The sequence below is a fragment of the Podarcis tiliguerta genome, assembly GCF_965153285.1.
Source record: "Podarcis tiliguerta genome assembly, chromosome: 1".
NCBI lineage: Eukaryota > Metazoa > Chordata > Lepidosauria > Squamata > Lacertidae > Podarcis > Podarcis tiliguerta.
In genome coordinates, this window is record NC_139534.1 from 86,239,404 (window position 1) to 86,357,414 (window position 118,011).

General features: G+C 41.3%; 2 protein-coding genes across 54 annotated transcripts; both read left to right on the top strand.

Moving 5' to 3' along the window:
• Positions 1–230: 230 nt before the first annotated feature.
• On the top strand, positions 231–32,574 carry NR1H3 (nuclear receptor subfamily 1 group H member 3). 4 transcript variants are annotated; one of them, XM_083457657.1, is made up of 10 exons: positions 231–631; positions 17,008–17,103; positions 19,897–20,125; positions 21,597–21,863; positions 22,642–22,850; positions 23,718–23,897; positions 24,763–24,862; positions 25,680–25,793; positions 28,083–28,177; positions 29,983–32,574. In XM_083457657.1, exons 3-10 carry the CDS (start codon positions 19,984–19,986, stop codon positions 30,127–30,129), a joined length of 1,254 nt encoding a protein of 417 aa, XP_083313783.1. In that variant the 5' UTR covers positions 231–631; positions 17,008–17,103; positions 19,897–19,983; the 3' UTR covers positions 30,130–32,574. The 4 variants fall into 4 exon arrangements, with proteins under 4 accessions (XP_083313783.1, XP_083313781.1, XP_083313782.1 ...); XM_083457655.1 differs by lacking the exon at positions 231–631 and adding an exon at positions 9,809–10,659; XM_083457656.1 differs by lacking the exon at positions 231–631 and adding an exon at positions 13,839–15,402.
• A 376-nt stretch (positions 32,575–32,950) lies between these two features.
• On the top strand, positions 32,951–112,131 carry MADD (MAP kinase activating death domain). 50 transcript variants are annotated; one of them, XM_083456323.1, is made up of 37 exons: positions 32,951–33,098; positions 51,164–51,336; positions 52,406–53,020; positions 54,558–54,861; positions 55,181–55,312; positions 56,353–56,466; positions 57,297–57,377; positions 60,047–60,103; positions 61,553–61,731; positions 63,220–63,455; positions 64,080–64,236; positions 64,868–64,971; positions 66,558–66,751; positions 67,957–68,237; positions 68,974–69,113; positions 73,727–73,828; positions 74,719–74,757; positions 76,605–76,707; positions 77,595–77,781; positions 79,382–79,532; positions 81,270–81,476; positions 83,632–83,685; positions 88,594–88,694; positions 89,027–89,110; positions 89,833–89,991; positions 90,471–90,579; positions 91,869–91,931; positions 92,349–92,469; positions 93,102–93,207; positions 93,605–93,715; positions 95,291–95,398; positions 95,485–95,649; positions 96,646–96,718; positions 98,050–98,156; positions 102,462–102,531; positions 108,364–108,410; positions 110,571–112,131. In XM_083456323.1, exons 2-37 carry the CDS (start codon positions 51,275–51,277, stop codon positions 110,676–110,678), a joined length of 5,031 nt encoding a protein of 1,676 aa, XP_083312449.1. In that variant the 5' UTR covers positions 32,951–33,098; positions 51,164–51,274; the 3' UTR covers positions 110,679–112,131. The 50 variants fall into 50 exon arrangements, with proteins under 50 accessions (XP_083312449.1, XP_083312403.1, XP_083312447.1 ...); XM_083456277.1 differs by lacking the exon at positions 74,719–74,757 and adding an exon at positions 76,102–76,161; XM_083456321.1 differs by lacking the exon at positions 74,719–74,757 and adding an exon at positions 76,102–76,161 and having other exon boundaries at positions 89,027–89,098.
• Positions 112,132–118,011: the final 5,880 nt, after the last annotated feature.

Here is a 118,011-nt window from a genome sequence, read left to right on the forward strand (position 1 = left end):
CTCCAAACGATTTCAGACTGTGATACTTTTTTTAACAGGCAGATCCTGTGGGGAATGTAGCAAGGCTTTGGGTTCCGCAGGATCCTTAAAAAAAAAAAAGCCCATAAATAATCATGCCTATGTTACACATTCTGTACGCCGCCTCGGTATGTTTCTGACGAAGGGCGGTATAAAAACGTGGAATAAACAAATGATCCTCGCAAGCAAAGCATTCGGCGTGCAGAAGGAAGGAGGGGCTTCTTCCCTTGTGTTTTGGGTTCTCATGCACACCACGCCGCCAGGATGTAGAAATCGGAGGGGGCGAAAGGAACACCAGGGGGTGGAGTTGGGGAAAGTTCAGGCATGTGACTGGGAGGCTGCTGCTGCTGCTGCTCTTGCTGACATTACATCACTGCAACTCGCGCGGAGCAGCTCTCGCCAGCCCGAAGTCAATAGCGCGCCGCTGGGCTTCGCGCGCTCGGCGCTGTCTGATCGCTCCCTCGCCCGGTTGCCGTGGGCCTTCCTGGGGGGCCGGAGCTCGCTGCCTGCTCCCGACCTGCCCCTCTTTCTCCCGAGAGGGGGGCTTCTGCTTGCCCTGTCGCCTCCCCTTCCGGGGCTGCCGGCGCGCCTGGAGCTGCTGTTGCTGACGCGGGTAACTTCTTTCTTTACGCGATCGCCCTGGGCAACCGGGGAGTTTGGTGGCGCCCGCTCGAGAAAGCGCATTTCCACCCACCGAGGGGCTTCGGCCGCCGCGTCCCGCCGCCGCTCTGCGCTCCCCTTCGTGGCGGCGCCAAACTCGAGCTACCGGCGTCAAACCACCTGTTGGCGCTCGGGCAGCGTACACACGTGCGCCTAGATGCGTGGCGATAAAGAGGGCGCTTGGTGCTGTTCTTTCCCCGGATTGCTGTTTGATTGCAGTGTTACGGAAGCACAAGTAAATAACTGCTTTACTTGTCCGATTTGCGGAAAGAAACATTTTCAAAAAATGGCTTAGAAGAGATAAATGAATGCGCACATTCGGATCCCCCATTTTTGGATATATATTTTAAAAAAGGGAGGGAGATTGGTTAAAAGGAGTGTAATTTCTCCACTTTCCAAGACACGTGTGGATGGAACGCTGGCACTAGTGATTGTACAAAGCACATGCCTCTGAGTTGCTGTACGATTTACACTGCAGTTGGAAATACATGCAATTAACACAGTGGGGCTTCTGAGTAAATTTTCACTCATTCAGGCCCAGGTGGGAGAGAATGAAGGGTGAACATTGGGTGTTGGAGAGAAAACACTTCTCCAGCAACATCTTATCACATGACATGTGCAGGAAGATGTCTGTTCCCTTGTGGCTTTCGTTCAATGAAAGGAGCTTGGCATACAGTGTGCAGGTGCATTTGTCTTCTTGTAGAAGGGCCACAGTGCACAGGCAGAACAGCTGCTTTGCATCCAGAAGGTCCTGGCATAGGGCTGGGAGAGATTCGCTGTCTGAAACCCTGGAGAGTTGCTACTAGTCAGCATATTGACAGTACTGAGCTAGATGGATCAGTAGTTCAGTCTCAGCATCAGGCAGATTTCTATTTTCCTATACAGTATATAGTAGTCTTCACTATTTGCAATTTAAAAACTTTGACACATCTTTGACTAGGGAGCTCACAAGACCTGGAGAGATACACCTTTGTGCGGTCAGCTTCTTGTCTATATGAGTTTTTAGGAGGTTTGTGTGAAAAGCCCCATCAGGAAAAGAGGATACAAATGATTGATGATGGTGTTTTGCCCTGGACCCACCAAAACCTGCGCCACCATTTGCAAGGCTGGAAATAGAAGTAGCACACGGCTTCTGCTTCAGCCTGGGAAACCAGCGGTGAACTCTTTGCTCAGTCGTGATCTCATTAGGTGCCCTTATCTGTCTATCTCCCTGGAGTTGGAATTGTGTTGCACTTTACTCACCAAGAAATGTCAGAGAAGAAATTAATATTTAAGCGGAGAGACAAGGTTAAATATGGAAGATTGTAAGATGCAGATATTAACCAGCTATCAATGTGTGGATGCTAGCTGGAATCCTGGTCTTTGTATTTGAGAGGCTTAAATAGGGACAATGGCTAGTAGCCATAATGGCTACAAGGAACTTTCATCTTCAGAGGCAGTATTTCTTAGAATATCAGTGGGGGGGGGGGGCAACAGTAGGGGAAGGCTACTGGACAGGCATAGCCTAACATTTGTTGTCTGTGGCCTGGTAACCTCTGGGTTAGATTACTGCAATGAGTTATACGTGGGGCTGCCTTTGAATACAGTTCAGAAATGGCAGCTGGTGCAGAATTCAGTGGTCAAGTTGCTCACCAGGGGAAGGCAATCTGAGCAAAATCTTGTCAAAACTGTATCGGCTACCACTCAGTTTCTGGGATCAAGTGAAAGTGCTGGTTTTGACCTATATAGCCCTAGGACCCCAATACCTCAAGGACTGCCTCTCCCCACATGAAGCAATTTGGATCCTGCATGCTCTTTTCTGTGGGAGGTAAAAAGGGTGGCAACATGAGGATGGGACTTCTCAGTGGTGGCTCCTCATTTATGGAATGCTTTCCTTAGGGAGGTATGCCTGGCCCCATCACTACCTGCTTTTACGGGCCTGGTAAAAACATTGTTATTCACCTCTCTCTCTCTCTGTCTGTCTGTCTCTCTCTCTCTCTCTCTCTCACACACACACACACACACTCTTTAGGTTGTTTTCAATCCATGTTTTATTACTCATTTTTGCAAGTCACTTTGAGTTTCACTTTTCTGGAAAAAAGCAAATAACAATAATTTGTTTCAGGGTTTCCCAGAGACATTTGGTAGATCACTGTGGGATGCAGGATTCTGGACCTTTGGTCTGATCCAGCAGGGTTCTCTTCTTACATTAAGTGGTGACCAACCTTTGTTTGGCCTGTACTGTGTACCGAAATCAATTCCATGTGCATTGTGGTAGCTGACTCTAGTTGACCAAGCTGTGGAACAATCAGGAGTGCTCTGAGTGAAGCCAGACACTTGGAGCTCCATGAAACCACCTGCTTATTCAGCATCCACAGTATCATAGAATTGTAGAGTTGGAAGGAGTCGCAAGGGTAATCTAGTCCAACCCCCTACAATGCAGGAATCTCAACTAGATCATACATGACAGATGGCCATCCAACCTCTGCTTTAAATCCTCCATTGAAGGAGAGAGTCCACCACCTCCTTCCTTGTCACTTGAAGCCACTGGTTTGGGTCCTATCATCTGCAGCAGGAGAAAACAAGCTTGCTCCATCCTCCATGTGACTGCACTTTAGATATTTGTAGGTGGCTCTCATATCTTCTCTCTGTCTCTGGTTTTCCAGGCCAAAAATACGCTGCTCCCTCAACTGTTCTTCATAAGGCTAGATTTCCAGACATCTGATCATCTTGGTCACCCTCTGCACACGTTTCAGCTTGTTGATAGCCTTCTTAAATTGTGGTGCCCACAATCCATCCTGATTTTCTTGCACCAGACTTAAACTGATGTTAGGCGATGTCTGGTCTTCATTGAGCATTCATTCTGATTTGTTTGTGAGAAGATTTTATGACAATGAATATTCATCCTGCATTCATTTTGAGTTGCTTGCAGAGCGATTAAATACCTTCCCATTAATCCTACACTTTTTTAGTGCATTTCCCCACCTTTGCATTTCCCCCTCATTTTACCGACTGCAATAATCTGTTGTTTTTGTTCTTAAAGTAGATTTGTTGCACCAGAGCACTTTAAATCAACTTTAGTTGCGCAAACCTAATTTTCCAGTATGCAATTAGTTTTCTCCCATAAACTAGGTTATCTGACGTGCATTTGATGGGAATTTGAGAAAAGCCTCCTCAGGGGCTGTTACCAGATTTTGGAACTCCTTACCAAGGAAGTGTCACTTATGTATTTATCTTGTTAGTGGCCTTCCACCAGCAGGCAACCCCCTTTTTATTTAAACAGACATTTTGTTTTATCTCCAGCTCTTTGTTTAACCTGTATTTTGATTGTGTTTCAGCTGACTATTGTTTTAAAAAAAATACACTCATTTGGTGACAAACAGTGGGAAAGGGATTTTGCTTTCATACCACGCTTGTCTGCTTCTCAAAAGCATTAGGCTGACCACTGCTAGAACCCTGGACCTGATGGACCTTTGGTCTGATCCAGCCCTTCCTAAGTTAGTTCTCCCTTCCATTTAGTAGATTCATATGTTGGGCAAATCTGTACTTTATGCAACAGGGGTAAGATCTGCTGGCCTGCAAGCCGGATATGGCCTACGGGAGCTTCCCCATCTGACCTGTGCAGTAATTAGACTTTAAAAAGGGTTTCCATTAGTGCCAATGGAAGCTATTTTTTAAGCCCAATTGCTGCTCAGCGGGAAATTTTTGGTTTGTGAGGGTTGCACCTGGAGGCAGGAGAGTTAACCCTTCCCCTGTGTACTTCCCCTATGCCCTCATTGAAAATTGTTGTCCTACCCCACAGCAGTTAGACTTGAAAGCCTGCTTCCAGGTTTTCCTAACCCTGTGGCTGACTTTGTATCAGAGATGTCTTTAGGAGATGGCCTGACTGTCCTGAACCTGGGTGTTTTGTACTGGGCCCCAGATCTCCTGCCCTTCTTCTCAAACTGTTTTAATACCTTTGCTTACATGCTCCTGAGCACGCTGCAAAGCACAGTGCCATTCAAGCCTCCCACCATCTTAATTTTCACCTGTACATACAATTCAGCATATATAAATATGTGTTTGGGGCTTGTGTTTGGAATCTTTTTAGTGCCTAGCAAAGCATGTTGCTATACAGCAGGGATGGGGAACCTGTGATCCTGCAATTACTGCTGAATTTCAACTCCCGTTAGCCCCAGCCAGCATTCCCAGGGATGGTGGGAATTGTAGTTCAACAACGTCTGGAGGCCACAGGTTCCCATCCCTACTGCACAGAGGCAGCCACAGGGTTAGGAATGCCTGGAAACAGGACTACTCTGTTTTTGTCTTTGGGTCCTTCTGTGATTTTGAGCTGTCTTCCTTCCTCTCCACCAACTTTCCTGTAGCTCCTGGGTGTTATTACTGCTCCTTTCCAGCTGGAAATGGGCAGATGTGTCTTGTAATTCTTAAACAACAGCAGGATGCCATTTCAAACCACTCTTCTTTCAATCTTAAGGTTGTTCAGGTATTTTCTTTTCTAATTGCCTAGCAGTTCTGTGACACTCATCCTCCACATGTACAGCCCAGACCCAGTTTGTTCACATCCTTCTCCCTCAACTCTACTTTTCTTGGCTCCCTTTTTGCCACCTCCAGGCTCTCATGGAGGAAGAAGGCCCTCTAGGACCTTCTGGGTAGTGGCACCCTCCCTGTGGAACAGGGGTATAAATAATAAAATGATGATGATGATGTTTAATCCTGTCTTTAGACTGGTGTGACTATTGCAGCCATTCTAGTTGGGCAGACCAATAATTTTGTGTGTGTGTGTGTGTGTGTTTCTATTCCTTGGTCTAGACGGCATGGAGCAGTCAGCTGAGGACCCCAGTGTCCATCCTCCATAGAAAAAGCTGCTAGTTGTAGAAAGATAACTAATATGGAAGGCCCATTCCCACATATATCCTCCTAGTCAGCAACTGAAGTACTGTAATGTCTTGTGGAAGAGAGGAGATACTCTTGCTAGGCCTTGAAACCTCCCCTGCTGGATCCTCCCAGCACTGGATCTCTCTTTCATGTTTGAATGAGCGGCCAACTCAAGTGTGCTGTTCCGCGCATGATAGATGCTTCTGATCACTTCAGAATGAAGAATAATTCTCCCCCCACACGCAGGCTTTCATATCTCTGGACACTGTCAAATTAGCAGGTTCCCCATATGTACATCCTGTCCATATTTTATTAAAGCATGTAGAACACCGTGAGCTTTGTTTCTGCAATTTTAAAAACATAGCATTTAAAAATAAATCATATGACTCAGGGCTTTGTCCAGAGGCAAGGGCTTGAGCCACCTCCAAAATGTGTGTGGGGGGGGGACAACATTTTAGGGGAGGGGAGAGTAACAGCGGGGGGTAGGATAGATTCTGCTAGAGCCCACATAGCAGACAGATCACACAAACAGGTCTAGATTTCAAAGGGGAGTCCCATCTTACTAAGATGCACTTGACACTTCTTAAGTCTTAATTATCCAGTTTAAGTGGAAAAAGATTATATATCCTTCCATTGTTTATTATTCTCATCTTTCCTTCATCCACTTGCGGCTTTCAGTGTTATGAGGTGTGCAGGACATAAAGGAAAAACTTGGCACATAATATTTCTAGCTTTTGTGAAAGCAATACAATGATGTGGTTATTTGATTTCACTTTCCATTTTATTATACTAGAGATGGGCAACCTGTGGCCTTCCAGATGTTTTGAGGCAACAGCTGCCATTATCCCTGACCATTGGACCTGCTGGTTGTGACTGATGAGAGTCCAACAACATATGGAGGGCTACTTGTTCCCCATCTCTATGGCTGCTGCAATGCAACAGACAGTGTTTTACACCAGCCAGGGCTGGTGATCACCTACGGAAGCTTTGGAAATAAAAGAAGTTGTTTTAAGCTGCCTTGGCAAGTTGCTGGATGAAGTAGGTAAAGCCTTATCAGACACGAGACATCAGGAAGGGCAGGGCATTGGGAGAAACAGAGCAACGCTCCAAGTAATTGAAGCCATCCTGGAGAAATTCAAGGCTCTTGTTTCTCGTCTGGTGGGTGTGCCTTGAGTACAGCCCTGTCACTGGCTGGCTTGGAGCCAAGGACACTTCAGCTTGACTTGCGGGACTGTTTTCTAGCCGGCAGTTTGTTGTGATGTCAGATGTTGTGAGAAGGGAACGCAACTTGGCCGGGCAAAGTCTGCAGAAAGTTCGTCTTCACATTTGGCCTTGTGCCACTGGCAGTTAGGACTATGCACATTCCCTGGCTCACAGATGGGCTTCTCCCATTTTCCAGCCATCATTCTCCTTATACCTAATATGGAACTTCTAAAGTTCTCATATTTTTGTTCCTTCGCGCCCGCCTCCTCCACTAACTTCTCTTATGGACTTCAGCAGCCTGGCTAGTTTTCTTCCCATGTCCCTCTCTTCAGTGTTCAGTCCGTAGACCAAATGGGCAGCCCCATGTAGAGTGTATTGTAGTAATCTACCTGGAAGCATCTAGGGCATGGTTGACCAAGGCTAGTTTGCGTGGTGCTTCCCAAACACCGAACAATCAGCTGGGTGGGACACGGTGTGCAATGTGCTTTGCAAGCTCTATGCTTGGCACTTCCCAAGCACCAAGATTAGGGCTTACTAAGCCCTTTGTGCAGTTCTTTCCAAGTGCCCGACAACCACCTGATTGGAGACACTCATAACTGGCAATGCCTGCAAAGCCCCTTTGGGCCAGACCCCACTGCTACCTGCCCCACACCTGTTGTCACATATGACTGGCTCAGAGCCATGGCTTGCCCGGAATGGCCTCACAGGCCAAAAAGGGAATGCTGGCAGTCCAAATCTGTGAGCTGGAGGTCCCCCACACCTGCACAACATCATTAATCATCCACTCTGCTCAATTCATTGCAAGTGGGCCCTGATCCAATAAATACAAGCAGAACCATACTGTAGCAAACACCCGGTCTCCCACACACCAGTCCTATATAGATGCATATTTGTGGGCAGCAACCCAGGCTGCCCTCTGCCCTGTTTAAGCTCTCGCATGTCCCCATGTATACAGAATGTAAGCTTCTCTTTCTCACACAGATACACTCACCCCACGCTCATCCCTATTACTGTGCTGGGCTTGAGGGAGGAGTTTAAACCTCTCTTGCCAGCCCAGGGCTGTGGTGAGTGAATTCTCCATCGCAGCACTTGCGGGATTTCCCCCGTGCTGGGATTGGTGGAGAGGTTTAAACTGGCCCCAGGACCACATTGAATATATACCTCTCGGGATCAGAGCTTTTGCACCCGCTTGTGGGCTTTCCCCCAACATCTGGGTAGCCATTGCAAGAACAGAATGCAGGACTATTGAGGCCTTTGCTCTGATCCAGCAGGTTTTTAACATTTACAGGTTGTCCCAGGGCAAATGGTACAAGAGTGCACTGGTGGCAGAACAGCTGAGTTCACATGGATCAGCATTGAGGCTTGCTTCTAGCTTTTTCCGCAGCCCGGCGTTTTCCCTGACTTATTATTTCCCTGACTATTGGCTGTCCTTGCCAACGTGCCTCAAGCTGCCTTGTGGAGGATGGGAGGAGGTAGGGACCATTCTTGGGTGTCCCACCCCACACCCCTGCTTTTCTCTCAAGGGAAGAGCACTAATGTGATTTTTCCTGTTCAAATCCCTTGACAAAGTTGTCAAAGTCATGATTGCATTTCCTGCTGTCCGTCCAAAGGTCAGCGCTGATAGTGGAGTCAGACCTGGCTCTGAGCTTAGCCAAGAACCTAAGGTTACTATAGTTCACTTTCAAAAGTGCGGACCCTCCTCTTCTCTCTCTGGGCCCCCTTAGCTACCTAAGCAGCGAATGAGCTTTGCCAACCAGATGAAGGGAAACATGCATCTGTGTGAGCTTTTGTGACTTTGTCTTTCATGGTTTTGGAGTGGGAGAGGCGTCCCTTGTATCCTAATTGTGGGAGCAAAGGGTGGAGCAGAGAAAGGGAAATGGAAACAGTCTGCAGAAGACACTTAAGTTACACAACTAATTTGACAATATGATATTCTTAAATTTCCAGAGTTGCAGTTGTGGTTATGTTTCATAAGGCTCTTAATTTTAAGATATTTCTGAAACCGAAACAAACACTAAACTGGTGAGCTTTTATAAAAATAGCAACATCCTCATTTGTTAATTTATTGAAGTACTTTTTCTGAAGCAGCTGATTACACCTGATTTAAGCTTATACTTCCCTGCTTTTAAACGGTGTCTTTATGGCAAGCCTTTTCTCCTTCTCCCTTTTGGTAGCTGTTAAAAGAGTCTTGCTGGGTTAAACCAGAGACCCATAAGATCCAGCATTTTCTTTCTGACAGAGACCAGTTAACTGCCTCTGGAAAACTCACAAGCAAGACATGAAGACAGCATTCCTATTTTGATCTTTTATCCCCATGTCTAATATTCAGAGGTATGCTGTCCTTGAATATGGAAGCTTGAGTTAGCTATGATTAATAGCTCCTCACAGGTATATCTTCCATAAACATTGTACTACTATCCTGCCCTGTGCTTCAAGCACTTAAAGTCCTTGTGCTTTGTATTATAGTTGATTGAAGTGGCTGGGCTACATTGCCTTCTCCTGCCAGCAGCCCCTGCCAGACTGTGCCAGGAGACGCAGGAAGAGGCCTCCAAGCCTGTGACTGGGGCTGATCTGTGCACCGCTGTGCCACAACCCTTTCCTGCAAGTTGTCGCTGGAGCTGTGACATGCATGCATGCAGAAACATTATTATTGTTGTTATTATTATAATTTATTATATCCATTGGTCACTTTATAAAAGCAAAGGTCTCGAAAATGGTTTAGCAAGATAAAATGTGTACAGATGAAAACAAACACCAGGGGGAAAAAATGTAAGATACAAAATGTCCGTCCTAAAATTCATTCTTCTGTCATGGGTGCATCCAAGTCTTGGAGACCAGCCAGCCAGAAGCAATCTGCCCAGGCTATGGCAGTTTTCTAGAGTGTGTTCTCCTAAACCCAGCAAGAAAATAACAGAAAAGGGCCCAAGAGTTAGGTGGAAGTGGTATTTAGCAAGGGTGGGGAACCTCAGGCCCAGAGGCCACATGTGACCCTCCAAGTCTCTCTGTCTGGCCCTTGCTCTCGTGCAACTCCCCTCTCCTAGAACATGCTCTGCTTTTAGCTTTCCTTAAATGTTTTTACCTGGTGGGAATGTGTCCTTGAAGCCTTATAATATCTCTTCCTTGCCTGGATGGAGGATAGAGAGGCGTGCGTCTTAGTGTTTGCAGAAACTAGCTTTCTGTACAGAGGTAAGATTTACCCCAGTTGCTCCACCCTCTTTTGCCTGTGGCCCCGCCCACTACTGCCGTGTGGCCCCAGGAAGGTTTCCCACAAGGGAGTGTGGTTCTGGGGTTGAAGAGGGTTCCCAGCCCCTGGTGTATAGGATTTTGCAGTATTAAGGGCAGTGGAAGCAGAAGGCTTGGAGGACACACAGAGATGGAGGGAAAGCAATGTGGAGAGGGGACATAGGGGTCCTGCAGTGTCAGGAAGAAGGTCTAAAGGGTCTAGCCAGCTAAATACTGTGGATGTCTGGCCTCCCAGGGATCTCTGGTAGTTGTGGAGCAGGAAGAGATTTGTTGACAGATGCAGCTGTTCCTGACCCTTGTGACACCTCAGGAAGACACTTCTGCTGCTGCATGTGACCCTGTCTTACAAACATTAAAAGCACTTAGAACCCCCTTTAGGTCAGGAATAACAATGTTGACTGAAGTTGGGTGATGAAGCCAGTGTCTTGCCCTCAGACGAGCTCACAGTTGGAGCCTGTGCAACAAAATAAGAGGCAGTCAAGCTCATGTGCCGGCAGTTGTGGTTGTGCCACATTTTGGCTCCTGAGGCGGATCACAAAATAGCTCCCACCTCCCTGGCAAGGAAGAAGCAGTGAATGAAGATCTATATCAGGAACAAGCAGCAAAGAAATATCTGCATCGGGATCTGTTGCTCCCATGGATCCTGCCGCCTGAGGCAGTTGCCTCACCTTGCCTCTGCAGGCAAGTAAGCCATCTACCACCAGCACTGGCTGTGATTCAGGGAATCCTGTTTGAGAAACAGCTAGAAAGATAACGTAAGAACAATCCCTTCTTTCCCCTCTCTTTCTGTCCATTGGAGGACTAAGTAAATCCTGCAGGCAGAGAAGGGAGGAAATACTGTCCGTCCTAGGATCTGCTTGTTACTGTGTACACAGAATACCTTTAAAGCACCTGCGAAACACATTTCCCTCCTCAGAAAATTCTGGGTACTGTAGTTTGTTAAGGGTTGCTGGGACATGGAGATCTGTGAGAGTTAAACTCCAGTTCCCATAATTCTTTGAGGGGGAAAATGTGATATGAATGTGCTTTGAAGGTATAGTAGTACATATGCAACATCTATCTACTATAAAATTACCAATTTTCACCTCTCTTTTAGTTCCTTTGAGTTTCTGCCCAGGACACCTATGCAGTGAGGGGCAGAAGAGGAGGTGACCCATTGATTCAAAGAGTCACAAGCAGCAGGTTTTTGTTTAAGGATGAGGTGAAAAGAACAAAATGATGGTTCTGGATTACTGCTGTAAAATGGGCTTATCTCCTTTTACTGGAAGGTGTGGGATGAGGATTGCTTTTACTCTGGGTGAAAAAGTGTTTTCAGACAAAAGGTGTCTTTCAGCTCCTGTGAATCTCCTGTGTTGTTCAGCCAGGGAAAAGTTGACTTTTGTGTTCTGTGAAACAACTGAAAGAATGGCACTGACATTTGCTTCAATCTTTTTTTCCTGATGGAAGTTAGCTAGGAACTTGGCTGCTGCTGTTATTTTTCTAGGCCTCAGATCTGCATAGCCGTTTGCAAAGTACAAGCTGAAAGATCCTTGCCTCACAGAACTTAAAATCTAAAATTCAACATGGGAAACAACATAGGAAGAGGAAGCAGGAGTAAATAGAGAACTTCCTTCCTTCATTCCTTCCTTCCTTCCTTCCTCCTCCTCAAGAATAAAAATTGCCCCATAAAAATCGCATAAAATACAACAATAAAACTCAGTGGGAAACCTTTAAAAACATCTCAACTAAACAATCCCATTTTATTAAAACTAGCAATTCCAAAATTAAAAAAATAATACATGCAAATATTTCAGTTGCATGTGCAATGTGTAAGTGAAAAATTAGCTGTGCAATAAGCCATAAATGGAACCTTCTGCAGCAGGATATAATGAATAGAGTGTGGTAGTTATCTGGCTGTTAGTTCTCATCTCTGTGTTAGGAAGTATGTTTTTCATTTATTCCTAGAGAAGAATTCCTAGCTTTTTAAAGAAAGATTACTGTTAAGGCTACGACCCTGTGCACCCTCAATTGTGGGTAAGCATAACTGAATTAAGTGGAATTTCCTTCTGAGTAAATATGTATAGTGTTTGACTGTGTATCTGTTAGGAAATGAACAAAAATGTTGTTAATCATGTACAGTTCTTCCTAACTTTACTCCCACTTCCCCCTTGAAATTATCTGTAACCTTGAAACTTCCTTTCTTTAAATAGGAGTCCTAATGTTTATCCAGTGACAGCTCTGCAGCAAATTATTTGGTTTCTATTAAAACCTTGGTGTGTTTCAAGTAGAAACCCTTTTATTATTATTTTATTTTATTATTTTATTTTATTATATTTTATTATTATTTTATTATATTTTATTATTATATTATTATTTTATTATATTTTATTATTATATTTTTATTTTATTTTATTTTATTATTATATTATTATTTTATTTTATTTTATTTTATTTAAGGTTAGCTACTAAAATGTTTCCAATTTGCTTTGCATCTCTTAGTCTAGGTCAGGGGTCAGCAACCTTTTTCAGCCGTGGGCCGGTCCACCATCCCTCAGACCATGTGGTGGGCCGGACTATATTTTGAAAAAATAATAATGAATTCCTATGCCCCACAAATAACCCAGAGATGCATTTTAATAAAAGCACACATTCTACTCATGTAAAAACATTCCCGGACCATCCTTGGGCTGGATTGAGAAGGCGATTGGGCCAGATGCGGTCTAGGTGGTCTAGGTGTAGGGAACCAGAGGCCCTCTAAATGTTGCTGGACTACAGTTCTCATCATCCTTGGAGGTGACATCCAGGTCACATTTTCGAGGAATACCATAAGAAGTAGCTGCTTTGTGGGATCAATGTTAAATGTCTTCTACGGGTGGTGGCTGCTTCCAAGTGGCAGGTATTTGCAGTGGCGAGGAGAAAATGGTCCCTTCCGTGCAGTGAGCTGCTGAACACGCATTCCTTGCTGCAAAGAGCGAGCAGCCGTGAAGAGCAGTAGAGCAGCATAGGTGCAATGTCTGTTCCATGTGCATAGGACATCACCTCTAACGGTAACATTTTATTAAAAATGTGAATAAGGCTAACGTGTGGCATGGGAGCAGCCTTAAAATTTTTGTAATAATACTTTTAAAAGTACTTTCCCCAAAAACGCAGAATCGTTTCTGTTGGGGATAATTCAGACTGAAATTCCCAGGTGTCAAAAAAAGGGTTATTTATATATGCCACTACCGCAGCCCGTGTTTTGTTATCCCCCATATGGAAAACGAGCGAGGTCTCAACTAAAGAAGAATGGCAACTTAAGCTGACGGAATATGTGCAGCTTGCAGATCTAACATACAGAATAAGAGAACAAGAAGAACATATGTTTAGAGAAGATTGAAAAATATTTATTGAATATATGGGGGGGGGGAATTGTGTACACTTGAAAACGTTGGCAGCATTTAGCACTAAGATAAATTCAACAGTGTAAATAAGTTTTGATGGATGTAATGGAATACTGAATGTTTTGGTTTATGTAAAATATGCAGGGATTTAAGATATGCAAAATGAACCATGGAAAAAGAAGAAGGGAAGTCACTGATATTTTAAGGATGTTTAAATGAGTATTTTAAATTGTAAAACAGAAAATTTATATATATATATATATATATATATATATAATGTTTGTGTGTATGATAATCATAATAATAATATGTTGCTGAATTTAGAATTAGAAATGAAGCAAAGCTGTAAGTTTTGAGAGGTGAACAACTGAAGCAATTAATAGTGCAACACGTGAAAAAGAGTTCCTGCATGGAATGCGCTATGATTTTAATGGAGCCAGAATCTTTCTACAGAATACTTGCTAAATACTTTTTATAATTTGTCCTGAGTCTGTTGGGATGGGGAACTCTTTCAAGCTAGGGGATTCAGAGACAGCCTCCGTTCCAGCTTTGCATGCTATATAGAGGATGTTTGGGAGATTCATAGAATCCTAGTGTCTCCAGAGTTAACTTCTCTCCCCAGTATTCTACCACCTCAAGTTTGGGTTACAAATATTTAAAAGTAGTACATTGCTACTTCTGAATAGTTCGAGGGTGGTGATTTAGAACAGTTCCAAAAAAGGCTTTGAGAAAAAAAGGGTACTGGGGGAACAGATCAAGAGGAACAAATTGAGAGAGAGCCCCGTGAGAACATTTAGTTTCCCTATGATGGATCCTCAAAAGGAAGTGAGGAAGTCTTTCAGGAAGCTTGTGAAAGATTTTGCTGGGTGGCATAAAAATAAGAGAAATTGTGCAGAGCAAAATGTCATGGTGGCACCAGCCTGTTACATACAAGAAAATGTGTGTGACTATGTCTTCTGTTATGCATCCTTAACCTCATATTTTCCTCCATTAGCATTCACCTCTGCTAGTAGCGCTTCAGTAATTACTATGTCTGGCCAATATATCGATATATCATCCAGAACCGGTTTGAAGGCCATATCATGCCCTCAGTTGCAGTGGAGGACCATTGTCTCATTGGCAGTGTTGAAATAAGCAGTTAATTCAGTTGGCTTCGGTACACAGAGTGGAGGGGGAAGCCATCTTGTTCTTTGCATTAGTCTGCAAAAGGGCTTTGGCCAGGCCTGTTAGGATTGCTTCCATCAGTGCAAGAGATTCTTAGACCAGCGGGAGCAGAGGAATGAAGTGCAGGTAGAGGAATGCTGGCTGAGACAAGACTAGCCTGTGGGGAGATTTTCTATGGGGAAAGGCAAAATCCAGGGCCAAATTGCACAAACTCCATTGCATTTTACTTTTCTCCCTGACAGTTTTATCTAAAGTTGAAAGCAGCTTTTAAAAACGAAGGACGTGTGGGAGACTGTCCTGCGCAGCAAAAAGAGACATGGGAGCTATTTACTTTTCTCCTTTGCGCTATTTTTTCCATTCGGGGTATAAGCTGTTTTTCTCCTTATGGGGGTGGGGAACAAACGGGGGCCTGTTCTTTTCCACCTGTGTGATGAAAAGCAGCTGGGAGGCAAATTTATGGCATGGGGAACAGCCCAAAGGGAATGAACAGCTTATCAATCAATCAATCAATCAATCATCAATCATTTTATTTGTATGCCACCTTTCCAAACTTAAAACCATGCTCAAGACGGCTTAACAACATATAAAAAATTACATAACTGCAAACAGTACTCATAAACAATAAACACAACACAACACAACAAAGCTGATGCTCTGCTCGAGACTGTAGTCTCCTATAGATCTCTTTCAGTTAACACAAAACATCAGAGGGGAGATTATATACAGCTGCTTGTTAACTTGTCATTTGGCCTTTAAGAGAATTGGCTGTGAGAACAAATCCCAAGCCCATACTGAAATGGAATAATGAAGGAATAGAGCCAATTCTGTTCACCCCCAGCTAGCAGGGACCATGGTCAAGCATGATGGGATCTGTAGTCCAGCAACATTTGAGGAGCCACAGGTTTGCTACTCGCGAACATAATCTTTACTCTGAAGGGAAGGAGAGTCATTTTGTGGCTAGGGGTGTGGATGGTGGCCACAGAATGAAACATCTTGGGTTGTTTGGTAGCACCATGTTCCTGAAGCAACAAAATTTGCTGTACTTAGGACTTTTGCTCTCTGAGTTGTTCCGCTGTTTCTAGGCGGGGTTGAGGCTGGTGCCAACATAACTTGGAAGTACTTGGCGCCTGATCTGAGACACAAATGTGACCACAGACTAAAGGATAAATGCTTCCCTCAGCCTTTCACCTACATTTACTTCCCCATGGGACTTTGCTGTTCATTCTAGTTGCACTTTGAAGGCTTTATAACATTCTGTACATTTTGCCTCTGGGGCTGGCACTGTCAACAACTTGGCAAGGCAGTGGTCACCAACTTTCCAGTTTACAGGTACTCTTAATGCAACATTACTGAACTGCAGTAAATGTAATTAAATTAAATCTGATTGCTGCAAATGTACATTGAGTTTTACATATTTTAACTGGATTCCAATAATATTTTTTAGCAAAAAGCTGGTGGAATTCTCAACAGCAGGGTGGGGAGCATTAGTGTTCTTATTCTATTGTTCTCAGTGTGACAGGTTGCATCTCTTGGTAGGACCTGGCAATTCTCCTGTAGGATGAGCCAACTGCTGCCATCTGAGATCTGCGCCCAAGTGAGAGACTTGAGAGATTGATTTGTCCTTGTTAGGCAGATAGCTATTGATGAGATGAAAATAGTTTGAATCTTCTGCAAGCTTTTTGACCCCTACAATAGGGTGTATGCTGTTGTTGTTGACAAAGTTATTGATAATTTAGAATAAAAGAATCATACTTAAGGGCTGTTCTATATCCAGATGTGCTGATTTAAAACCCATTAGTGGCCAGCCTAAAAAAGCAAAACAAATCCTTACTGTTCATTTGATTTGACTCTGAGAATTGCAGATTTCAGGCAAAGTAAACAGTAAAACATTTTAGTTAGCATTGGTCTCTGTTCTGAATGCTTTAAATTTTAAAATTAATTATATATTTTCATTTTCAGTGTATGTTAGACTAGTCTAACTCTGGTCATTGTTTTACAGATAAAAATATGAAAAGGGGTCTCTAATATGGATTCTATAACTCAAGAACAACCTTATACAACCTAGTACCCTCCAGACATTTTGGACTACAATTCCCATCAGCCCCAGCCTCCATGGCTGTGCTGTCTAGGACTGATGGGAGTTATAGTCCAAAACATCTGAAGGCCACCAGGCTAAACAAAGCTGCTCCAGCAATATAGCAATTTATTACTATTTTTGCATTGCCTTCTCATCTCTGTGAGCTGGATTTTCTGTGTACTCTGTTTATGAACCAGCAAGAACATTGTACAGGTTTTGCATCTGTCTATTGCCCATCACGGCCTCACTGTCAAGCTGCACATTAGATCTGCCAGCATCATGCCACACATCTCTGCGCTGAAGAAGTGTCATACTACAAGTGCATGGAACACAGGGGATGTGGGGTGCTAAATAAAACTTGATTTTTTTTTCTTATTTTACAACAGTGCCCTCCAATTGAAATAACAAATACAGTACCTCGTGTTTCAGATACGACAGCTGCAGAGCACTCCGAATTTTGGAAATTTGGGGCTGGCAACCCTAGATACGCACGAACAAACTGCAACTGCTTGTGGATCCACAAAGGTAAAATGAGAATGCAGCATTTTGCAAAATATTTCAATGCTGTGCCCAGTGCTTTTTTTCTAGGTGCCAGTACTCACCATGAAGTTGTTACAGTAAGTGTCACACTTTTTAACAATGAAAAAAAGAGGTGCCGGTACTGCATACACTTGAGTACCTCCTTTAAAAAAGCACTGTTCCTTGGAATTGTACACAGTTTTCTCTGCGGCAGCAAAAAGGCATTCTAGGTTAGTCCAATCGCAGACCCAGTGTATCCTTTAAGAAGGCTGCAGCTGCTTCTTAGTCACCTCTTCAGACATAAAGAATTGTGCAGATCCTCTCAGGTGTTTAGATAGCAGAAGGGACCCCAAAGGGAAGAATTTTAATTTACCTCTCACAGAGGAAGTCATTTGGCCATTGCTCTCCAAAGTACAGTATTGACAGGCATTTGAGGTTGATTGAGCAGCTATGAACTAGGCAGGAAAGTGAATTGGACTGGACTGGCTTAAAGTAAAGGTACCCCTGCCCGTACGGGCCAGTCGTGTCCGACTCTCGGGTTGTGCGCCCATCTCACTTAAGAGGCCGGGGGCCAGAGCTGTCCGGAGACACTTCCGGGTCACATGGCCAGCGTGACGAAGCTGCTCTGGCGAACTGGCACCAGCGCAGCACACGGAAACGCCGTTTATCTTCCCGCTATAAAGCGGTACCGATTTATCTACTTGCACTTAGGGGTGCTTTTGAACTGCTAGGTGGGCAGGAGCTGGGACCGAAGACAGGAGCTCACCCCGCCGCGGGGATTCGAACCGCCGACCATGCGATCGGCAAGCCCTAGGCGCTGAGGTTTTACCCACAGCGCCACCTGCGTCCCCTGGACTGGCTTACAGACAGGGAAATAAACCAAATGAGATTTATTAGCACTCAAAATGGAATTTGGACACTTTTAAAATGGAGGTCAGAAATGTCAGGTCTGCTGCCATAAGCCAGGCTAACCACATCATTTGGGCAAGAATCCCTCTTTCAACCTGTGTTCGGGGCTGTGAAAATGCAGTGGACTATCTACAGCCTCAGAGACTTTTTACATCTTTCCCAAGTCAGTCAAGGACTTGAAGCCCTCATGGTGCCAAAAACTGCCCTTGTGGGTTAAAATGACAATTTAGCAGTGAGTTTCTCTTTGACTGTTTGACTTGGCCTTCTTGGTTGATTGATGACATGTCAGTTTTGAAATCTCCCTAGGCAAGCGTCTTTGCCCTTCTCTTTGGCTCCAGTTGTCTGGCCCTCCTCCGTCTTTACTGGAACATATTAGTTTGCCCCAAAGTTGCTTAATTTCTGTGCTGATGCCAGCAGAAGACCAAATTATGTGGTTCAGATTTTTAGGTGCAGAAATTAAAATCTTTCCCTATTTTAATATATCTAGTATCTATATTTTATTCCAACAGGACTTTGGGAACTGACTGTTTTTAAAGGGAAGGGCTTTAATAGTGCCATCCTGGTTTTATTATCTGTATTTGAATAGATTTGTTTTATTAACATTGTTTTAATGTTTAATGACTGTTAAACCATTATCTTTTATATGTTTTTAGCTTTTTGGATTTCCCCCCTGTGTTTTAATTTGTGTAGGAATACAAATAAATATAATGAGGGCTTTTTTTCAGCTGGAATTCTAAGAGAACGAGGGGGAAATTCATGGTGGGTCCCGGCATCTCTTTTTCTAGAAAAATAGCACTGAATATAATACAGTCAAACCTCGGAACTCAAATGTAATCTGTTCTGGAAGACCATTCAAGTTCCAAAATGTTCAAGTTCCGAGGCGCGGCTTCCAATTGGTTGCAAGAGCTTTCAATCAAGTGGAAGGCGTGTCGGACGTTCGAGTTCTGAGGAACGTTCGAAAACTGGAACACCCACTTCCAGGTTTTCGGAGTTCGGGAACTGAAACATTCGGCAATGGAGCCGCTTGGGTTTCAAGGTTTGACTGTAATAATAATAATAATAATAATTTTTTTTTTACAATCTGGGAGGCTTTTCTTTAAAATAGGGATATTTTGGTTAAATGATCCACAAAAAACTTTTCACATTGGAGCTCTGCAGCAAGCACACAGGGGTCAGTGCCTCTTGAGACTCAGTTAATGACCAGAAAGCCAGTTTGCTTCACTGGACAGTACTGGACTCGAAGCAATGATTTTATTTAACATTCTGTGCCCATCAAGGCTTATTTTAATTACTTTTCAGGGACATAAGGTATCTCACAATCTTTGTCTAACAAACTCTGTTCTTCAGTTATTCACCTTACTTGCTGTTTCAGAAGCCTCCATGAAAATGAAACTGTCATACACTGCAAGCTTGCCTGACCCCTTTGCTTTTTCACTTTATACCATCTGGTTAAATTTGCCTTCCTTGGATGGTATTTTTATTAGCAGCATTGATTTACACTGTTTTAACCACCAGCTTTAGTGTCTCTTTTCGTTCTGACCAGTTTATTATTGTTCTAGTATTGTTGTTGTTTTTTAAAGAGAATTTATTGTTAGCTGCCTTGAGCGCTATATTTCCAGTGTCAAGTGGAATATAAATCATGCCACTCAATAATATGTAAAATAATCAAACTGAACAGAACAAAAAAGTAGTTTGAGAAATCAGATGTCAAAGGAGGCAAATCACCTTTTAAATCAGATGCCTCCTATTTGAAAGCGGGGAGATGGCAATTGTGAAGGAACAGCTATTAGAGTGGGTAGCAGTCTTGGCTGGTACTGTTGCACAGGAACAGTGTAAAAATGTCTGGCTGGTATCTCTGGTAATTGTGTTTTTCTTTTCTTCTGCTTCCAGGGCCTTCTCCATTTTGTGAGGATATTGTAACACTGGATTCAAATGTCTCAAGCTTCGCCTTAATCATGCTTTAGAAACAAGAAGGACATGAGGAGCCCCACAAAGGCAACCATCATGGGTCCTACGCAGCTCGTGGCACAGAATCATGGGAAGAAGGCATGTGCTTTTGGCATGGAGGAGAAAGGGTTTGCACTTTTCCATGGCTCAGAGATTCCTCCTGAGCACATAGGTGAGACCCAGAACCTTGTTTCAGCCACTCAGTGCAAATGCTTTGAGCAGAGTTTAGACTTGAAATTTATATATTACACCAAACAGGGTGACAGACAGAAGTAGTGGAATTAATCTGCACTGTACCACCTTAGACTGAAAGTATGTGTGTGTCGTTTCTTTAAATGCTTCCTTGCAATTTTTGTTTTTAAGTGCAAAACTCCCTGCAGGAAGAAAATGATGGAGAGAAAAGTTTAGCTGTGAATAGGGCCTACTCTTGAGTAAATACACTCTTTGTGTCTAGGTTTGAGAAAGTGATGGGGGAACTGTGGGAGGCAGAGAGAGAAGCTGGAGAGATGCTTGTTCCCCATTTCCTTCTTTTTTGTTGTTTCAAAAGCCTGCATTAACTGTTTGCCCAGAGGAACAACAACAACAAAAATGTGTGCAGCATAGGGTGGAATTCAACGCTACACTATTACGAGCGTTTCATCTGCACAAACATTTCAGCTTCCCAGATGGAACAAGCCCTTGTCTCCTTCCCTCACACACTCTTCTGGGGGTTCTCCCAACCCCATTCCCAGCCAATTTCGGGGCAGACAGGGCAGGAAGGTGGGGGGGGGGGGATATTTTGTGCAAGCAGAAGTCCTTGCTCAAGGCTTCTGCTGACAGGATTCCTTAGGTGAATCCCACCCAGTGTATTTCTCAGCCATTCAGAAAAGCTATAGCTGACTTCAGCTAAGGAGGAAGGAACAATGCTGCCCTCTGGTGACTGGCCCACAGAAAAAACTCTGAACCACATTAGGAGAGCAAACCTTTTAGTGTAAAGTGTAGTTACTGTGAAATTCCAACCTATTTTGCCCTTCCTCACACTCCACACTTAGCTCAGGGACCCTCAGAGCCTTAAGACTGTATGGTGTTAACTGTCAGGTTCTGGCAAGTCCTTTATTCCTGAAAGAGGAAGTTCAGGATGCTTCTTGTCACAGGGTTTGTTTTCATGCTTATACAGTCGTACCTTGTTTTGCGACCAGTATCTGTTCTGGAGCCCTGGCCACTAGCCGAAAAGGACACAGGGCAAAGCATGCATGAGCGGCAAACCCGGAAGTAACCTGTTCTGGTACTTCCGGGTTTGCTGTTCACCAGAATGGCCGCTAGACGAAGCGGACATTTGCAGAGGTATTACACATCTTTTTTAATTGTTATGTTTTATTGTTTGAATTGACTCTGAGAAATATTAGTGTAACCACATGGCTCTAGAACTGTGTGAGAAAGACTTTGCTAAACTAGAGGAGGAAGAATCTGCACCCGCTTTTGGCCTAGGCCCATACGTGCTTTTATTGGACTGAGATGTGGAGTTTGAGGTTTATCTGTGCTCAGCCTTTTGCATGGAAGCACTGCTATAGTTTACTTTACGAGGCATAGTCTTCCTTTGTTTTCTGGATGAAATCTTACAGCCTCTCTCTCCCCACCCCTTTCATCCTTATCTGTGTTTACAGAAACGCCCCCTCTGAAACGGAAGAAGGGGCCAGCCCCCAAAATGCTTGGCAACGAGGTGTGCAGAGTGTGTGGTGACAAGGCCTCAGGCTTCCACTACAATGTCCTCAGCTGCGAAGGCTGCAAGGGCTTTTTCCGACGCAGCGTCATCAAGGGTGCCCAGTATGTTTGCAAGAACGGTGGCAGGTGTGAGATGGACATGTACATGCGGCGAAAGTGTCAGGAGTGCCGGTTGCGCAAATGCCACGAGGCAGGCATGCGGGAGCAATGTAGGTGACAAGAGCAGGGATTTGAGGCTAGAGAATATGTAGGAGCAATAAGAGGCTCCTTATTGCAATATTCCATCTTACGCATAAAAAAATTCAGTGACTATATGTTAATAGAATCTGGTGTATGCTCAGAAAAAGTGTGAAATTGTATAATAATACTGTATTTGCTTAAGTTGAAAATGTAATATTCCAATTTTCACTGAGTTCAGAGGGTGGTATTCAGCCAAGTTTTATTCAGAGACCAATTAAAACAAACAGGACTAAGTTAGGTCCATTGGGCAAGTTAAAAGATGGGCAATCTCAAGCAGGGTGAGGGGATGAGCAGGTAATTGCAAGGATATATGAAGAGGGATTGATATATGAAGGGCACATTAAGTGCAGCCTTTAAATGCCTTTAGGCAGCTGTACATACACAATTGGGGGGGGGGGGGAGAATCTTTCACAGCCATGAGATCTAGAAAGTTGTATTGAAAGGGGTGGGGAGCAGAGGGCAGAAAGTCTCAAGAGACCTGATTTTGCCCTGCGTAATCTTTTTGTTGGTGCATGAAATGTGAATAGGCTGCTTGTATAGGAGCCATATGAATAAAAGGTGAGTTTGTCAGTACAGGGCAAGCTGATGAAGTGGATGCCAACCCCAAATGTGGAGTTGCCACCTAGGAAATAATAAATGTTGAGACACTGCTTCCATCCTGCAGCAAAGCTTTCACTAATTTAGTGATTGTGTACTTCGTGTAACCAGCTGTCCCCTCACTGCTCCCTTTCTGTGCTGCACTTTTAGGTGTTCTCTCTGAAGAACAAATCCAGCTGAAGAAGTTGAAGAAGCAGGAAGACGATCAGTCTCGGATGGTAGTTGTGCGCCAGAGCTCATTATCCCCCCCAAATACGCCTCCTAAAATGACACCGGAGCAGCTTGACATGATAGAAAAGCTTGTGGCAGCTCAGCAGCAGTGTAATCGGCGCTCCTTCACAGACAGGCTCAAAGTGACGGTAAAAGCACAGTTTAGGTGGGGCTCTGAACTGGAGGGAGAAAACAGACCTCGCCTACCTTCAGTAAAGCTCCCCTTTGACTAACTGAAGTTGGCACGTTCATCAAATTTTATGTCGGGGTGGGGTGGGGGGGATGATATCCCATACTCAACAGGGATGGTGTCATTTTCTGATACAGTCTTACCTCGGCTCCCAAACACCTTGGGAATTGAACGTTGTGGCTCCCAAATGATCAAAAACCAGAAGTGAGTGTTCCGGTTTTCGAATGTTCTTTTGGAAGCCGAACGTCCGACAGGGCTTCCATGGCTTCCAATTGGCTACAGGAGCTTCCTGCAGCCAATCAGAAGCCGTGCTTTGGAAGTCAACCATTTTGGAAGTCGAACAGACTTCCAGAATGGATTCTGTTTGACCTCCGAGGTACGACTGTACTTCTCATTGATTCCTGAATTGCAGAGGGTTGGACTAGACCCTTGGATCCCTTCCAACTCTACGATTCTATGATTCTCATGTATCTCAAAGGGTCCTGCATATCCCAGGCATTACGGCCCAAGCTGGTAGACCCTGGGAGGAGTTTGTTTTTACCTTGGAGCAGATGGGGTCAGAATGCTGATGCCCAATGGAATTGTGGACTTAAGGTGCTGACCATGGATCATGTGGCTTTTGGGGTTCTAGAATAACTAGCCACAGACTGCTGAACAGGAAAGAATAGTGGGGCTGTTTGGATTGGGTCTATATAAGAGATATGAGATGATGTAGAAGAAGTAGGATATTACTCATTCATTTCAGGAGACTTTCTGCTTTTCCCTTCCAACCTTTATCAGACTCTTTCTTCCTTTTCTCCCCATAGCTTTCCCATGAAAACTTCAGCCGTGGCCTCAGATTTCAGATCCTCTTCACCGCGAAGCACGACAACAGCGTTTTGCTCATTTTACGGAGCTGGCAATCATTTCTGTACAGGAGATTGTGGACTTTGCAAAGCAGTTGCCAGGTTTCCTGGAGCTCACCAGGGAAGATCAGATTGCTCTTCTGAAGACTTCTACAATAGAGGTAAGACCTACACCCTACTGCTCTCATCAGAAGGAATGGCAGCTGTCACTGCAGTCATAAACAACGGTGACACCTGGCTGGTGAAAGCTTGTCAGGACAGGGCAGAATATGCCCAGCCAACGTGCCGCCCAACAGACTCCCGTACCGCCCAACAAACCCTTGTTGTGCCCTACGGCCCCCACCCCACCCATGCCTAGCTACGCTACTGGTATCTGCCCCCAATTGAATGGCAGGCACCTCGGTTGCCACTGCAAGAAGAGGCAAGAACAGGGGACCACTTTGGCAGGTGTTCCTATTGAGGTGGATGGGTTTGGTGTCATACCCATTTCCTGTAACAATGGCATTAAACAGTGAGTAAATTTGATTAATCAAATGTAGGAATTGCCCACCAAATTGTAATTTAGATAGTAAAGATTTTAAAAATGCTCAGGAGCATTTTAAAGTCTTCATGTGACACCTGGTTCTTTGCTGAGACAATACTCTTCTACATCAGCTCATTTGGAGCTGTCCATGGTCCTGGTTACTGTTTACTGGAACCTACCATGACCAAATTAGTAGTAAATTGATTTGTCTTGAGCTGACTGACTTTGGCCTGACCTACTTAACCGGACCCAATTTACTGTAACCTGACCTGCCTTGTTGTAATTTAACCTACTTACCTGGACCTGACTTTTGCCTGCCTTTTCCCTTGCAGGCCACAAATCTTGACATAGTAAGAAAAGAAGCAGGTCTGAAAATTCCCTTCTGTGAGCACTTAATAGGATCCATGCCACTGTGTACTATCTTACTGAGGGCTATTGGTGCAGGGATGTGTCCTGCTAGTTTATTGCCAGGCGTTGAATGACTTCTGTTTTCTACATTTAAGGTGATGCTGTTGGAGACATCTCGGCGCTACAATCCAGAAACAGAATGCATCACTTTTTTGAAGGACTTGAGTTATAATCGGGATGACTTTGCCAAAGCTGGTGAGCTAAACACAGTTTAGAGTATCAAGGAGATCTTTTTTTCTTCTTCAATGTGGGCAGCTTTTTTTTTAATGCTGAAAAAAAGCAAAGTCCAGACACTGCTCCAACAGAAGTTAGGCTCTAAGTGATTGAACTTGGCATTTTTATTCTCAGCTGCACCTTTTAATATGGAAATTTCTACTATGGTTCATTCTATCCTGCTTTTGGAATTCCCAAGTGATTCCAGTGGGGTTTGATTTCTCTTGTACTTGAAAATATATATATTTTTAGGCTTAAAGGGCTCCGTTTCGCTATTCTATTTATTTAATTATTTAATTAATAACATTTATGTACTACTTGATTGTTAAAAACCTCAAAGCAATTTACAAGAAGATAAAACAAGAAATTCAATAAAAAATTACAACTGTACTTTAAAACATACAAAGATTAAAATACAAAAGTTAGGACTCCAAGTGGTACAGCAATAAAACCGTTAGCACATTTGCAAAGCGAAGCAGGGTCTGGTATGGTTTCAAATGGGATGGAGAACCACTTTGGGGTTAGACTACATGGCTCTTAGGTCCCTTCCAACTCTACGATTCCATGACTCTACTAAAACTCATTAAAATTAAGCAGGACTGGCTAGCTTTTACAGTTATTCTAATTGGAGCTAGTGTCACAGTGCCATGAATATAAGGTAGCAACTACTGAACAAAAACATGGGAAAGAATAGAGCACCATTAAGATTCAAATGCCTTCAATTTTTTAAAAAAATATTTTGCATTACATTAAAGCAATGTCGACTTTTAACTTCCTGCTTGCTGTCTTTTCCTCCCAGGCCTTCAGTTTGAGTTCATCAACCCCATCTTTGGATTTTCAAAGGGAATGAATGAACTGCAACTCAATGATGCTGAATATGCACTTTTAATTGCTATCAGCATTTTTTCTGCAGGTAATAAACTTGGGAGCTCATGTTGCTGAATCAAAAAAATAAGAGTTTGTATGTGGGAGCTTAATACCATTTTCTTACGAAGAAACACACATAGATATAGCATAGAATAAGATTCTAATGAAGGATAATTTGTGCTGTGAATTAATGTTCTGGATCATCGGTCTTTGAAACATACCGAGAACCAGGTGGAAGTCTTGACATATATAACTTGTCAACCTCCTGAGTCTCCGAGAGCAGGAGTAACTCAAGAAAGAGTCCACTGTGACAATATGATAGAAAAACAACCCACTTAATATAATTGTTCTCATGGGGACTATACATCTGTTCCTAAAAGAGGGTTGAGAAGTTAAAGATGCTCATAAAGCCTCTGATGAAAAATAGGGAACGTGGAAGACATAGTAATCATTTTATGGCTTGGGAGTATTCCTAGCCTCCAGATGTTTTTGAATTATAACTCCCATAGCTGCTGATCACTGGCTGGGGCTGATGGGAGTTGTAGTCCAACAGCATTTAGGGGGACCTATGCTGGGGCAGGGAATTAAGTCGTCTTGACATGGATGCGTGAAGTGGCTTAGCTTTGGTTCACTTTTTGGAGTTACAGAATTTGGCCCATTGATTCTGTGCCCACCCCCAAGACCCAAACACCTAAGCCCCAGTTGTGTGAAAGTGTATGGAAATATATGAGTTGGGTGAGGATGTCACAGTGAAATTGCTTCTCCTGTTTTGTTTTCTGGATGCTTTGATACAAAGAAAAGTATTGCTACAAGTAATTTAAAAAAAATCTAGCCAAAGCTCAGCAGTTTTCCTCATTGTTAAACATAATTTAAAGCAGGGTTAGGCAACCTTTGGCCCTGCAGATGGTGCCAAACTACATTTCCCTTCAACCCCATAGCCCCATGGCCAATAGTCAAAACTGATGAGATTTATGATCCAAAACCATCTGGAGGGTCAGAGCCCGCCTCTCTATGTTTCATTGAACTTCAGAATGTTCAAAGTCCTTCATATATATTATCTCAATCTTTTCAGCTCATGGGTTTTATTTTCCATTGATATTTTAGTTTTGTTACGATGAAATGAAACTTGCTGCTACAACAACACTAACCTTATAAGGTAGAGGCAGCCTAGCTCACAACATTTGCTTCTTCCATTGACACTGGTGGGAGTTAAATACTTGTTCTTAATGAACATGAATAAAACCCAACAGGTGTGAGAGAATGGTTCACGTGACAGGAACCTGTACATGTCTAAGCAGGAACCTGTACATGTCATCAATTTGCAGATGACACCAAACTGGGAGGGGTGGCTAACACCCCAGAGGACAGGATCACACTTCAAAACGACCTTGACAGATTAGAGAACTGGGCCAAAACAAACAAGATGAATTTTAACAGGGAGAAATGTAAAGTATTGCACTTGGGCAAAAAAAATGAGAGGCACAAATACAAGATGGGTGACACCTGGCTTGAGAGCAGTACATGTGAAAAGGATCTAGGAGTCTTGGTTGACCACAAACTTGACATGAGTCAACAGTGTGACGCGGCAGCTAAAAAAGCCAATGCAATTCTGGGCTGCATCAATAGGAGTATAGCGTCTAGATCAAGGGAAGTTATAGTGCCACTGTATTCTGCTCTGGTCAGACCTCACCTGGAGTACTGTGTCCAGTTCTGGGCACCACAGTTCAAGAAGGACATTGACAAACTGGAACGTGTCCAGAGGAGGGCAACCAAAATGGTCAAAGGCCTGGAAACGATGCCTTATGAGGAACGGCTAAGGGAGCTGGGCATGTTTAGCCTGGAGAAGAGGAGGTTAAGGGGTGATATGATGGCCATGTTCAAATATATAAAAGGATGTCACATAGAGGAGGGAGAAAGGTTGTTTTCTGCTGCTCCAGAGAAGCGGACACGGAGCAATGGATCCAAACTACAAGAAAGAAGATTCCACCTAAACATTAGGAAGAACTTCCTGACAGTAAGAGCTGTTCGACAGTGGAATTTGCTGCCAAGGAGTGTGGTGGAGTCTCCTTCTTTGGAGGTCTTTAAGCAGAGGCTTGACAACCATATGTCAGGAGTGCTCTGATGGTGTTTCCTGCTTGGCAGGGGGTTGGACTCGATGACCCTTGTGGTCTCTTCCAACTCTATGATTCTATGATTCTAAGCTGTAGGGCGCGTGGACAGTTGTGGAGCCAGACTTTGGGAAGGGGCTTCGTGGATTTGAGTATTTGGATTTTAGCCTCAGTCTGACTAGTCTGCATTCAGCTACCTATGAACCTTTTGTCTTGCTTATTGGCAGACCGGCCAAACGTTCAAGACCAGCCCCTGGTGGAAAGGTTGCAGCATACCTACGTAGAAGCCCTTCATTCTTACATTTGCATCCACAGACCAAATGTAAGTGTCTGGCTGAGCTCTGAGTCATTTTGTATTGCCAAAAATATGTGTGTAGAATAATATTGAGATTAAAGTACTCTGGTTTTTTTAAGTTGTATTGATTGGTCTTTTGGACTGCATGTCCAAATGATTCTGTTTGCATAGGAATCTATCTTATCCTATCTTATTGGTTTGTCTAATTCAGTAATAATGATAATAATAATAATAATAATAATAATAATAATAATGCCTACTCGGACTGGCAGCTACTCTGCAAGCTCACAAGCAAACATCTTTCCCAGCCCTGTTAGCTGAAATCCTTTTATCTGGAGATGCCAAGCACTGCACCTGTGACTTTCTGTATGTAGTGCTGCTACTGAACTTTGGTTTCTTTCCTGCTATCTAATATTTATTTTTAAAAAACAGAGAAGGGGCAAACATTACAGATCTAATAGGGGCTTACTCAAAGAGTGCTCCTTTCTTTAAGAGCTTGAGGAGAAAACAAATATTTAGTGGAGATGCTTTCAGCTCCATTGTCACAGTAATCGTCATCATCAATAATATTTATATCCTGCCCATCTGATTGGGTTTCCCCAGCCACTCTGGGCGACTCTCAACAGAACACTAAAAACACAATAAAACATCAAACATTAAAAACTTCCCTAAACAGGGCTGCCTTCAGATGTCTTCTAAAAGTCAGATAGTTATTTATTTCCTTGACATCTGATGGGAGGGCGCTCCACAGGGCAGGCTCCACTGCCAAGAAGGCCCTCTGCCTTTTCAGCCACCATATGCTTCTGCTTTCTATAACAAGTTAATCTTTACATGTGCAGAAAATGAAGGTGGCCTAAAGGAACTGTAGAGTAGGAGATGCAGCTAGTGTGTATTCTGTGACAGCTTAGACTCCCTTAGAGATGGGCAATCCTATATACATTATGAAGCCTTGTACAACCTCTATCTGCCTCCTGTTTATATGGAACTACCTATAGTCAGTTACGTTTGCTAACACTGTCAACAGCTCCTCAAGATCTTGGGGAACCTTCCCTATGTTGAGCTGTCTAACTGTCTTTTAGGCCAGGGGTGGAGTGGCCTTCCAGATGTTGCTGGACTACAATTCCCATCATTCCTGGCTATTGACCATGCTGACATGGGCTCATGGGCATCCAACATCATCTGGAAAGCCCACAAGTTAGACATTCTTGTTTTGGGAGATAATACAGTTCTGATTCTGAACTGTAGTTGCTGGGGGATGGGGAGAGAAAATTGATTGAAATGTGCTGCTTGAAGGTCTGGAAGCTCAGACAAGTCTTGAACAGGAGTTTTAGCGCACAGAACATAATACTGTTTCTTGTCCAAGCCTCCTAGTACACAATATAATTGCTCCTAGTTTTATATTCTCAGCTTTCTGCCCTGTAGTCCTTTGATTTTTGCTTTCTCATTTAACTCCCCAGTTCTTGATGGTACCATTTCCCCCTCCCCCCAAAAAAACCAAACCCAAATATTAAGATTTAAATTCATTATGCAAAGAGTGCAAAGCAGTTCAAGCTAATCTCCATGATTTGCATAATTTGTTCTGAGCAAGGAGCTTGGGGTTCTTTGGCGCAGTGCATTGCAATCTATGAGGTTGCCGAGTCATTTTACAATTGAACTGATTGGCATAGGCTTAGATTTAACATTATTAATTACGCCGATATCTAAAATGCCATGAAATATTATTACCATGGGAGCAAGTCATTAGTAGTCCTGCTTTGCTGATGAGAAGCTGAGACTGAAGCAGAATTTTGGCTCTGACTGATACCATTGTCCTTTTGCATATGACCTTGCAGGATCATCTAATGTTCCCACGGATGTTAATGAAACTGGTCAGTCTTCGGACTCTAAGTAGCGTCCATTCTGAACAGGTGTTTGCTCTTCGGCTACAGGACAAGAAGCTGCCACCCCTTCTTTCAGAGATCTGGGATGTCAATGAATGACCGCACTGTCCCCGTGCACCAGCTAGCTGAAGCAACCCCATCCTTGACTGTTGCTAACAAGAAGCTGTCCTCCCCTCTCCAAAACACTGGAGCTCAGTGCAGAGGGCTATAGTCTTGTGGTTTCTTTGTTCTGAAACAATGCAGAAGGCAATTGAGATGGACCAGTTAATGCTTGAGTCTTTGATTTTAATGCCTTCCAGAAATGGAACAACTGAAACACCTCAATGTAGTAGAGATGACGAACCCACCCTAATAATTTCTCCAGTGGCTCTCCTTCTTCAGGCACTTATCCTGTGTTTAATTTCAAGGACCTGTCATACACCCACCCACATCCCTCAGGGTTTCAGAGGAACGCCCCCATTATGTATCCAGTTTGTTTAGTTTACTGGGAGTTGTCTGGACTGAATATTCTAAATACATTTTCTCATTCATAGATGTTTCTGGCAATCTCGAGTAGTTTTTGGTTCTTGACGGATTCCTCCCCCCCCCCAAAAAAAAACCTGTAACCATAATGCAATTTTGTTGACTTTTTCAAAGGGGCTCTGAAGGTTGGAAGGGTAGCTGTATCATAAGAAAACTCAGTGATATTTCCTTTCCCAATTCCTATCCCCGCCCCTCAAATACCACCACTGGTATTTTAGGGCCATTCATGTGTATATAAAAAATGCACAGGGAGCCATGCCCAATAACCAATCCCTGCTATGCAGCTGCTTCTAATGTGAAGGTGTACATCACATGTACACACAACATGCATTTGTGCAGCCCCATCCTGTATATGGATACTAAAAAGTAAGTCCTGCTGAATTCATTGTGGCTTGCATTCAGTTGATTACACATAGGACTGCAGTCTCAATGAGCAATCTGTGAAGTGGCCCTTATAAAGCTTCAACATGGGACACATCTTACCTGTAGAATCTGCACTGAGCAGCATGCTTGCTTTATAACTATCAACCTTCTTGCCCACAGTCAGGCATGGTCTTGGCATAGTGGAGATCAGTGCTGTCCCTTGCTATACTGTTTCTGTGTAGATACCATTTGTTGCACCTGTATTCCTTTTGGGTTTCATAAACATGAAAACATGACAAATAATTTCATAGAAGGTTGTGTCTATGTGAACATGCCTAGTTCATTATTTTTTGGTTTGCGGGGAATGCATATTGTGCCAGGTGGATCAGAGGAACATTCCAAGGACACAAATCCAAGAGATTTGTGTGGTTAGCTCGGGATGCCAGCTGTATGTTCTGTCATGTCTTGTACTACTCCTTCAGTCATGTGGACAGGAAAGATCTGCATGGGAAGCTGTCTCTATGCCTGGACTCCAGGGATCAAGAATGTTCCCTGTCCTTGTATTTTGAGCTATCTGTATGATCTTACAGTGGGTGTGTATGTATGTTGTAATAGTATCAAACATTACTTGGGTATCTGTGTAATGTGGGTACTGATGTCTATTTTTTGTATGAGAAGAGACACTTTGAAACAGGCAATTTGGAACAGAATTGGTAGAGTGGTGCTTAACCCTTATCCTTCCCTCTGATTTTCAGCTGCAACTCCCCTCCCTACCAGCCACTTCCTCTATAAAGTTCCAGACATAATGTTTATAAGGGTAAATTATGTCTCTGGACCCCATGTGGAAAGAAAAGCAACTGGAGAACTGTTGCAGCAAAAATTGGCAGGTATTCAAAGAGTTAAGAACTTTCTCCCCTCCAACCTGGTTCTTCACTCCAAATTTGTCTTACAAAACAATCTTTTCCTCTGCTGCCATATCTTCAGGAAGAAAAATGAGTTTGCATGTGTGATCCAAGTTTACTCTGAGAAAAGAAAGGGGCCTGAATCTATTTTGAGGTGTATGTTTATAATCCTTCCTTCTTGTCTTTGAACATGTCAAGTTTTTATCTAAGGACTTTCCTTTAAGGTTGATACCCATTATTAATATGGTAGTTGAATGTTTTCAGCCTGGTCCTATGCAGAGTTAGGCACACCCAATCAATGTGCTTAAGCATACCTAAGTTTGCATAGAGGATTAACTTACTTGAAGAAAAACACGCATCCTTCTGTTTGCTAGAAGAAACAAATTGATGCCGGGAATTAAATCTGTGATTCCCTGGCACTGCAGTAGTATGTGCTTCCTTTGTTGGGATTTAAATCGCTTGCCTTGGAACCATCCTAAGAGCCTGGGCCCATGAACCAATGTGATTGTTGACTGTAGCAAGTGCCATACCTATGGTGTCGGCCTTGTGTCTGTTTTGCACTTGAGGTTGGTCTCTTTCCACTGGCCTTCACTCACTCTATAAAGCACTTGTAACAATTTGTAAAATCTGTTTTTTTATATATAACTTTGCTGTTGCAATATCCTTTACGTTTAATTCTGTATTTTTTGACTGTTTGCAAAATGCTAATGTTTATGCAAAAAATTAAAGCTAATACATAATGTTCACTGTTAGTAAACGACCGTTGTTAAATGTGTGCATCTTTGGGTAGCGGGTTTTTGCTTTTGGGGGGAGGAGAACATGTGGCATCTCCTTTTGATTGAAATGTTTCTTTGGTTGCCCTGCTCCTGCTCATTATAACGCCTCTTTAAACAGCCCTTGTCCCACACAGTGGCGTGGGGGGGGGGGGGAGTTTGTCGCTTAACGCGGCTTCGGCCCGCTTTTCGACCCCCTTCTGCAGGGCCCGGCCGGGGGCCCCGGCGCTGTCAAGGCCCTCAGCAGCGAGCGACTCCGCAGCGCCTCTTCCCGCCGCTTTCGGTTCTCGCGCCGCTTTCCCTGGTTGCGTTCCGCCCCGCCCTCCCCCTGCGAGCGGCTGAATGGTTTGGCTCTCCCACCTCCCGCTCCCCGCCCTCCTCCGGCTTGTTGGTTCGCTCCTCCCCGGGCTGTTGATGCGGAACTGGAGCCAGGCGGCTTTAAGGCTGGGGCTGAGCTGAGCTGCGCGGTGCGCGAGGAGGAGGAGGCGGCGGCGGCCTCGTCTGACAGGTAAAGGCGAGCAGGCCTCGCGCTAACGGCTGGGAAGCGGATAATGGGGCGCCGCCCGGCCTCCTGTCTGTGACATATGCGGGGCTGAGAGGCGGCGTGGGTTTGTGGGGAAGGCAGAGGAGGCGCGCTCGCTTGCGTCGGGGCGGCGGCGGAGAGAGAACCGGACCTGCCGGCTGAGGTGGCGGCGGCGGGATACGCAGCCAGTGGCGCCTGGGCTGAGGGGCTGCTCGGTGGAGAGCAGGTGGGCGCGCGGAGCTCGCGTGGGCTGGGAGGGGAGGACGGAGGAGTGCGCGGGCGTTGGAGGGCAGCAGGCACGAGTGGGGGGCTCGGAACGGAAAGGAGTTCGGGTGGGGGGTGCTGACGGCTGACGCAGAGAGGGTGGTGTGTGTGTCGGGGGAGAAGTATTGGCAGGCGCTGGATGAGGCGCAGCCGCATGGGGTGGGGGGAGGGGAGCTGCCGGGGGGGGGCAGGGAGGGATAAAGGGATAAAGCTTAGGGCATTAGCGGGATGCAGCAGGTACTGTGCCTGTGTGTGTTTATGTGCGTATAAATGGATTTAGGAGGGCAGGTACTGGAGCAGTGTATAGTGGTACCTCGGGTTACATACGCTTCAGGTTACAGACTCTTCAGGTTACAGACTCCGCTAACCCAGAAATAGTACCTCGGGTTAAGAACTTTGCTTCAGGATGAGAACAGAAATCGTGCTCCGGCGGTGCGGCAGCAGCGGGAGGCCCCATTAGCTAAAGTGGTGCTTCAGGTTAAGAACAGTTTCAGGTTAAGAACGGACCTCCAGAACGAATTAAGTACTTAACCCGAGGTACTGTCTGTGTGTGTGTGTATGTGTCTACACACGCACACACAAAACACACACACACAAAACACAGTATGTATGTGTTATGTGCATATAGATGGGTTTAGGAGGGCGACTGCCTGATGTTGGTGTGATTTGTGTGGCTTACGCCCCCCTCTCATCCCTCCACTGGGCTGAGCTTGCAACTCGAAGATGCCCCGTCCTTGCTCTGTGGATCCATCTCTCCTGTCCTTGGGGGATGCGATACGGTTGCAGCTGCTCTTCTGGACTCGCTCCGGGTGGATGCTTGTCCAAGGTCACGAGAGCGAGAGATGGAGGGAAGAGATAAAATGCAGTTTGCGGCTCTCGTTGCTGTGACCAACTCAGCAGAGATATTCTTCGGCCCAACAACACCCGCGGAGAGGTCCTATGTCGTCCCCAAGGCCGCGGGGGTCGGCTTACATTCCACATGGAAATGAAGAGTCTGTCTTTGCTGTCTGTGCCTTGCAAAATAAGGTGTTGGGAGATCGATCTTGCTTGCTTCTGACTTGCATTTTTGGGGGTCGAGTTTGGCCAGCTGGAAAATTACAGCATCTATTAAGGGACTGTGGTTTTTGAAGCAGCTGGCCTCCGAGTGTTGAAACAATCTGAAAGAGGAGAATGTGTGCTTTAAAGAATGAAGGGTTGTGTGGTGACACATTGTAAGTTCAACTAATAGAGTAGCATCTATTCTGTACACATGAGCTCCTCAGAAAGATTTCATTTTCCAGGTGATCATTTCTGCAATGCTTTTGGGCCCAAAGCACCCCAAAGTGGTGAACAACATTAACACATATTACGAAAGAAATACACAGTAAAAGTAACATACTGTAGATCAATCAAAACAATATAAAATAGGATCAAAATTAATTTAAGAATGCCATTTATCTGTTAGGATCTGAGCATTACTAGGTGTGATGCCTTGGAGGTGGCAGAAACTGTCCATTCTTCATGGTTTCTTTGCAGAAGCAAGGAACTCATCAGAACCATCTAGTTGGCATTTCCCCCCCCCCCTTACACAGCATGTTATTTATGTGTTTCTGATGTACAGTGAATAGTTATTGTCTTTAGTTATCCATATCTGATGGAGCCATTCACTTATAGCCTCTCAATAATTCTGACCAGAATAATGCACCCCCATCAAGTGTCTCCTTTTGTATGATAAAATGTTTGTGTGTTGTTGAAAACAAATACATTTAGGCTGTATATTAAACATGATGGGAATGTTGATAGGAAATTCTGCCAAGGATTTGCTTGCTAATGTTGCTGAGATCTTTAAAGCATATTTATTTAGATTTCTGTCCCATCTGTCTACTTGACATAAAGTGAATGACAGCATTTGTGAAAGACAGGCCAGAGCAGACAAAACTCTACCCCCTACTGGCTTAAGGACATTTTCACATGTGAGCCTTGGTAGTTTTTGTAATTGTAACACAAATGCAAAATACAACACTGGTTAAAATGTTCAATTTTTAAAATTTGTATTAAGTGTTTATTGTGTATGTAAAATAGTTCACCAAGAGGCCCTGTAGTATGTAAAAATATTCTGAGACTTCGGTCATGTGTCAAAAACATTCTAACAGCACAATCCTCAACATGTCTACTGGGAAGCAAGCTTTATTGAATTCAGGGGAGCTTACTGCTTTGCTTTGCTGCATGTTTTGTCATTTTCAATATCTGCTGGAGCTCTTCCACCAAGAGAGTATTTACCCCAATCTTGCATCTAGGCATCTGGGGAATTCTCATTTTATCCTTTTAAACCAATTACAAACAAACATTAAAAACCAACATGGATTACTGCCTAAAGTGATTTGTATTTGACTTTCATACAAGAAGCTTAAATGGTTGTTCTTTGTCTCCTGTGGAAGAAATAATACTTGAAAACCTCAAGTACACCTTTTAGTGTGCTATGTGAAAATAATCTAGGATCCTTAGGCTTTTGTGAGTCTCGAAGAGAAGTTCTATGGCTGTTGGACAGTTGCTGAGAAAGTTCCTATAGATGCCCTTGCTAGAGCACTGGACTGAGAGTAATTTAAGGTATAGAAGGACAAAATAAAAACCTGAATTCTGCCTGCAAGAATTAATGGCTAGCACTGGAGCCCAGCACTAACACCATTCTTATTAGTTCAGTTTGTATGCCAGTTTCCCACAGAAATGCATCCCAAAAATGTGGCTTGCAATGCAACCATAAAACTACCTATCAATACCTCATTACAATAAGCAGTGTAATACATATTATGATAATTCAAAATGAAGAAATTATTATGATAGAGCCAACATTATGCAACTTAAAATTCATTATAAAATAATACCAATCATTGAAAAACATCAAGTGATATTTATTTATGATAAAATATATAAACCAGAGTCAGATATGCTATGATGATTTTCCAGCGTAGTCAGGTGTTAATACTTATGTTCTTAATACTTTGTAGAGTGGTCGACATATTCTAAGTCACCTTTCTTACCTTTGTTAGTAGAGAAGTTGCACCAATGCTTCCCTTACTACCTGGAACTTGTAACAGGCATTTAATGTATAATTAATAATTTGTTAATGGTGTGTGTATGTGACTTCATTCTAATAAAGGAATTCATTGGTGGAATTTATTAAGATAAGGTAATAAGTAGCTTAGGAGTGGCTTTTCATGGATTGTCTATACTATTGTACAAATATGCACTGTGTTGTTGGATCAGAGCACTTGGCCCACTTTAGTATCTGGCCATCCACACGTTAGATTCTCTGCAGCCTAATAATAACAGATCTGCATTTATACAGCAACTACCATTCTGTATCAGGAAACCTATCTCCCCACCCACTCCAGCTAAAAAAGTTTTGTGGGCATTAGTTTATTTCCCTAGTCCAGCTGGCAGTTGTTTTCATCATATGTATGTTTTATAGGTTATATTCTATGTACATACGTTATATTAATGTCATGAGGAATTGCACAAAGTTTAGATAAAACGCATAGAGAAATGCACAAACCCACCTTGCAAATCAGGTAGAAAATGTCTGTCACAGTATCTAAAATGTCATTTCTGTAGAGCCATGGGGTAGAGAAACAGGCAAGCATAAACATTACACGGATAAACAAGCTTGGCGTACACATGGCTGCCATAAATCCCAAGTATGGGGTATGCTTGGACATTTCCAAACTGTTTTGTACTTTACTAATATTTATTTGGAACATTTGCATATATTCAAAATGGTATGGTTTTGACTCATGTAAACAGTTCCTGGTTGTGTCTTTGCGGGTCTCTAATTAAATAAACTTTCTCACATATGTTAAGTTCCTACTATAGGCATTTTTTTTCTTCTTCAGTGGGGAAATGTCAGAATAGCAAGGATGTAATTAAAAAGTGATGTTTTATCTGTTTTACAGAGTATTTTCCCTTTTCTCTTTGGTTACAAGTTTGAATAGGCAAATCTCTTGATTCCCAGTACTTTGAAGAAAATGCTATGTATATTTGTACATAAAGAAAACAGTTTTCCCCCTCCCCATCATACTTTTATTAAATATTTTTGGTATTCAGCTGTTTTTATAAAATTTCTTCTTGTTTGCTAAGTTTTTATTAAAATTTGGGTGGGGTATAAATAATATATTATTATTATTATTATTATTATTATTATTATTATTATTATTATAACTTATGACAAAAAATACTTGAACATAAAGCAAAATATTGAAAAAAGCAAAACACTAAATCATATGTAATATCAGACCCAGCAGGAGAAGGCAAAAAACAGTTACAGTGGTACCTCCGATTATGAACTTAATTCATTCCGGAGGTCTGTTCTTAACCCAAAGCCGTTCTTAACCTGAGGTGCGCTTTCGCTAATGGGGCCTCCTGCTTCTACTGCCGCACGACTTCCATTCGCAACTCGGGGCAAAGTTTGCTACCAGGAGCATCTACTTCCGGGTTAGCGGAGCTTATTACCCGAAGCGTTGGTAAGGAGGACAGTACGTAACCCGAGGTTCCATTGTACAGTATTTTCTGTGTAAGTAGGTATTTGCTTAAACTAAAGAATTCACATACATACTTGTGAAAAAAAAGTATGTATGAAAAAAATGAAGATTGCTTCTCAGCCTTTTGACTACGATCAGGTGTAGTTTATAAATTATTTCTATGCAGCTTCGGTGCTTACATAAATGCAGGCCGACAAACTGGCAGATAACTACAAAGTCTGCATTACAAAATCTGTACTGGTGAAGCCAATTTGGCACTCTTACAGGGGCATCTGCATAGCCCTGAAATCATTGCTGCCCAGCCCCTTCCAGGTAAACTACAGTGATTCTGGAGTCAGGGCAGCTCCATAGTGCCATCTCACAACACTGGCTGCTATGTTTCAAACACTGATGATATCTCTACACCCAGTTTTTGTTGTTTTGCCTTAAGCTGCATTCATACTTCTGGGATACAAATTACATAGCCAGGTGATCAGTTCCCTTGTCTCTAGTTCCAAATGTGTGTGGGGGGGGGGGGAGAATTTTCAGTGATGTGATAGTATATGTGGGAAAGGGTTAAATACTCCTTCCTTCTCTCCAGATCACTTCTACCCACCTCACTGCAATACAGTCGTACCTTGGTTTTCGAACAGCTTAGTTCACGAACAACTAGGAACTCGAACGCCGCAAACCCAGAAGTAGGTGTTCCAGTTTGCGAACTTTACCTTGGAAGCCGAACGTCCGGCACGGCTTCCGCGCCTTGGTTTCCGAACGTTCCAAACGTCAAAGGGACTTCCAGAACACATTCTGTTCAAAAACCAAGGTACGACTTTAAAGGTAATTCTATTTGGAAGAGAAGGGTTGACGAGATAGTGAGAATTCCTAGAGAGGAGACACAGACTATAAAGAAGAAAACGGCTAGAACACATTATATGCAGGCCATTATCAGCCAGTTATGCTGGAATGGCTGTGCCATGGGTCAGCTACACCTCAGAAAATTGTGCAACTTTTAAAACATAATACATTTCTGAGGGGTGGGTAGCAGCTGAACAGGGAAAGCATGGGAGGAGGATATTTTGTTTACTGTGTAATGTAGCTGTCGTACATAAAGTGAGTGAACAAAGTATAGCTGTTTCTTGGTAGCTGCTCAACATGGAAGCAGCCTAGGGCTCATGTGATTAATGCATTTGTAATTTATTTTTGCAGTGAATTGTGTCTAAAGCTGCTGTTGAAAAGTCTTCAGAGCTTCAGCTTGTGTAGAATGCAACAGCTCAGTTCCTTTCAAGGATAAGGGAAACAGTAGAGAGCATATAGTACCAGTATTAAACTAATTGTGCTGGTTACTGTTATTCTAATGGGCCATGTTGAAGACACTAGTCTTTTTTATTCTGCCACCAATGACAGGCCACATCCTACTTTAGTTTTCACCGAATCATTGGGTGGAATCTGTAAGGGAATAGAGCTGGTCCTTTTCAATCATGGTGTCTTATTTTTGAACTCTCCTTTCAGCTTAACATTTAGGGGAAAATATTAAGACCTTTCTATTTTTTCAGGGTTTTATGAAATAGCTTGCATCCTCATTACAAATGAGATTTTGAAACAATTTATAGTGTGATTTTGCTTTTGGATGGGCCTTCTCAGTGGCTGCTTCCAGACTTTGAAACACTCTTCCTAGAGAAATTAGACTGGTTCCTCTTTGTTGGCCTTTTGCTGACAGGTGAATAATTTCTTGTTCCAACAGGCTTTTGGGAACTGATTGTTTTTAAGGAAAGGTCTGGTACTGTAATACTTTTGTAATGATCTGTATGTTTTAATATATCTCTCTCTCACACTCACTTTCTCTCTCTCACACACACACTCTAAATGTTTTTATTTTTAGTGATTGCAATTTATTCTATTTTAGCTGTAAGTTACCGTATTTTTCGCTCTATAGGACGCACTTTTTCCCCTCCAAAAATTAAGGGGAAATGTGTGTGCGTCCTATAGAGCGAATGCAGGCTGCGCCGCTAAGCTGAAAGGCAGAACAGGGAGACGGAGCGCTGCGGAGGGCTCCGTCTTGCTGTTCTAGCTTGGGGACGGCTGGGCGCAAAGCCCCTCCAGGGCAGCGGGGTGCGTTCACCCCGCTCTCCTGCAGAGGCTAGCGAGGCTGTCCCCAAGCCAGAACAGTGAGACGGAGCCCTCCGTCTCGCTGTTCTGGCTTGGGGCGGCTGCGCGCAAAGCCTCTCCAGGAAAGCGGGGTGCGTTCACCCCGCTCTCCTGCAGAGGCTAGCGAGGCTGTCCCCAAGCCAGAACAGTGAGACGGAGCCCTCCGTCTCGCTGTTCTGGCTTGGGGCGGCTGCGCGCAAAGCCTCTCCAGGAAAGCGGGGTGCGTTCACCCCGCTCTCCTGCAGAGGCTAGCGAGGCTGTCCCCAAGCCAGAACAGTGAGACAGAGCCCTCCGTCTCGCTGTTCTGGCTTGGGGCGGCTGCGTGCAAAGCCTCTCCAGGAAAGCGGGGTGCGTTCACCCCGCTCTCCTGCAGAGGCTAGCGAGGCTGTCCCCAAGCCAGAACAGTGAGACAGAGCCCTCCGTCTTGCTGTTCTGGCTTGGGGCGGCTGCGTGCAAAGCCTCTCCAGGAAAGCGGGGTGCGTTCACCCCGCTCTCCTGCAGAGGCTAGCGAGGCTGTCCCCAAGCCAGAACAGTGAGACGGAGCCCTCCGTCTCGCTGTTCTGGCTTGGGGCGGCTGCGTGCAAAGCCTCTCCAGGAAAGCAGGGTGCGTTCACCCCGCTCTCCTGCAGAGGCTAGCGAGGCTGTCCCCAAGCCAGAACAGTGAGACGGAGCCCTCCGTCTCGCTGTTCTGGCTTGGGGCGGCTGCGTGCAAAGCCTCTCCAGGAAAGCGGGGTGCGTTCACCCCGCTCTCCTGCAGAGGCTAGCGAGGCTGTCCCCAAGCCAGAACAGCGAGACGGAGGGCTCCGTCTCGCTGTTCTGGCTTGGGGCGGCTGCGGGCAAAGCCTCTCCAGGAAAGCGGGGTGCGTTCACCCCGCTCTCCTGCAGAGGCTAGCAAGGCTGTCCCCAAGCCAGAACAGCGAGACAGAGGGCTCCGTCTCGCTGTTCTGGCTTGGGGCGGCTGCGCGCAAAGCCTCTCCAGGAAAGCGGGGTGCGTTCACCCCGCTCTCCTGCAGAGGCTAGCAAGGCTGTCCCCAAGCCAGAACAGCGAGACAGAGGGCTCCGTCTCGCTGTTCTGGCTTGGGGCGGCTGCGTGCAAAGCCTCTCCAGGAAAGCGGGGTGCGTTCACCCCGCTCTCCTGCAGAGGCTAGCGAGGCTGTCCCCAAGCCAGAACAGCGAGACGGAGGGCAGAACAGCGAGACGGAACAGCTCCATAGGCTCGGGTGAATGCACCTTGAACGCACCTTGTTTTACAGGGGGAGAACAAGGGAAAAATATTTTTTCCCTGTTCTCCCCCTCCTATGGTCCGGTGCGTCCTATGGTCCGGTGCGTCCAATAGAGCGAAAAATACGGTACCTTAAGTCCTTGTTGGGGGAAAAGGTAGGATATAAAGAAATATAATAATATAATTTTATGAGTGTGCCTATATATTTTATGCAACATGCTTTGGATATTTAGAAAGACATAAAAAGCAGGATAAAACTTTATGCATAAACAATTCCTTTCTTACCTTGTTATACCTATATTAGACATATAACTATATAGGCCTTAGCTCAGTTGGTTAGAGTGTGGTGCTGATAATACCAGGGTTGCAGGTTTGTTTCCTGCATGGGACAGCGGTATATTCCTGCATTGTAGGGGGGGGGGGGTGGACCAGATGTTCCTCACGGTCCCTTCCAACTCTACAATTCTATGATTATTTGGTTCTACCAATCTCATCATTTAAATAGAAATTTCCTCTTTTGAAGTCAAATGTGACTGCTGAACTTTCTTGGCAGATGTTTACTTTCACATATGCTGAATTTGATAGGTGTATGGAAACTGTTCCAAATTGCTTTAACTTAACATCTAGCATCAGATTCTGGGCACCACTTAAGTTTATGTCAAGATTCACCTCCTTTCTGATTGGGTCCATGACCAAATTTTTTAGACACAGTCATTTTACGGTATCTAGAGCTGTTACCTCTTCATTCTTAGATACAAGATAAATGCATAATAAAATATCAGACTATATATTATGTGCACATGATGCATGCAGTTATATAACTAACAATTTCTATAGCACACAGTAGATGAATCATTTTAGTTCTCTTACATAAAATTCTGTGCAGACATATCCACTCTGTGAGAAGAAATACTGGCAATGTGTTATGACAACTTAACCTTGAACATGTTCCTAAAGAATCTTAATGGCATATTTTTCAACATTTATGGAAACAAAGTAATAGATAGCAAGGAAATTAGAGGAAAATATGTTGCCTTCATACTCCTTAACATCTTTCATAATTCTTTAATGTTGGCAGCAAATCGCATGCTAATGAAATATTCAGATGGTTTTGAATAGAAATGTAACAAATGGAAAGAACCTGAATGTACTTGAAATGCAGGAACTTTAATCTTGACAATGACACTAATACATTAGATGTACTGTATGAGTTTATGAGGACAATCTAAAATGTTCAATAGAATAAGAAAAAGTAAAAATTCAGGGAGTGGACAAGTGAGCAAAAATAGGTAATAAATTTGATATGATTTCAAAGTATTTTTCCATTGTCATATTGCATAGAAATTTTGGAGTCTATATACACTTTTTTTAAAAGTGTGCATACTAGTGCATCATCCTGTTATCATGGGGTCATCCAGGTACCTATGGGAAGCCCTCAAGGAAGACTTAAATTACAACAATACTCTTCCCACTTAAAAAACAAAACCTTCCCATTTGTGATTCCCAGCAATTGGTACTCAGAGCCTTTGATAGTGAAGGTAGAACATAGCCATGAAATTAGCCATGTGTATTTAGTAGGATGACTCAGTGAAATGTGCAATATTAGTATCCTGATCTTTCACTTAGTATTCTGTCTGTGATAATGGCCAGTGTTTCACTTAAGATTCCTGAAGGAAAGCCCAAACAAATTATTGCAGTTCACTGCATGGAGCAATAATAGAATCATAGCATGTGTGATTGACATGGAACAGTCATAGAATCATAGAACTGTAGATTTGGAAAGCACCCACAAGGGTAATCTAGCCCAGAGATTCCTGCAATTCAGGAATCACAGCTAAAGAATCCTTGACAGATGACCATCCAAACTCTCTGTTTAAAAACCTCCGATGAAGTAGAGTCCATCACCATTACAATGATGACTCCTGTACTTTTATGGAAGTCTTGGTGTCTTGTTTTATTCTGCTGTGGTCTGTGGACCAGCACAATAAATATTATTTATTTGACCTTGCTGTGACTGGGGGATGGGGAGCTTGAACAACAACCCCACTCCCCAACTGTGTTGTTTTCCCCTGCCCTTCTACTATTTTCTGTGCTTAACCAGACAGCCAGAATCATAGAACTGTAGACTTGGAAGAACCCAAGGGCTCATCGAGTCCAACCCCCTGCAATGCAGGAATCACAGCTAATAAGTTGGCCTGTCTAGATGAACCCTGCCTGCATATGTTGGGGATCTGCACCTCCCTTTAGGAATGTGAGGCTGGAGCACCCTGCAGCTCCTCAGGGTTCCATAACCATTATATTAAAAAAACCCTCTTGCTGAGCCACAATTCCACCATTCATCTTCTGCCTTAATTGTGATTGTGAATGAATGCAATGATGCTATGAGCATCATGTTAAATTAATTGAGGGTAGCTAATCTGGTTTGTGTGGTGCTGTATATGCATCCTAACATTCTTTTTGCTTATTCATCATTAGAGCTTTAACTGTTGGAGAACAAGCATTTGTGGAGTATTCTTTACTCTTGGATAATATTTAAAGGAAATACTACTGGAGAAAATGAGGCAAAAGTGGGTAAAAGAAGCAAATGAATATTTTATATAATCCTGCCCAGTTGAGTAATTTTATGTAGTTTGACGATTGTTGGAGATCCTGTTAATTCTATTTCTTACAAGGTTATTTTATTAAGTGTGGAATTAATTTAGGAAAACTTAATAGCTTCCCATACAGCATAAATGATTCTTGCTGCTTTATCCATGAGGATTTCCATCCTGGAAGAAAGAATAAACAAGAGTCAAACAGCCACTAAATTGGCATTCTACTATGCTGTTGACTGCTTTTTATTTATTGGTTGTGTGGCAAAATTTGTAATGCTTTAACAGGGAATAATTCTGTTGGCAAGTGCTTAAGCTATCAATTCTGGATCAGTTCTAATCTTCCTGCACTGTTATCAGATAAAACTTAGATCTTGGCTGAAGAAGTCTGCATGCACATGAAAGCTTATACCTAGAACAAACTTAGTTGGTCTGTAAGGTGCTACTGGACAATTTTTATTTATTTATTTCGACTGCGTCAGACCAACAAGGCTACCTACCTGAATTTAGATCTCGGCTGACAGCTAAGCTGCCTGCTGTTTACACATAAAGTTTATGTGGCTGCACAGGAGGCAGAATGACTTTTTAATCTGGTCACTCATAGCTGCGAGAAACCAGAAAAGTTGATACCTTTATTGTAACTATCAGAGCACATTGGGGGAAGGAAATTTAAATATACCGGTACTTTATGCTCCTACCGTCAATCCTAGAGAATAATATTGGCTTGTGAGTTTTATCTTGTATTTCAGGTAACATAAAATGGTGAAAAAGAGCATTTTTTGGATGCTTAAATATCAGCTAGTTTTAACACTAGCTAGTTGCAACACTAACTAGTTACAACCAAATGGAGCAATACTCGAGTCTGTCTTGAATGTCAACCACAATGTCATTCAATGGACCTTTTTGACAGTACATATGGCTATCATGAGTAGCAGTATTACTAAGTCTTTATACACTACCTGCCTCCTTTGTTTCAGAGGGATCAATAAATGGTCCAGAGTGGAGTCCAAAGTGACTAGATGTGGTGTGATGTCTGATATGGTCTCAATGACCATCTTCCAAAACACTTAGTGCATTTCTTTGAGTTAAGAACTGGATCATAAATTTAGGAGAAGTGTGAAATCCGAAGGATAATTGTGTTCTGGTCTGTGTATGTCCAGGAGGTGGGAACTGAGTCAGTTCACTTTAAAATGAGGAATGAACAAAATTCTCATCCAAGTAGTAGGTGTCAAGTTAACATAATATTTGAACATGAGATTACCCCATGATTGAATTTTGGATTATATAGCTATTCATTTAAGAAGATGTGAACTGTGTTTCTTGGCACTGATGCATAAAGAAAAGCCATTTTTATTACGGAAAATTTCAGTTGTTCTCCTTTGGCTGCATGGTTGTTGTTTTTGGTGCAGTCAGCTCAAAGAATTTGAAGGTCAGATTCTTTACTGACTTGTCTTTCAGTATTTGGCAAGATTGTTTTGCTCTATGTATTCTATATTAGAAGCCTGCGGCCAAGGAAGTAGCTGGCTCGTTCAATCAGCATTTATCCTCCTCTGCTTCTTGGCCCTTGTTGGTCCTTTAAGGCCTATCAGGTCACAATGCTGCAGTGACAGTAGAAGCCAAAATTGACACAGCTTCATCTTTATGCAATTGTTAAAAGAATAGCCACTCTGCTAGGACTCTAGAACAATGATGCCGACTGGGTTAATGAGAATTGTAGCCCAGTGACTTGGGCTAAAGGAGCCAAGGGCATTACTGCATCTTGGCTACCTTTGTTCTGGACTATAGATGTGGCAATTGTCTGACCCCTTTGCTCACTGGCCTACAGTCTCCAGACCTCCAGTCTTCCCCTGCCTCTCATATTCTTCCTCCTGCTTCTAGGTTCTTTGAAGAAAAAATATGTATTTACTCAGGACAGGCATTCAGGCTTACTGCAGTCATGAGCCAGATTTTCTTGACCATTCCCCCCCCCCCCTTCATTCTATTCTACTAGTTCTGTGATGCATGGAGATTCCCCCCCCCCCCCCGGTTGAGCTCAGTAAAAGTAGCCTAGTTCACAATAAGAGATAATTAATCTGATTTCTATCCTCCACGGGGAGAGGGGGGAAGCTCTTGTGACTTGCAAGTTGAAGTGTATGGTGAAAATGTCACACTGTCATATGCACCTCCTGATACTGTGAACGTGATGTTTAATTGCCAGCTGAAGGCAGCTATTGTGCCCAAGTGAATCTTGTTTGTAATGTGGGTGGTGCTGAGAGATTTGTGTGTGCATGGTGTGTGGGGGGCGGGGAGATTGTAATTGCTCTATAAATAGTTCCAATGGGCTGTGATCTAGGGACAAGAGACTGAGTTGCTATGGAGACTGATCTGAATCAGATTACCTGAGGCTCCTGTTATCCAGTCTCTGTATGCATGGAATTGAAGGTTGTACGTCCAGGGCACTTGCTGATGAAAACACAGTCATCGTACTCTGCTCTGAAAGGCAAAAAAACTTTATAAGAAAGCTGAAACCTTGTACTATGTGTGGTAATATTAGACCAAACAATTACTACACCAGTGATAACCATACTGTGTACAGCAGTGAAGCAAGAATGGTAGCTTTCCTCAGTGTGTGACACTTCTAATTGATTTAGGTATTTGCTCCCCAGCTGAATGGGACACTGCTGTGGGCATCTTGAGGAAGCACCATCCACCTTGGGCCTGCCCATAAAAAGTGAGAGACAAGGGTGATTCCTACTGTTTCCAGGAACTCTCTTTTGTGTATGAAGTGGGAGTTTGTTTGGACACTGCGTCCAAACAGAGGCTGAGAGGGAGGTTGTGTCAGAAGGAAAATGAATTGATATGATTTGTATATATTAATAACTTTGTATTAATGTAACATTTTATATATAACTTTCTGTTTTTGTAATTTTTGAAAAAGTTGTCTGTTGTTGCTTCAGTTTTTTGTACACTTCTTAGAGATATTTTTAATATATTAAGCAGTATAGAAAATGAATTATCATTCAATTATAGCATATTGACTCTGTCTATGTGAGAGTGTTGTTGAGGAACACAACTGCTTATTTTGCCCTGCACACTGCTGAGCAGTGCTTTTTTTCTATAAAAATAGGTGCCAGTACTCACCTTAAAGTTGTTACAGTAAGTGTCACACTTTTTAAAAACAACAAAAAGAGGTGCCTGTACTGTGTACCCTTGAGTACCCCCTGAGGGGAAAAAGCACTGCTGCTGAGCATCTCTTGTGGAAGAGGCAATGATATGGATTATAGAACTGAATATGGTTCATGCTGGAGGGAGAGTGTTTCTGTCATCATGTCACTGCTTTTGCAAAGGCAATATATTTTTAACATCACTAGAAATGAAGTTGTATCATCTGTGCCCTTTCATATCTGGCCTTCTTAACTGTCTTGCACTCTCATAAAATTTCCGAAGGCTTTATTTATTTTTGATGAGCCCTGTTCCCCTTTCCCATTCTGAGTGGGAAGAGAACTAGTTATCATTTACATAACTAGAATAAAACTTTCCCCCTTATTTCAAAAAGAATCCAGCACTTAAAATGCAGATCTTAGTGTTTGATGTTTTTAACCGTTTGCAGTCTTAAGGTTTTTGCCAGACACTTGGGTAGCTTAAAAGATGCTCAGGTTTCTTGTTAGATATTGTGCCTATAGATTATATTCTATCCAACCTATTGTGATACGTATTGAAATGCTTAAATGTTGATACCAGTACTCCTGTCCTTACAGAATAATATGCAGCATATCTCAACAAGCTGAATCTGTGGCTTAACTCAAATAAAAAACTTGCTAAGTGAATAAAAGTATTTTTACTACCAGCAATAGCCCTTCTTGGACAGGGATAATTTGGACATAGTAGTATGTGCTTTGGTAACCTCTCTGTTAGATTACTGGAAAATGGTGTATGTGGGGCTGCCTCTGAAGATGATGTAGAAGTTGCAACTGGTGCAAAATGTGATAGATAGATAACTGTCAGGAGCACCATACAGGAGACATATGAAACAGCATCCTTTTTGCTTTTAAGTCTTTTGAGCAGAGCCAAGTATATTCTTTTTTGCTTGTCTAACACAACATGCTTTCTCTTCAACCCTCACTTACCTGCATATCAGGAAAGTTTCGGAATGTGCAAGTTGAAGCCATTGCATAGTATGTACAGCTAGATCCATTGTGAAATTAAACGTTCCATTAAACATTTTTGCTTGTTTTTTCACAAGGAAAAACTAATATTCCTACTTCAGAAGGCAGTGATATTCAAGAAAAACTAGACATTAGATTAATTGCATGATTTCAATAAACATATGTAGTTTTAAATAGGAACTGCAAGGGGGAGTACTGTTGGAATTGTGACTATGGTGCATGGGGAAAGATTAGTCTCCTCCCATGAACTGTGGTTGTGAACCTGATTGGTGTCCCCTAGTGGCTATTTAAATTTAAATGGCTAGATATGTTAACTGCAATGACATCGTTAATTTCACATCTGGTTTGTCCATCAGATCATGTTCTTTAGTGTAAAAAAGTTGTTATAAGCATGCAAGAGTATTCCTAATTTATTTGTCTGAAATTATGGAGGCTATGAATGAATATATTGTTTTCTGCTGTTTATGAAAGCAACTGAATGCACATAATATAAAATCAGAAGAGTAAGCAGTTACTTTTTTATGTATCAGTGGAAGCTACTGAAATGAGAATGTAGTGAGATGAAAGTGAAAAGATAAATATTCTCCCTGAGTGAAGTAACACTCTCCAGAAATAAATGTTGAATGCCAAATGCTGTTCTGGGTAATGACTTGTACTTTTCTCTGTCCCGTGTTTTTTAATGGTCACTTTTATGTGTTTCTTACTTAATAATAAAAATGATTTTTTTCCTTCTAAAAAATGTGTTTCTGACACCTGCAGTGCTCAGTGCTGCAGTATACAGTGGTACCTCGGGCTGAGAACTTAATTCATTCTGGAGGTCTGTTCTTAACCTGAAACTGTTCTTAACCTGAGGTACCACTTTAGCTAATGGGGCCTCCCGCTGCTGCCACGCTGCTGGAGCACAATTTCTGTTCTCATCCTGAAGCAAAGTTCTTAACCCTAGGTACTATTTTTGGGTTAGCAGAGTCTGTAACCTGAAGCGTCTGTAAACTGAAGCATCTGTAACCCGAGGTACCACTGTATCTGGATAGAACTGCGGTTCAGGAGCTGCTGGCAGTAAATGAGAGCCTTCTTTAGCTGAAAAGGATTTGCTTATATAAATGGATAATCAGATTAATCAGCGCATATTTGTGTACTACTATATGTGTTATCTAGGCTTTATAGGGTAAGTGGTTTTAGCTAAGTTTTATGAAAATAGAATTTAACCATGTTTCATCTCATTTGGGCTTGGCAAGAGTATCTAAAGTACCTACCTGATCCAAGGTTCTTCTGATTCCATTTGGTCTTGAGACACAGACAATCTTCCCTCCTTCCAGCTAATAAAGTACAGTATGATTATGCACTAATAAGCTATGATTATGATTGCTGTGTGGACTGTGATTATTTCAAAATCATACACATTCTGTCCCCAAGACTTGCTAAAGTGTTGCTTTGTAGATGGTATCACAATACAGATTTACTTTTCTATTTTTGTAGAAAAGTTATAATATTTCAGGTGCCCAAGATAAGATTGCTTCCACAGCTCAGCCTGTTTTGTTTTTCAGCCGAGGCATTTCTTTTTCACTACTGTATTAGCAAGAAGTAGAATTAAAATTGAGGCTCCACAAGCACTTATAACGTAGAATAGCAACAAAAAGATGTCAAATTTTGTCAAAATATATCCTATTACACTTATAAAAAACATTTTTTTCCTTCAGTTGCTGAATAGAGATAGCCTGGCCATGGTTACTCATACATTGGTAACCTCTAAGCTTGACTATTATAATATGCCCATGAAGGTGGCCTGAAAATCGCAGGTAGCGCAAAATGCTGTAGCAAGAATGCTGGAAGGAGCAAGCATATTATTCATTTCTTGAAACAGCTGCAGCAGTTGCAAATTGTTTCAGGGCCAAATTCAAGGTGCTCACTTTGATATTAAAAGCTCTAAACTTCCTGGCACCCAAATATCTGCAAGAACACCTTCTTCCATATCAATCTGTCCATGCTTTGAGATCAGCATATGATGCCCTGTTGAATGTGGTGTTGGAGCCCAAAGATCGATCTTTTCATTGGTAGTTCTTTGCATGTCAAACTCCCTCTGTACTGAAGTGCATCTGTCTTCATCTCTTTATAGCTTTAGGCGACTGGTTAAGATACACTGTTTTTGGCAGCCTTTAGAGAAGGAGAGACCCGATCAGATAAAAGGATTATTGCTCCTACTTCTATTAGTAAATGGCTTTGTGAATTGTTTTGAATTGTGTATTTTAAGAATTGTGTTGCGTTATCAATTTTATATGTTCTTTTTATCTTATTCAACAATAATTTTACAATCTTTGTCTTGGTTGATTATGGTTAATACAGTTTAAAAAATTGTCATCAAGGTTGTTATCCTAGCAATATAGGCAGATATGCTGGGATAGCCCACACTTGAAATTTGTATTGCAAAAAATGGTCTCATGGGGCCTAATATGGACCAGGATATTAGCAGGAGGCAAAGTCTTAAAGCCCTCCCCGCCTGCTAAGATCCCAACCCAGGTTAAGTCTCCTCACAGCGGCAGTTTGAGGGAAACCCTGTACTCAAGGGCAGAAGTATAGTTAAAGTCACATGTAATTTGTGCTTTAGACCAATTCCTGTTTTTAAGGTCCTAATTTGAACATAGTGAATAATTGGATCTAATTTGTGTAAGAGAAAAGCAGAGTTTCAGATATAACCATCCTCATTAATAGATGATAAACTCCCCCCCCCCCCCGATCCATTTAAACTAGCAACCAGAGTCCCATCCAGAGACAGTGGACTCTGCAAGTTGTGGGAAGGCAACTGCTACTATGTTAGTAGCACACGGTGCCAGTCACAATGCAGTGGAAATTGGGACAGCTGTATGTACATCACTCACGTATTAGTGTCAGTTCACAAAACCCCATTTCCTGTGCAAGCCTTGTCTGGCTGTGGTTCTAGCAAGTGACCCCAAATCATAGAATCATAGAATCGTAGAATCATAGAATCATAGAGTTGGAGGCTGTCTTATGTGAACAAGACTTCCCTGTTGTTTACCCTTCACAAGTATATTTCATACTAAGAGATGGAAGTGTGGATATTTTGCTTGAACAGCCTGTCCTGTGACAAATAAGCTGCTTATACTGAAAGTGCTGATCAGAGCATTGTTATTGATGAATGTGAGTCTGACCTTGAATTGAATATCTTTTGCTGTAGGTTGATGTCGCAGTTTCCATGAGCATTCTGTTTTCTGAGGCAGCTATCAGAAACCAGCTGGTCCAATGAGGGAAGAATTTACTGAGATGACATAGTGAAGGAGGAAAGACAATGGTGCAGAAGAAGAGGAGCTGTCCTCGCTTACTTGATTACCTTGTGATTATTGGGGCCAGGTACAGTAGCAACCTAGATGGAATTTACACAGTAATGATCCTTGTCACATATATATTCATAAACTTCTTCAGGCCCATGTCAACCCTCTGGGTGCAAAAGTGGGTGTGAGCAAAAAGCAAAAGTGGGTGTGGCCTTTTAATTTTAAGTAATGAATTTTAGATGGCTTGGGTAGCATAAAAGCCCTTTGGCATCACAGGGGGGTACTTAAGGGAGCGACGAGCAAAAAATTAAAAAATAAAATAAAATTACTTTTTAATGACAGATTGTGGTGGGGGGGGGGACGGTGTTAGGGAACTACAAAAAAACCTTAGGTGGCCAGATGTAGCCCACAGGTTAGCCACCTCATACATGGAGTTGTGTTTTGGCCAGTGATGCCTAGTGAGGTGGAGTAGCTATGGGAGAGGGCATCCTACAGCTTTACCAGTGAACATCCATTGGAGGCATCTGAGGCAGTGGTGCATTCATGCAGCACTTGGTAGTGGATGGCCACAAGTGCCAGGTGTATGTATGTGGTTGTGTGTGTGTGTGTGTGTGTGTGTATGGAGAGAGAGAGAGAGAGAGAGAGATAGATAGAAATGCTAATTGAGGAGAGGGAAACAGAACACTGTTGTGCTCTTGTTTGAAAACATGTCCACCTGTGTGTACAGTCCACACAGATAATAACTGCCACTTTAGAAGATGTTATCAAGCTCCTCTGACAATTGCCACTTCTCTCTTTGTGAAGGCAGGGGCCTCCTTTTATCACTAGTCTCAACGTCCTTTCTTCTTGGTGTCAGCTTTCCCATCCAGCAAGCTGTGCAAGCAGCTACTGCCCTACCTTCACACATTGCTTTTTGATTGGGTTGAGTACCTTGGCCACCCTGTCAGAGCCTCGCCAAGCACAAATTTGCTTTCATTTGTTCTTGATGCAGATCTTACTATTCATTGCCCTAATTACATTGCAACCCAGAGTCATGGTGCTTGCAGCTCCCACTTACAGAAATAGGTCCTCTCGTATTTCCACTGTTCAAATGTGTAACCAGTGTGGCGTTTCAGTATCAAGTAATTTTGCATTTGCTTTGCTTGTAGGCAACCAAGCAGTGATAGTGTGGCACAGACACCTGAACTACTGCGCCGCTACCCATTAGAAGATCACACTGATTTTCCACTTCCTCCTGATGTAGTGTTCTTCTGCCAGCCAGAGGGATGTTTAAGTGTGCGACAGAAACGGATGAGCCTGCGAGATGATACTTCTTTTGTCTTTACACTCACTGATAAAGATTCTGGTATCACTCGCTATGGGATATGCGTCAACTTCTACCGTTCTTTCCAAAAGCGTGTGCCCAAGGAGAAGGGAGAAGGCAGTGGCAGACATCGTTCCCAAGATGGGCAAAAAGCACCCAAGTCTGGGGATGCATCCACTACCCAAGAAGAGAGGGGTAATGAGAGTTCAGAGAGCGGTGGTTCTCTGCAACCACCAAGCACAGAGTCTGCGCCAGATGTTACTCGATCACCTCGTAATAAACGTTCTGCAAAAGGCACCCACCGTTCTCGTAACAGCACCCTGACCTCACTTTGCATCATTAGTCACTATCCCTTTTTCTCTACTTTTCGTGAATGTCTGTATACCCTGAAGAAATTGGTGGACTGCTGCAGCGAGAGACTCTTGGGCAAGAAGCTTGGAATCCCTCGAGGCGTGCAGAGGTACATGAAGGGATGCAAACATCCCTTTTAATACCATATCTAGATGATGCATTTCATTTTCTATTGTGGTTTGATGAAGTGTGCTTATTTTCCAAGAAAAAGACGCAGAATCAGTGTTTTTTCATAAGGCACATAAGAGGACTTGCAGGCTGTACACAGGCCACAGAGTTAGTGCAAAGGAATAGTCACTGCAGGCATGAATGTATCATACTATGCTGTCCTTTTCCACACACACCCAACCTAGTGGTACTGCTTTCCTTACTTCTGGTAGTGTGCCAAAACTTGACACCCATTGCAGAAGATATGTACTATGTGCTTACATATTTTAGCCAGCCTAGGATGTCATATACCTCTTAGTGGACCAGGTTCCCAGTTTGCATTTGTGCCTTAAGTTGAACCAATAATGTCTGTAATCAGCTCAGTTTTGTAGTTGTTCCCTATGTTCTAGTTACTTTGTGGTTTTGAAAGTGACTACTTCCCCTGCTCTTACATCTGCTTGGTTGGATCAGCTTCAGTTGGTTTGGTAGGCTCTGCTGGGAGCATTGCTGCTTTGTCTCATGTTCTGTGCACAAATATATCATGAAAAGAGAACTAGGTACATGTAGTTGTAGCATTCTAATACAAAACTACACAGGAAAGCAAATTTGTGATTCCTTTTTTAAAAAACAATTTCTGTTCTCGGTAACTCTACAGCCCCTCATTTCATGCTGTTAAAACTGCTAGAGCCTTCTAAAAATATACATTATAGATTGACTATATGTGTGATACAGTGGAGGAATTATTTGCTATATAAAACCCTTTAAATATCTTTGGGGACTAGCAACCTGACTGATCTGTCTTGCACAACAGTATAACAATTCCTGGGGTACTTGTTTGGAGTCAAAGAAACATCTGATTTATTTGGAGTTTGATTGCTTTCTTATCTTACAATATAATATAATATAATATAATATAATATAATATAATATAATATAATATAATATAATATAATATAATATAATATAATATAATATAATAAAAATGTAAGAATGTCATCATTCTGCAGTTTACTTGGTGGGTAACAGGTGGTTTTATAGTGTGACAAGAAGTGTTGGGTTGGCAGTTCAGGAAAGCTGTGGAGAGACATCCACTGCAAGGTTTGGCAGCCCAAAGCTCTGTAAGGGAGACAGTGGGCGACTTTGGCAAGCATGGGTAGATGGGATTGTCGAGCAAACTGAGCAGGGCTATAGTCTCTAGTAGTGATATAAGTGCAAAGATAGATCCATACATTGCAAGGAATTTTATACTTCCAACAAGATGCAGTTAAGTCTCTGCCATACTTCTTTTCACCTAGGTCTGCGTTGTACAATAGCTTAAAGGTTTTACTACAGTCAAATGGTATATCTATTTTGTTAACAAAATAAAATAATAGGACATGCGTATACTCCCTAGTCTGACTTCTTATGGAAGAATTCACACAGCCTGAGTATTTTGGCAGGTTTCTCAGTAGAACTACCAAGTATATGTGTTTGGGGTTAATCTTGTTGCTTTTACACAGGGACACAATATGGCGGATTTTCACAGGTTCACTTCTAGTGGAGGAGAAATCCAGTGCATTGCTACATGATTTGCGTGAAATTGAGGCGTGGATTTACCGGCTGCTTCGCTCACCTGTGCCTGTTGCTGGCCAGAAGCGCGTGGATGTGGAAGTCTTACCCCATGAATTGCAGCCAGCCTTGACGTTTGCCCTTCCTGACCCATCCCGCTTCTCTCTGGTGGATTTCCCCCTGCATCTGCCCTTGGAGCTCTTAGGTGTGGATGCATGTTTGCAGGTGCTATCCTGCATTCTTCTGGAACATAAGGTAAGAGGGACATGTGTCAATATACTTGTAGACATCTCAGACGTAGAGGCTGCATTGTCTGTTCCTCAACATTTCAACAGAAACTTAACAAAGACCATGTGAAAGGATGAATGTATGTTTTTATCACAATGTTCAATTTTGTATTAACAGAAGCAATAACGATTCTGAGGCTTCTGCATGAAATAGTAGTTGATTAGGGAAAACTTTTTGCAGTATTAGAATACATATCATATGAAGGCCCATTGGAAGAAGTCTAAGAGGTTATTATCATGAGAAAATCATTATGTGGATGTATTGACAAGAGTTTCCTTGGTTGCAGGTGGTGTTGCAGTCCCGGGACTATAATGCGCTCTCTATGTCTGTCATGGCATTTGTGGCTATGATCTACCCACTGGAGTACATGTTCCCAGTGATTCCACTCCTTCCTACCTGTATGGCTTCTGCAGAGCAGGTATGCCATCGTTTCAGTGACGGATGTACTGCTGTGACACTGCTGAAACCTTTTATCAGGAGAACAGTCAAATTCTTGCTGGGTTTTGTCCTGTCTAAATTAAAATGCATATTTTTCAATGTGCCTGGCAACAACTGAGATGCTCCTACAAATCACAGTGAAGCTTAATGATAGGAATAGAAATGGCAGACAGTGTAGAAAAGAGCAAACTTTACTTTGAGATGTTCCATATTATATCTGTGGTTATATGCTATATTTCCCCCCAAAGCTGTTGATAGCATATAGGCAATTTGGTCCACAGTTACTTTAGAAGATTGAAGGGTCATGTTACTCCTGCAGGAAACCTGTGATTCAAGAAGTGTAGTTCCTGTAAGAGCCAATAATTGTAAAACAGGGGAAACATTACTTGCTGCTGTTAAAGCTTTAGGCTTATTCTTTTATCGCCTTTTACAAGAATGTAGAATGTTTGTAAAGGACATATTTCTTAGCAAGGTCTATTTTGTCAAATATTTTCTTTTGCTGCTCTCCACAAAACTTCTTATTTCCCCTGCAGTTTTTTTGTGCTGTTCCAAACACAGTATCATTTTGATTGCCATTTTTACCACAGGCTGTCTTTCCAAGTACCAGTTTTCTTCCATTTATAATCTGGTCCTTTGATGAAAAGCTCCTTTTCTATCTGTTCAAGGAGGCCTTCCCAAATTTAGATGTTTTCTCAGCTTCTGCTGTCCTCAGTGTTTGATAAATTCTTTTAAAAATACTTATTTATGTGAATATATTGCTCTTACATGCACAGTGGTCTCCTATCCAGATTACTATTCAGATGTGTACCTGTTTTATCTCAGTAATGCTATAGCATCTATTGTTTTCACAGTAATTTACTGAGCCCAAAGTTTAATGAATTCTTGTAGCAACATTTGCTTATGCTTTTAAGTGTTGTCATCTCTCCAGTAGTTTGCTTTTAGTGATTGTGGGTGGATTGTTAGCAGAAAAGCTGTAAGGATTCAGATTTTTTCCTTATTAATATTTTCTGCCTGCTACAGCTGCTTCTGGCCCCAACACCCTATATCATTGGAGTCCCAGCCAGCTTCTTTCTTTACAAACTAGACTTTAAAATGCCAGATGATGTATGGCTAGTTGATCTGGATACTAATAAGGTAGGTAACTCCTATTCATAAAACAGCATTTATATATAATTCCTCTTGATGGGGACTGTGTGGGTGTTATGATTTTATTTCCTAATCCCACCTCCTTCTCTTAATTAACACAAAATAGATGTTGCCTTGTTTCTTTATGTATTAAAGGGTTTTAACAGCTGTTCGTTTTTTAAGCTGCAGATTTGCTTGAAGTTGTTTTGTAATAACCTACTGAAATGGTTCTGGTTAGGCTTTTAAGTCACTGTCCTTTGTAACTGTTTGATTACTGATTTTTAATATATTTTATATTGTGTTATGTAGGCCGCATTGGAAATGCAAGACCCTAAAAGACAGCTTTAAAACACATTTATAATTTAGCAAATACACATTTTGGATAGCCACACCCATACAGCCTTTGTTAAACGTTTCTTGATGTGCAAAACAAATCAAAATATGTTTATTGGTTTAATATATTTATAGGCCTTTTATGTTAAAACAATATTTTAAAGAACAATTTAAAATTATAATTAAATGGTGATTGTTTCTGACACTTAAAAGAATTATTTCATTGAAAGGGCAAGGAAATATTTTCTAAAACAATTGTTACCAAGGAGCAAAGTGACATAATTAGGTCACATTTTAATTTGTTGACAGATTAGAAAACCAAATCATCTGCTTGGCAGTTCTGAATTCATCTTAGAGCACAGCCAATAATGCATAAGCAATAGGAAAAATTAAATCCATTTCAAGGTTCCTGCCCCTATTTCTGTCTTGTTTACAAGAAGTCATAAAAGACTGTCCACTCCAAGAGTTTTTGTAAATGCAATTTTCTCTATAAATTTTTATTCCAGGTGATTGTTCCTACAAATGCTGAGTCATTACCTGTTTTGCCAGAACCAGAATCTTTAGAATTGAAAAAGCACTTAAAGCAGGTATGTAAGGATTCTAGTGAATGTGCCTGGGATAATTTCCACTATTGGTATATTAGATAACTAAGGATGCTGTGACAGTTTGCAGCATCATAATGGGACAACTTATTACTAAAGTTCAGACTCAAAGTGGACTCTCTAATGTAAATATGACTATTTCAACTTCTATGAAGAAACATTTCTAAATTAGGAGAAATGTGGTTAAAGAGAGTTATTTCAGGTAGCTGATAGTGGGTACATTAGTGATACTTCATTCAATGCAGGAAATTATGCTGTCCAAAATGGGGCTTCTGTAGCTCTGTGCCATGAATAAAAAAATATCCTTGCAATGGCTCCTTTGGAACACAGTCAGTCTTGGTTAGAGGATGACTAGGGAAAGCCGGTGTGTGTTTAGATGCAGATTCTGTCCAATTATACTATTGAACAAAGGTCCAATAAGTATCCTTTCCCTTGAGGAGACACTTTGCCCCCCCCCCCCCAGTTCTTTCTCTTTTAAGTGGCACAAAGTAGAAGTTGTAGTCTTGTTTTCAAAGCACATTGTAAATTTCCCCTAATAACAAAAAATTGCCTCTCTATATTCTTTTAGGTTCACTTATTTTTTCATTTGACTTGGCTTGTGAAACTGCAGGACCTGCCATTTACATTTTTCAGCTGTTTTTCTTGAACAATAATCTTCTCGTGGCATGCTATTTACAATTTGATCCAAAGCCTTTCTTACTTTTCTGTCCTCTGTTTCTGTTTCTACTTTAGAGAAGCTTACGTAAAAATGCCTAGGAGCCTCTAGAGATAAAAAAAGTAAGAAAGGCTTTGGATCAGATTTGTAAATAGCTAATAGCCTTAACCAGTGCTTTTTTTCCTTAAAAAAATATTTAGGGGTGCTCTCATTTTCCTACTTATATTGAAATTCTGCCCCTCAATGAGGCGAAACTTAGATTCACAAAATGAAAGCAAGCTTCAGACTTGTGGTCTCTCCTCTGGTGTGACTTTCAGGTGGAAAACTGAAGGTTCTGCTTCTGTTGTAGATCCACCAGAGTTTAGTGGGTTGTCCAATCCCTAAACTATGGTTCATTGTAACTACAATTAATTGAAACAAGCCAGCTTCCTAAACCGGTATGAATTTGGCTTGTTTCAGCTGATCATAGTTAAAATGAGCTACACATTCTCCAGGTTTGAATGGCACAATAAGCCGCAGTTAATCTAACATGGAAGTGAAAGCTTCTGAACTCCTTGAAGCCCTGACAAAAGGAAAAGGGGGAACATGTGAGTCTAACACTGAACTATGATTTAGTGTTACATCCAAACCAGGTCACTTTGTTATGTTTTGGGATCCTGGGTGAGATGCAACTAATCGGTTCTGTCAGCAGAAGCCCTGTGCAAGGACCTCTGCTTGCACAACAGGGCTTCCCCCAGTTGGCTCTGAGGGATTGGGAGACACCCCCCGCCCCGAAAAAAAACCACCAGTGTGTTTTCATATGAGCATTTTGCTGTGGTCATGAAACATTGAAATAAGCAGGTGTTATTACTGTGTATTGTTAACTCATTTTCGTGTATTTGAAGCTGTGGTAGGCTGTGGTTTATCTCATCCTTAATCAACCCCCATTTAAAACCTGTGGTATTGTAAGATAATCATACATATCAGAGCTTCATGGCATATTGTGCACTACATAAAACGCTTCATCATTACATTTAAAACCATCTAAACCAGTACTTAATATCTACAAACAAATCTGCTTCCCGCATGATACACCCTTTAGAATCTCTGGGCTTTGAGTTGTCTTGTCTTCCCCTTTCTTAATCATCATTTTCTCCATTTTCATATTGCTGCCTATGAGGCCCATATTTGTTCTCTTTCTCTAATCCTGTGAAGCTATTTATTGGTTTTAGTCAGATTGAATGAGTCTGTCAAAATAGGTTTTATGATTTCATTTCTGTTCTTTCCCCCACACCTCCTTGCATGCTGCATGCAGTATTTAAAGGTAAAGTGTTAAGAGTAGCAATACAAAAGCTGCTGTTTCTGGCTCCCATAGAAGAGCAGAACTACACATTTAACCGTTTGTGATTTCCTGTGTAACCTGTTGCAGTGAACAGTCATTGACCCTTCCAGTAGAATCCCCAGCCTCTCTATCAGAATCTGTTTGCTTTTCTCTCTCCACAGTTTAGGGGCTATTCAGCAAAACTCCCACACATTTGAGTAGTGTGAAGTGAATTAACAAAAGAATAACAACCATTCCTTTCATTCTATGATGCAAGACACAAAACCTTATTCTCCACAGGGTAAAGCAAAGGAAATGTGGGTGACATCGTGAAGGTGACAAAACATAGTTATGGTAGTGGGAAATATTGGCGCAACAGTATTATGCATGTATAAATACTTAACAAATATATACGGGCTTATTATTGCCCTTTCAGATCAGTGTCATTATAAATATTTCTATTGAAAACAGCTGGCTAGTAGTCCGTTTAAAAAAAGTGTATGCAAGCAGATGTGTGGGGTGAAAGCAGTCTGGCCTTGCTCAGGAACTGTGACTGTTTATGATCCCTTTTTATTTCCTTTCTCATCTGTGGTATTAGTAGTAATAGTTTTTTCTCCATCTGTCTCTCTGTGATCATGTGTTCGTCTTGCCTCTGATTGTCCGCTGGTGTTGTCATGTGATCTTCCATCTTGCCTCCAGTGTCTGGTTAGCATGACTGCAATCACTCAGAAACAGCTGCTCACGCCTGACAAAAAGGTGTCTTTATTTTACTCTTTTCTGCCTGAAGTTTCCATTGGATTATTTTTTAACCTGTTTTGATTTATTTGCTTTGGGGGTGGGGTGGGGAAATGAACTTTACAGAAGGACAAGGAGGTTGAGAGAGAGAGGCAGACATTGAGAAAAACGGGGAGGATTAGGTAAAAAAAAAAAAAAAAAAAGGTAAGGTAAAGGACCCCTGGATAGTTAAGTCCAGTCAAAGGCAACTATGGAATGTGGCACTCATCTCACTTTTCAGGCCGAGGGGAAAGGCAGAAGGTTTGTAGGATAGCCACAACTGTTAGGAAGTGGAGGACAAGGCAAAATTAGATTGATGAGATTGTGTACTACATGCAGAAGTGAAAACTTTAACTCTTATATGCTTCATGTTCTGGGTGATGTTGTCAGAGCATGAGTTGTTAGTTCTGTGAAAATACTAGCTTTGCCATGTGAGCTGAGGAAGACTGTAGAGTTTAAAACAGTGCACTGTTCTAGAAATCTGAGCTTCCCTGACTAGCAGTTATGAGAAAGGGCACAGTGAACCTGCACCTTTATTTGGATTGAAAAGATAGTTTTGAAATTGATGGAGTTGGGATCTCAGTGCAGAGAATAATACTGAGTGGATTGTTATGAAGGGTGGCATACACATATCTTAAATAAATAAATAAAATTATCACAGGGTGGTTTACAATGCAATTAAAAATCCCAAAAAAGTAATAAAATATGCACGAAGGCATTAATCATTAAAAAACAGCAGTGGAAATTTGTAAAACAACTAGTACTTAACAAATGTGAAATTATTAATATACCTTGGGGCATAACCCTGTGCCTACAGGATAACAAAGTGAACTCCAGGTGCCTTCTTTCAGGAAAGGTGTTTTACAATTGGAATACTACAGGTGGAAAAAAGTCCTTTTTTGTGCCACCATCTGCCTTATCTCTGGTGTTTGGGGTACTCTGTGGAGTGCCTCAGTTTATTAATTTTTAACACACCCATCCTCTGGTTTTATACAGTTGAGCTACTGAAAGGGTGGATTTCACCTCCCTCATGTTAGTTTCCAGTATATTTAGGGGGGGGGGTTATTTATAAATCTTGTTTTACTCACCTGCCCTCCTCCCAATACTAGTTAGCCTGGGGGGTTTTAAGTTGCTTTGGGTTGCTTTGGGCAAGATAAAGTGACTAAATTAGTCAACCAATAAGTCATTAGATTTACCATTCAGCATTCTAAATTTGTTATGTAAAATGGTTGTAAGGTCCTCTCTTTTTCTGTGCTTGGAGCAGTCAAAGGTTAGTCAAAGAGTGCTTAAAAGTTTACTGATCTGCTGAAAGAGGTGTATTTTGATTCTGGGGAACTAGAACATTGCACTTGGGTTGTGTTTGTCCATGAGTTTAAGCAGTTTTGACAATGCCGTTCTTATTTATTACCCTTGTGACCTATTGCCCTTCAGGCTTTGGCTAGCATGAGCTTGAATACCCAGCCTATTCTTAACCTAGAGAAGTTTCATGAAAGCCAGGAGATCCCACTGCTTACGGGGAAACCTCAGAATGACATGCAGTCCACACCTTCTACAGAGTTCAACCCCCTGATCTATGGAAATGATGTAGACTCTGTGGATGTGGCCACTCGGTGAGTCTGAGCAATGTATTTTTGTTAAATTTCCAAATACACTGGAAGGTCTGCTGCTCTGTCCTGCAGAAATGTTAGCTGTGGCCTTCCAGTAAAAAAGCAAATGCTTTTTCATTGTCTTTTTCATGAACATTTATTGTTATAAACTAGAACACACTCTGTGTGAGCTACCATCAGTTTTTAACAATATTTTCTACTGCTTAGGCTGCATAAGACTAGAGGATGAGATTCTCTGTGTATATACGGATTCCACACAGTCCATTACAGGGGCCAGCCAGTGTGATGCCCTCCAGATATATTTTGGACAGCAACTAACATTGGCCCAAGTCCAGCACGATCAGTGGGTCATGGATTATGAAAGTTGTGGTTTATGCCATTTGGAGAGCATCCTGTTGGCTATTCGTAGTCTTTTGTTTTGAGATATATATTCTGTTAAATCTGACTATGTTTTCTAATTGAAATTTTAAAATAGAAAAAAAATGTAGAGGTAACCATTGAGTAGGTTCATACAGAGTTCTATAGCTCATTGTCCTCTGTAATCTGATGACAAGCAGCTCCATTTCTCCTTTTCATCTTCTACAGGCGAGACAGTGAATGTACTGAGTCACTGTTAGGTTGTAGTACTGTATGATCAAATCTTCTGTGGGGGTTCCGTTCCAGAAATGACATGTACATGGAATGATGCATATACACTTGGAACCACACCTGTGTGCTTGCCTTTCTTTTCAAGGAAGGCAGAGAGCTTTCCTTGGGCTCTGGGATGCTCCCGTGACATCTTGTGGGACCATCCGAGTTTCCACAAGATCTCTCAAGAGTGTTCCAGAGCACCTAGCAGGTTTGAGAGCTTAAAAGTTCTTTCCATGTTGGGAAAACCCAAAGCAAAAGAAGATTCTAAACTCTCTGCCTTGTGAGCAATCAATTTGTGGGATTTCAACCAGCCAGATTTCAACTGTGTGAAGTTGAAACATAATCCAACAAGACTGAGATACGGTTAGTGGATGGTTCCTCTATCCAGCTTCAATGTCCAGCCTGCTCTAGAAGGGGTCACACTACCTCTGAAAGGTAGTTTGGGACTTCACCTGGTTCCATTACTGCTGCCACTTGAGACTTTGGTGGTGTGGAGTGCCTTCCATTGGCTTAGGCTGTTTGGCCCAACTACAGTAAAAGAGATTATTTGACTTCAGAGTTGATAATTGAACTCAGTATCATCTTTGTACCCTAGGCTTGCTGCAAAGAAAGTGAGAATAGAAGCCAAATATATTTTTCTTTGGTCACAGCACAATAGGGGCACTGGTGTTTCTTTTATTTCCATAGGGCATATTTTGTCTTGAGGCCGCAGTTGATGTTAGCTATGAATGGGTGAACTTATTCTGCTGTTCTTCCCTTACTAGAGGCAAATGTAGAATTTGCTTTTCATGATATGTGAATGTACTGTGTCCTTCAGATTTGTCATGTTGAATATATTACCAACCTATTGGATTTTTTTAGGGTTGCCATGGTGAGATTCTTCAATTCACCAAATGTTTTACAAGGATTCCTGATGCATACTCGCACACTTCGCCTCTTCCCCCGGCCAGTGGTTGCATTTCAGGCCAATTCGTTCTTAGCCTCAAGACCAAAACAGACACCTTTTGCAGATAAATTGTCGAAGACACAGGCAGTGGAATACTTTGGGGAATGGTCACTCAACCCAACTAATTATGCTTTCCAAAGAATCCACAACAGTAAGTCTTGGCCTTGTGTTTACTGCTACCTCTTGATTAATGCTGAATCTTCCAGTACAAAAGTAGTGTCAGGAAATAGTGTCTCCTGCATCCTATCTGACCATCTTGGCTGTGAGACATGGAAAACTTACCCCTTGCCTTGCAGGCCTTTTTTCACCTGACATAGAAGGGTAGGGCCCTAACTGACTCCAGCTACAAAAAGCTGAGGCTGCTGAACTGATTCTTGGGCTGGGGACTATTGCTGTTTTTTGTATCTTAATTCAGATGTGTGGAATTGTTGTAGTTTATATTTGGTTGTGTATTTTTTATTGTTTTATTTATTGCTCATGACTACTTTTGTTGTGTTGTAGTTATGCATTTTTTCATGCTGTAAGCCACCTTGAGCATGGTTTGAACTGTGGAAAGTTGGCATACAAATAAAATTATGTATGTATCTGTTCTATGGAGGGACAGCTCTACATTCAGTTTAATTTCAAACCCCATTAAGCAAATATCTTTCTATGGACTGATGTTTTGCCTACCATTTACAATATAATTTCTGTAGGGCAGCTGCAGCCTCACTTGATTGAGACTTTGGGGGATGACATCATGGAAATAACTTCATTTTTCTTACTATTTCTACAGACATGTTTGACCCAGCTCTGATTGGTGATAAGCCAAAGTGGTATGCTCATCAGTTGCAGCCAATTCATTACCGTGTCTATGACAGCAATTCTCAACTAGCTGAAGCACTGAGTGTCCCAATAGAGAGAGAAACAGATTCTGAACCTACTGATGATAGGTTAGTGGGGAGAGCAACTTTATGTAGCTGGTTCTAAGTGGCCTTTGTCTTTCTGGTTTTTTATCCATTTTCCCCTGAAAAATTTCAGTACTTCTTCCAGCACTGGTTTCCAAAGCAGTTTAACGGATAATCTGACAATTACATTAACAATGCAAGATAAAACAATGCAAGATAAAAAAATTACAGTCAAATCAGAAGTTCAGGGTATCATAAAATCCCAATCTAAAGATTCTGAAAAGCATTTTTAAAAGACTGGCAGAAAAAAAAGGGTTTGGCTAGTGCTGAAAAGATAAAGTGCTGCTGCAGTATGCTACTCGAAACACCTCCTTATTAACCTTCCATCTTCTGCACCCTTTAAAAATGCTTCTGGTAAAGTAAAAATCAGTTGTCCCCTTTCTTTTTAAAAATGGTATTTCCAAACACAGAGCTATACAGTATATATGATGACCTACTACTTAAGAGAAGCTGTTCATTTAACAAAACCTATGCCACCATAGCCTTGTAGTATAAAATATTCCATTTAGTTGCTTCTTTTTCTATTGCTGGTCTGTTCTCATTCTCTATTGCTTTATATTTTTCTTTCCTTTTTTGCCACTTCTAATTCTTTCTCACCCTTTCCCCCTTAAAATAGTGGCAGTGACAGTGTGGATTATGATGACTCCAGCTCTTCGTATTCATCCCTTGGTGATTTTGTTAGTGAAATGATGAAGTGTGACATCAACGGTGACACTCCAAGTGAGTAACTTTGAGTTGATAATTTAATTAACTCTACGTGCATGCTTTGGTCTGATTTAATTGCTTTGAGAGAGAAAGAACCTAAGCTAATTGTGAATGACTTGGGAAGATATCTTGTGTTTAGGTAAACAGGTATATTTACTTTTAACATCTTGTGCCACCCAGCCTAAAGTTTTACTGTTTACTATAATCATATCACTCTTGAAGACTGTAGAAGAGAGTATTCAGTACAGTATAGGTAAAAGCTGATTGGCTGCTTTTTTTGGTTAAATATACATTTTCTTACCTGGTCAGGGATCTTCAGTTGTGACTAGAATTTCAATCAGTTTATTTCAGTCATAGACCAGCAGCGTTGTGACTAGAATGTCATTTGCAGCTAGAATGGGCTTTTTCAGCGGTGGCTCTCTGCTTTTGGTATGCTCTCTTCAAGTAGACTCATCTGGCATCTTCGTTACATATCTTTAGGCACCAGGCAAAAACATTCCTCTTCTCCCAGGCTTTTGGCTAATTTTACAATCTATGGCCTTTTAAACAGTGGAGTGCTTGTGGTATTGTTTTTGTTTGTTACTATGTTATGCATTTTTGTGTTTTTATATTGTAAACAGCTTTGTGACAGGCAGTGTGAAGGGCAGTATAGAAATATTTTTTTAAAGCCATACTGGAGAAAATCTGGCTTTTGTTTTATTGAGGTTTCTGGTCAGTACTTACATTGTAAATGTCATATTTTCTCATAAAGTAAATGAACTTGGACACTAATTCCCTTTATTTTTTACATTTTAAAGCCAGAGTGGTTGACTCCTGACCCAGGCACATGATGATGTGGTCCCCAAGCATTTTTTCCTGTCCCCCAACTCAGACCCCACTAGTTTTTTGCAAGGGTGGCAAAAAAAGTAGAACATAGTGCTGAGATGCCCTGTGGCCACTTGCCCCAATGTGGATGCAAATAGCTCCCTTTCACACTCATCAGATCAATCATATGATAAGCAAGGAGAGCCTGTGTATGAGAGTTTAGGTAGCCACATCCACATCTGGCCGCTTTTACCATTGGCAGATGGCCCCTAGAGAGTTGGACAAGGGTGAATGCTGCCCACAGGCAAAAAAAAATAATAGCTAGCTACCCCTATAGAAAAGAATTATAAAGCTACATTTTGAATAGCTTGCATATTTTGCTGTTTAGAGTTAGATTTTGATCCAGTTTTCAAATGGCAAATTAGCAAATATGAAAGTTCCCAGCTGCTCCCCACCACTGGTCCTACTGCCACCTTGATTTGTAGGCTAAGTCATGGTTTGGCAAAGAGTTACGCCTTATCTGGGACCATGGCTTTTCTTGCTCCAGACAAACCACAACCTGTAATTAAAGTTTGGTATTGGTCTACTGCTCATGGTTTGTCTGAAGGAGACGAACCATGAGCCTAGATTCAGACGTAATGTTAAGCCGTACCATCACTTAGCCTAGGCAGCATGGCGGCAGCAGGATTAGGGAGGAGCACATGCTAAGCCATGGTTTGCCTTAGTGTTACATGCAGACTGGGCCTTTGTGATTTTTGTTGACCCTATGAACTTATGTGTATAATATCTATTTACAGATGTGGATCCTCTAACCCATGCAGCTCTGGGTGATGCAAGTGAAGTGGAATTTGATGACTTCCAGGAGTACTCGGGTGATATGGATGAACAAGCCCCTGATAGTGAAAACTCCCAAGACAACAATCAGCCTCGGTCAAGTTCAAGCACTACAGCCAGCAGCAGCCCCAGCACTGTCATCCATGGAGTGAATCATGTGGGTAATGGGGCTTATTGTATAAGTAAGGGAGGCAAGAGATACAGGAATGATAGGAAGGACCCTCATTGGAGTTTTACTACTTTGGTCTTCATCAAAGGCTGGATTTGTTTGGGGCATTTGTTCCCTCATGAACCACTTCTTATCAGCCTGAGGCAAAGACTGAGGCATAAAGCTCCTTGAAGCTTTGGGATGCAAAGGATTTCTTAGCTGCTTTGGACTTCTTTTTGGAAGATACATGGAGAATAAATAATTAAAAAAACTTGTCATTTTGTGTTCTTAATATTTATTGGTATGCACATAATATTTATTGATATGCACATCACAGTAAACCATGGTTATTAGTTTACAATGAATGGACCTCTCTGGGCTCTTTTGTTCTCTCTGCTAGTACATGGAGGAAACAAACTATGATCCATAACACTAAGCCAAGGATTTTGCTTTTTTCCCTTCCTAGCTCTTGTGGGGAGAAGCAAACTGGGCATGATTGGCTCGTGTATGGGAAGCCATGGTTTATGACTTACCGTGATGTGAAAACATGGTCAATGTGACTAGAGAAAAGTAGATGACAGTGAATTTATGTCACTATTATGTATTTGAGATATGTCACAATTACGTATTTGATATAAAAGTATGGTGAACAGCAGTCATATGGTTCATTCCTAACTAATAAAAGACAGGTGCTCACACATTCATATTCTCCAAGCCAATAGGAATGCTTAAAAAAATTAAAATCTGAGAGCGGGGAAGTAGACTGGTTATGATATATAATTATTGGATTTTATGTGAAATAAGTATTATACATAGATCTGTATGGAAGCCCTGTGAACAACACTGTACCTAGGATGAAATTTTTCAAATGAGCAGCCATGTTTCTTTAGAGGTAGTGATGAGCTAGTACAGTGATGAAATCATTAGACAATATTTGAGACAATTTAAGAAGTGTTAGAAAATGGACGAACGTTTAATATTAATACAGTTTATTATATAGAAAACAGCTGGTCTGATGTGGGAAATAAATTGTGAAATGTTAGACATGGGAGACAAAATTGCAGAGAGATGATGTAAGCTCATTTAGTATAGGCAATGTTAGAAATAAAGATAACAATTGGCCTTCAGAATCTTAGGGTCCTTTTGCGCCTGACACCAGCTGTTATGTGGATATGTATTTGTAGACAAATTGGATTTTTGTTTGTTTTACAAAGGAGTCTGCTGATTCAGCAGAGATGGAGGAGAAGATGGTAGCTGGATTTTCAAATCACCTTCCCAGTCTGCCTTTACAACCAAGCTTTCCCAAAATGAGTGTTGAACGTCGTGATAGTGAGAATCCAGCAAACAGTTTGAGTTCCGTGGATGGAATGGTGAAGAAAAGAGAGTATGATAACCCATACTTTGAACCACAGTATGGGTTCCCAGCAGAGGAAGAAGAGGATGAACAGGAAGAAAGCTATACACCAAAGTTCAATCAGAACCTCAATGGCAATCGGTGAGATATCACTAAATTCAGGACTCCATGAAGGCCACACTGGAATTTTACTAATTGTGCTTTACTATTTACTATTTGTGCTTAGTGCCATGCATTACCCTCAGAAAATCCCCCTGCAGTTCAGATGTCTTCTAATGATTTTCTTAGGTCTTTATCGTATTCCCTCAGACCTAGAGGGATATATATTAAACACATCAGCATTTCAGGACCCACAGTATCAAGGAAGCTTCTGTTCTCTGGTGCAGTCCTGCACCACTTGGGGGAACACATGAAGGAAGGATCTATGTGGGTTTTCCCCATGTGACAGCCAGCTGGTATGGACAATGACAACTTGGAGGGGAAAGTCTCATGATTTGGCCACATAGTTACAGTATTCACAACCACATATGTAGCAGCTTGGGACCACAACACTTTGATGAGTCCCTGTATTGAGTGGGACATATAATTACTTGGGGAAGAGGCCTGTAATTATTCTCTTGAAAATATCCCAAGATGTTTACTGTTCTGGTTGATGGGTGGTACTTGGAATCTGCAGATTACTTCTCTGTTGCCTTTGTTTTCATACTTGCTCTATCTATTCTAAAATAGGCATCAGTTGACATGGCAACTGCCAAACTGACACCACAGCTAAATCAGATGTTTGTGTTACTGATATGAGATGGGTCGCAACAATTTTTTCAGTTGCAGGATACATAACGATGCCAACAATGTAACACCGTTGTCTTTTCTTTTATAGGCCTCTGCAGCCTCTGCGCCCCAACAGCTTAAAGCTAGGCAACGAGTCTGATGCGGAATCGGATTCCCATGCCAGTTCCCCAAATTCTACAATATCCAACAACAGCAGTGAAGGTTTTGGGGGCATTATGTCCTTTGCCAGTATGTATAATTGTTTCTTATTTGCAAATTTGAACAGCAGGTGGGAAGAAAGTGGGGAAGAGACCCACAGAAAGAAGAATACTTAATGGAAATAAAGTATTTGACCCAAAAGCACCAACCCTGTGAAAGTCATTGGCTATTGCTTAATACATGACATTCATCTACTGCTTGCATCTTTTGCAAAAGCAGAAGCAAGGGAAGCAGCAGGAGTCTTGGCTTAGTAGAGAAGAAGAGGGACTGGGTTTGGTTAAATGTTAGCACTAGGGAGCAGACCTTGGAATTGGGAGCTGGGAATTAGTCTGGGTAGCTCAGAGAGCAACGTTGGTGTGCTTGGTGCCAAATTGAATGAAGTGTACTAATCAGTACTAATAGTCGCTTACTCAGTACTAATAGTATGCTCTGTCCTCTGTGACCCTTAATATTTACATTTTGCTTCTGCTTTCACAATTGCTGAGGTTTGCAGGTATAATAAACCACATGCAAAGGCTATAGCAGGAACTGGTGTGAAGAAGAAGATGATGATTTTCATTTACATTTTGCCCTTCCTTCTAAAGGAGCTCAGGGTGGTGCACAACATAAAAAATACAGTGGATAATTAAAAATAGTATAACAAAGCAGCATGATAACAGTACTGTTCAATCTCAGAACCAATTTATGGCCAAAATGACAAAGTGGCAAAATATGTTTTTTTATTGTCTAAATAGTAACTATGTGCGGAACAAGACAAATTCCATGGGGAGGGAGTTTGTCAGTTGTGGATCTGCCACCAAGATGGGCCTATGAGGGAGGTGCTTTTCAATTTGCTTTGGCCTCAAGCTATTTGGGGCTTTATTACATCAGTACAAACACCTGAAATTTGCCCTAGTAGCTCACAGACAGTCAGTGCTCTGATGATTGCTGTAAAACGATCCCATCTACTTCCCCTATTTAACAGCCTTGCTGTCACATTCTTCAGTTGGTGCTGCTTCTGGGCTGTCTTTAAGGGTAACCTCAGGTTAGGTATGGAAGAATCTATTAGTTTTGGTTCTCTCAGTTCATTTTACCAATCTTCTCTGCACTTCCCCACATTTCTGAAACAATTTGCAATAAATTAAGAAAAAAAGCCCTGTGAAAATGCTTCACGATTTTAGCCTGAATTTCTCCTCATAAACACATATTTGTATATACTTTTGATTGCTGTCCACATTTCTGAAAGCAAATTCTCCTAATATGATGCATTTTGTATGTTATTTTCACTAATATAGTCATTTCTATGCAATTTCATATATTCATTTTTGTAAATGTTGGTTGGAGAACTGCATCACAAAATTCAGATAAGCGCAAATTTTGAGGGAAGACCGTTTCCCATATTGTTTTGAAAAGTGCAAATTTGATATTTTCAGCTTTAAATGTGAATTGAATCAAATTGCTCCCTTATCCCTCCCCTACATTTGTGAGGTTATTAGTACATGAATTATTGATTTCAGGCTATCCTGGTCAAACAGCGTCTTTAGATGGTTAATCAGTCATAGTTGATCACTGAGGCCACCTGTGTCTCCAATGGCAGGTTTGAATCAAGAACACCCATGCTATGTGCCTGTTCTTTCATGGGGAGTCTCCCTAATTCCTGGACTTGGACCACCTACCTATAGCGCTTCCATCTTACAATGATTCACCTTCAGATTAATGGCTCTCACTGAGTCCATCACTGCCCCTAGGCACCAGTCCTGCACAGCCTCTCCTGATTCAGATGGAATAGAGAGTGGGAGAGCTGACTGTCTTAAGCACATTGATGGCACTGATCCCTAAATTCCAGGATGAGTTGTTCCAGTGGTTCCATATAGACATTAAACAGCAAGGGGGTGGGTGGAGATGGACCTTTGCTGGATTCCACAGGACATAGTGCCATGGAATTGAGCAGATGTTCCACACTCATTTCATGACATCCTGAAAAGTTAAGCCCTTCATAGCTTTGGAATCAGCTTTGGGCATTGAGATCTTCTGGTGGGACCTGTTCCATGAACTTTCTTCAACTGGGATGAGTGAGGTTGACAGAAACTAGCAACAAGACATGTTTGGTGATGGGCCCTAGTTATGTAGTGCTCTTTTCTACAAGGATTGTGTTGCTAGCTCCTTTTTGAAATTAATTCAGATAGGGCACAAACCCTATTCAGGTGGTGTTCTCATGCAATAGAGGAATCACTGTAGCTGGGATGTGCTAGTTAACTTTGCACAGCCCCACTGCTTTCCTTGTATGGCAAACAACTGCAGTGTGCAGCCTACTGTATTTGTCCTAGATCTCCATGCACTTAAAGTTCCATGCTTGCAGATATTTGCCCTCCAAAACACCAACAATGGAGGGGCAGGAGATGAGAATGCGGTGGAAGGGAGAGAGTTAGCTCAGGTCTTCCCTCATTTGTTTCCAATCACGTCAGGTGAGCAACATTGTCATAGGGCTACTAATTCTCCTGTTCAATAGTACTGCTGTCTCAAAAATAGTGGTTCACCTGTGTTTTGTGTTGGGTCCCTCTCCCTTTGAACAATCAGGTAGTGCACCAATTGTACCTGTTCCTGGAGAAGGCAGATAATAGCCGAAGTTGTGTATGCACTGGTTACATCAAGTCTGAACTATTATAAGGTGCCTTAAGTGGATTGCCTGGGGAAAATGTACAGAAGCTACAACTAGTGCAAAAACCAGCAAACAAAATTTAGGCATGACTCAGATTTTGGGGGAGAGTGAGAGCTCATCCACACTTACCTTTGGCTCCGCACTTTCTAATCACAGGTGTGTGCTTTAAAGCTCCATGTCTGAGCACTTTTTCCCCCTCCAGAGCTTTCCCCAGGAAAACCCACTCTTTAATACTGAATTTGAACAAATGGCAATTCCGATTTGCCATTTGCTCCAATTCAACGATAAAGAGTGGGAAAAGGCTGGGGTAAAAAACAAGAGTGCTTGGACACAGTGCCTTGAAGTGCAAACCTCTGCCTAGAAATATGGCACAAAGGAAGTCTGGATGAGCTCTTACTCTATCAATTTAACTGGCTTCTGGTCTGTTTCAGAGCCCAGTTTAAAGAGCTGGTTACTTAAAGCCTTGGGCCAATAAACTTGAATGAGCTACTCTGGTTACCACTTGTCATTTTTTCCACAATAGCACCCAGGCTGGGTGATCTGGGTGGCTGCCTCTCTAGTGTCATTTAGACATCAGCTAAAAAAATGTTGTTCCAGCAGGTCTGTGGTCTCACATGCTCTTGATCCTGCCTAACCATTGTGTTAGTTCCCAGTCTTTTTTAAAGCTGAATTTTATCTGCTGTGTCGATTTGATGTTTTAAAAGATTTGAATGTTAACTGCCTTGCACATTTTAAGAATGAGATAGTGGAATGTAAATGATGGAATGTCACGATTTTGAATTAAATACATTCATTTCATTGAGTAAACAAAATGGAGAAGTAGAGGAACAGGATAAACAAGTGAAGTGTTTATTCTGCCTCCTCCTCCCCTTGTCTCATTTCAAAAATAACTTCATGAGTTGTAGCATAAGTAAGGAACTATTCCGTTTCTCATAGAGAGAGAGAGAGAGCCTGCTGTTGAGGGCAAAACTACACATGATGCTAAATGTGGTAACATGCAGATTTTTGAAATTGAAATGGTATCAGGTGATGGGGGGCTGCTAATTTTGGGGATCAAACCTCCTTCCTCCTCCTAGGACTGTCATTTGCTGGGACCCACATGCCCCAGCAAAGCTCACTGGGACTCATGCCCTGGTTCCACCCCTGTACCTGCCATCCTTTGCCTACCTGGTAGTGGTGCTTCTATGGCCACAGCCTTCACCTTGAGCACTTGGAAAGTGGTGGCGCCCGCTCTGAGGAATGCCCTTCCATCAGATGTCAAGGAAAGAAACAACTATCTGACTTTTAGAAGATATCTAAAGGCAGCCCTGTTTAGGGATGTTTTTAATGTTTGATGTTTTATCGTGTTTTTAATATTCTGTTGGGAACCGCCCAGAGTGGCTGGGAAACCCAGCCAGATGGGTGGGGTATAAATGTTGTTGTTGTTATTTTCACAAGGGAAGGGGAGGCTGGCAGGCTGTCCCATCCCTTCCCTCTGGGTGTTTGTAAGAGGAAGGAGGAGGCTACTAACAACTTACCCTGCCCTTCACGTGAAAGCTTACTTTATAGCCAAAAGTACATAGTGACCTGGAAGCCAAGTAGCTGCCCAACTTGTGGCCTGTTACAGGGCTGCTTCCACTATGAATATGCCCATGGAAAAGGAGGATGACAATGCTGGCTTCTGCAGAAGCAATGCCATTGGAAGACCCAAGTGATGACAGGCACTGGGAAGGGCCCAGTAAGTGCTGAAGGGGCCATGAAGGGCAGCCCGTCAGGCCTATCTTTTCTACTGTGGTCCTGATGAAATCCCTCTTCTGAAACTGGAATTTCTTGGGGTGGGGGAATTCCCCATTAGTGCCCACCAGCTGATGCTACCTGCATGTTTAAAAATCTTTATGCTGCATTTAAGGTCATGTCTAGTTTATCTCAGAGTGCAGAAAGCTGTTCAGATGTAAACTGCACAGTAAGTTTCTGAATGAGATAAGGGGATGATTAGATCACTTGATTTATTTTATTTTTGTTATAGGTAGCCTATACAAGAACCACAGCACAAGCTTTAGTCTGTCCAATTTAGCCCTTCCAACCAAAGCTGGGAGAGACAAAAACACTCCATTTCCTAGCCTGAAAGGTAATCGCTTTTCCTTGCCTTTTACTGCTCTCAGAATCCCTTTGATTGCCAAGCAGTCACAGAATTACATCCAACCCTTAAAAAAAAAATCATTTTGGGAAACCAGGCATTCTAGAATTAGGAATTAATTTTGGGTGATGCTTCAGATTTATTAAACAGAATTCTTCAAGTGACTATTAATTACACTTTTTTGTATGGAAGGGAGTATTATTTTTGGTCTGTCTTTATTTTAACGCACCGGCTGTACGAAATGCCCTTTGGTGGAAAGAGAGTTTGCATAAAGTGAATGCAAAGTCTTAATCCGCTGGACTGATTTAATTTCACAGACCCCACATGGAGGCTGCTGAAAAGCCCTTTCCCTGGCAACAGTCCATGTGGCAAGCATAGCCTTAGTGTGTGTGTGTTGCCTCAGATGTATACAGCTGCATATCACTGCTGTTGGCTCTTTTGGCACATGGACACTGTCAGCCCAGATAGAGGGAGACCAACCTGGCAAGGATCTTTTCAACTTTTCACCAGTTACTTGAAACACTTTCATGGGAAAGGCTATCACGTTTAAATTGTCCCTTATCTAAAGGGCTAAAACTTACCTTAAGAGGAAAATTATTGAAAGCCTTTCATTTGGAGCAATAGGACTTAGCTAAGGTAGACTTCCTAAATCTGGAAAAATATGGAGTAGAATCTGTAGAAATTACTCCAGGTTATCTGTACTACAGTTGGTTTTAGTCATTGCTGTTGTTAAAGGAAAGATAATCTGTAATTTACCATTGTTTGATTTTGCATTGAATCTTTTTGGTTGCTCAGCTGGAAGAATGCTTTATTTTTAATAAGTTGTTTTTAATAAGTTGATTTTATTTATTTCTTCCCCCTCTCCATTTTCATCGGTAAAGATTACTTTAATCTGGAAGTGGGAAGGGATGTGGATGAAGGTTGGTATGATGTTTGCTGACCTTTGACCTTTTAGTAATAAAGGCCAAAAGTTAGTTTTGTGTTGCTGCATTGGACTTTGCTTTGGATAAGAGTTAACATTTTCTTAGGGGGGTGTGTGTGTGTGTGTGTAGAAAAACCAGAAACCAACGCAGAAGGACTGTGAGTAGTTTGGTGAAGACTCTGCATGGTCTCTGGGGATATTTCCATTTGGTCATATTCCTATATTTGTTTGTGCAGAGATCTTCTGTTAGCTAAACCTATTATTGATAACACACATTGGAAGAAAACAGTGATGGGTTTTTCCGTGTCTTTCCATGCTTTGTGTCTCATCTTCTGCAGTTTATTGTCATTTCTTGATGACTCTTGTTCCATGTGGCATCTCCAATTTTCTATAGGATAAAATTGTCAGTAATTTAGTCAGTTTCATATATAAAGAAAAATTTATAACCTGACTGACCTGACAGGTATCATACTAGTTGGGTGGTGGGGATGGCATGGTAGTAGATATTTAAGCGAGATTACCCTTAGGGGACCATTCCAACTCTACAATTTAATGATTTGTGTATGCCAGGTAAATATCAATTTTCTTAATGTTTGAATTCTTTGAGATACAAGATGGGTAGATGATATTTTTTCATTTCATTCATTGCCATTGTTTCATTACCCTTTTCAACTATTCATTAATGTTTAGTTTTATTTACCTTCCTTCATGTTCTGAAGGGAGATAAGCTTTATTTTTTGCAGTTCCTGTGAAATAAAAGATGACATTAATAATTCCTAAAATAGAAGCATTATTCCTGAATTGAATGGGGTTCAGAGTAACTTTTGAGCCTTCAAGTGACCTTAAATCAGGTTAGGACACATTTACAGTAGAAGTGAGAGCTTGTGGTTTTGTGTTTCGAAGCCATTAGGGTTGGGAAATTTGTTTCAAAATGTGCTTCTACAGAGATGATTGTTTTGAGTCTCTCTACCATACTGAATGAGCACAGCTAATGCTCACAAGGCATACAAGGCCAGTGCTAATCCCAGTGCTATTATTACAGACCCAAGGACCAAATCAAGAACAAGCACCATTACAGGTGGGCTGATAGAACAGGGAATGTAGGAATCCTCCCCTGCTACACTGGCTAGTTAATACCTCTTCCTTAAGTTTTCCTCCCACTTTCAGTTTATTCCCATTTAGCCATGGGGGAAGCTGTTATCTGGACCACCCCAATGTAGATGTTCCCCAACATTAATCTAGGGCTGTTTTTGAAAGAGAGGGGATTAATCAAGTAACTAATCAAATATAAAAATGGTGGTGATTTTGCAGTGCACTACTAATTGTTTATTTTGTGTCCCAGTATTTGGGCTAAATACTATAATGGAGATTATTACTGAAGCTGGGCCAGTAAGCAATGAAGGTGGGTTCCTTGCATTATGAACTGTGCATGACATACCAACTCCCAGCAAGCATTCTTGTGCCTGTCTTTTGGGCAATTTTTCCACTGGAAGCCAGTATCATGTGATTTCTACTAGTCACACTCCCGTAACACATTGCTTTTCCATATGTTGCCTAATCAGAAGATGGTTCTTGTGGCAGAAATGCATGCAGAGCAGCCAAACTCCTGCCTTTCACCTTCTGCTCTTGTTACCATCTTCTCTTTTGTCTCTGTCTCATTCCCATTACTGTTTTCTGCCGATGTATGATGCAATAATACAAAATATGCTGCTGCTTTTCCAAGTTTCTTTGTATGTCCATTTAATTAAGTGTTAGCTGACTTTTGTGTGTCTCATTGGTACTGTTCTTGGACTTAGGCATCCTTTTCAGTAACTGTTTTCTTGTTCTGCTTCCTCTCTTATTCAGGAAATAGACGAGCACTTGTGGATCAAAAGTCTTCTGTTATAAAGCACAGCCCGACAGTGAAAAGGGAGACTCCTTCACCACAGGGGCGAAGCAGTAATTCCAGGTAAAAGCATCTGCTTAGAGTTGCTGTACAATGCAAAATGAAGTTTATGTGGCATGCCCTGGGCAGTATGTCTGCTCTGAGCATAAGAAGATCTGGTGATGCTTGTAAAAAGAAAAATTAAAGAAGGTGACCTACCCTTTATCTTTGAACCTTACTGTAATGGATTACACAATTGATCAGTTCATGCAAGTTGCCTCCACTTAGTTTTGGCTGTTTCTGTCCCAGTAGATCTTGCACCGCATCCAACCCTATTCCAGTATATCTTGTGACTCTTGAAAGGTGCTTTTTAGGGAGGGTAGGAGGGACAATATGTTGAGGCCAGACTAGGAAACCCACTTTCACAAAATGTCTTCTGTTTGCACAAATAAGAAACAGCCAAATGCGGAAATAAAAGGAGGTATTAATGGTTAGACATATTACTGAGAAAAGTATAGGGATTGTAATTCATAACAAATGGAACACATCAACAGTGTGATGCTAGGTTTCAAGAGTCTAGTTTAGATGGGCAGCAGGAAACTTTGGCACAAAATGATAGTTAAAGGCTGTTTCTACTTTGCTGAGCCACAGATCTAGGCACAGCCCCATCTCTTCCTTTCTGCAGTGGCGCTCCACATGGCAGAAAGGGCTGGGGAAGTGTGATAGCCACAATTCGTACCCCAGTCTAGTTATTCCTGCTGCTCCACTTGGGTCAGTGATAGAGATATATAGCAGGATCCGATGCAGGTTGCATCAAGGATACCTAGCATATTATGGTTAGAGTTGAAGTCTGCATGGCTAAATACAGGTAGATTTATGTTGTGTCAGTATCCTATTGTAAAGTCTAATATACCTGTGGAAGTGTCCTGGAGGGTTATGCCCCTTATTGCTTGTGTATCCATATAATATAGTGAGAACCAGCAGTTCCTGAAAGAGGTAGTGCACAATGTCCTAGATGGACAAGGAGTTGGTTGGTTTCACATGAAGAGAGTCCGCCGTCTCCTGGAGAGTGAGCAGCTCCGTGTCTTTGTATTAAGCAAGCTTAATCGCACCATCCAATCGGAGGAAGATGCACGGCAGGATGTTGTCCAGGATGTGGTCAGTTCTCTGTTCCTCTTTCTTTTAAATGGTTTTATTTTGTATTTCTGCTGCAGTGCTCACAGTAAAACCATTACTAATAAATCGTAGATTACAAAGCAACAATAAGTTAAAAACCCAGTACTTAGAATATCAGAGGTCCAGTTAGACGAATGGTGTCTAGAATAAACATACCTTCATCACCTCCCAAAAGGCAAGCATGCTGCAAAGGGAAAGGTGCATCCCCCTAAGCAAGCTGTTTCTAAATCTAGGTGTCACAATAGAGAAACCTATTTCTCTCATGCCCATACAAAGGATGGGAAGGGAACGTGGGAGGGCCTTTGAAGTGCTGCAGAGTTCCTGGGTAAAATGGGAAGAAGTAATTCTGAAACAATCTTGTTACCATGCCATATAGGGCTTTAGAGCAAGGCAGAGAAATGAGCCTGGAAACCAGTTGATAATCAGGGCAGTTGATGAAAGACCAGGGTGACATCATTCTCATCTCCCTTAATGGGAGTGAGTATACTGCTTCATTGGGATCAGGAAATGCAGACAAGAGGTAGAGCTTGGTGTCATCTGGATACTGATGATACCCAAGCCAAAAGCTCAGGGTGACTTCAACCAGACATGTTAAGCAGCATGGAGGACAAGATGGGCCATTGAAGCACTCCATAAGCTGAGTAGTAGACCTTCTGAGACCCTTGTGAGGTGGGGTGGTGGTGATGAGGGAGACCAGAGCCACTACAGAGCTGTGCCTCTCAACTCCATCCTTTCTCAGTGGCCCAGATGGGTGCCATGGCTGACAATACTGAAAGCTGCTGAGAGATCTAGGCGAATCAACAGGGTCAGATGCCTCATGCCCATCTTTTGGTATAGATCATCTACCAAAGTGACCAAGGCCATTTTTGTTCCAAATACCAGCTCAGAAACCAGATTAGAAAGGATCCTAACAATCAGAAAGGGTATCCAACCAAACAGTTCTACTAGCACAAGCACTTTCGGCTGTGTAATGGAACTTCCTCTCTCTTCTCCCCATGCACCTGTGTGACCCCTAGATCTGCTGTGGAGAGTTGAGGGAAACCAAGAAGACCTAGAACTGATTACACTGAAGTAACTTACTGAAAAAAGGCAAATTAAAAACAGGATGAAAGCTACTGAGATCAGTGGGATTGGGTGAGATTGAGTAATGGTTTTTCTAGGGAGGCTTCACAACAGTTTGCTTAAGTGCTGTCAGAACCTCCCCCTACTTGAAAGAGCATTTGCACAGAGTTAGTTAACAGAGGTAATTCTATAAAGATAAATTCTCTTTTAGGTACAGAAATAGCTCTGTAGTAGAGCACATGTTTGTATGCAAAAGGTCCCAGGTTCAGTCTCTGGTATCTTGAGGTGTGGTGTCTGAAACATTGGTGAGTTGCATAGAGAATACTAAGCTAGAGGAACTATTGGCCTGACTTGGTACAGAGCAGCTTCCTATGGTCCTAAGCTGAAGGAGGCGTAGTTAAGCTGCAGAAAATTACTTAGAATGCAAGGGAATTATGGCTTACTTTAGTGGAAGTTAATGAGCTGAAACAGGTTCCTAATAAATGACGCATCCTCACCCTTATGAATGTTTCCATTGTAGGAGATCAGCCGCAAGGTTTATAAAGGGATGTTGGATTTGCTGAAATGTACTGTGTCAAGCCTTGAGCAGTCATATGCAAATGCTGGACTTGGGGGAATGGCAAGTGTCTTTGGTCTGCTGGAAATAGCTCATACTCACTACTATAACAAAGGTAAGAGAATGGGATAAACTAATGAAATATATAAAATAAATAAATGAATGTAAATCTGTGAAATGCCCTACTTGTTGTAGAGCTGAGCTAGTCTGACTTTCTGGCACAACCAATAATCACATTTATTTTATCACATCTTTATGTACCATGTAAAATAAATTTATTGGAATAAGTATTTTGAATTGCATCTATAATAAGTACAAATAGTTTCATGGAGAAAATGATTAATGTATTTTCAGTCAACTCTGGTACAGAATGCCGTTACTTTGTTTTCAATGGCACACCCAAATGTTTGTCTGAATTAATTTCATTTCAGCAGTTCAGCCATGAGAAAAAGTGCAAATATTTAGCTGCTTAAGGAAAAGGCACTTATTTATTTATTAAGCACAGTGGGGATGATACAGTTGTATATAAGGGCCATGGTGTGTATATAAATAGCAGGTGTGGGGAACCATTGGCCCTCCAGATATTCCTGAACTACACCTCCCTTCAGTACATTACAGTTGAACTCAGAGACATTGAATAGTAATTTGTAAGATTGCATATATATCTCCAAGATTGATTTGAGACTGTACATATTTTCTTTGAGTCTGTATTATTTTGGGTTATATTATGCTTTGCATTGAGATATTTAGTGCATAATATACTTTCATTTTGCATACAGAGCTTGTGCTTGATGAGAACTACAGCTCCCATCATCACTGACCATGCTTGCTGGGAGTTGTAATTCAGCAACATATGGAGGGCCAGTCATTCCCCGCTCCTGTTACCCAGCTTCTTGCCTTATCAAGCTTATGATGGCGGGGGGGGGGAGGACACATTATATACAGGGAGCTTCTGGCACCCATTCAAATTTTACTGGAGGCTGAGAAATTTTAAAAAGTACATCCTGTTGGTGGAGTGTGGGAGGTGAGAGGGTTGCAATGAGCAGTCTGCAGTATGATCTAAAACTAGTATCCATGTTGTGCCCCAGCACAATTGGTTTTTCTTTACATTTTGAAACTTGCCATGAGAACTAGAAAGACGAAGAGCTGGAATTATTAATAATTATTAGTAAAGTAAAGATAAAGGACCCCTAGACAGTTAAGTCCAGTCAAAGGCAACTATGGGGTGTGGTGCTCATCGCGCTTCAGGCCGTGGGAGTTGGCATTTGTCCACAGACAGCTTCCTGGGCCATGTGGCCAGCATCACTAAACCGCTTCTGGCACAGCAGAACACTGTGATGGAAACCAGAGCGCATGGAAACGCCGTTTACCTTCCCACAGCAGCGATACCTATTTATCTACTTGCACTGGTATGCTTTCAAACTGCTAGGTTGGCAGAAGCTGGGACAGAGCAAAGGGATTCCCTTATGAGATGTAGTTTGATATTGCCCAGTATTAAATTTGTTTAAATCCATAACATAGTACTACTTACTGGATCTTAGACTTTCCTGCAGAAAGTCTTCTGAAGCAAATTTTAGCCAGTCAATCTTGTGTGAGAAATGTACTTTGAGGTACTGGGTACGAAGCCTTCAGACCCTGTGTTTTGAGCACTGCTTTTGAACATTGATTTTGAGATCTAAATGTGAGAGCTGTTTTTTCATTATCTGTAAACAAATGGTTAACGCCATCTGAACCATCTTTTTCTTCTGTACTCTTCTCCCATTTTTTTTCTTAATCCTTCCATTTTTACCATTGCTGGTATGTGTTTTTCTTTTTTTGGCTGCTGATTTCTCTCTCCTCCTTTCTTTTAAAGAGCCAGAAAAAAGAAAACGAAGCCCAACAGAAGGAGCAATCACTCCGGTTGGCAAGGACCCTATGTTAGCCACGAGGGTTGAACCGAAACCCAAGGTGCAACTGCCAGTGCCCCAGCTCATGCCAAGGGCCCCAAGCCCTGCAGGGAAAGGGCCGAGGGAGTTTGACACAAGGAGTCTAAAGGAGGAAAATTTTGTAGCTTCTATTGGTGTGTATTTATGTGTATATGGAATGCAGGAAATGGTGCACTGCATTAGAATCTGATTGCATCTTTCCCATTGAAACATTTGCCTTATCATTGCTGCAGTAATGTGCTTCACTCTCACTCGGACTGCAAAGACTATTCATATATGCTCTTCTCACAGCTTGGAGAAATATTGGCTAAGCATTTCTGGTGTTTCTATGCTTTTTGGAATTTTATGGCCAGGCTAGTGGAGATAGCCATATGATGCTGGCATAGGGAACTTTAATCATTGTTCACATAGTCTCACAGGCAGAATAGTCTGGTCTGTAATGGAAACAGTTTCTTGGGAGTGTGTGCACCAGGGACTAGTTGCCAAAAAAACAAATTACTATCGAGAGGAAAATGGCCCAGTCCTATGCCATTGATTTCTGGGGATCTGCTCCCAAGTACAAGTGTGCAGGATTGCAGCTTTGGACTTCATGTTCATTCATCTTCAATTCTAGCCCTTGTGCTGTGGGTGTTTCTGTATAATGTATAATCTTATATTTTCCACCAAAGCAAAACCTACAAGAACAAATATAATACTTTTTGCTACGTTCACTCACCTTCCAAAGGACAGAAGGAAATAAAGTTTTGAGGGTTTCTAGCAGACAATGCCATGCATATGTAGAAAAAAAGAGCCTACCCAGTCTCAAGAGATTGTGCAAAGGCAACTATATAATTGCAAACATATTTGTCGGATGGGCTTCTGAAGCATGACTCCCCTCCCATAGTTTGAGATGAATTCCCTGTGATGGATACAGTAACCTTCTGTACCAATGTGCATAGGGAGCAAGCAGAATTGTGATGGATGGGGAAAGAAGGGCAGCCATGGTGTGTATACCTTTAATAAATAATAGCACCAGGGAATGGAGGTAGCCTCCAGAAATCTCATTTTCAGTTTGAATGTGCTTATCGCTGTTTGTTTATTTGGTGTTGTTCCATCAAATAAAGCATGGGGAAATTGATTAGGTTTTCTGGATGAATTATAATTAGCTGTCTTTCTCCTACTGCAGACAAATTCTGAATTGCTCTGAAGTGTTCTGAGCCTGTTTCCTCTCCCATTTCTATCTGTGCTTTCCCATACCCTGTTTCCATAGCAGAAGAAACTTTCTGCACTTCTCTTTCTCTGCTCTCGTAAGAGCTGAGTTTGCTTCTTACTTTGTAGCATTCCCAGCTTCTTCCTTCCTATTTGGGGAGGGGAAATGAAGTGCACTACTAGTACTTGATGATGATGATGATGATGATAATGATAATAATAATAATAATAATAATAATAATAATAAATAATTTATTACTTATACCCCGCCCATCTGGCTGGGCTTCCCCAGCCACTTTGGCTGGCTTCCAACAAAATATTAAAACACAGTAATGCATTTTCAACTTGAATTTCCATTAAGCTTATTATGATTCTGCCACTGGCCCATTGGGCCAGCACCTGGAATTATCTGAAGTTTTCTGCCACAGGGATGAAAATTTAGGGTATCATTTGAACAGAATGGTGTGTGTTTCTTTTTTAGACCCCCTCCCCATTTTTTGCTATTCTTTTTCCATGTTTAAAATGATTTGGAGTCTGATATAGTTAACATACGTAAAGCTAGAAGAAACCCAGTGGTTATTACAGGCATATTCAGACCCAAACTAATTATTTTTTTACATAGATTTTTTTAGTGTTTATAGAAATAGTTTTTCTTATCCCTTATTACACTTTGAATTGAAATATATTTGGTGGTTTGGGGCGCATTGATACATAAAATACATACTGTATTCTTTGTGTAACCCACTGATAAGAAACTTTAAATGTTGGACATAAAGAACCTGACACTGTCTCTTTTTAATCTGTCATTTCTGTGAAGGCAAATGAGATCAGGTAGGTGAGTCTCACTTAGCTGTTCTACTCAGCCAGTTAATTATATATAGGTATTAATTTTGAAATCTTGTGAATGAAGGCGATGGAAGTCTCTACTTTGATCTGACTGAAGATGTGATTAATTATTCACATGCCAGTTATCATTAATTTCTGCTTCGGTAGTGCAGGATTGGGTGGCTTATTTTTTATTTTTATTTTCCATTTCCGCCTCTGATCAGCATCTGACATTTTTTCTGTCTTTCTCTCCTGCTTACATTGCATCTTGAGTAGAATTGTGGAACAAGCACAACGAAGTGTCAAAGCAAAAAGCTTTGGAAAAACTGAGTAAGAATATGATAAAAGGACAGAAACTTGACACTCCTCCAAGCCTCCCCATAACTGCCAACTCTCTAAGCCTTTGATTGAACACCCATGCCACATGAGCCATAGGGCAGACAAAGGAGGTCACTATTTCTTAAAGAAATCTAGTGTTGGGGTTCACTGAATAGCCCTTTTTGTATCAGGAGAGGAGAGGGGGGAAATACAGTCTCTTCCAGCCAAGTTTCAAATCCTTCCTTACCACTGAATTATAAATTAAATTTTGGACAGTCTTTCCCCCATGAAATTGTAATCCCTCTTTGGTGGTAAACCAACGTTTTCTGCAATATATGCATCATGGAGTGTTCTGTGTAAAGAAATGTTCGTCCTGAATTCTTAACCAATAGCAGATATAAAGTGTAAAGTTCAAGTCCAATGTGAAAGGTCCACAATTATTGTTTGATGATTAATTATTTTGTATGAGGTTGGGAGTAACCTTGGGGAATAATATGAAGAATGGTGGTTGACTAGAAATGGAATGTGAAGTTCTCCATCCACAGAGATGATGTATTGTTTTCTAGGTTGTTGTCCTTTGATTCCCACCCTTGGGACGAAAAAGTGGAATGTCCAGCTAAGCCCCACTTCAACATTCTGCTTTTGTTGTTGTTGTCAAATGCATAAAACTGATAGTGCTTAATAATGCACATAGTTAGAATAACAGAGTCATAGAATTGTAGACTTGGAAGTGACCCCAAGGATCATCTGTTCCCACCCCTGCAGTGAAGGAATCTCAGCTAAAGCATGCATGAGAGATGGCCATCCAGCCACTGGTTAAAAACCTCCAACAAGAGAGACCGTTCCATTGTTGAACATCTCTTACTGCTGGAAAGTTCTTCCGGATGTTTAGTTGGGATCTTCTTTCTTCTAACTTGAACCCATTGGTTCAGGTTCTACTCCCCAGAGCAGGCATAAACAAGCTTGCTCCAGCTTCTGTGTGACAATCCTTTAAATATTTGAAGATGGCTATTGTATCCTCTCAGTCTTCTCTTTTCAAGGCTAAACATACCCAACTCCCTCAACAGTTCCTCATAAGCTTTGACTTCCAGACCCTTGATCATCTTGGCCCCTCTCCTCTGCACACATTTCAGCTTGTCAATATCCTTCTCAAATTTTCTTACATTCTTAAATTGCAACTTCTTAAATTTACAGACTGTATCTTCAATATACGGTGTGTGATTTTAAAAAAAATATATTGATATATATGTCTGATTCCTTTTCAGTAGCACCTGAATAAAGTAGAAAGTGATAGTAGATTGCTCCCTGCAGTTTTGGGTGAAAATAGGCTGTTGGGGAAGGGTTGAAACTCTCCCACCAGCCTTCCCATGTTCCTTCTCCTCCACTTTAAAGTGCCTACAGGCTCTTTGTAAAGAAGGAGAGGCAGTTGAATTTCTGCAGTGTAACATATAGTTTATCCTATAGTATGCCGCTTATTGAATATTTGAAAAAAATATTGCTGGCTTAACTACAGAAGCAACATTGTATAGTATTTCTATCTGTTTCTACTATACAGTGGTACCTCGGGTTAAGAACTTATGTACACAGTCATACCTTGGGTTACAGATGCTTCAGGTTGCTCGTTTTCGGGTTGCGCACCGCACCAAACCCGGAAGTACCGGAACGGGTTACTTTTGGATTTCGGTGCATGCGCAGACATGCCAAATCACGATCTGCGCGTGCGCAGACTCGGCGTTGCGGGTTGCGAACGTGCCTCCCACACGGATCATGTTCGCAACCCCAATGTCCACTATAGTAGCTTATTTTATAGCATCTATAGAAATCTTATTCTATAATGCTTTAGAGAACACACTGAGAATACGCAAAAAAGAGTATCACTATTTAAATACTGTGAATATAAAGTTCGTTGGATTGTATAGAGAAGATATTAATTCACATTATAGAAGTATGTAACCAAGACGCCTGTTTGCTTCATAAAGTAAACTGGCCAGATTTAGTCATTGCTGGTCCTAGGTTCTTTTAAAGAATATTCCTTTTAAAAGACAGGCTAGTAGGGAAACTTTCAAGGATGCTTTTATTATGCCGTATCCCATCTTATAAGTAATAGACAATTATTCTAATAGACTGGGGATCTCTGAAGTCTGTGCTCATGTTTTTTGAGAACTTCCGTATTTAGGTGGAAAAGTTACTTCCATACTTAATTGAAGAAATAGAAGAGACTTGGAGAAGCCTTTGCCTCATTCTGACAGCAGAATGTTTTAAAACTAGACTCTGTAAAAGTGACCCTTGCTCAGCAAAAATAACGTATTAATTGGGCCAGTGATTGCTGAGAAGTCAAATAATTTAATCGTGTTATTTGAATGCTGTGCGGTGTAATCCAATGCATATCAACTCAGGCATTAGTCTCACAGGAGTTACTTCCCAACAAATGTGTATAGAATTGAACTTTAACTCCCCTTGATTTCTGTGAAATTCAAGTGTTCCCTGTTCTCTGGAATATGGTCCTTATGCCCTTTTAGTCACTTAATCTTTGAAATGTAGTCATTCAAGTCAAATATAACTTTGTGTAGGGTTTTTTATTTAAAGAAATAGCTATTTTCCATCTTTATGGACTTTTGACTTAGACTGACCAAGTATTAAAGGCTTGTTTCCCCCCCTCCTCACTTAACTAACTCTCTCTGTTGTGTGATCAATTAACTGAAATACAAAGGAACTTCTGAGTATGATTGACAAAGGTATATTTTTGGCTAATCCCTACAGATAAGTCATCTTGAAGGAATTGCCTTCTCTGTATGTATAACTTTGTTTCCAGCAGTGCCCTGAACCGTGAATATTCATTCACAGTCCCTAACTGTGAATAACAGTCAGTCATAATCTTTAGTATGATTAAAAATCCACAGTTAAATTCTGTGCTTATTAAATTGATTGGAATAATACGTAAATTAACCAGTTAGTGTTTTCATAAAGGTAAAGCTAAAGGTACCCCTGCCCGTACGGGGGCCAGTTGTGTCCGACTCTAGGGTTGTGCGCCCATCTCACTTAAGAGGCCGGGGGCCAGCGCTGTCCGGAGACACTTCCGGGTCACGTGGCCAGCGTGACGAAGCTGCTCTGGCGAGCCGGCACCAGCGCAGCACACAGAAACGCCATTTACCTTCCCGCTATAAAGCAGTACCTATTTATCTACTTGCACTTAGGGGTGCTTTCGAACTGCTAGGTGGGCAGGAGCTGGGACCGAAAGACGGGAGCTCACCCCGCTGCGGGGATTCGAACCGCCGACCATGTGATCGGCAAGCTCTAGGCGCTGAGGTTTTACCCACAGCACCACCCACGTCCCAGTGTTTTCATAACACCTTTTTAAATCATGCTTTTGACTGATTAAAGGTATTTATTAAAAAAAGAATCTGTTGCTAATGTACCTAAGTTGTGAACAGAATCTGAAAACAAGTCCAATGAATTTCATGATTCCACTTTCTATTTACTTCTAGCATCATATTTAGAGGCATCTAAGTACTAACATAGTCTAGAAATGTATGTTAAAGTCAGGTCTATAAACCAATGCCAGTTGATTTTTTTGAATGTTCTATATATGATACTCTCTCTTTTAAATATACTCCATGGCTAGTACATACAACCTTTGGGATAAGCTGCCCATCTTTTTGACAATTCTACCTTCATGAATAATATGGTCATCTCAAAAATGCACACCAATAGTCTTTTTTTCACGCACACCATATATATAATTTTTCTTTCTTTCTTGCACATAGTTTCACTTTTTCTGATGTTGGCAGTATCTAGTGATAGACATCATACATCCCACTTGCACTCCTAACTTTTAGTTCATCATATTTAGTGGTATGTAAGGTATTGCTGTATTGTGTACATAGAGTTGCCACACACCATTATTTGTACACATCCTAGATCTGCAATAAAATAAAATAAAATCCTCCAGCTGCTGGTCATGTGTCCCTGTTAAGGAACGGTTGGCAGATATGGCTATGGCAGAAGGGTTGTATTCAGTCTCTTCTCCCTTCGAGCTCTTAATGGTGACCTGTGTAGTCTGCAGTGTATTCTTCTCCTGCCTCCTTACTTCCATTGCACACAGCTTCCAAACCCTTCTCAATTCTGTCTCTCCTCTCATCCATTTTCTTTCTGTTTTTCATCTCACCACGGGAGGGTAAAAAAACATTAAGCTGCATGATCATGGCATAAATCCCTTCACCATTTGTTTTCTAGATGGATAGGGTGGGATGATGAATGCATGTCTTCGTAGCAGCTGAAACTCACTGCTTCACCTTTGTTGTTACAAACTCTGGAGAGCCATGTAATACATCCCTACAGTGACTGTATAATATTGCTATTTTGCCCCAAAATGTCCCATTTGAAGCTCTCATTTCTGGTATGCAGATTATTATTGCTGACTGTTTGGATGGTCACACCATGAGTCACTTGGTAAACATGAGAAAAATAATAACTTCGGCTGTAGATGGTAGCATATTAGATTAAGTACCAAGTGTCCAACAATAAGATCTGCCCCTCTCCAAAAAGCAAACAGCAACAAAAGCAATCTTGTATCTGTGACATAAGGAAGTGGCTTTCCAGAGTCATGTGTCGACCGTTTGGCATGCCTTGTATTAACTGGAATCTGTCTGGTGCCTGCTTTGTCTCTTTTCCCCTTTTCCTTTCTCCAATGGGTGACTGTTTAAGGCAGTTGGTCTGCTTCTCAGGTGCATTTATGTATTGGACAGAATGGTGGCTGCAACCAGCCAGGCTATATTTCTGGTTGATGCTATTTCAAGAGTACAGGAGAAGATCCTCTGGTTCCCCCTCTTGGTACTTCTCATGCACCAAAGCGATCATTTGCCTTCTGGTTCTTTCATTTTCTTGTTCACAGTAATGAAATATCACTTTCCCTCTCTTTAGGGTCAGAAGGTAAAAAACACACTCATGATCTCGGGGAGACAGATGAGAAGAAATCCCAGATCAGTGCAGATAGTGGGTTGAGCTTAACTTCCAGCTCTCATGTGAGTGTCTTGAACATTTTATTTCTTATTTGAGAAATGCCTCAAGGAGATTGACATGGGGGTAGAAGGTAGTGAGAATTCCTTGTGTCTTTGTCCATAGATTCTGGTTTTCATGGGGGGGGGCATGTACTCACTTTGGGGAAGCATTGATAATTATGTGAAAGCAACACATGTTCCAGTGTTGTTGATTCTGGGAAGCTAGAAACATGAGGCATGAGATTTGCAGTTCCTTAGTAGTCTGGGCCCAAATAAAATGTGTGGTCCAAGTCTCCAAGCAGAAATAGTAATGACTTATGTGCATTATTTTTCTTCTTCTTTGTTCATGATTTCAGAAGAGTGATTTGGATTCTGTGGCAAGCGTGGGACCTGCTGTTATGATCCGAAGCACCAGCCAAGACTCTGAAGTTAGCACAGTGGTAGGGCATGGCTGAAGTGGAATGTTTGTGCTTTGTTTTAGTGGTGTTTTTCAGGCTTGATCATTTGCATGCACTTTCTTACTCAACACCTGTGTAAATTGCAAGCGCCGAGTGGATCTCTAGGGCATACACTCTCCATCCTTCTCCAGTTTTACATTTAATCATGTCCCCCAATTGTACATAAAATGCTCTGGTAGGTATGGGGATCCTATCCACTGCTACTGTTTTGTAATCTTACATATTTTATTTGTGTTTATATTGTTAAATTGTGACATTTGTTTTCGGAAAATAGTTGTTGTAAATTAATGATTGTGGCAATGTCTACAGTTATCTTAAATTGTCCTGTTGGGCCAAAGAATAGACATTTATTAGTGTTCTTTTTCTTTAAAAAAATTGAATCTGAGTTCCTCCTAATGTTAATTTAAAAGTTGAGGCCCAGCCTTTTATTTTTAACGACTGAAGCTCTAAAAAAGAAAAAAAAGCATTAAAACATTAAACACAGTGCCCTGCAAATAGTCGCTTTGCATTCTAAAGTATACTGTGCTGGGTCCCAATGTAACGTGAGTTAGCAGAAACCTGCCCCTTTACGTTTGGTTGGGATGCAGGAACTATTGAGATTTAGCTTTCTCTGGAGTGGCACTCTGAATAAATCTTTGTCTCCACATTCACTACTCATATTGAATAAAGGACTGACCATTTAAACAGATTGTTTTCCTCTTCAGGTGAGCAACAGCTCTGGGGAGACATTAGGAGCAGATAGTGATTTGAGCAGCAATGCTGGTGATGGCCTTGGTGGAGAAAGCGGTGGAAATCTGACAGGATCACGAGGCACCGTGTCAGACAGTGAGATTGAGACAAATTCAGCAACTAGCACCATCTTTGTAAGAACATGCTTTGGTTTTGCTTAGGAATTATTGTAGTGATGGTGGGTAGTGTAAATGACCTATTAGTTTATGGAAAGCGATCACATTAGAAATGGTCCATCCTTAGTGAAGAAGTACCAGCAATTCTGAGCCAGCATATATATTCCAGGGTGTGCATGCACTGCAAACTCAATTATATATGTGGCAAGCATATTGACCTTGTAAGTGTAAATTGGATTAGAGTGATAGACCTCTTAAAGACCTTTGGAAATCATAATGGCCTCAAATGTCATATCATGACAATGAAGTATCTTTGAACTGAGTTGAATTTGAGAGGTGGCTTAAACTTTTTCTGCTGTCCACTTTTTACCTTCTGAATTATCTTTCTGTTTACAAGGAATATATATTGCCTGCAGAATAATCTTGATAGTCGAATACATAATACAGAGCAATAGAGCATGCCTGATTAAACTGGCATTTAATTTTTTTTTTTAAAGGGTAAATCTCATAGCTTGAAGCAGACCATGAAAGACAATAAATGCAGCAGTCCTGGGAGAGCACCAGAAGATGCAAGCCTACGAGTTTATCTCTATGAGGGTCTTCTGGGTATGTGTTGACATTTATTTTGTTTGAAGCAAATTTGTTCAAAGCATAGGCATTTTAGTGAAATAGCATTTAACACGCTGATCTTCGTAGTATTTTCTAAACAAAAAGAAATTAAAAGAACAACAATCTGATCTATTGAAGTGAAACCTCCATAGATGAGTTTTGAATTCTCTAACATACCATAGACAAATTATTGGCTAAAAACTCATGGTTTTCTTCAAAACATTTTATAAGAAGTGCTTGTCATTAGTATACCATTTTTTCTGTGTATAAGACACCCCCATGTATAAGACGACTCCTATTTTTTTGAACCCAAAATTAAGAAAAAAACCCCTCTAAAATAGAAGTGAAAATCCAGACATTTGGTAGTGGCAGTGGAAAGTTGTTGATTTGTGGGGGGTGCAATCACCCTCAAAGTTTCCAGCATGAGGTACATGTCGTCCATGGTGGTTCTGTCCCGACCCCTCGTTGCCCAGTTGATAAAAGGTTACAGTTGGGGAGCAGGGAAGAAGGAGCTCCCTATGCTTCTATGCTGTGTGGCAGGAATTTCTTCCTCCTGCCACCTGCTTAGCTGTTAAGAGATTATAGCTCAGCAGCAAAGAAAATGTAGTCAAGGATGGGGGTGGGGTTCGGGCCAGAAGGCTGCATTGGAAGGCCCTGTGGGCCACATACAATCAGTGGGCTACAGATTTATCATATTAGGTAAAGGTAAAGGGACCCCTAACCATTAGGTCCAATCGTGGCCGACTCTGGGGTTGCGGCGCTCATCTCGCTTTATTGGCTGAGGGAGCTGGCATACAGCTTCCGGGTCATGTGGCCAGCATGACTAAGCCGCTTCTGGCGAACCAGAGCAGCGCACGGAAACGCCTTTTACCTTCCCGCCGGAGCAGTACCTATTTATCTACTTGCACTTTGACGTGCTTTCAAACTGCTAGGTTGGCAGGAGCAGGGACCGAGCAATGGGAGCTCACCCCATCACGGGGATTCGAACCGCCGACCATCTGATCGGCAAGTCCTAGGCTCTGTGGTTTAACATGCTGTCAAATCAAGTGTATATTTAAAATGGTATCCTGAGCAGGGAAGTTGTTTCATAACGCAGTATGCTAAAGATCAAGTTATACTGATGTATTAGAAGAGGTATGGCCTTCGACCAGAATTGCAATATGTAGCATATTTTTCACTGCACTTTTTCTCCTGAGTCTCATTATTCCAGAAAGGTTGCTCAGTCTTGTTATATGTCTCATTTCTCCTCTTTGCTGCCATGTTGCTGCTTGCTTGGAACTATAAAGGGAGGGATAAAGGATCTGTCTGGGACCAATTAGAGGATGCTGCCATGGAAACCTTCTCTATGAGTAATAATTCTTCTTTTTGCTTTTCTGTGTGTATTAAAAAGATTTCTCACATGTATTCCTATACACTCCACTGTTCTTTTCTTGTTCCTGCATTCTTCATTTGGTGAATACTGATAGAGGAAAACAATAACACAGAACGCAATAAAGTTGTTGCACTGCTTTAGGCAAGGTAGCAAGATGGGACCATAAATGTTTGCAATATATACAGTGAGTTAGGACAGGGAGCCTTGCATCTCCTGCCTTGTTGTGATCTCAGTTGTGTTTTTAACAGAACTGATTTTGCTGTGGCGGTACTATGATGATGATGATGGTGGTGGTGTTGATTACTCGGCACATCTTGTGGTGAAAAAGGTTTTTTCCTGTTTTTTCCTTGCAAAATTATTGGTCTTCTGGATTAATTTATTCTCTGCTATCTAGGCAAAGAGCGATCAACCCTGTGGGACCATATGCAGTTCTGGGAAGATGCTTACCTAGATGCTGTGATGTTGGAAAGAGAAGGAATGGGGATGGATCAGGGGCCTCAAGAAATGATTGACAGGTAAATTACAAATTCTCTGCAATTTTTCTCTCCCTCTGCATTATTTAGTTTAGCAACTTCCTGGGAATTCAGGATGTGATTTTATTCTGAGTAAATTTGTTGAAATAAATAATTACTTTATATTAATTTATGTACTGTATACTGCTTAGAGTTTTTTTATTAAGCAGATTACAATTTTTTTCTAACTTTTTTTTAAAAAATAAAACATTTAAGACTTTGTTCCAAATTTAATTTTCTTTATACACAAAGTCTGTCTTTTGAAATATTTAGTTAGTTAGTTAAATTTGTATGCCACCCTTCATCCGTACATCTCTGGATGGATATCAACATAAAATGCAATATAAAAATGCAAAATACATGATAAAAGCAAGACCAAAAACCAATAAAAAACCCTCCCACCACCTTGGACCTCCCTGAACCTTTGCTTGTCTTTTAATGTTGGGCCTATAAAAGGAAATGTAACTTAAGGCTAAGTTTAATTTCTCGTCATCTGGTACTGGGTCTGTGGAGAGATTTAATTCCGTTAAAAAAGATAAAAGAAGGAAGAGGATGCAGAACATTTTGCATCTTTCTTTGCAGTTAGTGGCTAAAAGTCCATCGGAGACTCAAGTACATGTGTTTTCCTTTTGTAGGTATTTGTCTCTAGGAGAACATGACCGGAAGCGTTTAGAAGATGATGAAGACCGCTTATTGGCTACGCTGCTTCACAATATGATAGCCTACATGCTTATGTTGAAGGTGCCATTTTTTCATATTTTAATTTAATTTTTGCACATTTTTTGTGAGACTTGTGGTAGGGTATGGGGGAAATATGGGTGTCCTGTGGCCAAATTTTTTTAACCCCCCTATGCAAGAGCAAACCCATATTAAGTGCAGAAATAATGAAATGTCATACTTTGTTTTTGCTTTGTTTTTAGGTCAATGGGATGTATTTGAGCACTTCTTTCTTCCCAGTTACTTGATTTCTGCAGTTACTTGTTATTACACAGTGTCTTCTCTTGGTTGACCTGTTTCTATGGTAGTTTAAACTCTTTGGAACACAGCAAATGAGTTCTTGTCTATGTACTGAAATATAAATATATATGCAAGTGCCTAGGGAGATGTCAGTAACCAAATGCTGTATTTTGCTGTGTAGGTGCCCAAGAATGATATTAGGAAGAAAGTGCGCCGTTTGATGGGGAAATCTCACATTGGCCTAGTGCATAGTCAAGAAATAAATGAAGTACTCGACAAAATTGCCAATATAGTAAGTCTTTGACCACCTCTGTATCTATATCTCTGTTTCTTCGATAGGAGAGGAGGATTATCTTTCACTGCAGTTCAGATGGCAGTGTTGATTGCTACAAATCTGAAAAGAGTTATGTTCCTCTTTTATAATGTATTTCACAAATTGTGTACAAGATTAAAATACTGCAGATAGAAACATTCTGATATCTTGCCTTCTGCATGTACTTTTTATGGCAAGGGCTAGTGGGACCCAGATCTTTGGATGGTATAGATTTACTCAGCAATACCTTGCTTGACAGAGAATCAGACTCCTCACCTGTTTTATTCAAGACAGTAGACACAGAGGTCAGATCTTTCTGAACTTTTTATAGTGTTGCTCTCAAGAGCTGTAGAATGAAATTCTTGCTACAAGCTGCCTTCTCACTCTGTTGCCTGGGGTGGGGTCTGCCAGTTTCCTACTGGACTAGAGGCACTAACTGCTGCTTCCTAAACTCCTCCTTAGTAGCTGAATGGGTAAGCAGCTTCTCTAGGCTTAATCTCTTGTTGTTTTGTTACAAGCCTGGGTAAGGAACTGAACCAGCTGCTTCTGGGGAAAAACAGCTCTTTTTATTGCTGTAGTTGCTGGCTGCTTCTCCAGGGTGGGTGTCTTTGGGGCTTTTTGAAGATGCTATATCCTGAGATTCAGTGAGAACCCTCAGAACGGCTGTGGGGGAGAGGGGGAATCATTCCACCTGGCAAGCTGCAATGTTTGTGCAGACTGAACAACTGGAAGAGCACAGCACTGAATTCCATCTTTACTTCTCTGATAGTGCTGCTAAAAGAGAAATTAGTTGATGAGTTTCCCATGTTCTTTTTGTTTGTTGTGCCTCCATACACATGTTTTTAGAAAGCATAGTTGTTGCATGTGCATGTTACATTTTTTTTATCGGTGTGTAGATACATTGTGTTAAGTGTATGCTATAAAAACATAATTGGGTGCAAGCTAGCCAGATTCAGCTCTGACTCTGAAAACTTTGGGTGCAGAGTTATGGACAACTCCGCATTTGCACAAGGGTCTTGTTCTGGGTCATTGTGCACATCGGTGGAGCATGCACAAACCCATAAACCTGCTCCATTCCTCCCCCTTATGGGGCTGAAAACTGTGTTCATTGGCAGTCATGTGCCAATCAAACACGCAGAAAATGGTTGCCACCTGTATATTGTTTTGTCCCAACTTTCCTTCAAGAAGTTGAGAGTCATGTACATTTAGGTTATTTCACTTTATCCTCGCAATAATCCTTGATCCTGTGGATAGCTCAGTTGGTAGAGCATGAAACTCTTAGTCTCAGGTTCATGGGTTTGAACCCCATGTTGGGCAAAAAAAATCCTGCATCACAGGGGGTTGGACCACATGACCATTGCGGTCTCTTCCAACTCTACAATTCTATGATTACACTGCTGCAATACTGCTCCCTAGTACTGAAAAAATACTAGGTGCTTTTCTGTGTTTTAATCCAATTTTACTTTTGTACAGGAGATGGGTGAGATCTGACTTGCTGGAGCTGAAGTAAAGATTAAGTGGAAGGTTTTTAATAGGTTTTTTCCTTCTATTTAGAATGGCAGGGAGCTCCAAATCCGACCCAGTGGCAGCAGACATATCAAGAAGCAAACATTTGTTGTACATGCTGGCACAGACACAACAGGGGATATCTTCTTCATGGAGGTAGAGACCAGGTTAAAAGTTAACAAAATGATTGCTGTTAATTGGATTGTATGGCGATTCCTCTCTAATAATATATACGTCTCCAGGTATGCGATGATTGCATTGTGCTGAGGAGTAACATTGGCACGGTGTATGAACGCTGGTGGTATGAGAAGCTCATCAACATGACATACTGTCCCAAAACAAAAGTTCTTTGTCTCTGGAGGAGGAATGGCCAGGAGACACAATTGAATAAGTTCTACACCAAAAAGGTACATTTTCTACAGTGTTCTGTTTACATTGACTTAGTATTTTACTGGACCATTTATATTTTATCTGTCTTTGAATCTGCTGCAGAGTTTTGATGCTGAGATGATCAGCAGCTGACATACAGTGCGAGAAGATTTTTCTTAAGTGGTGTCACCAGATATTGTTTCCATGGTTTGAGTTGCACCCATAACAGCAATTTTAAGCATAGTTTCTAATGGAGAGATGTGGGTAGAACATTGCTATTGAAATGCTCACATCCTAATCTTGGGTTTATGATGGGATAGATGCATCTTGGATCTGGAGACCCATGTAACATTTTTGCCTGTAACATGAGGAAGTTACAGTGCTTTGTTTTAATAAAACAACACATTTGGATAGCATTCATTTACATGCATTTAGAGAATTTCAGAATCAGCTGTTGCAAATTGTTTGTAAGGGAAACAGTTATGACATGAGATTCTATGACTAAAGAAAGATGGGATATAAATTTAATAAAATAAAGAAAAAATAGAGCTATATATGTGGATCAAACACCACTGTTTGTTTGTTTATTAAAATACATATAGATTGTGCCTCATATAAGATATCAGTTCAAGAAAATTTACAAATGCAAAAAGCATAAAATGCCATTAAAACAGAATAATCATAGAAATGTCTTGCCTTTTAAGTTCCCCATCTGTTCATCCCAAACGTATTTCAAAATAATGCTGTATTTTGAAATAACCGTATTTTGTTATTTTTAGCAAATGTTTTAAAAAGTATGGTCCAAAATACTACTGTTATTTCCTGTGCATTGTATCCCAACTTTGCTTCAAGAAGTTGAGCTGCTTGGAGGAAATGTGGCAGATAATTAATATGTACTTAAAAATGTTTGTTTGTATTTCTTTATTATTCTTTGCGCTATTACGTTCTCGCCACTGTATTAGCTCTATGTTTTATGAATCTCCATTATGTATCTGCAGAAAACCTATTTATTTATTTATTTTAATTTGTTGTAGTGCCGGGAATTATATTATTGTGTAAAAGACAGTATGGAGCGAGCAGCAGCAAGACAACAAAGCACAAAACCTGGTAAGAGCCTTAACGGCCATAGATGAACTTTGGCAAGTGCCACAACTTTCTAAAAGAGTTTTTGGGAGTGTGTTGTCCTTTATATTAAAGGGTCTGAAAATACTGCCCCTCCTTTTCACTCTGGAAATGCTGATGCCAGAAAGAATTTGACTTTCCTCCAAGGAATTGCCAGGGGAGAAATAAACATTATTTATTTCCCCTGATATTGCGGTAATAATGGGATACTGAGCTTAGCAGCCAGATGACATGGACATGGTTGCTCTTGAATCTTCTCTTCCACCAAGCCCCACAAATGTCCTAAAGACCCAAAATCTCCTGGCACCTCCAAGATACACACCTGATCCTTTGCAGAAGTCTTAAGTGCCAGTAGCAAAATTGTACACAGCTACACATGTAGACATTTGCAGAATTTTTTTAAAAAATCCACATATGTTCACAACTCATAGGTATAAGGAAATGGAGGAAATGTCACTTATTTTCTGCTCAGAAAGATTGCCAAAATGATTCTGCAGACTAAAACCACTCCCAATTTAAAGTGTAACATTAGCACATCATTTGTCCACACTGAAAATAACAGAAAGATTGTCGCCCATCATACCAGAACAAAACAGTACAAAGTTGCAGGAACATCAACAGATTGGCCTTTGTGTTGTGAGGCTTGTGAGTCAGTGAGACATTATAGCAGGGGTCAGCAAACTTTTTCAGTAGGGGGCTGGTCCACTGTCCCTCAGATCTTTTGGGGGTCCAGACTATATTTTTTTTGGGGGGGGGATGAATGAATTCCTATGCCCCACAAATAGCCAGAGATGCATTTTATATAAAAGCACACATTCTACTCATGTAAAAACTCCAGGCAGGCCCCACAAATAACCCGGAGATGCATTTTAAATTAAAGGGCATATTCTACTCATGTAAAAACACACAGATTCCTGGACTGTCCGCGGGCCGAATTTAGAAGACAATTGGGCCGGATCTGGCCCCCGGGCCTTAGTTTGCCTACCCATGCATTATAGTAACATAATGAAATGCTAGGCTACTGCTTGGCGCTAGAGCTCTTTGGTTATCCTTCATAAGAATTTAACAGGCATAAATGTCAAAACATATCATGCTCTCTAAAGTCCCAGTCTTTGCAGACATCTAGTTAGCATCTCTATATTGCTTATTGTTATCCATCCTATAGAAATCAGATGTGCTATGGCACCGTTTTGAGGAACAGGTTTGCTTCTGGGATCCTCCTTTAAATGCAGGTTCCTATGTTTTTCTGTGTACGTAAATCACTTTGTATTGGGAAGCATTTTCCTCCTTTTTTCTGTTTTCCTTTTACATTGCAGGCCCTGAACTGGGTGGGGAATTCCCAGTGCAGGATATGAAAACTGGTGAAGGGGGGCTTCTCCAAGTCACACTGGAAGGGATTAACCTGAAATTCATGCACAGTCAGGTAGGAAAGAACCCTTGAACAAGAGTATTTGAGCATGGAGCTTCTTAAAGTGCACCAATAAACGTGTTTCCTCTTCCCTTGGGGAGGTGAAGGAGAAAGACAGTTATTTTCCTCCACAGTTAAGAGAATCTCAGTGTTAGTATTTACATTACGTAGTATCTGTCTCCGAATGAAATATTAACTCTATATACTAGTATGTAGAATTCACAAATTACCAACAAAAATAATGGCCCTAACCCAAATAATTCTTTAAATGAGCTTTGGTTTTTCTGCAACCAGCATATGGGGTTGTTCATTCAATCTCCTTAATGATGCTATAGATGTATTTTGTTCTTTCAAACTGAAGAAAAAAGTGCAATTCAGGTGATGGTGAGGTTCACTTACATTGGATTTCCAAAATAATTTCCAACAATATTTAGTCTTGGAACACTTAGATATGTTGTATGGACGTGGCAAAAAACGCTGGTTTTTTATTTAAAAAAATAACTGCCCAGCCTTATGGAACAATTTGTTCACCATTTAACTTTGGTGAATTCATGACAGCTATTGTTGTATGGAAAAATAAACTAAAATTGACATTAGCAAACTTTTTTTAAAAAAGAAAGGTAGCCGCTCCTGCATTACGTGTAATTCATCTGCAGGGGCGCCAGGTATATGGGGCGCAAGGGGCTCCAGCCCCCTAATATTAGAAAGGTGCTGTGCCCCCCCCAATATTGAGGGGGCTGCCAATGGCCAGCCTCCGCCCAGGAGCCGGGTGGGGGTTGGGATGAGCAAGCGCAAAGATCGCTGCCCTCCATGAGTCCTGCCCCTGCCCGGTGTACACTAGGTGGTGTCATATGACGCATCACGTGGCTGTGCCCCCTAAATGGGAGGGGCAGGGCAGTGCCCTTGTTCATCTGTGGTTGAAAGCAGAGGCTTTTCAATAAATCGGACAGAAACAGTTTTTCTCATAAAGATACAAACGTAATTATTTATTTCCTTTTGAATCTGTCATTATCTCTAGGTATAGAGGAAACACAAATGGATTTGTGTGCCACTCTGTTCTTTTCTCTGGATGTGTTTTCTTTTTTGCTTCTCTTGATCATTGTTTTTCTTTTGCTTGGTGTTCATGTTTGTTTTGCATATGCTGTGGAATCAATTTGAGGGTTGGGTGTTTGTGTGTGTGTGTGTGTGAGAGAGAGAGAGAGAGAGAGAGAGAGAGAGAGAGAGAGAGATGGGGAGAGAGTTGAATTTGTCAGTCAGTCTTTTGTGCAGTGTTCTGTTGTTGTTTTTCTAAGTTTTTTTCTAAGTTCTATTGGTGTCCCTAGGAGCCCTAGGCTGAGATTCAGGGAAGCTGTTCACATATGCTGGGGAGAAATATACATACAGGTGGAGGTTTTTTGTTTAACTTTCCAGTATAGCCACTTGCACTGCTCAAGAAGCAAGATGCTTTTCAGCAGAAATGGCTCTGTGGGATTACATACTCACTTTTCAACGATGATTGAGCATTTGCTACTTTGAATACATGGGCGGGGGGGGGAGTGTAGCTAATGAAGCACAGAAAGCAGTGATCAGAAGTCATTGTGTATAAACCTGATTTCCTTGAATTTCTAACCATTTGGGCTATCTCATCAAATGTGTCTACCCAAACCTGTGTTTGCCAAGGGGACATGACTGCATGAATTGGGACTTTTCTTGAGGAGAATCAGTGGGCAGAAGTGGCGTGTGTGAACCTTCTGGCACCTATTGATTCCCCCTGTAAATGCCTCCCTCCACTAGCTGTTCCCCCCGGTTGGTCTGGCTTCTGGTCTTGGAATCGACCTGGGGAAAATTGGTTAACAACAGAAAGGCAGGGATTTTCAGGAGATAATACAGGGGCAGTGGAAGGATTTAACATCTCAATCTTACATGCTGGTTCTCCCTTGCAAATCTCCCTAGCACCCTGTTCAAGCACTATAATGCATGAGCGTAGCCAGGATTTTTGTTAGGAGGGGCAGAACCTCAAATTTGTATTGGTTGGTATTGATTTAGGTGGACAGCTGCCCCCCTCCCCTCCCCTTGGCTATACCCATGCTATAATGACAGAGTTTGGAATCCTATAGTTGCCTCATAACTTGCCTTTTGAACCTTGGAATAAAGCAAGTCAATTCTTTATAAATTTTCAATTGTATTCTAATTCACCTACGGGACCGCCTCTCCTGGTATGCCCCACAGAGGAACTTACGGTCTTCAAATAAAAACATCTTGAAGGTCCCAGGCCACAGAGAGGTTAGGCTGGCCTCAACTAGAGCCAGGGCTTTTTTGGCTGCGGCTCCAACGTGGTGGAACGCTCTGTCACAAGAGACAAGGGCCCTACAGGACCTGACATCTTTCCGCAGGGCCTGCAAGACAGAGCTGTTCCACCAGGCCTTTGGTCAGGGCGCAGCCTGACTCCCTCCTTTGGCAATCTTTACAGAACTTTAGTTTATGGTTGCCATCAATTTTGATTTTAATTAATTTTTATAATGTTTTTATAATGTTGCGCTATTTTAGTGTTGTTAGCCGCCCTGAGCCCGGCTTCGGCTGGGGAGGGTGGGATATAAATAAAATTATTATTATTATTATTATTATTATTATTATTATTATTATTATTATTCACACTTCTCTGTGTATTTAAGCTGTTTGGGGGACTGTGTCAACTGAATTGTACATACCTTTCATGCCTTTATTCCATCATGGAAACAAGATAACTTACACAGGGTCCCCAATGATTTGCCAACGAAGTAGCAGAATCATGTACAGTATCCTTAAACCATGCTCTGGGGCTATAATTTTGTCCACTGTTGCAATCTGTAGTCCCAGATGCAGCAGTAGATTCTCAAAGCACCCCGAAACTGTAAACCCAAATGGACTCTAGCATGATAGGTATTGCTGTATTTTGCCCAAATAACAAGCCCTTTGCTGTGGTATTGTCCAGATTTGGAAACTTATTGCTCGAAGACTGACAACCTATTTTTTGCAGCCATGCACTGGGTACACGCTGAGATTGTAGATTCTGGTAAAACAGAAAAGGATAGAGATAGGCGTAATCATCCCTTGTAAGCTTTTTATTTATTTTTATAAATGATTGATTTTAAGGACTTTGTCAGTTACGCAATATGCAGCATAATAAACATGTTGTTATTCAGTTAGTTGGAGAACATCTTTCCCTCCAGAAGCATTTCTGTTTCAGGGATGTTGCATCTTTTCTAGGACTTAGTACTATACTTTTTAAAATGAGAAATTGCTAGATTTTTAAGTGCATTTTTAAAGCAACAAAGCAGGCTATCTTCCTTTAATAAAGCAGTCTCCTACTTATCTCTCCCATCATATCCCTGTAAACAGACTATCCTCCCATTCTTTGAGGATGGCATATCATAATATTGACATTTTGTGTATGCTAGTGTAAGTATATTGCTAATAGAAAAACACCTGGGATTTTGCCATTGTTTGGAGAGATCTTAGTACAGAGATATTCTGATTTCCCTCCTGTACTTTTCCACATAGGCCATATATTACCCCTCGTCCTGAATGAAACAGTGTGATTGCACTTTCCAAGATGCGCATGGATGTATGAGAAGCTACTTTGGGTGTTGAATGGACTACTACAATAAGATAGCTTATTTATTTTCACACACTTGGGTTTCTGAGTCAGAGAAGTGAAAACCTGCTGCTTCATTTTTCCCCTCAACCTCCCTTTGTTTTAGCACTTAGTGTAATCTGCAGTCTGTAAATCTTGAGCATCATCACGTGTGGAAATATAGAAGAAAAACCCTTGGTTTGGGTGGGAAGCATGGCACCTCTTGCCTGCCCTCTGTGCCGGAGGAGGATGCATGGAGAGGCAGACATTTAATGGGATGGGGCAAGACCACAAATGACAGACCAAATCTGGAAGCAGTCTGTGTCCCTCCTTTTCTTTCATTTCAAAGTGTGTTGGTTTTTCTTTTTGCTGTAACTCAGTTGAGTGCCTGAAGGGGGTAGCAATGTTGGATATGTCAAGAGTTACTAACTCTTTCGTTTCTCTTCCATGCTTTCTCCTCCTGCAAGGAGCGGAAGGTACTCCATCTTCTGCTGTCTTAGCTTCTTAGCCTTTTAAGTTGTTTCTTGATTTCTAGCATTGTGGCAATTTTTTGATTTTTATTTTCCAATTTCTCTTTCTTTTGATTTAAGTAGTAAACTATAGTTGAACTGGTAGTATGTGCTACAACATTCCAAGTTATAACTGCTGTGGTGTGCTTTTTGTTCTTGTTTTATTTTGACATTGCCTTCTTTATTCTAATCATGTGTCTTCCTCCTCTTTTCTTTCAGGTTTTCATAGAGCTGAATCACATTAAAAAGTGCAATACAGTGCGAGGAGTCTTTGTCCTGGAAGAATTTGGTAATTACATTATTTTGATATTAGGTTTGTACTCACATGGCAGTAACTCAAATTTCTGATCCTCTCCATGAGGCAGAACTGTATCTTTTTGATAGTTTTTTCTTTTTTGGGGGGTGGCAGGGAAAGGTCAAAGGAAGCAGCATAAATTGTGTCTAAACAGGTTATTAGAACTGAAGAAGACATGAGTGAACTTGAGGCATTGTTAAGCTTAGATAACAAGATTTTAAAGCTGGAGTCACCAGCCTTCTGGGTCTGTGGGCATATTTAGGAATTTGAGCAACTCTTATGGGCACCACCACAAAGCAGCTACTATGGGGGTCTGCCTGGTCAAAAAGAACAAGTTACTTGCCCAAGAGTCTGAGTACAATACATCACCATGGCATATGCGAAAGCCTTTTTAGTGTCCCCAGGATGAACTATAATCCCCAGATTCCCAAATTCCTTTCTTTTTTAAAGTACATTTCTAACAATTTTGGAACCTGAGATATAAGGCAAAACTTATAGGCACTATTCTTCCCATTTTGGGGGAGAAATTGGCTGCTTCATCCTTTCAGTGCTTTATTTTGCCTCCCCCAATGGAAAAATTCCTGTGGACACCCATGTCTGTGAGAGATGCACTTGGACAGAGAGACAGGGGGAAATGCAGGTATGAAGTGTGTTGTATATGAGTGAGAGAGAGCGTGAGAGAGAGTTGCATGTGCGCCTGCGGTTTGTGTGTGTGTGGTGAGTGTATGTGGGTACAAGAATGAGTAAGGTGTGACTGCCTTGTATATTTTTCCTGTTACTGAGGAATGCTCCCTGTTGCTATCAGGAAGAAATGTGTGGGTGTGGGTGGGTGTCACAGAGAGAGAGAGAGAGAGAGACCAGCAGGACATAGCTGACTTTTCTGAGGTTGTCCAGTGCAGATGGGGATGGGGACCAGCAATTAGTGTACTTTGTGGTGTGGTTTTTTTTTAAACTAGGCTATCTTTCTATAGTAGTTAGGCTGTTACTGGATGTAGCATTCAGAGAATATTGATTCATTGCATTGGTTTCGATGAATTTTAGGCCACAATAATTTGCTACTTCACTGTGTTAGAGGATTCTTGTTGTATGTTCTGCAACCGACTACAATGTCTACACTTCTTTGATTTGTATTTGATCTGAGGTGAAATGAGGCTAACAACTTAACTTCTTTTTTGCTGCTTAAGAAAACTTCGTTGAATAGAGTAAATTCAGCATAGTGATTTGTTTTGTTTTGACAAGGAACTTATTCTGATGGGAAAAGAAGAGCTGGGAAAGGGGTAGCTAGGTAAAGAACTTCTGCTACATGAAGTGAGTGTAGAATTTAACTCGGGGCAATTTAAACTTCCATATTTATGGATGTTCCAAATTTATTCCAATTTATGAAGTTCCATATATCAATAATCATTTTTCTTTTCAAATTCATTGAAAAGTGGGGGCATGTAATGTAAAAGTGAATTCCATCTTCTGAAGATGGTTCTCCAAGACATCTTTTGAGAGTATGTACACTGGTACAAATCGGCAGGTCAGTCACGCCAAAGCTCTATAGCAGTTTGTAAGCAGTCCATGCCATCTGCACTGCACCATAGGTCATTGCATGGGATTCACATAAATGCTCAACTGATACTCAGACTGACTGATCAGAGCAATTGTTGGTCAATATTCCAGTTCACTTCACTTTGGGAGACGCTTTCTGCTGTGAAGGTACTGTTTAGGTGCTTCCAGAGAGTGGCCTTATACCACAGAATAGGTCCTTCAGATCTGATTTGGTTGGTTGTGCATTTGACACATTAGCCACACATTTCCATTTGCAGTCATCAATGTTCATTCTATTCTGCCACTTGCCATCCACCACATTGGGCAGAGCTTGACAGAATGTATCTGAGCTGAGTTTTGTTCCATTCCTCCCACCCTCCCCAACCTCCTTTTTCTAGTCTGAATATATGTGTATACAGGTATTTCTGAACCTAGGTATGTGTATATCTTAAAAAAAAAAAAAAAAATCCCAGGAGCACACATTACCAGTCTTATCCAGCCATTTATCTAGTTTCACAATGAGTAAAATGGAGGACTGTGCTTTTTTGCGGTAGTGAGGGCCATATTCATTTTCATTTGTTCACTTGATTTTTAATTTTTAGCACCAAGGTCTTGTGCAAGAGTGAGATTTACCATAAGACTTGGGCAAGAATGATAAAGAGGTCTTCTGCAAGACCTCCATATTAAACATTTTTTAAAACCCTGGGGTATGTACTCCAATTAGTCTCAAAGGCAATCTCCCTACATGATGTGAAGGTATTGAGAGACTAGATTCTCCAAAACAGGCAAGCCTTCAGCATGAAACGATCAGTATTCCAGTGGTACTGGGGACCACTGCAAGTGAAATGACTAGGGATGTGACAAAGACTATCTACCAAAATGCCACCACATAATAAACCACCCACCAAATACTAATGAGCTTTCATACCAGAAGTCACTGAAGATGTATTTAGAGGTTAATTTTATGTATAATTTCTAGGTTAAGGGGAAATCTGTATTAAATATAAAAAAATGGGCTGACGGTTTGATGACAATGCCATGAGGACGCTCTAAAAAACTTGCGTTAGTGATCAGCACCAGTTCCACAATAAACTTCCCATCTAGAAACTCCCTTGGAAAGAAATAAGTTGTTGCAGTCTTTGTCTGTCCAAAGAAAGGGTTCATCCCTTCTTCCCTTTGATATGGCCCTGATCTGGATCAGGCATCCTTGTGCTATGTGATTGTTTACTAAGTTTACTAAGTTAGAACAGGGTGGGAAGCCTCTGGTCCATGGGCCAGATGCATCCCATCAGGCTTCCCTATTTGGCCTGCAAACTGCTTTGTGCACACCATGCCCACCCAGCCTACATCTGATGTCAATTGCAGGGCAGGGAGGGGTGGGACTTGGCTGATTTCAAAGCACCCAATCACCTGATATCATTTGTGACATCAGGTGATCAGCAGATGGGCAGCTTTGCCCACCTGTCAAATTTGGCCTGCGAGGAAGAACCTGATAAGTGCAGCCAAGGGTGAGAGACTATTAAGAGTTATGGTCCAGCAAAGAGCCACAGTGTCTCCATCTTTGTTTCAGTCAGTTTGTGTCTGACAGGCCTTGAAACCCAAATTACAATGACTGTAGACAATAGGCTCAAGCCTTGTGTGTAATATATAATTTATCTCATAGAAGACATTATCAGCTGCATATGAAAGTATGAAAGTGGTAGTACATGGAATCCACAATTGCTAAAGCAGATTTTCCTCCTTTTTCCTAATAGGAAGAATTGTAGTTTTTAATCGCCATCCAAAATAACTAGCTAACCTATGAGTAATAAGGTTGTTCTGTAGGTCTTACTGATTATACTTCACATTGCTTGATCTTCATTTTGTCAGCTTGGTTGTTTTTATGTTTCTCATGTTATCCAAGACCACTTTACAAAGGACAATGTGGAAGCTGGAGATGAGATCTTAGCGCGTATAGCTGGGTTGTAGTGTGTTCCTGGAAGGAATTGCTTAGAGAAAGTAGGAAGCACCAGGCCTTGGCTCTGAGATTTGAGTTACTGCTATGTATTTGTGCTTAACTTTTTGGTGACCCCTTCACTGTTGCTGCTATGAAAACCTTCATTCTCCAGCAGGTAAAGTGTTGCCCCTCGTCCCAATCCTTTGTTAGTACTTTGTACCTGTATTCTTATTCACAGGGCAAGAGGAAGCAGGATGGCACTTGTGTTCTTATTTCTTTCATCCTTCTAACTGTAAAAGCTTCAGAAATCAGATGCCCCCTTTTTAGCTTGTTTTTGGTTTGTTTGTTAATAGTATGCAGTAGTAATGTTTTATCCCCCTTCCCCCACCAAACTTTTTTTGGTCTTTGTAACCCCCCCCCCCCCTTCCAGTTTCCTTTCTAAAAACCTATTTTCATTTTTGGAGTTGGGGAACAGGGGGATTTAGTGAGCATGATGGCCCCCTTCCTAAAACCAGTTCTTAAGGGTCAGGAACTTGGACACTCCTCTTCTGTTTGGTCCAGACTTCTTGACTTCAGTTTCTTCTGTCCAATATACTTGCCTTTCAAATGATCATACTAACTCCAAGCTCAGAAATGTGTTAATCATTTTTTATTCCTTTTGTGATGCTATAGCAGGTTTTAGTTGTTTAAATCATTTTTATGGGGATACAGAGTTGGTACCAGAATTATTTGATAACAATAAGTAAAGTAGTTTAGAGTGAGACCTTGCTCTGCATCTAGTTCCTGGTGGCATGGAGTAGTGTCTTTTGGGCATGTACATATGTTAAATATGTGGGATTTTCCTAAGAACTTTCCAGAAATGTTGATGCCTGTGTTCTAGCTGCTGGTACATAGTTTTGTATTAGAGTTATGACTCATTTTAATATCGGTTAGTTTTTTATCGTTTTGTATTGACCTTCTCCTGGATAGCATTTGTTCTCGTGTATGAAAGGGTTTGTTTGAGTTATATTGTTTCCCCTCATAAGTATTTATATTGAATTCATTTGTTCATAGATTGCCTATTCATTTATTCTGTCTTAGTAGGTGATATCAGGGTTTATATGATAAGATACTTACTCTATCTTTCCCCATGAAAAATACATGGATTCCTTTTGGGGGTGGTGGGGAGAGTGGTTCTTTTCTTCAGTTGTTTTATGTTAACCTAGAAAATCTGAGATGTTTTGCAAAGAAAAGATTCAAAATCATTCCATAATCATTTGACTTTAGAATATACAAGCGTCTCCCCACTTACGTTTGGGTTACGTACTGGGCCCCCGTGCACATAAGCAAAAATGACATAAGTGGGGAATACTCTTTAAAAAGCCTCTAAAAAGCTCTCTCTGCGCATAACTCTCTCTTAAACTAGAGTTGAAACTCTGGGGCCACTTAAAGGCTAGAGGATGCACAGAAAGTGGTGGTGACTTGCTACCATGTATGTCAGTTGCTAGGCAGGGAGGCTGAGCAGCCAAAGCAAAGCCCTGCTGTGCCTCTGGTCTCTTTGGGGCTTCCTCTGCCCTCACTGAAGTCCTCTTCAAGCTCTGGGAAGAATCTCCTCATGAGTTACGGGGACTCTCTAGCGCAATCCTGCCATTTCCTGGTTTGAGTCTATTTATTTCCCAGTGCTGCTCGTATATGTGGTCAATCGTGCGTAAGTTGAAGAGACGCCTGTAGTTGTTTGATTGTGTTATTCAGATCAGAAATTGTTCTAATGCACAAGCTTTTGATGTGGTAAATTTGAATGTGATAAAAGAAGAGCAGTATTTCCTTGGTTGTTACTTCTGCTTCCTTATTGCAGAGAGAATAGAAGTTGGACTTCCTGGCATTTAATTTTTAATATCCATAAGTAAATTTCTGCTAGTTTATATAAGAGTTGGAATATGTATCTGCTGTTGCTGATGTACAGGCGAAATCCGAAACTAAGCCTGTCACATTGACAAATGATTGAACAGAAGTATTTAGGCTCTTAAGATGGTGCCTGCCAAATGCATCTTCCTTTGGAACGTTATCTAAAGCAAAAACTAATGGCACCAGCAAAGGTATAGGTCAATGTTTAACGGTAGAAAGAAAAAAGAATGAGTAAAGTTTAGCATTAGTAAAAAAGGATTGTTTAGTTGAGATTCCTACATCGCAGGGGGTTGGACTAGATGACCCTTGGGGTCCCTTCCAGCTCTACAGTTCTGTGATTCTGAGTGTTTTTTCCCCTGCAGCTCATTGCACATTTCCTTTCCTCATGCCTTTGGGAACATTGTACTATACCCCTCAATTTTTCTTGTCGTTTTTTGAACTCTTTGTTTTGTCTCTTGCCCGTCCGGTTTTAGTTCCTGAAACTAAAGAAGTGGTGAGCCACAAGTACAAGACGCCAATGGTGAGTCATCTGCTATGTCTTCTGGTTATTTCTCAAAGGTTTTCTTATCATGTCCACCTTGTGGCATTTCAGCATTCAGACTGCTCTCCTTCTTGCTAATTTTCCCAAGTTAGACAACTTCACTTCAATGGAAGCTTCTGGGGAAGTATGGTTATGATCAGTTTCAAAATGAAGAGAATAAAAATAAGGACTGAAGGAATGTATAAGCCTACAGGTTTTTGTGTGTATTCAGCTTATTTTTGTGTTGAACTTCAGAAAGCAAACTAGAGCTTGTGCAGAATTAAGTTTGAAGCAGATATCTTAAGAGTTTTAAAGCTGTTTGATTTGACCCTCCAACAACAACAAAAAATGATTATATGCAAATGAGGTCAACTTTCCCCCTAGAAAACGAAAAAACTATGAGATTGTATTAAGCATGAGAGCAAGTGCCTATCTACAAAATTACACCTTCATTGAAAACTTCACCTTTTTTTTTAGTAAAACAATATAGTTGCAAATAAATCATTGGGATCAATAACACCATACATTGTATAGGATATAAACCCACAAGAATTGTGTGTGGGATCTAATGGACAGTTACAGAAGACTGCCAGAAAAGTTCCCCCCCCCCCTGTTGGGGTACATTTGATGCTACCAGTTAATAGAGGATTAAAAAAATATTTAGACACTGTATAAGTATGTTTGTGTAGATGACAAAGTCAAGTGGTTAACAATATGTTTGGGCTATGACCTAGAATAAGAAATAGACCTTCCACATACTATTTTCACTCTGTGTATAATGTTGAACCTGTAGGTGGAATTTTGGTATCATTTCCTTTAAACATTACCTCCATAGATCTCCTGATGCTTTGCCACAAACTCAAACGAGTTGTTTTTTTATTGCATAAAAGTCTTTTGCGGCCAGCCAGAGTCTGGATGGCACATAAAATGGTTGCACTGTTGTGTAATTAGTACTTTCACTTTGTGAAGTCATCTACTCAGGATGAAGACAGATTTAATACAGAAACATTATGTTTGTCTGGCACCTCAGCTGCAGTGCAAACCCAGCTTCCTCCTAGTTTTGCAGCGCCCCTCCCAATATTTTTACTGAGTTTACAGTTAAAAGGTATTTATGATACAAGTGACCACAAAAGGCATAAGAAATTCAGGAGGGCAACATACCTACTCAGTTGTGATCTTACAGATTTGTACGTGAAAGACTGAAAAAACAAAAGCAATTTTTACCACAAACAAACAACAACAATAATAATTATGCACTATTTTTGCAGCTGAAATGATATATGTGCATATCAGTGAATGGAATGCCAACCTTGCCCCTCCATAATGCTTCAAGCAAGCTGCTCCCTCCCTGCCTTTATCTTTTGTAAAGCACTGCATGGTTGTTCATTTAAGCACTGATTCATCTCTTGATTTTGCTTTGCCTCCATAGTAACAGTAGGGCAGTCTGACTTCTGAGAATGCACCTCCTTTTGGCAGCAAACACTCATAAAGGGCTTCCAAATTAGATGTCCTTCCTATCATAGAATTTAATAAGCTCCATGCATAAACAGTTTACGCAGAGCCAGTCTTTATAGAATTCAATCTTGAAGAGCAAAGGTATGTTTTAAATCAGGGCAGTCCAACTTTTCATACCAACTAGGCCATAAGAATACTTTGACACAGAACTCTCAGGCTGCACACTGCCTTATTGCATGGGGCGGGGGGAGCAAGGCCATAATATGATGCCCCCCTCCGGCACAGCCCTCACATTGCCTCCCCAAAGCTGGGAAAGCACAAACTAGGATTTGGGAATGAGGAAGGAGGACTCTAGGACTCTCTAGAACCCTCATGCCTCCTTCCCAAAGCCTAGCCTCACCCGGCTTTGGGAAGGCAGCACCGGGGGGGGGGCACTAAAAAATGCATTGAGGGCCACATATGGCCCTTGGGCCACTCACTTGAGTGCTCCATTTTAAATGCAAGTAAGGGCACTGGAAAAATGTACACCTGTTATTACCTTAATTTGAGATAGATGAATCACCAATTTCAAGGCATTACATCTCATCTATTGGAGCTTTCTATAATTGTTCTCGAAGTAAAGGAACTCTAAGGTATACAATAAATACAATCCAGAGTCCTTTAATTACTCAAACCTTCACTGTTGTCTTTCCTAATGTCTTCTAGGCTCATGAGATCTGCTACTCGGTATTGTGTCTCTTCTCTTATGTGGCTGCAGTTCGTGGGAAAGAAGCAGAAGGCAAAAGCAAGCCACCTCGCCCAGTCTCCAGCTGATCAACATCACCACTGGAAATCCATTGACCTGTAATACTCCCTTTTCTATGGCTGTTATTGGAGCTCACATAACCATCTCTTATGAAAACTTGTTTGTTTATCTATGGCCCTGCAAGTCCCCTTTACAAAAGTCAGACTTAACTATTCATTTGTGTGCTGAAGCTGTTCTTCTCCAGCACTTCTTGGCATCCTTTCTAGAACTGAGTGTGGTCTGCTCTGGCCACGCTCTTGGAATTAGCTGTCCCAGACGATTTGCTCACATGAGGTTCGGCTCTCTTTATTTTACAGTGATACCATTGTTTGACTTTTTATTTATTTATAGAATCAAGCCTCTGTTTTCATATTTTCTGTTATGTATGCGATGAAAGCAACTCAGTGTTGCCTGGCTCACCCGTTGCTGCTGCTGCTGCTGATAATGTGCTTTACTGTACATTATTTTGTTCCTTGCTCTCCAGACTTAACTTTGTCAGCATGGAATTCCTTTCACGCGGCCCTTTTTTGTCTGCAAGCTGCTCCAACCCATTCCACAGAAAGGCATGGTTGTTTGAGAGTGGAAGCAAAACTACACACATGTCTGGTCATGGTGTCTTCAGAGGAATGGGTGGAAATCAAGGCACAGGAAGGATGATGCAGTCCAGTGTGCATGTACTGTACATATTCTTTTAAACAGGAGACTAACATTTTGCTGACATTCCAGTTCAGTTCCGTAGTACATGCTCATAGTGATAGACTTCTTCATGGTAAACGTCTAGAATTAAGTGAAGAAAGGCAAATCTCCACCACCACCATCACCACCAAAATCAACACAGTGCTATTGGTTAAATCATTACATACTCACATAAAGCTTCAGTATTTAGAGCACCCTATAATTCTGTTGTATATTGTTGGAAACACATCAAAACATAAAATGGTTGTGAGGATGCAAATGTTTGTCCATAGCACTGTATATCCTCATTCCAAGTCTCCTTTTAGCCATTGCTTCTGTCAAATTGTACATGTATATTAAAGAATTTTGCAAACACCGTGCTACTGTGCAATGAAGCCTCCCTCCCAGGTAAAGTATCATTTGATTTTTTTATTTCTAAGTAAGCTGGAAAATGAATATTTAATATGCCTTTTATTTTTTCATGGACTGTACTGGACTCTAATGCAAACATGCACCCAGGGTACTTGAAGGAGAGGATCTGCAGTATATAACAAACTGTAGAACATCTGACTGACTTCTCTGACTCATTTTGGAGTACCATATGAGTTCACAGGGTTTATTGGCAATCTGCCTCCAGAAATCATTGGGATTGTTCCATTCAGCTTGGTCTGTGTGGTGGTTGAATGGACTGTGTATTATGAATGAGTTGCCAGGGAGGGAGGGAAGATGTACATATTTCAGCCCCACATCTATTTATAGAAAAGTGTACAGTTGTGTGAATGTGAAAATAAACTACCATTAAACCACCTTGACTCTCGTGGTTTGAACTGCTTTCGTTTTGCTTACTGTTTAAAATTTAGTGATTTAAGTTTCAAATAAAGCCAAAACATGTGACTGAGGAGGCCCTATATGTTTATATACTAATAGATCTCATTATCTAGCTACAAGAGCACTCTCCTTGCACAAGTGGGAAGAATAAATAGGCTTGAGAGAAATCAGTCATATGAAATGATTTCATTGTTAATTCAATAGCTAACAATATAGGCAAAGCTGGCAAATATTTTATACCTGCGTACATTCCATATGATACTCTCAACATAATTTTGCATAATTTTTAATTTTCTGTAACAGTTTGTATTATGTATTCCATTGGCAGTTTGGGAGCTTCAGAGAGAGAGAGCGAGAACTTCAGATTTGTATTGATTTTTATAGAGTTTTACTGATGCCTCCCCTGCTGGCTTCACCCATGAATTATAAAGATGGATTCAGGGAATAAAAACCATAGCATACATAAAGAGAGTCTCTGTAGGAAGTTGAGATATTGCTGCTGCTTTGGAGTTAACTCTCTCTACATACTTTCAAACATTTTTTTATCTATAACTGTGAAGGTTGCAAGCTTGATTTTTCTTACAATAAAACTTGAGATAGCTATGAAGCAGAATTTTGTTTCAGATTCTAGTTTTGGTCTATTGTGAATTAAATAGTACAGTACTAGCAGTTAGTTGTTAGTTTGACCTTCTCCTAAAAAAAAAATACTATTTCCCCTGAAATGTTGCTCTTTTATCTGAAAATTATACAGAATATGTCATTCTAGGTCTTCTGGGATTTTGGAATGGATGTTCTAGCAGCAACAAGGCTGCAGATCCTCCATATTTTGTCTGGATTCTATCCCATTCTCTTCAAAACAGGGTACCCACAAAGGAGGGCAGTACTTAAAACTTATGGCCATGTTCTGAATTGTATTGTTGTGAATCTCTGGCTGTCTTTGATCATAGGAAAGGAAAGCTGCTTTCTGGCTTGCTCTTTTTCTTTGGACTGTTACATTTCTCTATTTCCCTTCCTAACCTCCTGAGGTACATTATTCTCAGTAAGGTTTGTTGGTTATTTGCTGGCTGAGTATCTTAAGTAAGGGTTATTTTAAGACTTTCTCTATTGTCCGCCTCTTAGCTTGGGCATGCCAGTTCAAGCTCAGGGATAACAGATGGAGGCTGCAATAGTTAGCACTTTCAATCTTTCACCACTTCAAGCCATTTTAGGATGTGGTCCTTATGTCACACAATGTATGGTCTTCAGAAATAGGATCCACTTACTCGACTGCTTTGCTGTCCTAAAATAGATGTCTCTGCTTTGAGTGGCACTTCAACTATATCAGTAGGGCTTAAATGCATCTGGGTTTCCTCTAAGAAACATAAAATGGAGTCCATGTTGGTATTGCATAACAAGTTGCAAAACAAGTGAGATGATGCCTGCTAGAAATGACTTGTGAGTTTTGGCAACAAAACTCTTCCTCAGGCTGAATGTTCAAGAAAAGTACATAAAAGCAAAAAGGAGGAATGAGAGATGCTTCTGTGCAAGGTAGAGCGTTAGTCTGGCCCTTCTTGTCTGCAGACTTTTTAAAAAGTCATGCTGGTAGAAAGAAGCAGATGGGGGCAGTGTGATATGTTCTGAGAAAGATTAAGATTTTAGCCTTAATCCAATTACAGTCAAACCAGCTAACCAGGGTTTCAGTTTACAACAAGGCTGCAGGGATAAAGCAGTAATGGAAGATTGGTTCCGTTTCAAAAAAATATACAAACCATAAGGAGGAAAAAAACTGTGTTCAGGATGTGTGAGAACTATTTAGAAATAAATAAAAGGAATACACATTCCTTTATACTTTGTTTCAGAGCCTTTGTGTGACTTGAAACTCTGCAATGTATTTTGAAAGCTGAATCGTGTAAAAGCAATACACTCTTGGTCCAGGTACATTACAGACCTCAGAATTGTGGCATTCAAAACAAAGCCCTTGCCTCTAAATAATATTGTCATTTTCTTCTCTGTTCTCTTCTCACATTTGAAAAAGGGGGGGGGGGCATTACCAGTTTGAAGGCTTGATTCAGGAGATAAAGGGTGCTTCCAGGCTGGGCTTTAATCTGCAAAAAGGTCATTGAATACGAATGGGTTGCTTAAAAAAAAATTTACTGGATTTTCCCTGGAAAATTCAGATTAAATAGGGAAAATAAGGGCTGGCATTTTTTTATGCCAACAAAGTCATGTGAATGATGGGGGGGGGGGTGTTACAAAAAAAACATTGCATGCCAGAGGAGCACTGATACCACAATAAACACCCTTTGGTTCCTGTATAGATGATAAATATTGGATAGAACTGTGCAGCTCCAACTCCTGGGTTAGAGGCAAGTGGAGAAGCCCTCCTACTTATTGCATGTCTAGACTATTTCACTGTAATGTTGACCTTTTTGAATTGTTGTCTTATTTGAGTTTATTGATACATTTTATAACAAATTGTTATGCACTTTGATGACAAAGTTGCTGGTTGAAGACCACTTTGGGTCATCAACTACTGTTGAAAAGTAGTATTAGTTTAGTCTAAATCGAAATATAGGTACAGGGCACTGTTTGGTGGTTCAAAAAGTGTCCAGAACTTAACATAATGAAGTCTGTTAGTATTTTCTTCAGTTTCAGGAGTGGGGAAAAATAATCTACAGCCAAGGGTAAACCAGGCTGGAGCACATCTAGCTTCAGAAATATCTATTTCCCCCCATTTCCTGAACATACGCCTACCCTGAGAAGGTTCTGTTACTCAGTATCAGGGGTCAGCAAACTTTTTCTGCAGGGGGCCGCCGGTCCACTGTCCCTCAGACCTTGTGGGGGGGGCGGACTATGTTTTTTTTTGGGGGGGGGGTGAACGAATTCCTATGCCCCACAGATAACCCAGAGATGCATTTTAAATAAAAGGACACATTCTACTCATGTAAAAACAGGCTGATTCCTGGACCATCCACAGGCCAGATTTAGAAGGCGATTGGGCTGGATCCAGCTCCCGGGCCTTAGTTTGCCTACTCATGTTCATTAGCTTGCAAAAGCTGTATTTTAATATTCGTGGGTTGTAATAAAAGGGATTATCTCACTTGTTTGGTGACTATGTTAGTGGCACTAACAATAGCTTGGAGTGGGGAAAAGATTTAAACTGGGGAGAAGAGAGGCCATTCCTTATCCTCCATGTAATATATACTTCGCATCTTGTTTTTATAAGTGTTCAACAGCCCTGATTTTTTTTGTTCACAGTTGAGTAGAGCAGCTAAATTTCCCCTCGATAAAATTCTTAGCCCTTTGTGTATATATGAGTGGCTGGGGAAACCCAGCCAGATGGGCGGAGTAAGGTAAAGGTAAAGGTACCCCTGATCATTAGGTCCAGTTGTGGTCGACTCTGGGGTTGCGCGCTCATCTCGCTCTATAGGCAGAGGGAACCGCCGTTTGTCTGCAGACAGTTTCTGGGTCATGTGGCCAGCATGACTAAGCCACTTCATAAATTATTATTATTAAAATTATTATATGGTATTTAAAATGCTTTATGGATCCTGGAGATTATCTAACCAATCTATCTACATAATATGAATGAACTGGTATGCCTCAAAGTTTCCCTTCCATCATCCAAATGACAATGATTGTAAATAATTAGCTATCCAATTCTACAATTGAAAGGCTTATGTGTTTGTTAAAAATGTTCCTAGGGCTATATAAAACTTTATCAGTTGTAATTAATATATTTTTTTACAATTCTTTTGGTTTAAGTGATTATGTATTTAAGAAACAGAAGTGCAACATTTGGTTAGGGTAATACAGCAGCTTCCCTGTACAGTTGTTTAAAGAGTGTCCATGTAAGGAAGTTGTTAACCAATGGCTATTTCGCTTGTGCATGTAAAGTGAGCTAAAACTGGTGCAGGAATTGGCTGAGATGCAAAATGATTGCCTTATCACTGTGCTATGGCCACAGCAAAATGGCATGTTAAGTGCCGAGCCGAGAAAAAGCTTTTGAGTTCTTCCAAGAGCGGTTGTCTGTATATCAACATTTTGTAGGCATCACTAACACCAGCCAAAGAGGAGAGGAGAAAAAATAAACCTAGAGGAGTTTCTCACAGGTCCTTTGAGTTATGCAACATGCTACACCTACAACTGTGTGGGTACAAAAGAGAACTGGCCAAGGATGAGTTTTCTGTACTTTCCCATTAGGCATCTGCAGGGGCTGTTTAATGCAATAGGCTTTGCCCACCTACCTAGTAACAATGTCTCCATGTTGGTATCACATACACTCCCAATTCCATAGTGCCATGACTTATTTAATGGCATATATAATGCCCATAAAATAGGGGCTGATTCTGTCTGTGTTGCACCAGTGGAGCCTCAGAGGTCCTTCCTTACTCAGGTCCCCGTCTCAAAAATGAGACAAGTTGTGAGTAGATAGGGTTTACTTTGTGGTGATGTCCCAGATTTTGGAATTCCCACCAAATACGTAATAATAATAATAATTTTATTATTTATACCCCGCCCATTAAAATCTTCGCTAAACAAGGCTGTCTTCAGATGTCTTCTGAAAGTCAGATAGTTGTTTATTTCCTTGATGGGAGGGCGTTCCACAGAGCGGGTGCCGCTACTGAGAAGGCCTTCTGCCTGGTTCCCTGTAACCTTATTTCTCGTAGTGAGTAGTTAGTCTTGCCTGGAAACCTTTTTATTTTCGCAGGCATTTTAGATTTGTTGGTTTAATGCTAACTTTTACTGTTTGTGCTGAGGCTGCGCTGTTCAATTGGTTTTATTATATTTTCAAATTCTATTTTAAATTGCTCTGAGAATCCTTGGCATTGAAGAGCTGAGTAACAAATCAAAGGGGGGAGGCGGGAATCATAGGTTAGATGCTAAAGTAATAAGTAGATTTGCATTCCTTTCCATAACTTTTTGTAGTTAAAAATGTAACAACACTGAAGAAAAACTTTTACCTTCATAATCTCTAAAAAGATACCCTGGGAAGGTGGCGTCTTGCAATATAAATTTTATATGAATGTAATCAGTCAAGACCATTCGTACAACTTACATGAAGGGTTATTGACCTAAATTAGAATAAATAATGTATAATATAAGCACAAAGGTGAATGTTTTATCAGCACAAGGTTTCTGCTTGCTCAATGGAATGTTCTCCTCCTCCATATACTCCCCCCAGTCTGTTTTGGTTGGGTTCCCCAAACCCTCTGGAGCAGAGGAGGAGGAGGACAGAAAGTCCCATCGTACAAATGGAAATTCTTGCTCTGATTGAACAGCATTCTACTAATGAGGCCTATGTTGAATTGCAACCTTTTGTTGCAATGTTATGATTTACCGGTACTCTGGTAGAAACTAATGAGGTATAGCTGGATACACACCTATATCACCAAAAGCTCTTGTTTTAATATTTGTCATGCTACATCTATTTCTCATTGTTATAGAATGAGGAAAATAAGCTACTGTAACAGTGCAGATTTTCCTGTGCCTTTAGTGCAAGGGAGGGATCTACTCAATCCTGTGTTGCACAGAGTTGCTCCTCTGACTGCCGCTTTCTTGTTTTGCATTTTGTATATTGAAACCAAATTTTTTTATCAGAACATTGACAGTTAGTGAAAAGAACTCTAGAATGGAAGCTTGAGTGAAGCAGGAGACTTTCAGAAAGAAACCACTGGATTTTATTTGTTTCACTGTATTAAACTATAATGCTTAACTTAAATGAATAACAATAGGTAATGATACAATTATGTTTGGCATATTATGCTACCAAAGAAAAAATTAACCTGCATGACAACACAACCAGAAACTCTCAAAAAGGGATTGTGAGTGGAAATCAAGGGTACTGATTATTTCAGTCTTTTAATTCAGACATTAAGT

Excerpts from the sequence above, each read along its gene's own strand:
- NR1H3 (XM_083457657.1), top strand. The coding sequence starts at position 19,984 with ATGAGGAGCCCCACAAAGGCAACCATCATGGGTCCTACGCAGCTCGTG. Across the intron at positions 20,126-21,596 it reads GATTCCTCCTGAGCACATAG|AAACGCCCCCTCTGAAACGG; the intron begins GTGAGACCCAGA and ends CTGTGTTTACAG. Across the intron at positions 22,851-23,717 it reads CAGACAGGCTCAAAGTGACG|CCGTGGCCTCAGATTTCAGA; the intron begins GTAAAAGCACAG and ends TGAAAACTTCAG.
- MADD (XM_083456277.1), top strand. The coding sequence starts at position 51,275 with ATGGTGCAGAAGAAGAGGAGCTGTCCTCGCTTACTTGATTACCTTGTG. Across the intron at positions 83,686-88,593 it reads AAAAGCTTTGGAAAAACTGA|GGTCAGAAGGTAAAAAACAC; the intron begins GTAAGAATATGA and ends CCCTCTCTTTAG. Across the intron at positions 96,719-98,049 it reads ACAACAAAGCACAAAACCTG|GCCCTGAACTGGGTGGGGAA; the intron begins GTAAGAGCCTTA and ends TTTACATTGCAG.